Source organism: Nesoenas mayeri, assembly GCF_963082525.1.
Source record: "Nesoenas mayeri genome assembly, chromosome: 3".
Lineage (NCBI taxonomy): Eukaryota > Metazoa > Chordata > Aves > Columbiformes > Columbidae > Nesoenas > Nesoenas mayeri.
Genome location: NC_137544.1, coordinates 11095179 through 11239357, shown reverse-complemented (window position 1 = coordinate 11239357; position 144179 = coordinate 11095179). Strand labels below are relative to the sequence as shown.

General features: G+C 40.5%; 2 protein-coding genes across 4 annotated transcripts; both read right to left on the bottom strand.

Annotated features, from left to right (window-relative positions):
• Positions 1 to 93153: 93153 nt before the first annotated feature.
• TTC32 (tetratricopeptide repeat domain 32) lies at positions 93154 to 95548 on the bottom strand (the record flags this gene model as incomplete). Its single annotated transcript, XM_080342143.1, has 3 exons — positions 93154 to 94221; positions 95147 to 95307; positions 95433 to 95548. 3 exons carry the CDS (start codon positions 95546 to 95548, stop codon positions 94094 to 94096), a joined length of 405 nt encoding a protein of 134 aa, XP_080198269.1. The 3' UTR covers positions 93154 to 94093.
• Positions 95549 to 97521: 1973 nt separating this feature from the next.
• WDR35 (WD repeat domain 35) lies at positions 97522 to 142056 on the bottom strand. 3 transcript variants are annotated; one of them, XM_080342248.1, is made up of 28 exons: positions 141894 to 142056; positions 141174 to 141291; positions 140349 to 140420; positions 137896 to 137988; positions 136261 to 136389; positions 135911 to 136044; positions 134912 to 135077; positions 134676 to 134815; positions 132428 to 132553; positions 129180 to 129365; positions 128567 to 128599; positions 126398 to 126458; positions 118165 to 118309; positions 116825 to 116894; positions 115986 to 116039; positions 114073 to 114182; positions 112290 to 112500; positions 111620 to 111700; positions 111360 to 111496; positions 108275 to 108478; positions 106269 to 106415; positions 104978 to 105110; positions 103916 to 104026; positions 102191 to 102355; positions 101052 to 101192; positions 100077 to 100233; positions 99297 to 99537; positions 97522 to 98237 (listed from the first exon to the last, which is right to left on the bottom strand). In XM_080342248.1, exons 1-28 carry the CDS (start codon positions 141915 to 141917, stop codon positions 98090 to 98092), a joined length of 3537 nt encoding a protein of 1178 aa, XP_080198374.1. In that variant the 5' UTR covers positions 141918 to 142056; the 3' UTR covers positions 97522 to 98089. The 3 variants fall into 3 exon arrangements, with proteins under 3 accessions (XP_080198374.1, XP_080198372.1, XP_080198373.1); XM_080342246.1 differs by lacking the exon at positions 128567 to 128599; XM_080342247.1 differs by lacking the exons at positions 102191 to 102355; positions 128567 to 128599.
• Between the last annotated feature and the right edge of the window lie 2123 nt (positions 142057 to 144179).

The window sequence follows — 144179 nt, the reverse complement described above, 5'->3', positions numbered from 1 at the left end:
ATCACACTGGGGATTGCTAGTTACAACAGCGATAACAGAGACTGCAGTAATTTTTAGGTGGGTACTTTTTTAACTGAAAAGATTATTACTGGGGGGGGGCAGAAAACTGTCAGTCTTATTCTTCCACTGTGCACCTTCAAGGATAAGTCTTGAGACCTATACTATTTCCAATAGTCATTAGCTATCTGAAAACTGCCTTAGAGTTGCAAGTGACAGAGCTGGGGATTTCACCAATACAAATACTCCTACCAGGTGATTTTGAGGAGCAGCAGAAAAGGGATGGAAGTCAGTAGCAGTAACTTTAAATCACACATGGGCAAGGGTGCTGCTCTTGGGGTGTTCAGGTTAACTACTTAAACTGGGATTCTGAATCAGTCTGGGAAGCTGCAGCTTCTCTTCATTCACTGTATAAAAGCCTTGTAGACCCTACAGTTTCTAGTCCTTCAAAACAACTTACACTATCAGTATGATTATTGTTATTACAGTTGTGTAACAAAATCACTTGCTTGAAGCTGTAGGCCCATTGGCTGGAAATAAGTAAGATAAAAAAGAAAATTGTTAAATGGCAATATTAAAGGCCTACGATGTAGAAGGAAAGGTATTTCATGCAAGGGTAGGGAAACATGAACATCATTGTCAAAAGCAACATCAGGACAACATTTACTGTACTGTCTACAGTTCCACAGACCCAAAAAACAGTTTTTGTTCTGGACAGGTGAATTACAGCTGGAGAAGAGAAGAAAACTGAGTCATTAGGACATTAAGAGGAAAAGAAGAACATGTCTTATGAGAGGAAATTAAAAGACTTAGCTTGTTTAGTCTAGCAAATGAAGTCTGAGAGAGGCCTGCTCCATAAATATCTCAAGAGAGTAAACGCAGAGAGGAATAAGTACTGTTTAACCTCAAAGTTAAGGTTAGCACAAGAAATAATTAGCAGCAAATACATTACATTTGGCAAGTAGAAGAAGGTTTGTAACTGGACTGGAGCTCTGAAACAGTCTTCCAGTAGCAAGAAACTTAGCTAATTTCAGGATGAAGCTTGATCCTCTTAAGAAAGGTTGGCTAGACTACGAGGGGACGAGGCACCAGGAGCCAAGAGTTTCTTCCAGGCCTATTTCTTTATTTCACCTCAACCTAAATCAGAAGTGGTTTCTCTAGAATTCTTCAAGCATGACAGCAAACAAATGGATAAAGAAGAAACAGCTGATATTATTTATTTGGATGTTCAAGTAATAATGAGTGACCCTTACAGAAGACTACCATGTAAGTTAAAAGTTTAACAGTAGGATGTACTAAAATTCTGGTTTGCAGAATTTTGTGTTCCACATTTGTATTATTTCTCTTTTATATCTGAAGAACCCAGTACAGGACATGTTGACAAAGAGGATATCAGACTAGATAGGCCACTACATTCGTAGCAATTTGCTTACATGGTAAGTTCTACACTCTTATATTTCCAAAGGTTATACAGCTGAAATTTATTATCTTAGTCTTGGATTCTTTGCTCTATCTGTTGTGATTTTCTCTGACATAAACCATAGCAAAAGAGCCTACACGATTTCAACACTAGGAGACTGCAAAGTAAACCATTTTTACATACCATGTCTGGTAACACTTTAAAATAATAGCCCATTTAATTAATGATGAACTACAGTGAATATTCTTATACAAGTACATATGACATTCCTATTAGTGCCAAATGAGTTCATCATGATTAATGTTATTACAGTACATACCAGTGAAATTCATAAAGGCCATTATGCTGAATGGTTACCCAGCACCAAAAAGCGCTCTCCTCCAGCCAGCAGCCCACACTCAATAAGGAAGATGAACAAAGTTCTATTCTGAGATTCATGGAGTTGCATTATTATCAGCTCGGCATGATATACAGGCCTTTAAAGGAGATCTTCAGAGGAACCTTCAGTTTTAGAAATTAGTTCACAGCCAGGCAGGAAGGTTAATGGGCTTAAAATTCAGGCAACTGAAGTCAGATACTGCAGGGCTTGACTTTCCACCAAGGCAGGTAAAACCTCTGGAGTGTGCTTACTCATTCTCTTTAGACAACTATCTTTTCATCATGACATAAAAGATTAAGCACGCCTGATTGGGAGCAGAGGCCATCTCAGGGCTTGTGTGAAGAAGGGTAGTATGTCCCAGTGCCCTCTCTTACCACCAGTTGCATGGCAGAGACAGGTAACATTGCCTCCCCAGGACTTGTGTGGACAATGCTTAATGTTCCGATTTCACAAAAACAGCCAAGCTATACAGGCACTATCTACATTGACACATTCAAGAGGGCCAGAGTACAGACCAGAGGACTGGCAGATGTTCTCTCACACTGCTAACTGTTGGCAGCACTCCCTGGCAGATTTTTGGCCTGTGCCAGCTAAGATTCTCCCAGACACCACACCAGCATGGTCCAGGGATGAGCATAGCCAAGAACCATTCCTCACAGGCAGTTTGGATATAGGCACTCTGTTTTGAGGGAAGGTCAGCAAGTTTAAGTGTATGCACACAAAGCTATATGACACCAGCTGAACTGAGTGCCAGAGAACAGTCCTTGATACATTCCTCCATTTCTGGCATAGCCAGAAATTATATGCCTCCTAACATCCATACCAATCCTGAGTCACTGCAGCAGCAGAGAGTACTTCTGACTTGTCCACACTCCCAGCTCAAGCTAGAAATGAAAATACAACCTCTTCTGGGGGTGGAAATAAGGGCATTACCCTTGCTGCTACAGAGGAACAGGAGACAACTAAAGGAAGAGCTAGAGCTCCGGGAAACTGGTAATGGTTGGCCAGCAAAAGGGAGAAGTTTCAAAATTAACACCTAAAGGGTATATTCTTCCAGCTTAACTAGATGATTTTCTGTTTAACTACAAGTCCTGAGCTGTAGCTCTCAGGAGTTTCACGTGTCAGGGTAGCTAAGATATCTTCTGTTGGGCTGCTCTACAGTCACTGATAGACAAAGATTGATGTATGCAAGCTTCTGACATTAAAACTGAATCCATCATGTTTAAAGAATGCTAAAGATCAATGGTGAAGTTCTTTTGAAACCCAAAAGGAAGGACTCATTTTCCATCTTAGCATTTCTGAGGCTCAGGAAATTGCTTTCTCAACCGTACTGAAGCTATTATTAAAAGCATTCTGTTAAAGGAGTGAAAATGAAGATGGAGGAGCTTGGAAATAAGGATATTTACTTTTGAAATAGCTAGAATTTCAAAGAAAACTGATATTATATCTGGAATATTTAAACTGGAAATGTTGCCAGTGATAGTAATAGTCCCCATTATTTATGCTGAAATGCAATTAAGATAATTATGAGGGGAGTTTTCTCACTAAACCTAGCAGAATGAAAAAGAAAACCTATTAGGAGTATATCGGTAAGAAGCAGGTAGTCTTGAAATTTTTAACTGGAGAAACAAACATATTTTCTACTAAATATTAAGCATTCGTATAAATTGTTGCTCATTACTGCTTATAACTTTTTTACCTTGTTTTGCATGCTGAAACACCTGCCTCTCATGCCCTGAAGTCACTTGTCCAATACCATTTTTTTTGTTTTACCATAACTACTAGTGTTGTGCAGAATGCCCCATACTATCAAAAGTTTAAACATCAGTTTATCTTTAAGCTTGTGTGTAGTTCCAGTGACATCTGTAGCTCTAGTCATGCTGATTATGAACACATGCTTAAATACATTAGTTTTGGTAATGTTTCTCTTCAGTCTTCTCTTCTGCAGTTCTTCTCTTTTCAGGCTGAATCAAGCCTGTTTTTCTCAATGCCCAGAAAAATTTCCTTGCAGGCCTGTCTACAACACTGAGGGTTAAACTCATAAGAAATAATTTACTTGTTACTTTTCAGCTAACCCAGCAGGAACTGTCAAGAAAGACTTCTTAAATTCTTAAGACCTCAAAACCAGTATTCCTTAAACCACAGACGGCATATCACCAGTTTCAGGACCTCCTACATGAAGGCTTATTGAAAACACCCAGTGTCCTCTTAAACACCCTGTTAATCTCTAACAAGGTAGCACCATAAAATGTGGTGTCTCAGGTCAGGAGAACCAACATAACTTAGTGCTTTATATGTCAAAACCAACCACGAACTTGCAACCAGAAGTGAATCCACAAGCCATACAGTTGGCCACGCATATTCCCAGAGAGGCATTTTGGAATACAGATGTGAACACAAAACCTTGAGACACTTGATGCTGCTGGAAGAGGCAGCTGTGCAAGGAAAAGGCTAACAGCTGGGGAACCTGATCTAAATTCTCATCTTAACTCAGTCGCTGATTCATTCTAGTCCATATGTGGCTCAGTTTTCTCAAGGGCAAAGCACTGGTGATACTTTTCCATTTAAGTAAAGTGGTATGATTACATGGATGATCAGGCAAATGTATTATTTTTAGGATATATAGCAATGGTGAAGTCACAGAATTCTCCAACCCGAAAGAATAATGAAAACCAAGCAAACTCAAAGGAAGGGCACACATTATCAGAGTCTGTTCTGGGTTAGACTCTGAATAGCTGTGTGGCTGGTGACACTGCCTATTAAGAAACTTGCTCAGATTTTCCATTTTAGTCCCTGCTCAGTGGTCCTTGACTAGTTTTGATTGCTTGTTCTATGTAATAGGTGTCCATCACAAACATCCTTTAATTTTCAGCCAATGTGGTTAGTAATTCTGGAAAATGAAAACAGGGGAAAAAGTATCTGGCAACTTTGTTTCAATAAAGCAATGTTTTATTTTTTCATTTAAGAAACTTGAAAGCTGGCATAGAAGAGAGTTTTGTAAATTAGGTGTGTAATTTTGCCCTCTCAAAGAAACAGAAATGCTAAAAAAATAAGATTCATAAAACAGTCTACATTTGCAGTATACCTTGCAAAGATTGGTCTCACTTTTAACACAACCATCTTGGAAGTCTCCATCTTCCAAGACCATCTTAGTCTTCTCAGAGCTCCTGGCTACAAGAAGGAGGATCAGGAGGACCTTGGTTCTCACCAGCATTATCATTCTTAGATTTGTATTTTATGTGTCCTGCAGAATATTTTAGCCCTATGTCTGTTAGGGGATAAAAGCCATGTTTTCCAAGCTTTACCTAGGCAGTTGCTGTTAGTGTAGTGCTCATTATATGAGTGACCAAATGATTTTCATAACTGCTGAAGACTCACAACTGGCAATAAAGACAAGACCTGTATTTTGAATATACGCTGTCATATACAACGCTGAATTTTGCAATAAACCAGACTCATATTGTCTCAAAATTGGGTATTTAAATTTTAGTATATAATGTTTTACCTCAATGCCTCAAAGCTTTTATCATAGTGCTGCCCTGTACCTGAAAGCGGTATGGGGAAGATGATTAACTCTCCTGAAGTTTAATCATATGAAGCCACAGATTTTAAAGTCATGGACAGGACAGAAAATACCATGAGGAAATTAATAATTCTGTCTTCATGGTTTGAATAGATATTTAGTTATATGATGAGGAATAATTCTTCTCTAAGTCAGTAACATCCATTCCCTCCCCTAAAAGTGGCAAAGGTCCCACTGAAACAAGACATTGGACTGTGCAATTAGTGCCTGTATCATATACACATGAGATTTTAATTCACATTGCATGGATGAGCAATTTCTAAACTCTTGAGTATTTGACATTACAACCTGGATAATATCTTTTTAACATAACTTTGGGCAGTAAATTTGCATTTAAAGACCCTGGAGCATTTGGGAAAATGTTGGATTGACACATCGGTCAAGCTTTTCCTTTGATGAGTGGAATTTTATTTTCTAGTAGATACAGATTTAGTACTATGCTAGCATTTCTTCTCAATTTTTCCATACTTACACCTCCATGTCAAGCCACTTCTAAATTTCTTTCCAGAGGAAAGCAGCCTAAAGTTCAACCAGAGCAAACTTTATTAAAAAATTGTGGAAAGCAGAAATTAATTCTGACACATCTGATCAGCAATTTGTGGTATCATTCATCTCAAACTCCCCAGACAAATAAAACTAACAGAAGATGATAATCATTTTTAAGTACAGTCTTCAACTGGAAATAATTTTCTATCTTCCCCAGCTCCTCTACTCCCCATTCCCACCCCCAAATATAAAACATTTTACACAGTAACATCTTTAATCTTTTCTTTTGTCTCCCTAGTACATAACACAGATGGGCTGTGATAGGAAAACCTGGCCATAGTCCACTTGTCTCCTAAAGAATGAGAAACAAAAAAATTATTGAAACTAGCCCAACCTGTTCAATGTGTTAGTTTCAAAAGAAAGTAAGAGAAAATATTAACCTTTCTATTTTTCAGCTGGTGCGTGTGTTATTTTTGTATACTTTTGCTATTCACATTATAATAATTTAGGGCCCTGAAACAGATCAGAGCAACTTCAGACCAGTCACTGTGGGAGGGAGGCTGCCCTCCCCTCAAAGAAATGTGATTACTGTAGTCCAGCCAAAGGCATCCTATAATCACATTTGCATTATGGAAATAGGGGAAAGGGTACAGGTGAGAGCAGCGGAGGAGGAGGAGAGGGTAAGCAGAGGTAATGCAGGGGAAAGGTACCTATTTCTTTCCCTTGAGGCTAAATGGATGAAGGGTGACAAACGACACAGCTACATACTGCTGAAATCTGAAATCAAGTGGGATTCACGGTGTCTTCTCAGTGTTTTGTTAAGAAGGGTACGTGAAGAAATTATGACCTAAAACAAGTAAATCAACCACTTGGCAACAAGAAGTAAGGACACAGTCCCTGATGAATATAACAAAGTACATTGGTTTTATCTACATTCATATGTATCTGCACTCTAATAAAGGCCTCTTTTCATACTGAGCTATTCCTTTCCTCTTGATAGATAGCACAGTGATTAACATTCCTTGGCAAATCTTAGAGAAGTTCTGGTGTCAATAAAGTCTCGCTAAATTGAGTTGAGTTCAGATGATAAATGTCTCATTCTTTTATATCCCAGTTCCGTTATCAATCAGGCAGAACTGCAGTTGGCAAATAACTTATTTCAGGTTAAAACACCAACCTTCCCAGCTCCTTTCACCTCAGAACAGAGCATACGGTAATGTGAGTGAACTTACCCCAAAACACTGGGATACCTGGTTACTACACGCAACCTTCAAGTTTTAAAGGGGCTCTCGTAGCATAGGCCAGTTGTACAAACAAGCAAGTAAGATTTAAAACATATTCTATTTTGAATACCACAGTTTCCTTAAGGGCAGTTTAATGCAGCATATTTTTCAGATTTCCTGTGCGTTGCATGCCACTGTGATGTAATCTAGTGAGATGCTCCAAACTGTGACAGACATTTTCAAATGTGAAAAATATGTTTCCAAAAAACAAGGTTACTATCACATCAGACTTCAGCAACCAAGGAAAGCTGGGCTGACAGGTTTGAACTACATTTCGTGCCATTTCAAACCTCTAAGGGCATGCAACTCTCGTAATGTCTGCAATATCAGAACTGAAATGTACTCCAACAGAGAGAAATGAACATTCTGAAGAATCATGCTCCTTATTTTTAAGGACAGTGGTCGCTATTCGAATTAACACCTTCTGAAAGGTAACGTACCAATAGGAGTACACTTAAAATTTAAGCAATATTCCATTCAGCCTCAGCAAGACTGTAGCTAGTGCACTAGTTTGGGTCATTCTGAGGAAAGCAAAGCCTGTTGAAGAGGACAGAGCAGAGGCGGAGGAGCCATCACCTACAAGGGAAGATTATGAAAATTATCATTGTTTAGTACAGGTATGTTTGAAGAAATTACCAATTTAAACTATTGGAAAGTCTGAGACAAAGAGGACAGTAATAATATGCTCTTCTTGTCTTCAAGAATGAAAAGTAATGGACTTTAACTGCAGTGAGGAAGACTCACATCAGTTATTATGGAAAATTCCCTAATGGTAAGGATAATGAAGCACTGGAATAGATTTCCTAGGGAAGCTACAGGATCTCTGGAGGATTTTAAGAGCAGGTTAGGTAAGCATTTGGCAGGAATGACATAAGCTTAGTTGATTCTGCCCTGAGGCACAGGACAAGATGACCCTTGGAGGTCTGTCTTGCATAGATTTCATATCTATGAATCTGTATTTTTGAAATCTGTAATATAATGCATCAAAAGTACTAGGTTTCAAATAGTATTTCTCTTTCTGCAAAACCTGGACTTGGGCCTTAGGGTTAGCCAAAACCTCTTCATTTCAGTTTTGATTGTCTCTTCAGGTTGCATGGCTAGTTGAATTTATCAAACTGACTTTGATAAACAGAAATGTATATGGCGAAGAAAACCAGCAGGTTTTAAAGAACTGCTTCAACACCATCATTTCATAAGAAGAGTCAACAGTTGGATGCAAGAGGCAGATGTTTTCAAAGTGGCAGAAAAGTGCATCTTCCTAAAAGTATGAGTCAATGGTCACTGAAATTATCCACTAAGGAAAATTACGGATTGCTTCATCTTGAAGACATTGACTCAAAATTGAATATCTTTCCAGAAGCTAAAATTTAGTCATATAAATTTTTGGATTAAATATGGAAATAATAAGTTAAATTACTCTGTCTGTGTTGTACAAAAGATCAGCTTTTTGTCATGCAAATAATTATTTTCATCTTTCTCTCATAGTACTCTGTTCTTGTTTGGAATCACTCATATTCTAAAATCAAGTCATCTTTCTCTAACATAATAAAATAATGTTTTTTCTGAATTTTTTATTTTTCAAATCAGCTATATCTTTCCCAATCTAAGATGTTCAAAATGCCCACAAATAAAACTCTGCGAACATTAAGATTTTCACGATTCTTTGGAGTTTTGGATCCTCAAATTGGAAGAATAAAACATCTCTTGTTTTTATAACTACATATTACTAGAATTAGCTTACATTTCACAACAATGAGCTATTTTACATTGTAAAAATGGTCTTTAAAGTTTCAAAAATGTTAATATGAACTATATCAGCATCTTCAAAATACCTTTCTGAAGGTTTTGCCAAATAAAAAAAAATCATTCAAATTATAGAAAAGTTAACAGAGCTTTGATTCAACAAAGCAGCTTTTTTCAATAAAATATCTATTGTTAAATATTGCCATCCCACTGGAATTTTAATTTTTTTAAACAAAATAAACTGCTCTTTTCCTTCAATTCTGTCACCAAAAGACTTTTTCTCAAGCATTCTTATGTCTTTGGTTTTTTTTGTCAAAATGTCCAACTAATTATCTTTATTTTCAGGAAAAAATATGCTGGTACTATGCAGAATAGAACTAAGAGAAAAGTATCCACCTGTCTCTGGCTCAGTTAAACAAATTATTTTTTATTGGACCAAATGACTGGATTACCATGTGTAATCATCATAAGAATTCACTTTGACAGGATTTCTGTCTTTCACAAATGTTGACAGCGATATATTCACAATTATTTCCACATCATTGTGGGGAATTGTACATTTTTGGAGCCAGAAGCCAGGATTCTGGAGCTCTACTGGAACCATTTCTATTTAATGAAGGTACCCACTGACAAGTCTTTTAAGATTTTGCCAGGTGGATCCTAACAGACTCAAAGTTCACCTTGTTGCTAACATGTCAGAAAAACAGTTAATACAGATGAAAACACTTTGTAACACACACTCTCTGTGCTGTTACCAAAATCATTTTAATTTGTCATTTCAAAAAATGAAAGCCAGCTTTTTTCCCTGAACCATTTGTTCCGATTTTGGTTATGTTAATGTGAAAATTAATTTCTTTCACTTGAATCCTGTACCATTCTGTCCATTATTTGACTGGAAGGTGATGCCAGCTAAACCAGCCTACAACTGTCTGGATCAGCTCACTTCTGCTGTTTGACTGCTGGCACAACATTGCAATTCTTCCTCTGTTCTGGAGGTTCCCCAAGATTTCAGAACTTATTAAAAAAGAACATCTGTGAAACAGAGATGTCCTCAGCCAACTCTTTCTTAGGTGCAAGTTAGCCAAAACAGATGATACAATAATGTTTATCCCTAGCAGATCTCCATTGTTTTCCTTCGGTACTGATGAGCTAGGAAGGTGACAAAGTATGTCAGGATATATATTTCCAAATGGAGATGAGAAATCCTTATTACTTGTGTATTTTTTACTTCATTAGTGTCAGTTTTGTCTGGCTCCTCTAGCATTAAGCCTGCCTCTTCCCAAAGGTGTCTTCTGTTCCTAATACCCTCGTACTCATCCTGTCACCAGGGATTCCTAATAGGTTTCATTTCTATTAATGATTAGCTTTTATTTCTCTTAACAATTTCACAATTATAACTTCCTTGATTTTGTTTTGTTTTGGTTTAGTCTGGTTTGGTTTTCTATATTTTAGATATTTGGGCATGATTGTAGCCTTGTTTCTCACTGGACCAGAATATATTTTAGCAAATTACATCCTCCGAATGTGGAATCAAGACTTACTAGCCAAACAATAAATTCTTGCTGAGGAACTCCCTGTTTTCATTCAATTTTTTCCATCTCCAATTTTCCTCCAAGGCAAATTTATTCATCACTTCTCCCTAACTTCTACAAAATTTATTCATCACTTCTCCCTAACTTCCACAAATGTGCTAGTTGTTGGGACTGTGCTTTTTTAATATATTAAGTATAAGTTACATATTACTTGCAATCAGATTGCGATCATTAGGCCCCTAGCCACTAAAGGCTGCTGCACAGCCTTTAATTCATCTATATCCATGAGAACAAGATCCAGCATAAAATTACCCATTGTCAAACCCAGTATGTTTTGCGTTAGAAAGCCATCATCTATCATCCATCATTTTTAGGAGCTTTACTACCCTCTACATGAAGTGGAGCTTCCATCATTGCATCCTGGACTCAAGTCCCTCATGACAATTATTCTTTCTACATATTAAAGACAGGTGTTTCTTTGGCTGGATTCAGTGGGCTCTAACTAACTTACATTAGTGCACAGTCCTGGCCTTTGTTAATTAGTTCATAGATTCATAGGCATTGAAGACTGCACATTTCAGGTTTCCCTCTAGCTTCCCAGCCTTCAGAACTTCAACTCACCACATTCAACCTCTTTACTGTTTATGTTTTTTCATATATTCTTCATATAGTTCTATAGACAGCTTTAATTAGAGAGAAAGATGCCCCCTTTCTTGCATTATAAACAGCATACATGGAAACTAGCCTGTAACTATGGAAAGACACATTTTACACTCCAAATGTGTCGCTTTTAACATACTTCCGTTCATAGACTTTGAGACCTTAAGGGGCTATTAAGATTCTCCCTCCAACCTGCTGAATAACACAGGCTGTTAACCCCCACTACGTGTTATTTGGATCAAGTTTGTCCCTCACTGAAATATTTTAAAGGGACTGATAATCATAGTAAATTGGTAATCAAAATTTTGTACCAACTTTATCTCCATTCGGACATGAAAGATCAGACAAAAGATCACATAATGAAAGCTTGGAATCTGTTTTTTTAAATTATATCAACCAAAAAGCCTACGTCATCATTGTACTCCAGAACTTCCCCCTTAATGACCTTCTCTAACTAGTTTAGAATAAAGATATCTGTCTTGATACTTGATTCCAAGTGTGAACCCTAAATTCTACCTACACTATGCTGAGGATTTAGTTCTCTACCAGTGTGATGATGGACAACAAAGGAGTTCCTTTGTAAATGAATAATACTATCAAGTTAAATGTAACTTGTGACAGTAATTTCACATAAAATCCTTTTAGTGTTTCTTAACTGGAATTACCACAATTCACGTGAATATTGTTTTAATCATAATATGATTATACAGCAAGAGCCTTGGATCCCTACATTCAAAATAACTTATTTTTTTTTAAATGCCATGGATTTGAACATTGGAACAGCGTACATATTTGACAGCCTCTTAATTAAAAAAAGGCTGCAAGGCTCCACCATTTCACAAGCTGAAGAGCAATTTTCATAATTATAATTACACAGAAGCATGCACATAAACTTGGCAATCCCTGTCTAAGCAACTAGCTCAGACTAAACTTAAATTGTTAATGCTCCTTTGCATTGAACCAAGCCAAAGGGATCTCTGAGACCTGGTTTTGCTACTAAAGCTGATTATCTGAGATAACGTTCACTAAACTGCCAACTTTTGTTGCAGCTACAAGGTTCATTAGGGGCAATAATATACATAAACAAAGAACAAAGAACATTGCCTATGAACATTTTTACCATTGGAAATGGTTATGCCTACACTGGAGACAATGTACCCAGACCCTTTAAGCCCCACCTAGTGCCACCAATGAACCAACAAGAAGTCACCTTGCTTTTGCTGATACCAAGCAATGAGACTGAACCAACCACCAGGAGCTGGAGCAACGTTAAGGTGTTCATGTCATGAACACATGCCCGATTTGTACCAGCCAAGAACAGAGAAAAATCAACACTGGAGACTCCACACCAGCGCCCTGTGTCTGAAAGCACCGACTTCACTGATGCGATGGGCCCAGATACACTGGCTTGAGAGCCAGACTGCGCTACAGGTTCAGCACAAAACATTCAGAACACCCCAGGGAGTCTGGCTGCAGTTATCCTGTGATGGGACCGAGTCCAAACCGTAATGCTCTCCACACTTTTGCTGCGGGTAGGAGCACAAACTTGCTGCCCGCTCCTCCCTGCTAGAGCAGGTCTAGTCAAAACCTAAACATTTGCAAAGCTCCAAAGCTCTGCAAAGCTGCAAAGCTTTGGTGTAAATTAAGAAGTTTAAACTGCTGCTTCTGTGTAACGACATGAGGCAGAAATCTTTGGTAGTGATAGACTTCAGGTTTTGCCTCTACTTTGGCACCAGTTCACATTGCTCCCATGATCTGTATGGTATTGACGCAACGTAAAAGTCCCTAGTACCCAAACATCAGAAGATAAGCAAGTACATGGCTACCACAATATGTCAAATAAGCTGTTCACCCTGAAAAATTACATTTTCATTTCCCTTCTTACACATGCAAGGAGTCTGACTTGGCTCTCTTCGTCCATAAACTACCAATGAACTGAAGAAAGATCAGTTAAATTTTCAGAAAAAAAAAAAAAAAAAAAAAAACACAAACAACAAAAAAACTCACCAAAACACAGCTTTGATTTGTACCCTGCAAGCAGAGAAAATCAAGGTGATAGAGCACTACCAAATGACTTTTTTTTCTTTTTTCACAGTTAGAATGGGATTCAGCACTGATCTGGGAAAGAAACAGGCTACCAATGAACCAAACTGTTGCCAAAACTTGGATATGAAAGCAAAAGATGCTAAGCTACAGCACATGAACTGTGCTAGCACAGAGGATGTCCCAGCTGGATTCTCTCTGTGATAGGACGATCTTCCTATATTTTCTGATCCATATCCATGACGCACTCTATCCACTCCTTTAGTTTGCATTGTCTCACTTCAAAAGCAGGCAGCTCATCTTTGAAGCAGCTAAATTACATTTTTAAAAAATTATTTTGTCTATAGTTTAATTTTATGTTTGCAGGATGATATGGGCTCTGTTTCTAACATGTAAGTCGTCAGACACTTTGCAGTGTAAGCACTGATGAAACTGGGGTCTAATTAGAAATCTGGTGTTAGAATACTTCTTACAGTAATATATAGCATCTAACATTTTCATGCCTTGTGTGCAATAATCACATAATACCACTGTTAAAACTGTACAGTGTACTTTTTGAAGCAGATGATTGTTAATTATTTTTTTTTTTACTTGAAGCAATCAAGTCAATCAAGAAAAGAGTTGTTTTGATCTCCTGAAACATGAGCCATTATCAATAGCTCAGCAAGACCTCCCTGATCTTGAAGGCATTCCCCAAAGACTCAGTCATTGTGCAAGTGTCTCTCTGCTCTCACATGTGCAGTTCTGCTCAGCAGGCTCAGCACTTCTAGGCTAATGAGAAGTCACCATGCTGGTTAACATGCAGCTGTACTGTAAAAAGGCTGCAGTGGAATAAAAATAAAAAGGAAAACTATAATATATTAATGTATCACAAACATGCAACGGTGTCATAGGAACGCACAGCTGGATGCAGCTGGTACTACTTGACCTATCCAAGACTCCCCTGTATTTCACTGGGCTGGTTTGAATGACACGTGGGTTGAAGGTCTGTAAAACTCCAGAGAAACTTTCAAAATGAACCGTGTACCTGAAATGCAGCAGCAGCATCCTAATCCCACACATGACCTAGCTGAGTGATTTCTATTTGTGGTGATTTAACTAAATTCAGGGCAACTGCAATTTATGTTTTCTGCAACAGGTTTATGGGTATTGCAGAAATAAGCCTTCCAAAATTGGATAAAACAATTCTGAAATCTGTTTCTAGTAAATTAATGTGTCTCATTGCATGAAAAAGACATTTTAGAAGTTCATGAAGACAGAACTCATTGCAATACACTTTTGGCTGACCTTCATATGCTTCTTCTATTCTGTGCCCCAAAAGGCATTATATGCATGTAATTTCCAATATGGGAACAATTTCAGTTGTAATTAGGCAAATCTCAGAAGGTTCCGCCACTGATTTGTTCATTCTTTCAATATTATTCTATAGGACACACCAAAAACATTACATTAGGTTCAAGCAGAGGACAATTAAGAAAACTTTAATCCTGTTACAAGGGTATGTAAACATATCATCACTTCATAATGGTGTTATTATACTTTACATATTGGGCAGATGGGTCATATAGGTGTTCTGGCATTTAGTGTTGCACATGCTGTCTCTAAATACGATTTGCCATATTAACAGACACATTCCCATTATCAGACCCATAGTTTTCGGCTAGAAACTGTTGTAACAAAATATGTATCTTTTTAAAGAAGTGACGAAGTTAAGAGATTGAGACAAGTTATTTGCAATAAGTCTTCTATCATGATGCAAAAAGTCAACAGACTAATAATAGATTGAGAACAGGTATTGACAATAGATAATTTTTATTTTAAAAGTCTTTTTTATGATGAGGGGAAAGCATCAACTGCTTTCTCTGCTATGCAATAGTTTTTCACTTTCTTTTCAGGTTTGCTATTTATATATCATTTCTAGACTATTCATATACATCTAGTATAAGTACAAAAAATATGTCCATGTGCTCACACACATGAACACCTGTGGATCTTTATGTGTGTTTCTAAGGTAATGGATATATATAGGATATATTACTATATGTACTAGCTGAAAACAATCGAAAGTCAGGCCTTTTGTATATTGGTTAACATAGTTGAATTTAACTTTAAGACATTGTGAAGCCTTATAATATTTTCTTGATATCCATTATTGCAGAATGTTTTCTCCATTCTTTAAACTCAAAAAGACAATTTCTGTTGTCTAATAGAACAGAATTTCTATTCTATTCTAGTTTTCTCCTCAAATGACATTTAAGAATATTACATTAAGAAAATTGCCCTTAAGCAATTTCTACTATCAGAAAAGAAGCAATAAAATAATTGCATAAATATTATGTTCTTTTTGTCAGGTCATCAGTTATGATAATAATATAAACTATAGAGAGAATTTTTCACTTTTTCTTGAATTCCAAAGTGATTAATCTTTCAAGGTAACTATTTTAACAGCAGAATAATGTCAGAAATTAGCTTACTTAAAAAGATATGCAGGAATTCAGTATTGACCTACAGAGAAACAGAAACAAAGAAAACCCACAAATTTTGTGCGAACCAAGTTAAGGCCAACAGTGCACAGCATGTAACATGAAACTGGAAATGTTAGGTGAAGTAGTACTCCAAATTTATATTCTACTTGATGTGACTTTAACACTATTTTATATTCATTGTTGTGCTTGTGGTCTTCATTTTGCAAGAGGAGAACAAAGATTTGTCTGAGTCTGAGACCAGCAGAAGATGACTGGGAAAATGCAGAATAACATGGGAAATGAATCTTGATGCCTCTTCTGGCATTTCTTTCCTGCTGCCAGTAATCAGAGGCATAAAGACTTCCAAAGTCAGAGAATATTTCTTCATGTTGTTAGCCTTTGAGTACCCTTTTTCCATTAATTCATTTAATTGCTTTCTTAAATTCACAAAAACTTTCAGGATTGTTACTGCTGCAGTTTAACTATGCGCTGTTTATTTTGAACTTTCTATCTCAACATCATCTCAGAAGCCACTTCTTGTTTTGCTTTCTGATAAACAGTGAATAATCATTCCCTGTTCACTAAAATCATGCCACACCTGATTCCTAACATCTTCTACCCTTTTCAGTCACCCACCAGACTAAATTAGCAAAACTGCGTGCTAAGAGGACTTCAATACATTAAAGTCTTTAAAATAACATTCACTGACTGCTTGATTAGATTGTCTTTTAAAGCGAAAAGTATTTATACTTATTCTCTGGCAGAAATATGTGTTCTTCCAGCTTGTCTAAAAAGATGTGCCTCTTTTCTTGGGACTGTGCTCAAGGATCAAACTTCTAAGCAAACTGATAGCAAAGACAGTGAAAAGCACTATAGGGTGGCTATAATTCAAAGTGTGTAAGACAGACCTCAGGTCATTTATACAGCACATGTGTATGTGGCAACTGTTAAAAACACTCCTTTAGAAAAAGAAGAGGTTGTGTAGATTTAGCAGGTGAAACCTCTTCTGTTACAGGCGTCTTTCAGGCATAAGCCAGCCAGTGATTTAAACAAACCATTCTCCTCCTCCGCAGAGTGAATCATATCACATAGCTGGTATTTGGGCATTGCTAGTTAAAATGTGTCTGTTTTTCCAGCTAAATCTGTTGAAGTCAATGAGATGGTAGCATTCAGAGACCAGAGCCAGCAGAAAATGGTGAGAACAAAAGAACACGTCCTCCCTACCAACGAAAACAAAGCGCAAACAAACAAACAACACCTGTTACTCATTAGGTTGATGCATTATTTTCAGCTTAAAAAAAAAAATTACTTCAGTTTTCATTGCTGAACTCTGACATGGACTGTCGTGTACAATTCCACTCTGCAAGTGATTTGCTCAGCATTATTTCTTTCTACAAAAAGAAAATAGTTATCTCCACCAGCCAGCCTTTGAATGGGCTTTGTGAATTGTCATTTTTTTTCTTTTTAATACACAGATCCAAATTAAATGCATTTAAAAGAAAAGTTTTTGTTGTGTTGATTTCTTTGCAAACGGTCTCAGCCTAAACCCTTGATTGAAGCTGACACAGTATGAAAGTGGTTAAATTTTTGCTCTTATTCAGGTCTGTGGCAGAATGTAGTGCTGAATTACCAGCTTTGAAGAGCAGAGGTAGAAGGGAAAACCCTTACTCCCTGAACTGCTTGAGACTGGGGCCTCATGGATGTCATGAAAAGATATTCTCTCAACTCCGGTCAGCCAGTTGCAGTTGGTTCCTTTGGGCTCTGCATCGAGTTAAGTGGTGTGAGCAGAGAACGCAGATGCATGAGTTGAGGTGTCCTGGAGAAGCCACTTGCTGAGGGACACCCTTGTGCCCCCACAGCCCAGCCTGCACCTCAGACATGCCCCTTTTCTCATTCTATGGCTCCACATGCCAGAGATGCTCAGTGGCCTAAAGGCTCATAAACCAAACAGCCTCTTCTAACCACTCGGGAGCCACTCTGTCCCCAGAGTGTGCAGTGTGGTGTGGCTTGAGAGGAGGAAGGTGATTCCTCCACAGCTGCAATTTAATGGTTGTCAACCTCCTCCTCTCTGCTGAAGGGAAGGGAAGGGAAGGGAAGGGAAGGGAAGGGAAGGGAAGGGAAGGGAAGGGAAGGGAAGGGAAGGGAAGGGAAGGGAAGGGAAGGGAAGGGAAGGGAAGGAAAGGGAAGGGAAGGGAAGGGAAGGGAAGGGAAGGGAAGGGAAGGGAAGGGAAGGTTTAGAAGCACCATCCAAAGTCTCAAACACTTAGAAACTTTAATAATTGTTACCTGCCTTCCAGTGATAGAATCATAAAATCATTTCAGTTGGAAGACACCCTCAGGATCATTGAGTCCAACCATAACCTAACTCTAGCACTAAACCATATCCCTAAGAACCTCCTCTAAATGCCTGGTAAACACCTCCAGGGATGGTGACTCCACCACTTCCCTGGGCAGCCTGTTCCAATGCCTGACAATCCTTTCCATGAAGAATTTTTTGCTAATATGCAATCTAAACCTCCCCTGGCACAAATTGAGGCCATTTCCTCTTGTCCTATCACTTGCTACTTGGGAGAAGAGACCAACACCCTCCAAGCTACAACCTCCATTCAGGTGGCTGTAGACAGTGATAAGGTCTCCCCTCAGCCTCCTTTTCTCCAGGCTGAACAGCCCCAGTTTCTTTAGCTGCTCCTCATCAGACTTGTGCTCCAGGCCCCTCACCAGCTTCGTTGCCCTCTTCTGTACTCTCTCCAGTACCTCAGTGTCTTTCTTATGATGAGGAGCCCAAAACCGGACACAGCATCCAAGGGGGCCTCACCAGTGCCGAGTACAGGGGTATGATCACTTCTCTAGTCCTGCTCGCCACACTATTCCTGGTACAAGACAGGATGCTGTTGGCCTTTTTGGCCACCTGGGTACACTGCTGGCTCATGTTCAGCAGTCTGTCAATCAACACCCCCAGATCCCCTTCTGCCAGGCAGCTTTCCAGCCACTCTTCCCTGAGCCAGTCTTGGAGGTTCACTTGAAAAAGAAAAAGAAAAAGAAAAAGAAAAAGAAAAAGAAAAAGAAAAAGAAAAAGAAAAAGAAAAAGAGAAAAAGAAAAAGAGAAAAAGAAAAAGAAAAAAGAAAAAGAGAGACTTTTATTGGAATGCGAAAGCACAAAATGACCCTGACATGTATAGAACCCCCAAGCTTGATGGAGATGCCATAATCCAAAACCAGTTCCCAACACTCCACTATGGTCACAGGAGCACAAAATGGATAAATCAGAGGTATCTCACTGCCACTGTCCTGTTTAATGTCCAGGTTCCCAGGGAATGAACAGACCTTATAATCATAATGGTGACAGTACATGATGGCTATAACTTCAACATTGTCAGAGTAACATAGTGGTCAGATTTTACAACAAAATTGGAATAATACAGCAATGACCTAGTTCTTAGAGTATTTTGGACAACATAGATGTTCCTCCACTAATAGTCACAGGCAGCTACTAAAGCAGTTTTCTCGGGCCACAGTAGTGAAGTAATTTTATACTAAGTATAAAACTGTGTGTTATATACACATAGGATTTAGGCAACAGAGGCATATACGGGAAACAGATCTTAATTGGGTTTACACAGAGTACGAGATTAACAAACGTAACAGACTTAATGAAGCTGTAATACTAAAATGCTATTCATTTCATCTTCAAAGAATTAACAATTAGCTGGACTGGAACAATAAACATCAGAGTAGTCCTTAAGCATGTTTTTTGCTCAGTTCAGCAGTGTGTCCCATCAATCTGATATTAGATCAGCTCCATTTAAATTAGTGGGGTTACTGTCAGAAGACAGTGCACAAACAATAAAGCTCGGGAATGACTAAGTAATGGATTAAAACGTTTAGACATGTCCATATGAAATTTTGCAACACATTAATTTGTAAAACTAACTAACTAACTAAAATCTTCCCAATATAGTTTACTGAGCATGTAGACTTTTGTATTGTACAATGAATTTCTGTTGTTTCTAATTCTCTGCATATTTCTTAACTTTTTATACACATGCAAAATTTTAATTGTCTACTATACTAGGTCTGCATTTCTTTGAGTTCCTCTGACCTCTCAATTTCTCTCTCTTGCTCTCTACTTAGTAAAAATGTAACTTTTAAAGCATTTACATTTAAAAAAATGTTATCAGTGCCTGTCTTGGTCATATTTCATATATTTCATCTACTCTTTGCATCACAGTAGAAGAAACAAGAGCCTCACAGTTGCAGGAGGCTCTCAGATGCAACAACTACATCCCTACCAATAAACCAGGCAGCTCCAGGTCCTGTTCTCTAGCCCTGGGAGCAGAAGCATGCTGTCATAACATGGCCATATGCATTTATTAAACTCTCCTGGCCTTTGAAATAGGGAGGACACATCCAAACTGCTTTTTCAATGGTCCCTGGCCCAGGCTAATTCCTGAGCCAGCACCAGGAATAGTACGAGAGGCTTTGGTTAAGCCCAGGCCAAAACCATGCCAAGGACAGCTCTAACAATTTAATGACAGAAACAGCAGCATTCACGGCCAAGGCAAGACCTCTGGCAGTGTTAATTTATTAGTGTAGACACTGCAAAGGGATATGGCTAATTGCCTGAGAAAGGCAGGCGATCCTCGGCCATACCCCCCAGCCAACACTAACATGAGCAGCCCTTTGAGCACAGCACAGGCTCTTCTGGGAGAGCTGCACTGGCAACCCAGGGATTCCCCTGCCCTCAGCATGCTGCACCTTTTATCACCTCAGGTGTGTTGTTATACACTCTTTTAAGGAGTGTATAACAGCACCACAACCTTGCTACTATCCTGTTTTATTTCTTGGCAGGACCCGCTGCTGCTCCCCCTTTGCTCCATGGTGTCCCCACAGCCCGTGCCATTACCTGCAGTGCTCCTCCAGCATCTCTGAAACTACAAATTTAGGCTAACAGAGACCTAGCACTGTGAAAGGATCAGCGAGGCTGAGCATACTCACAGTATATGGGCATGTGTTCCACTGAAGCTAAGAACTACAGGAAAACAACCAAAGAATTCACTCCAGGAACATTTGGATCTGCATCATAGTCTATTATGGCAACATCATGAGATTATGTTACTAACATTGCCTGAAATATCTGCTGCTGAAAGATAGATTCATATTAACAGCATGTGCCGTTTGTTGGGAGCATTGTGATAAAAACAACTATAGTATTGCTAGAAGTCTGATGCTTTATAAAGGCTGTGTGTCATGCAGCGGTCTTATATCATCAGTGGGAGAGACTGACATGATACTTCTTGGCTTCAGAGAGGAAAGTCTAGCACTTAAACTGGAAAAATCACAAAGTCCCAGCATTTCTCAGTGTAATATCTACTTTTTGTCTCCATTCTCCTGGCTTCCCCTCTCTGAAGCAACACTTGTCCTTCTCCAGCTCACAAGGGCACTCCTGTGTGAACCCATCATTGCTGTCAGTTAGGGGTGTCTCAAGTCTTGCTAAGTGCCTGATGAATCTGCATAGCCCCCACCATTCTTTCCACCCCGGGACCATCACCCCTTGTGCAAACGTGGGAACTGACTGGAGCTGTACAGCCCAATTCACACCCAAGAACCTCAGAGGGGCAGTACCTCATCTGCGGGCAACTGCCTATGGGTACTAAAAGTATGACTTTCCAGTCCAGTAAGAAGAGCACTTGTGTGAAGAAAAAAGAGAAGGGTGATTTCTTGGTCCTGTCCACTGCTTGTGAACTTCAGCACAAACCACTGCAACAGCCCATGGAAGAGCAGGGTGCACCACCTCTCCCTCTTTTATCTTTTCCTGCCGAATCCAGCACCTTTTTCTATCTCTAGGAGCAGTCTCAAAACCAGGGAGAAGTATGACTTTCCCTTCTTTTTTCCCTTTTCAAAGCAGCCTGGCAGACAGGACGTTTTCAAGGGATGGAGACGTAGGATCCCCTCTGAAGAAGGCAGGCATGAAACTCAAATTGCCCACAGCCTCGGTAACTACTTGTTGTTTATAAATAAGGAGCAATAGATAGCGGCACTTTTATTGTGTATTGTTTAGTCAAACTGGTCATGACATCTGTGTGTTTTTTGCGTCAGTTTGCAAGCAGATGATTGCTTTGAGCATGTCTATGGGATCAAGGATCTTCCCTTGACCAAAGAATCCCCACTGAGTTTAAATGCAAAGGCTTCCCCGTGTTACTCCAGCATCTGCAGGATGAGCAATGTAGGCATGCAGGAGCTTTACCTGTAAAGCCAGGATGGGTGTCTACCCACAAACATTAGACACGCAACTATTTCAGAAGTGGCTTTAAGGCTCACACTCTAAACTCAGGTCTTTACTTTCTGGTAACACCCACCCTAAGGGTCCAAGTTCTTCGATACTTCTGGCCAAATTTATATAAACGGGAAAACTCTTCATTTGCTTACTTTATTTAAAGTAATGGTCAGATGAGTAACTGGATATTTAGCTAACAAAATATTCCAGACAAGTCTAATTTTGGCTACTGTAATATTTCTCCTCATTAAAGAAAATCTTTCTCTTTTCTACTAAGACTTATCATATTCATATTTATTTTGGTAGTAATAAATAATTCTGGCCTCATCACTAAATTATTTTGTTTGCTATTCTAGCAGTTTGCTCACAGGATTAAGTAGCTCTTTTTTTTTTTTCATACAGCAAATTACTTCTCCAAGTGTGACCATTTTAGGACTATCTTCTCCATATGAACGGGGTATATCTAAACCTTAACTCACTGCAACGACTCCAGTTGTTTTTGGATCAAGAACCAACAGCCCTTACAGCAGTTTCACTGGGGAGAAAAATCTACTCCCAAGGACTGAAAAGAACTGCCCAGCAATTTTTATCAGACCTACCAAAAACCTACCATTGGCAATGGAAAGCAGTAAGATGGAGCACTTGTCCAGAATAAACCAGAATTGCTTAATCCTTAAAACCCCTTACATTTTTGGTTCCATTAGTCAGGTCAGAAGCATTCCCACTCTCTTGTTCGGACACTTCTCAGGACATCAGTTCTGGTTGTTGTTCTTCGCCACGCCACAGCTCTATGCCATACGTGATTTCATGGTTCTTTTCCAGTAATTAACATAATACCAAAGGGCAAAGAGGGGTTGTGGCTGAAAATGAATGCTATAGCAAAAGCACATTAATCACAGATTTCTACAAGCTAAATTAACTACAGAAGGTAGTGCTGATAACATGACAAATATTAAGTGCAGAAAGCTGCTAAAAATATGTAAATACAGTCTAAGCCTTTGGAACTTTTATCTTAAAAAGATTTTAAAATAACAAAACAATTATTTTCGTTATAAAAAACAACTTGTCCACTATTTTTTACTATGCAGTATTAGAAACAGAAGATCAGCTGAGCAACATCTTGGTGGATTTTGTTTTCTGTTTATTGGTTTCTAACCAGGATCTAATCTGTGAAGGAAAAAAAACGCCATTCTGATGTAATCCTGTTTCCTACAGATGTGTATTTATTAATGAAAAATTATTGACTGCTAGACATACTAAACTGGAGGAGAAAAAAAAAAAGCGCCTTCCCAATATAACGTATTTCGCCACTTTTCAGTTAAAAATCACAATGTCCTTAACATTTAACTACATCTTATATCTCCTGAATAATGGTAAAATTAACTTCTGAGGATTCACGCTAAAACAAGTGTTAGACACTTTTGACCGTAATCCAGAAGTCACTGAAGTCAATGGGAAGACTTGGACTTCGTATCATGTTGCAGCTTTTCCCAGAAGTTGAAATGGAAGAAAGAGATCACCATATATAAAATTCATTTATAGAGCAGTCATAAAGAGAGTGTGTTTATCTCTACAAAGAATCCACATGAGACACAAAGGACATTTAGTTTGCAGTTTCATGCTTATAAGAATTTCATACAGTAACTAAATAAACCAAACATCAAGTGGAAGATATAAGCTGATTCTCCCAGGAAACAAATTAGCAATTCCAAGGACTGTGTGTAGGATTCATATGCCACAGCTTACACATCTGAGATGTAGATGTCTAAGCCTGAATTAATCCATAGGGTCCTTTAGGGTCAAAAAGAGAAGCAGCCACCTCTGAGAAGCTATTTATCTTATCCTACAGTACACACAGCATTCAGGGCTGTATTCTGGAGGTACCCAATTCTCTGTCTGGAAGCTGAAGGTGAATATTTTGATTTTCAGATACAACTTTAGGTCTATGCAGCTGGGCTTGATGAGTCTTATTGTAAGAGTAAGCACCGATGTTTAGATCAACAAACCAGACAATAACATATCAGCCAAATGAAAATGGATTTGTTCTCTTCATTGGCACACAGAGTAAACAAGAAACTGATTTAGCTCAAAACCTAGAAAACCTGCTTGGATGATCACTATTTTTATAGACTACTGTGGGGAAAACTATGAAGTAAAATGTGGAAAATAAAAAGAAAAAAATTAGAAAAAGGTAAGATTTTCTACAGAACATTTTTACTTTTGGAGTGAAACTCAGGAAAAGTTAATTCTCCACTGAAATTAACTTCAATATGCAAGAAAACAAACTAGCTAGAGGCACTTACTCAAAAACCCAGTGTTACTTCAACTTTTCAGACACATTAACTTAAAGCTAATTTCTAAAGTGGACCAAAATATTTCTTTAAAAGTTTATTCAATTTTTTTTTTTAATTACATGAAAGTTTCTGAGATCCGAAGCAGATACACTCTGCATGTATATGTGTGTGTATGAGAAAGAGGGAGAGAGAGGCAGTCCATCTGCTTCATCAAAAATGATGCGAGAGATTCAAATCGGGTTCTGACATGTGAGGCAAAAACAGATGTTTCAACCCACAAAAAGCTTTTCATAAAATGCCTGAGGTTTTGTTTTTCTTCCAATGCAAAAATGAAAATAAATAGTCATATTTTGAGATTATTTGGGAGGAAAACAGAATCCACCAGAAAGGCTTTTTTTAGCTTAAATCACTCTGATTATATCACAGGCACTTAAATCCTCACAACCACAGGGATAGTGAATGGTGGAGACAACCAACCACCCTGGAACCAGCGCATCATTTAGTGACTCTTTTGGTCCAGGATTAGCAAATGCAAACAGCGAAAGGAGGAAAGAGGAAGGGGGGAACAGCTTGGCAGAGCTGCTGTCACTCACCCGGGTGTGGATGCAGAACAGCTCTCTTGCCCTCAGAAACATTCCTCTGGATTTACACTGGAGTAAATTAGAGAAGAATTCACTGCAATAATACAAAACTATTTACTGTTTTAATAAGAAAGAAGGTTAAAAATACAAGGGGAGCAGTGAAGCATCTTTTTCACATTACCAGTGTTTTCAAAACTTTATCAGACTCAAATTTAGCTTTTAAACGTTGGTCAGAATCAGAACCAGGTTTCAAGTTCAGCAACCCACCCATGTTTTGTCCTTTCTGCTACAAAGAGGGGTAAGTTTATTAAATCAAAGTTCATGGAACTGGAATCTATAAAGCCAAACTTACATATCCTAATCATTGTTCAGTGTTTATTTGTTTTGTGATGATTTAGAATCACCACAAGGCAAAACAGTGCCTGAAAAGATACACTGGGGAAAATTTAAAAAAAAATAAAAAATAAAATAAAATAAAATAACTCCTTAGTTCACCCAAACCTCAAATGTGCAGATAATTTGTCTAACCCAGAGAAAGCTTATTAGCCCTTGGAGAAGGGAACATAAGTGCTATATCCCTGTAAAATTCGGAGGTGACTGAATAACCTCATGTTGGATCTAATGCAGGCCCATTAAATTCATTGGGAATCTCTCCATTGACTACAACAGGCTTTTGGATCAGGTCTCTTTTCCTTTTTTAGGCAATGCAACACAAGATGGGGTGAAATCCTATCCCCACTGAAGTCAACAGGAGGTTTGCAACTGACTTCATTTGGACGAGGATTTCAGTCCTTCTCCATTATCAGAATATAAAGTGCGTTTTCCGGATCTAATCTGCTGGTTGCAAAAGAAGACAGGAATTAAAAAAAAACCCTGCAACACCATCCAAAACACAACATACATCATGAAATGACAATATCACTGTGTTTCTAAGTGGCGTGAGATACGCAAAAGAAAAATGGTGATGGAACAGGAAGAAGCACAAGTGCCTACTATAGGCTAAATTATCAAAACTACCTGCAAATAATGCCTCATGTTGCACATGGTGGCAGAAAATATCTGTTGCAAATAAAAATCAGGAGTCAGGTTTCTAAAAAGACCAACCTACCTAGAGACTCCTACTGGCATTTCTGTGGTTGGTTATCATCTCGCTAACGTTACACAGAAGAACTCAGAAACAAAAAGGTTTTCTCTGATAGAAATAGAAAGAAATATGCTTGATTTTCACTCTTCATGCTTAAATTAAAAAAAAAAAATCTCCAACTAAACACTTTTTCCTTAAGTTATTCTTAGATATGAACATATAAAAAAGAAAAACACTGAGTGGACACCCATGCAATTTTGCAGGTTGTTAGGTCTAGTGCTTTTTGAGGGTAACAGTAGAGTTGTGTCTCTTTCAGAGTAGCCCTCACACTGGCTCCTTACAGAGTCACATAGTCAATGGTCTGGGATGAGGGATGTGGGGAGTGGGGACACGTCGTTTGGAGCTCACCCCCACATGAGCATAACGTTCCTGTAACAGCAGAGCTCCAAGTCACTATGAAGAGAGGAGGAGGTGCAGTAGTGCCTGCCCTAGAGGACACCTCCCTTGACCTCCCAAGTGGGTTTGAACCTGACCTGCTCATTCAAGAGGAGCCAATCTGGGAAACACACTGGAAAGTAAAAAAGGCTGCAGCAAAATGAAATATCTGAAGTCTCTCGTGGTCCAGAGGCAGGCACACAAAAAAGGAAACAACTAGGAGTGCGGTCTTTTTCAGCATAGATTGCAGATCAGAGCCTGGAGACTGGGCCCCAGATGAGAGCGGCAGGATGCAGCTGGCGATGTACTGACTCATGTATCCACTGACAAGTAGCAGTATTAAAACAGGGCGTAAAAGATGCCACAACTCTGCGTGAGTGATTCGTCAGCCAAGGCAGACACAGGCAAGAGCATGAGCAAAGCCAGCGGTTCCCAGCTGGTACGGCACGAGCCGAGAGCAGATGCAGAGCTGTGCTGAAACTGTGGCTGTCTCTGTATCCATAAAATAAACAAGGGCTTTGGCTCCCCCCACCAAATTGCGCCCAGGACAGATGGTTGGCACACGTCAGGGACTACGCTGGCAGTTTCATGGAAGGGGTTCACTGTGAACTAGATGGGTCTCAGCACCCCAAAGTTCTCCTGACTTCCTCACAGGCCACCATCCCGCTGCTGCTATCACCAAATTGAATGTTAACACCTGAGGCTAAGGGCAAAAGAAGAAGAACGAGGACAGCAATAAGGCTCCCTGCGGTGCAAAGCCCAGAAACTTCCCAAAGGGAGAGTCAGTTGCAGCAAGTCTGGGAAACACTGAACGAAATCATGAGGAGAGCAGCTTGAAGAGGCCAAAACAAAACATGAGATGAGAGGGGAGGGATGTGAAGTCCAACAGGTATCTTGGGGACACGCTACAAGGTGTGCTGAAAACAGAGTCACTTTGAAGTGACTTCAGGAATCGAGAGAGAGCCCAGAGAGTCCCGAGGGTGTGGTGGTGACTTCAGTTGGTTTGCTGTGACATTCTGGACCCTCAGAGCTCATGGCAAAGCCAGACTGAAAAACTCCACAGCAGAGAAAGCATTTAAACCTTTCAACATGAGATGGCAAGTGGTACTAGGACAGGCCACATCAAAATGAAATATAGGATGAACTATACTGTTTGTCAGAGTGTCACGGTTGAGACGGACAAATGACATAGACCAAGTTCTTCTAGGACACAAGTAAATGCCATTTATTACCACAAGTGCATTTTTATACAGTTTTACCAGTTTATGTGTCTTTTCACTGTTGGTTACAAGTTGCAGTAGTAACATCTCATTGGCTAATTTTGCTATCATCAATGTTACTCTTCTACTCCCTTCTTTCTCACAGATACATCTCCTCTTTCTCATGAGTACACCTTAATATCTCCAGATACTCCTTTGCTCCCATCTTTCTCATGGGTAAACCTTAATATCTTCAAGGCTGATCTCTGTTGCCATACCCTCTGTCAGGGAATGCAGGGACCCGCTGTAGTTTCCCACATGAGAGATATATCTTCACAGAAAAACAGCCAACGGTTTAAATATTGAAGACCAATGTATCAGGGGCAGGCTCCAGGCACTGGCAACAGCCAGGTGACAGTGAGCACAGTTTTGCAAGTTCTTTAAACTGCATGGGGTGTTTAAGACTTATGCCACTCCATTAGGAATAACGCAGGTGTAGAGCAGACCCAGCTAAAATGTGAACATAGACCACTGAGAAAAACGTCAGCACTTGATCCCTTCCCCACAATGCCAGCAGCAACAGTGCAGAGCCCTCAGCCATGGCCCAGGCCTTGCTGACCTGAGAGCAGGATGAGCAATATGCAGCATCTCCTTTCTCTCCGCAGCCCCCAAGTTGGGCAAGATGTTGTCACTTGTATGGCAGTCAATGGGCTGTGCTTCCCGCAGCTCCCACACCCCGGACCCCAAAGGGGGAATGTGAGCCCGTGCACAGGCATCTGAGGGGCTTCAGCAGCTGCACAAGTCACTCTGAAGAGGAATTGGTGTGCACAGCAGTTTGCCAGTATCACTGATGGTGGACTGACAAATATTCAGGCTGGTCTGAAAGCTTTTTTTTTACTCCCACACTTTTTTTCCTGGATGTGATTTTGGCAGCTAGTTCTCTGGTAATCAGTTCTCTTAGTCACTGTCTATCACTATTAAGTCAGCCTCCTTTCACACTGTAATTGCATCCCACATGTAAAGTTATTCCTAAAAGCTGCCTTCGATAATTGCTTTTTATTCTTTGTATTGGGCAACCATTAAAGATGCAGACGCAAGTGAAACAATAGACTGTTAGGATTTCTTTCTGACGCACTCATGTGGATGCTATCCAGTTGGCCATTCACAGCATTTTAAAGACAATGTATATTTACGCACCCAGCACAGCTCCAAGGTAAGCACCTATGCTCACTGCTAGAGTGGTGACAGCTTTTATTTACCTTTGCTGTAATGAAGTGAATTCAGCCACAAAAATGACCTTTGTTAACTGCAGGGGTATGCACAGGAGAAAGATTGACACGGTGGAGGTGGACTGTGGATCACAGGAATCTGCTACAAGGATCATGATAAGGCAGGCTAAAGGGGGAAAATGCTTTAATTCAATGTTAAAAATAGTAAAGCTTTGAGTTAAACATAGTTGTATTACCTCCACACATGGTTTGTTAAGAACCCTACTCAACGTGTCCAGCTCTGGAATTCACATTTTAAAACAGACCAGAATTTGGTTCTGGAAAATATATCTTCTAAAAAAAGATCTAAAGACTTCAATCACTTTAGGCCCTCAAAGAAACAGAGACCAGGTTTTTAAATAGCTGAAGTGGAAAGGCATGATATGAGCAACCTCTCAACTGTATGAGAGAAAGGTCCTACAAGATCAATTGGCTGAAAGTACAGAGTAGAAAAATGTAAACTGAAAATAAGACACAAATTCCTTACAGTGAGAGAGGAATTAATCACTGGGACATATTACCCAGGGAAGTGGTAAATTCATCATCACTTGGAGCCTTTAAATGCAGATTGGATGTTTAAGTGGCAGACTTCAGTGGTTCAACAGCAAGTCAGCAGTCACGGTATCATTCACTCGTCTAAGCGTAAAGTAATTCCAGCTCCCGACGCTGTAAACTGCTCCCTGGAATTAGGTGATGGTTGTCATACAGTAGGTCAGACAAAGTGGGACACATCATGTATCTTTGATATGATACAGTTATGCCATGAATAAGGTTTGCAGGTAAAGAAAAACTAGAAAAGAAAATGCATATGTGCAGGCAGCAGAGTTAATTTGCAACAATTCAAACTCTGGAATGTGGTAACTTCTGAGCACCAGCTACTCAGTCTTAGCACTTAAGTCATTAATTATAAGAAGTTTTTGCTTACTTTACAGTTTAAACCTATGTATCATTTGTTGGTGGACTCATAAATCTCACTACTTCAGCCAGTAGAAAATAAAGGTTTCTGTACTTTGTTAGTCAGAAAGACCCAAAAGGCTTAACAGAGATATCTTAAATTTAGCTTTCCCTAGTTGACTGAGTACATTGCCTTAAATGGGCATTTTCAATCTGTGAAGCTGCAGTCCCTGTTGACCACACCAGAAGCAAGTCACTTCATAATGGAAGTATTGCTGGATGATATTATAACATATATCAGATAACACTATAAGATAAAACAGATAAATAAGTTAACTCACATTTCTGCTAGCTCGTGACTGAGTTTTGGTATGTCAGAAATGCAGAATCCTGAACATTAATGGGTCGATGATACAAGCATGGTCCAAAGGAAGTTTTTGAGGAGAGAAAGCAGAAAGCTATGAGCCACCAGAAACATCAAAGGAAAAAAAGGGAATGACGAAGCAGTGTTCTGTTAACGGGAAACAAATCCATTAGGTATTTGCATGTGTTAACTCCTTATGATGGATAAAGGTTAATTGAATTCTAAACAATAAAACAATATTTGATCAAGAACCACAAGTCATGACCAGTTTCTATTCATTTCATGTAAGCAACCAAAATACACTTCAAATAACAAAGATACTTGGGTATTTCCAAATAGATATACTCCAGCATTGGGAAATTATAAGACAAATTAGCTAATAGCAAAAATGTAAACAAAAAATATGAAAGACAATGAAGAGTTCTTCAAGAACTTGTTAGATGATCAGAAAGCATACAACTAACAGAAAAAAAAAAAAAAACAAAACAAAACACATTGCTCGAAAGCTTGCCTCAGTTCAATGATATATAAAATGCTTGTTATTCCAGAAAGAGGAAAAGATATCAAACACAAACCAAACTTTACAGATTAGCAGTTGTGAAGAAGGTGTGTGAAAAGGGCAAAAGATCCTAAAGGAAAAAGTCAATGTTGGCAAAAATAGTTGTCAGGAGAAAGTTAAATAGATTGAGATCAAAGAAAACGAAGGCATATTTCTCAGTGACAAAGGCAACATTCTTCATACTAATAATGAAAACAATGAAAAATGAAGTAAATATCTATGACCATGATGTGTTTTAATCACCTAAGTCTGATTATGAAATTTTTATTTCAGCTGGTGAAAAAGGGTCTGAAAGAGGGAATTAGATAATATCTACTAAGGATGAACATTTTAAAGCCATCAGCCTGGACAATATGAACAGAGGAGTCCTAAAGGGCTTGCCCAAAGAAATCACTGCTCACTTGTTGCTTATTTTTACTAAATCCCAGAATACCAAAGAAGTCTAAAAACACCAGATGAATGATCACTTTGTGCAAACATTTCAGAGAGGCAAACTGCACCTACCAGAGTTACAATACTGATTATCCTGACATAAACATCAAAAAAAAAATTTAAAAAGCACATATGGAATTTAACTGATAACAAAATAGAGAATAGTGTAATGAATACCAGACAACATGAAATGCTTTATGGAAAATAGTGTTGCTTAAACAAACTTGAGTTCATTCTCTAAGAAGTTTTTTTTGGATAAACGTAACCGTGTAAATGTAATAAAATTTTATAGGGTGTTTGACTTGGTACCACACAACATTCTGATATAAAAATCAGCAGTATATAGTACTGAGAAACTGCATAAGAAATATATTGAGAATTAGCTAACTGATGATCTACCTCAAAGTATTTGTAAGTAATGTCACTAAACAGGGCTGTTTCTAGGAGGGTCACAAAATTATGGCTGTAAACGTGAGACTTACACCATACTACCACCAAGTATTTGAAAGGAAATATAAAATTACTGCTGATAATTTTTGTGGACAATATAAAGACAGTTGGAATGGCAGACAAAAGTGTGGAGAGGACAACCAGAGTGAACTGAACTGCTAGGTAATCTGAGTCTACTCACACAAAAGGTTTTTCAGAAATTCATATGTCTAAGAAGGAAAAAAAAACAGGGATGGTCTGCTGGAAAGCAGCAGTTCTGAGATGGATTTTAAAGCTAGAATGGGCCAGGCTGAGGTCCTAGCATCAAACTATGGTAAAAAATGCTGCTGCAGCCCTGAGAAACCAGTGAAGGCAATGTTTTCTAAGACGACTAAATTCCTCTTGTGTCTTTGGTGGGGCCGAAAACATTACATAATAAAATTCTGACATTTTTAAAGAATGTTTCACTACCCTTTTCCCCATCCCCCCCACACCCAACAGGCAGAGACTTGAGAACTCCGCAGCATATACCATCAATATAGTATTAACGATGACTGAAGTTTTGGTAAGTTCATGATAGTATACCACAACCTTGTGAGAACAAAGAAAGTAACTAATTCCCAAAGTGACCTCTAATCTCCCAGAATACACAAGGACAACTATTGCCAATAGCCAAAACAACACAAATTTGCAGTTCAGTATTCAATTAATTTTAATGCTTAGATAGATAGAAGATCAGAAGGGAAAAAAAAAAATATGAAAAAGGTGAACTACCTGAAAGTAAAGTTTAGGTGCTTTACCGCTATCAGTGATTTGGCCTATCATGACTTTTGGGCTCAGAAAGGGGTTAACTGAGTTGTACATAGAGGCCAAGCTAGATGATCTCATGGTCTCTACTGACTTTAAACATTGTGGAGAAGGACTTTGCAATTGGAATGAGGTGTTCTCAGATGGGTAATCCCACACTGAGGCATTAAAAACATATCACTGGAGGGGTTCTAATAAGCACATGAAGAGCTGCTGAATTTAAACTTTTGTAAATTCAAAATTACTGTTCCAAATTTCTTAGATTTTTGTCAGTTTATATTATATTTCCTTCGAGGCAAGATTATTTCTCGCCTATCTATGAAACACCTCATGCTGGAGCTAATTGGAATTTTCCTTTATCACCATGGAAAATTCTGAATTTTCATCAAAAAAAACCCAAAAATTAAAAAAATTCAATTTTCAGCCAAAACACTATTTTTCAGGGGAATTTTTTTTTTCCCCAAAGTGATCACTTTTTCACCAAAATAAATTGCTCTGTCAAAAGCAAAACTTTCATCCAAAACCAATTTTGACAGAAATTTTTTGACCCACTATATCTACAATCTACTGGTGGGGCTATAAATAAACAGACCAAAACCACACTCACTTTAATCAGTTACATGCCAGATAAAATAAATTATTCCTTCACTTTACCCTGAAGCTTATTAAATTTGATCTGTGTGGGATGGTTTAAAAAAAATAAAGGTTATCTCTGGTTTGTATTCTGTAGCTATGAAACTGGATCACCTTTTTATCTCCTGTTTGTCTACAGCAGTGATTGACATTTGGAATTTAACTTAATCTGAAAAAAATATACATATATTTGTTTCCTACACATGGAAAAGCTAAATAAGTGTGCAGATCTCAGCCGTGATATATTCCTACTATTGATAGAGTGGCAGGTTTCCTGGGGAGCAAGGTGAGATTTGAGGTTGAGACCCACACCATGTGTCTGATTACAGAACTCAGTGCCAACCAGAGGTTACCCTTGCAGGCACTGACACCAAATGCATTCACTGTGACAGATTGTTATGAAATATACTGCAGGTTGGAAGTATCTAAAGTCACCTGCAGTATGGAAAGAACTGGGCTAAATTCTTCCATGCCAATTTCTGTCTTTGATTTCTGATTACCTTTGACTAATTTGTGTTGGAATTCATGTTATATACTTTATGTTCAGTCTATCATTTCAGTCACTGATGAAAGAATAACACTTTTATTCTGCAGATTATCTGGTGACAGCACAGTATATTTCCTGACCATATTGTTTAGCATCATAATTGTAGTCCTGCTAAACAATGGACATGGGATGGCACAGCAAGCAGCCATGCTTACAGCAATGCACCTGGGCAACCCCACTCCTTCTGTGTTCCTTGCACAACACAGTCTGGCTACAGGCCCAGAGTACTACCCTGAAATTCAGACTGGCAGTGTAAATTCAGAGAAGAAAGCAATCCCCATCATCAGCCATGAGAGTTCAACAGCAAGGATATAAACCACAGCATTATCACTGGTGTCAGTGCAAAGGGTTGGATAGGTGTTTTGAAACCAACCCACACCTGTCCTTCACAAGCAACTTCCACCAATGGCCTTGTCCCACTGAAACAACAGTTTTCTTGGCTTCTGTCAGGGCTTTGTTTGTTTCAAGAAATCAGCATAAAGTCCTTACAGTTTTCTCTTCAGTTACTCGCTCTATTGCCAGTTAATGCTCAGTACAAATTGCAGACCTCTGAATTCTGGATGAATCCAAAGACACAGTGTCAAAGTAAGGGAAAAAAAAAACGGTCTGGTAACCATCCAGTCACCAATGGAACTGGAGGAAACACTATCATATGAATCATTTAAAAATAAGATCGAGCTGGACACAGCACTGGAAAATGTACCGTGGGGAACAGACTTGTATTGGCAGGGGAATGAACAGGATGAGCTAATTCTGTAGGTCTCTTCCATCTCTAGTTTCTGAGGGCCCAGTCCACAAGGGACCTGGCAGATCTGGCTCACACCACGTCAGATTGCTTCAAAGACCATTAATACAAAAACTACGATAAAGTTAGGATCGCATTATGACAATTTTGCGTTCAACTTAACTCAGTAGGCACCTTAGCAAAGGTCTCCTAGCCAGTAAGACCTGGTCCAAAAGGTCAGAGTAATCTTGAATACACTTGATGAAGGGTATTTGAGAAAACATCTCTTCTTTGACCAGGCAAAGGCTCAAGGCTCAAAATCCCTATCTGATACTGTTCTTGTTTGGAGCTGGGATTTTGGTTCGATGTATCATTAGAGACAAATCCCAGCTGTGAAGCCTGGAGCTGGAGTCAGTCTACTATGGTATCTGTTTACATCCAGAAATCTGGCTTGGGATGTTATCTAGTCAGAATATACTGGCAACCTGCCTCATCCCATTCAAAACAAATGCCCGTAATATTGCTAAGTCCAAACAGCAATAAGAAATTTTTTTGGAGAAGCTGATGGAGTAGAAAAAGACTCTGATCCTTCTTCCCAGTCACCACTTCAATAAACTGAAGTGTCAAGGGATTGCCGTGATCAGTATCAAAACCTCAGATCTGCCCTTCTCAGCTCGTTTTCAACTCCCTGCATATAAATTTGACTGGAGAGGTGAGAACAGGCTTTTATCTACAAAGGCCATGAAATGAGCTAGGAGATATGAGTTTTGTGTCTGGTTCTAGTCATCACTCATTTTCTCTCCCAGCTCCTTAACTTCTTGTTTTTGCAATGGCTATAAAGGAAGCAATAATGTCTACCTTTTGCAAAATGCATTTGAATTCTCAGCTAAGTGGTGCTTTAGCAGTGTGGGGTGTTAGTCCTGCTGGTAAGGAGGAAGGAAAGGAACTGTTGAGGGTGATACAAGTGGATAATGGGACAAAACCAGCAAAGGGATATTTTAGGCTAGATATCAGGAAAAAATTAACAATGAAGCCCATTAGACTGTGGAATAGGCTCCCAGAGGGAACTGCTGGCAGCCCCACCACTTGAGTCATTTAAAATAAGACTGGACAAACCACTAGAAAATACACTGTGGGGAACAGCCCTGGGCTGACCTTTGGGGAGCAGAGGGGAGGGAGGGGGGAAGCGGATTGCATGACCTAACAGGTCTTTTCCATCCCTAACTTCTATGAATCTGTTACTGGCTAGTGAAAAATGTGATGTCAGGGCAGCCTGCAGTGATTGGCAGACTAAATGAAGGTCAGGAGTAATTTTTTGGATGCCTTGAGCACAGTGCGTGTCCCAAGCACTGACCACACTTGCTCGGCATGTTTAGCCACCTGGCAGCTCTACTGTAGCCAACCCAAATAGTTCATATAAAATTGAAGCAAAATAGCAAACAACCATCATTCTCAGAAATGTTCACTTTTCCTGGGATTTCTTTCTCTCTCTCTCTTTTTTTTTTTTCTTTTCTTTCAGACAATCCAAAAACAATTGATTGAGTTGAGATACTTGCTGAGTGAACCCAGTCCGGTCAAGGCTGATTGATGTCTGGTGGAACCATTGTTGGAAACAAATAAGCATTTGCAAGAGGGAAGCTCACCCGCTGTATTTGGATATCAGCTCAGGCTACTCTTAGGGCAGCAGAGTGCCCCTTGAACAGATAGACAGGCCATTGTAAACCTGGGCTAGAAAATCACACTCATCCCCCTCTAGACAGACAAGCATCACCCTAGGCTGTCCGTGTTCCCTCTTCCTTGACTTCTTCTCAAAGAGCCCTTGGAAATAAGAGTGCATGTTGCAAGCACCTGGAAAGCCCTGACTAGATATAATTCCCCTACACTGCCAAAAACACTCTGTCTCCTATGATTACCAGTGCTCTCTTATTCTGGGGCCAGAGTTTGGTGGCAAAACTGTTTCTTGATTCATGTGCGTTTTGCTTGTGCACTTGGACTGCAATTCCTAATACTACCTTGGGCTCTTCCAGGCTCATCTGCTGGAAGGACATAAGTGTTGGATGTTGTTAGTGAGGAGAACACTCTAACAGGAGAAACACCTTAGTAAGGCACGAGAGGAAAGATGGGATGAAAAACTGTGGGCAAGAGGAGGTGGGGGAAGTGGAATCAGATGATAAAAGAAGTAGAGGAATGACTAATTGGGGTAAGCAGAGTGGAAAGAGTGGAAAGTTGCCACCAAAAGGACAATCTAGTGAGGCAGTGAAAAAAGCCAGAGGTGTGGAGTTAATGCACAAGTGGTCATACACAGCTGAAATGAAGCTCCTCAGCTCAGGAGCATTTGCTTTGCCCTTACTTTGGAAAGTCACCCAAATTTTATGCCAGTTTTTATGAAGGCATTTTTCTGGACTCAAGCAGTAAAAGCTCACTGTACTGGAAGCACTCAGTACTTGGAGCATGACCTGATGGACCTACACAATCCCTGTGTACATCTTGTCAGGTCCTTGCTGTTCACTGGAGCTTCTGTGCAAGGAGACAGAGTTCAGGAGGATGCAGCAACCCCGAGATCTCACTTCATCATCTGAGGACAACCAGGAATGAAAGCCCTGCTCCATTCACCACCAAAAACAAGCACCATGGCTGCCTCCACATCATCTTGGAAAGTTGAGGTCCATCTCTTTGATGGTTCCTTTCTATGGTCTTCAAATATAGGCAGGGCAATGAAACTTGACCCTTTGAAGATATACCATAAGGTGCTTCCATTGAATTACAGCCGTCTGAAAGTTTCCTTTTCAGTTACAAGAAGAGGAAAGCAGGGAACAGGGCAGCTTTACTTCCCTCCTTTGCTTACCAGGCAAAGTATCCGTAGGTTTATTTTTTCTACCTGTGGTTTTATTTGTCAGTCCAAGTATATCAAATCAAACATAGGTTTTGGTCAGGACAGATCTTGAAGGGAAAATGATACCTCCTCTCAATATTTTGTAGATCAGAAGAAATTAAACAATGGCTGTAATTTCAGTGGTATAAGCAGCAAGTGATGTGGGAAGAGGGATCAGATGATGACAGACAAAATTATGTGCAACAAGACCAATAAACCAGAGGCTGCTATGGGAAAGAATGAGCCAATTTGCACTGCAACCTACATTAAAAACAAAGCATACTCTGCAAATCTAGCAGTGGGAAAAAGCAACACTGCTTTATGATAGATGGATTCTTCAGAAAAAAATACATAAAGGGACAGTGTGTCTGAGTCTCGTTCACCACCTGTCAATGTTTTTATTTTAACTCTTTGTTTGTCAGAGAAGAGTCAAAACAACTGAAGTACACATGAAGTCATGACCTAAAGTACATTTAGTCATTTCCTAAAATGAAAAAAGCCAGGTGGGATTCATGCTTTTAGTCTGTTTAATTTACAAATTAAAAAAATAGACATTTCAGAGTCCTTCACAGGGACAGAGGATGAAGATTCCCATTTTGGTTTGTCTTTTATACTTATGCTTCTGAAGTACAAAGTACTCTTTCAGGGTGAGTACATTCAAATACTGCAGTCAGGTTTACTGCTACTCCCAAGCTTGATCTTCTTTTTGTCAGTCAACATCCATGTCTTTGGCCTATACCTCAGAAAGCAACTTACACCTGCTTCACATCAGACATGGTAGGACCACCTGAGCTCAGGGCTCCAGGAAGCTCATTTGGTACCAATCTTGGCCCTGTTATTAACTTTCCATGTAGTTTCTGCTGAATCACATCACTTCTATATCCCCCCCCTGCAGAAGTAAGAATATGATTTCTCCTTTTGTTCATATCTCTCATAGCTGCCAGCAGTATCTCTAACAACATTTTTCACTAAAAGCCAACCCCTTGACCAAGACTTCTCAACAGAGGTCAGGCTTTCAGTGGAGAAGACCTCAGGTCCTGTCCCCATCAGCGAGCAGGCCCTCCCTTTGCACACACCTGCAGTTTGCTGGTCTTGAGCACAGTTTCCAAGCAAGAATCAAATGCTCTTTCTGTCAGGCCAAGTGCAGGATATGAGAGCAAACATGAATCTCTGTCTGCCCAAGACTTAACAGCAATTCCATTTTAAATTTATTTACTACCAAAAGGGCAGAGGAAGAAGTTTCTAAGCTCTTTCCCATGGTTTTCTCTTTCTACCCAAAGACAAGGCTCAAAGACATTTTGACAGCAAAACTCCCCTTTTTCCTTTTCAATCAACTAAATGTAAGTCTCTTGCTCATCAGTGAGCTATGCCAGAGAAGGCTGTTTTGCATTTAATAATGAATTGCATACCATCTTTAGATAGAGATCTTTTGGACTCGCTTTTGGCATCTCCGAGGAAATGTGCTCCCCACCTGCTGCTCTGTCCCCTGCAAACTCCGTCCCCACCGCAGGTTTCCCTGTCGCAGGCAGACCCCGCCACCTAGTGCATCCAGATGTGTACTGGCACACCCAAAGCAGCTGTCTGGACCCCCACTCCTCACCTGGGACAAACTGACATCTCCATAACACTCTTGCCTTCAGTCGCTGAGGGAACACACGGCCACCAGCAGCAGTTTTCCTGAGAGACGGAGCTGTGCAAATATCCTCCCAGCACCTGGATCGCTTCTCAAAAAAAGCCATTTTAATTTTCATTTCCATTTAGAAAATGACATCTCTGTATTTCTCCGCCAGTAGTAAACCAGGTAAGCAGACATGAGGGCACCCTATTTCTCTTATACTTCTTAGGTTATACCCATTTGCTCTAGCTTGCTCAGTCCAGCATCCAACAAGCAATAGTATTGTCTAACGTCATTGTTCTCATCCCCTTATTCTGCATGGTTTGCCCTGTGTCACGGAATGAACCATCTTTCGGAAAGCCCTCAATGCACTAACTTTTCTTCCAGTTACAGGTCAAGCAGCACGATTAGTAAAAAAGGAGAGAGTACACAGCAAATGACCGTATTACAAGTTTACAGCAAACAAAATTGGACTTCAGTGTCCATGTGTGGCCAGACTCCTCTCCATAATACTGAGCTACTCCCTCTGTGTGTTACACGAAAGAAACCGACTTCCCTTGAAAAATCAGGTCTGGGCCAGTGTCAGAGAGAAAATACCAAACTGAACACTAAAGATAGGATATTTGACAAATTCTGTTGATCAAAGCAAAAATTCTTCTTTCTTTTTACAAGAACAGTTCATAAATCTTCAGTCCAGGTTTGAAAGTCTTAGCTATTGCACACTTTCCCCCTCACAGAGCCAATGAACCTGTTTTCTGACAGGACAACCACCAGCTTTTTGCACTCTGCACTGAACAAATATCCACTTCTTTCCTCATCTCTCATCTCTGAGAGGAAGGTATTCATTTTCCTCTACAGTAGCAATATAATACATTGCTTCAATGCTTCATTAGCTGCCTCATCCAATTCATGTCAGCTTTTTCTCTTTTCTTCTGCCCTGTGTCTCTAACCTGGTGTCTAGAGAAAAGCCCTTTTTACATCCATTTTTCCAGCATCCAGCCAGCCTTGCCCAAACTTGCACTTTTCTTCTGCTCTGTTTCTTTTTCTCCCACACTTCTGATGGTCAATAGATTCAAACTTGTAAAGCAGTTGTACATTTTTCACAATATTCATTGAAACAACTTACCACGAGCCTTGGTAGACTCTCCACCAGTTGTGTGGCTTTTATTTAAGGTCAGAGCCAAACCAGAGCCACAGGTGAGCACAGCTGAGCTCCAGGCAGTGGGAAGGGTGGATCCACAAGCTGCCTTTCTTGTGTAGTGCCAGAAAAGGAGAGGTGAGACGAGGAAGGGGTTGGACAGGGTAAGGGAGAAGCAGTGGGATCCCTTAACTCAGACATCAGTCAAATCAAACTTCCCTTGTCTCTTGAGTCCCTCTTGCCCCCCATGCAGACCTCTCCCAAAAGTTTCATCACTTCAGTCCCTTCTCTGAAAAACAGATATCTCTATATCTTCTCTATCTTCTATCTGAAAAGCTTCTATCTCTAACCACCTGGCCCTGTGACCTCCTCCTGAATCATACACCTGCCAAAAATTAACCTTAACCACTTCAATTTCTTCTCTGCAGTCCTCCGTAATTTTTTCTAAGACTGATACTTGTGGTCTCCAAAAGCCCACTGATCTCACATTTGCCTACTGGAGTCCTCCTGACCTGTCCCAGCATCATTTCCCCCATCTCCTGGAATCCCCTGATTCCTTCCAGCCCTCCTCCTCCCACAACCCATTCTGCTGCTGCCCTGAAGTGAGATTTTGCCTACACTGCCAAAAAAGCCTTCAGCCATCTCTAATCACAATGGAAAACTTTCTTCAAGTACTCTCTCTCCCAGCTGCAGGAAATCCTGTGGGGACTATTCAGTGACCTCTCTAATGAAACAGGTCAGATTAGATAACCACAATAAGCTTTCCTGGCATTAAAGGCCTCTTGCAAACAAATTGCATGATCTAGCACATGTAAGAACATGGATTAGTAAGGACATTCAGTGAGGTCAAACTCTGTGTTCCTAAAGCCTCTGAAACTACAGATGCCAATAGCACAGCTTAATGTAGTGTGCGAATCTAGACCTACAGATCTAAAGAGGGAGGAAAACAAGCGTAAGTGCAAAGGAACGATCTATGTAGCCCTGATAATACCAGCATTACAACCATATCATTTGTTTTGTATTATTAGACAAGTTACACAGACATCCCGTATTCCCCAGTTTGAACTAGCAAAATGCCAACGGACAGGGAGAAAAAACACAAAAGTTTATTTTTGTAGGAATAATGCGATGACACATTTTCAGCAATATATACTATATTGTCAAGCCCTCATTAGACAAGCCAAATATTTTTGTGTAATTTCTGCAATAAAATATGAAAGCAGCAACATTCAGACAGAGAGGCTGGCTTTTGTTAAAGTGGGGCTCCAAGAATAACAGCTTGTGAATTACCAACACCGTTGTTTGGAGGAAGAAAGTTGCTTGATATTAACAAATTCATTAAGCCAAAACTGACACGCCTGTTAAAGCAGCCATTTGCAGTCTCAGCCTTTATAGATTTGTGTCCCAAACAACACCAATCATGGGTCTTGTGTCAAGTGCTCTGACAGAGTAACCTACAACTGCTGGGGCACAGAGACGTTTTCCAGCAGATGTTAATGATGATTTATGACTCACATTTCTTCCGTGTACTATGGCACTCATACAACTCATTTGTGCTGCATGCTTGCAAGAGTCATTTCACCCATTTATAATAGCAGTGAAATGCAACTGCCTCAAAGGAAAAAAGCAAGCAAGGGTTGGAGCTGTTACATTAGCATCACGCAGGTGTCTAGAAGAGCCGATGAGGAAGACTTTCATCTGCAAAGACCCACCTTGCTAGAGAGTCTTTCAGCCTCTCCATGATTTATTCCCTGATCTCCCATCTGAATTTACCAGCCTGGTGGACAAGTGACCCACAGAGCATGTAAACTCTGCCTTTTTCAGACAGAGAGCATGCACAGAGACAGGGGATGAGCCCAGACACAAGTGCAGCCTAGGGCCTCAGCACATGGCAAACCTTTATTATTTCTCCAGTAGAAACTGCCAAGAGAATTTAGGAAGATGGATAGTAATTTGCCCAGGAGAAATTTGGCAAGGATGCCAGTGTAAATGTTCCAACTCTGCTGATAAACTTCATATGATATTACAGCTTTAGGTACGCAGTATCAGCGTCTGAGTGCCTGAGTGCAAGGTTTATTTATTTGTTGCTTGGTCTGTTGTTTTTTCAGCTGAAGGGCAGTTTCTCCTACTTCAAGAGACTTGATCCCAGATAACATAACCAAAAAAATGGTTTCCACAGAATCATCAAGGCACATTAGAGCAAAACACGTAGAAATCTGTATTTGAAGAATCTGCACTGGTAAACCTTCATTTTCTCTTGTTATCTGCTGTGGACAAATTGGACAAATGGGCAATCAACAAACACACGAAGTTCAACAAGGGCAAGTGCCGGATTTTGCACCTGGGACACGGCAACCCTGGCTGTGCATACAGATTGGGGGATGAGATGCTGGAGAGCAGCTCCGTGGAGAGGGATCTGGGGGGTTCTGGTGGACAGCAAGCTGAACATGAGCCAACAGTGTCCCTGGCAGCCAAGAGGGCAACCATGTCCTGGGTGCATCCAGCACAGCATCGCCAGCTGGGCAGGGAGGGGATTGTCCCGTTCTGCTCTGCACTGGTGCGGCCTCACCTGGAGCACTGTGTGCAGGTCTGGGCAACACAGGATAAATAAGATATTAAGCTACTGGAGAGTGTCCAGAAGAGAGCTATGAAGTTGGTGAATGGTTTGGAGGGGAAGCTGTATGAGGAGCAGCTAAAGTCACTTGGTTTGTTCAGCCTGGAAAATAGGAGACTGAGGGGAGACCTCTTCATGGTCTACAGCTTCCTCACAAGAGGAAAAGAACGGGCAGGCACCGAATTCTTGTGTTTGGTGGCCAATGACAGAACCTGAGGGAATGGCAGGAAGAAATGCCAGGGGAGGTTTAGTTTGGACATGAGGAAAAGGTTCTTCACCCAGAGGGTGCTGGACACTGGAACAGGCTCCCCAGGGACGTGTCAGAGCCCCAAGCCTGACAGTGTTCAAGAAGAGACTGGACAACGTCCTCAGACACATATTGTGAACTGTGGGGTTGTCATATGCAGAGACAGGAGTTGGACTCGATGATCCTTGTGGGTCCCTTCCAACTCACGACATTCTATGATTCTACTCCTGTTGCAAAAGAAGTGCTTCAGTCTTTCGCCTCAGCTCAAGTTCCCGTTAGCACAGGGCACTTCCCTGTGTAAGGCAGTCACGTCAATCAGATTTGTATCTGGAGGGTCACAAATTTAAGTGAACATCAAAATATGACACTTATATGGTGAAAATGCTCTTCTCATTCCGTAAAATTTTGTAAGAACATTAACAGATACAGAACTATTAAGAGAACAAAGCTTTTACAGATGCATCTAATGAAAGCAAACCATTGAAGGCTCAAGTTCACCCAGATTTAGCCCAGTTCACCAGGAAATCTTTCTTGAAGCTCGAATAAATCTGCTTTAGACAAGGATCATGTTAATTTTCACCTTCTTACTTGTCCACAGACGTTTCATTTCTTTTGGAATTGCATTTCATTGTTAAAAGCAAACCAATGAGTTATTGTAGAGATGTGTGACTCCCATCATGGATAACCAACATCCTACAATACCATTTATGGAGCCCTGTCATCTGGAAAATGTTTCTCCCCTGCAGTAGTTTATAACTTATATAGAAGAAAAATGTCAAATCTGGAGTGATGGAGACTTTTAAGTAAGAAAGAAACTCAAGGTTCACTTTAATCCCCGGGTCCCTGGGAAATTCAGCTGCCAGATATCTGTCCTACCCAACAAAGAAAGCCAAAGAAGCCTTACTCCTACATGTCACTGTCTTCTACCAGTCAAACAAAGCTAAGCTTTAGCTGGATTAAAGCAAAATGGTACAAACCACCAGAGACACATTATCAAACAAATCCTTAGACAGCATGGAGACTACCACGGCAGGATCAGATAGGAAAGGCGGATCAGTGTATTATGGTTTTGTGTAACCAAAGAGTAGTACGAAGTAGCAGCAAATCATCTGTGTTATTCCTCCACCCTCCTCAGGGAATGCATGTCCTGATACATCCAAATCCACTTCTCCTGCAGATCTTTCAAACAACCAGCGGAAAACCTGCTTCCCTCTTGCTCTGTTGCCAGTGACATAACCTGACACCAAAGCACCCGCTCTCACAGCAGCAGATACACAATGGGAACAGGACGCAAATATCTGTCATATTAAGCCTGCCCTATACCAATACTGCTTGATACCCTACACAATGTACCTGTGATGTGTATACAGATTCTAGTGTCTGCAAAACATCAACACTGTATTTACGACTTCTGCTGCCACTGTCAAAAGAATGACATGGGACCAAAGACCAAGCAGCAGTAGCCACCATTGAAAATCCATTATATTTTTTCAGAACAGGAATAAGAGTAGACAATAAGCCACAGTCCCTTATGCTAGATAACATTATACTGGCAAACACAGGAAAATGTTGGCATGGAAGGAAGCTCACGTTATCACTGCCCTCTTATTGCACTTGTTCTGTGTGTTCATGGCACACAGAATGCTTGCTATAGCATACCACACTCGTGTAAACTCCTACAAAATAATGCTATTAGTTACAGTCATACCAGAAAACAAATGAGCAAATTAACTGCACAATATGGAAACTTGTTATGAAAGGACTGAACATGATGCTCTAGAACTTCTCAAGGGCACACAATTTGTAGCATTGAGCAGAAACAACCCCAGAAAATTCTGTTATTTGAAAACGTGGGTAGAATTCCTGGTTTGTCTCCCACTTTACTGAACCCCTTAATTTTCTCACTGTCTCTGCTTTTGGTCCCACACGTAGCTATTGCATTCTGGCACCCTGTCCAAGTCTCCCCATCCTGGGAATACCGACCCCATTGGTTCTGGAATCAGAATGACCACACGGCACTTATAACATTTCCAGACAGACATAAATACACAGATTAGTCTTTTCTGCATTTTTCCTCATAAAAACAACAGCAGCTTCGAAGCGCATTGGCAAAAGCACTGAGATTAAGTATTGCAACCTGCTATTGTTGGCTGAGTTGCTCTGGCTTCTTCTGCTTTCCCCACCTCCTTGTAATCCTTTCTGCTCTTGGAGAGTAGTTAAACGCTGTGTCCATTCATGTCACCATGGAGTAGTCTTGGCAGATGCATGCCCCAAGGCTGGGATGTTTTTACGAGAACCGTTTTCATATTTCACTGTTCGCCTGGCTGATCCTTTATCTGTTCTAGCAGTTATACAACTAAACATACTGAACCCTCTGTCAGATGATTACATATTCCATGCTGAATTAAAGGATATGGAAATACTGCCAAACACAGTCCTGGTCTAAGTCTGCCGACTTCAGCGCACAGCTAAGAATTAATTCAGCCCTTAAACTCCTTCACATTGGTCTTTGAGAATAAATAGAAGCAAATCATCAGTAATATGTCTTGCATTTTGTGCATCCATGCCTTTCTAGACCCAAAGGTTCCTGTGGGTCCCCTCTAGCTCTGAGTGACAGGCTTGCATATACTACCCATCTGCATGTTTAGAGTGTTAGAACTCCCAATTTTAAAGCTGAGAGCATTTGAATTTAGAAGCAATGATTGTCAGGCTCCTCATGAAAAAGGAAAGATGACAGCAGCTGGAGCCCTTCCCTTCACTGTTGACCCATCAAAGCCAGGGGGAGGTGAAGGTGAGGGAGGCAGGAGCAGAGAAGAGCTGGTGTCCCCTCTCCACGAGACACCATCCTGCCTGTGCTGCCGGCCCCCAGCTACATAGCACGAGCTCTCTGTCCTGGCAGCAGCTGCCTGCAAACAGTCATTTGCTTCTTGTAGAAAAATTCAGGGGATTTTTCAGGTTGCTTTTAAACATCCCCAAGCCCAATGAAAACACGGGGTGTTGTTTTTGTTTTGGTTTTTTTCTGCGGAAGTTTTCATTATTTTTTTAAACGCATGGTTCCCTAGAGAACTGTTTCAGGAGAAAAATGATGATTCGATCTATTCCTGTATCATTCAGCTATTGCTACTGTATCAAACCATTAATATATCTTGAGGGTCTGGCTTGGACATGATCAAAAGTGAAGCAGAAGACAGATTATAGCAAAAGTTCAGGAAGGCATTTTCTCTACAAGGACGTACTCGGAGAGAACAGACACATAGAAAGAGGCAAAGGTACTGTTTCTACATTTCAAATATAGCTATCAAAGTGGTCTGTACCTTGGATTTCACAGTGTTTTCAAAGAGTCTCCAAGTCCTCTTACTAATATTGCCACCTGAACACCTTCCAGCCATTTCAGCCAGTTTTATCATGCATTTACATGCTGGTTTCAGTGTTGTTATTCTGATCGCAGCTGCTCACATGCAACCAGCATTCCTTTGTATTAAATGCGTGGAAGGTTTGTTTATTTATTTATTCCTGTGTTTTGACACGAGTGGGAGCCCCATCTCTTACCAGTAAACAAAACAACATAAAAGAGGCCAAAGCAAGGTAAAATACAATCATAAAAGGTGGGAAGGAAAGTTTTCAGCAGGAAAGCATTTCAAAAGTATTGTGGAGAGTGGCTGAATAATTGTCCTTAACATCCCTGAGTGACTCACAAACTGAACTGCCTAAGAAAAAAGACAGGTCCTGCTAATACTAGTTTTTCAGTTCCTCAGTCCCCAAAGATGAAGGACCATAGAGTGGTTCGTCTCCCCAAATAGTTTTTTCCTTGAATGACTTCTGTCCACCCCCTCATGGTCTCAGCTTCTCTGGACCTTGGCACTAATTTCTGTGCACAGCAGATGTAATGAGGACTGCATATTGCTGGCTATTTAGTTTGCTGTAGATATAATTAGACAGCTGACAAAGACTGGCTTGTTGTGCTCTTTTTTTTTTTTTTCTGTGATTACATATCATATTTGGTCTATGTGCAAAACGAAACACGATTTTTCTTATTTGTCACTCTCCAAACTCCTCAAGGGAGTTGATAACCATATTGGCTGCTTTTTGCCACTTACCTCACTACTAGTAATAAGCCATTGTCATCATTACTAAGCTGATAAGTGTGTTGAAGTGACATGTCGAGGAATTCAGTCAGCCTCCTACCTACACCAGTGGTTTTCCCCCTTTGTACAGAAGCATTGCCTTTTTGGGGAAAAATACAATCAGCTGATAAACAAATATTTTAATTCTGAAATGTTATGCTGTTTGTTTCATGGTAATCGTTGGTTGGATTGCATGTTCCAACACACTGTGATGTCCTCCTCTGGCAAAGTGAAGCAATATGTTAGGTGGGAACCCTGTGGCTACAGTAGGAGACAGATATGGGGTCAGGTCCATAAGGGAAAGTGAGGCACTTTCTAATGATGTTTTTCACCTGCAATATTTCCTGATTTTACTCTAGTCTTTGCATTTTTCATACCGAACACACATTTTTCCCATGAAATTAGAGCTTTTTAAGGAAAAAGACAATGAAAATGTTTTCAAACAGAACATGCTAGTACAACATTTGTTAGTTCACTAAAATAAACACATTATCTTCAGTACTCGCTGCAGTAATAACTTAGACTCAAAAAGAACCCAGTTGTCATTTCCAAGGCAGTTACTTTTCTAACCATAGTTCAGGACCATATCAACAACAGGAGGCTCTGTAGAAGTCCATAAAGCCATTCTCCATCTTCAGTTCACTGAGAAGAACTAGCAGAGTGTTGTAACCAAGACAAATGAATGGAACAAATTCCTGAAGAATAAAGCCCAATTAAATAAAAATAAAAGCAAGAAAATACTTTTGTTACTTAGTCTGTGAAATCTCCCAGTGAAGGCAATGGAAATTATACTCGCATTAGGACAAGATTTCTACCTTACCAAAAAAGGCCATAAATACAGAGAAACGTCAGTTGACAGATGCTCGCACTCCTCACAACCTGGAGTTGCTACAGATCACACCACACCTCTTCAATCAGAACCTGACCAGTAAAAGGCAGACTTTTCCTCCCAAGAGAAGCAGAAATCTAGAAGCTTCCCACCCAGACATATGGACTGAAAACGTAACATCTCTGTGGACACTAGCCAGAAGTGGTATCATTAACACTAGGCTTTGTTTCACGGCATCAGAGGGGCAGCAGAGGAATGGAAGTGATGCCTACAAGGAGATGCTTTTCAGAGAAAAGCTCCACCACAATTCCACCATGATCCACCTAACTTAAACTGCTACACATACACTACCAGGCTGATGCTGGCGAGCAAGCAACAAAAAGTAACTTATTCATTTTTGCAGCTGCCACCCGTTTCTATCTTTCTTCTTCTGTCAAGAATGCCCTGGCTATTGCTTAGATAGCACACGAAAAGCTTTCCCACCACCCCTCCTGCTTCCTTCCCCTGTTCCGCAATTCAGCACAACCCAAGCACCTTGTGGTGCTCAGAAATGATACCCCAGGGTACAGTTCCTAGCACCTTCCTTGTCCCCCCAACCAGCTGCCCCCACATGTCTTTTGGGCAGACCTCCTTGCAAGTCAAGTGGGTTGGTAAAAATAGTTCTCCCTGTCTGCTCCACTTCTGATTCATGGTCCACTTAGGTAACGTCTCTTTCAGTTACATGGAATGGCTGGGGCCTCCTGGACCCCAGGGACATTACATCTTCATAAATAAGGAGATTTATTTACAGATATAAATCAAGACACAACCTTTAGAACATGCTACAGGGAAACAGTAAAATACAAGGAGAAGGAAAAAAGAATAATCAAAACTCAAGGATTCCAGCCAAATTCTTCTTAAAATAGCTCTTCCAAGACATAGTGAACATTGTATCAAACTCACACAGGATCTCTAGCCAGCATCTTGGCTTCTTTCATGACTCATTTCACTCAGGCTGGGGAGTAACAATTTCCTCCCTAGCCACCGACTAACGTGGCTAAGACTAGGTAGACAGAGCTCATTGCATTGTGATTTATCAGGTCCTTCTTTAGGGGAAATGATGCATTTCATCAAACGCTACTGTACATCAAAATGTCAGTATCAAGAAAATCATCCCCTTTCACACGCGCCCCCGCACACCCACGCACTTACGTGCACGCTCAGCCCAGTGGTCAGATCATCACCTGCTAGTGTTAACATGCACGCAAGAAATTACAGAGCAGACATCTGTTCAGGATGTTGCTCATTGGATTAGTATCTTCAGTGTCTGCAAGTCTTCTAACTCTGTGCTGTCTACTAGTGCAGAATGGTTTGTCTGCAAATGTTCCATCCATTGGCATGAAGTACTCTGGTTCAATGCTGAAGCAACAGTGCTGGTAGGGAAAGCCAGCCTTGTGCAGACAGACAAGATGAAGCCTGGTCCTTTCAGTTATTGCTGAGTGGGGAATTATGTAGTCCTACATGGGTCCCCTGTATGGAAGAGGGTTTTGCAAATTTTCCTATAAACAATAAACAGTATATGCACCATGTTCTGTTTGGCAATATGATCACCATTTCAGAGAAATCAAATAATGATTTGGAAATAATAAAACCCCCATAAGTCAGTTACAGGGTCTCATCTAAATTATACTGGAGTTTAAAAATGTTCCTCAGAACGAATGCCAAAGCAAAGTTTGAGTTTTCACTGTGATTTCTGAATGCAGGCTGACACAACTCTCTCTTACACCTTTGGTAAGATCTTGAAATTGGCCTTGGAGGTAATTAAAAAATAAACTGGACAGGGAGTGCCGACAGGTGGCAAACACTTTGCTAAGTCTCTGGTCCTTTGTCCCCAACATTGGCAGCTCAGGAACACAGACCTGGACAGGATGCTGCAGAGGTCATTGCATCCAGACTCCTACCACTGCGAATGATCACACCCACAAATGTCAATTCTCACTGTGCCCATCAGCTTTAAGAAGAAAAATATACATTTGAAATACATGTGAGCTTGACACTATCCTGGACTTCACCATGCCAGACCTCAGGGTGCCATGAACAACCCATGGGCATCCCAGCATCTTCATATGTTGGAGCGTAATGGCCACATCTCACTTGGGCTGAGAGCCAGGAAGACTTGTGTGATTTTCAGCATAGTCTAAGCTACATGATGGACTTGGGCCCCTTCTCCATGGTACCACCACTGTGCTGTCTGGGTGACTTTGGGGATGCCTCTTTGGGTGTGCAAAATGTGTTGCAAAAAGGAAAATGGATGGATGGATGGATGGATGGATGGATGGAAGGAAGGAAGGAAGGAAGGAAGGAAGGAACAGACACGTATCTAATACACGATCAGCACATGCATTTGCTCCACATCGAAAGGGAGGCAAAGCCTGCAGCCAGGGCGAGGGCAGCCGAACTGGCTGCTGCAGAGCAACCAGGTGCTCTCTCACGTTTATTTCCCGTGCTATATTTTTATCCCAAGCAGATATTCCATGCGGCTCGCTGGGCTGGCTTGGAGCAGGGAGTAGGGTGGGAGGAGGGAGGGATGTCCGACACTTCATTCAGTGATCGCAGGCCTCCTCCAAGGCTCAGACTTTGAAATAAGACATTGGCAGGCCTGTTTAGAAAAATGATTTCATCCATGTATGAATTAAGCCAAAGAACACAGTACTTGTCCCTTTGGTGTTTATTTTAAAATAATTATTACATGTTCCCTTTTCTTTCAGGAACATTAAACACAATGCTGCACATGATTTTTGTTCAGGAGGGTTGCAGATGGCTGTGAGGAGGGAAAGTCAGTGGCAAATACTGACATATGCACTATGGCACAGACTCAAAAATGAACTCCTCATTCTCTTCAGCCCAAGGAATGCTAAAGTCCAATACCATTTGGGGGGAAACTAAGATCAATAACAGCTAGCTGATTTATTTGGTTGCTGATTTTTCTAGTGCTGGGCCACCAGCTCTGTGGTCTTAATCTTCAAACTGAGTGCAGACCTTCACAACAAAGTGCCAGCATTTGGTAGCAAGAGAGGCTTCCCTCGAGCAGCTGTCCTCTGAAAAACATGCGGTGGTTTGAAAATGTGGTTGCAAAATGTGGACAATGTGCACAGGAGTTATTAATGTTCACAAGAAAATGTGCTGCTTCATCTCTATTACAGTCATTTAACCACAGCTGTGGTTTTGCAAGCAAGGAAATCTAGTCTCATTCTTAGAGCTCAGATTCGGATGTTCACAAGCAGAGACACAGGTAGTTCCTAGAACTCCCTTCCCAGCTACACTGAGGACATACACAGACACTGGAAAAAAACATCCAACAACTTTATCTTAATAGAACTAGCACACAGGCTGCAGAAGGAATGCAAAATAAGGCGTTAATGTCAGATGTTTCAAACGGACCACATTTCTCACAGTGAAAAGGGAATTAAAAATATATATATATATATTAAAAAAAAAAAAAAAATTAACAACACACTGTCCAGGAAAACAAAGCAAACCAGCCAGCTCTACAACCATTTGACTAGTAGACGCCTCCAGAGTCGTTCCAGTACTGGCAGTACAGCTAAGCCAGAGTTCTCCTATAAGCCAGATGACACAGTTGGAAAAATATATTCCAGAGCTTGTTATCCATACCCTGGATGTGCCAAATTTGCCCATATGAGACCACAGGTGTTGGCTCAGCCCAAGGAGGAATAGGAGGGAAAAAGGCAGCAAGATGAAGAACATCAGGAACTGGAGCAGTAAGTATCATCAAGCCAGTGCTGAATTTGCTACAAGTACCAATTTCTGATGGAAGGACTGTGATCTTCACAAAGTCCAGTCCAGGTAAGAGGATGCTTTACAGACACGTGAATATCTACAAGCCCAAGATGCAACCTGCAAATCCAGCCTGGGATGCTCCATTTTTGCACAAGTTTGAAAACAGTGGTTGTCAAAGCCTTCAGCTTCAGTTGCAAAGGGCCTCTTATTGGCAGTTTAACACAAAGAAGTAATTCCCCTGGTGCTGTTAAGATAACTCTACTTATGTGGTGCAGACAGGCCAATGCGCTCTACCCCAAATTCCAAGCTGACAAGATGCAACCCAGCTTCTGTCTAGCAGTTGTATCACTGTATTAGAGTAGCAGAGTGCCCAGACTAACTACCACACTGAAAAGTAGGATATATTAACTGGAGAGCATTGCTGGGTTAGCATGGCTGTGTGGCTTCTGGAGCTGAGACTAAAGGAGCTGAGGTTTCTCTGACCCATGCAGACGTAACCAGTGAGGAATTTGCTTAGCACCTGCACAGGTCTGATCTTCCTTCCAAGTGAATGAACTAAAGCAGAGTTGTCATTGACTAAGTACAACATACCTGGATTTCAGTTTCACAGGCTGGGCTGATGCTGCTGGCTGCAGATGAGACAAATCCCACACAGCACATAGATCAGCACTATATTTGTCACTGGGAATCAAGCATGGGAATTTTAGCATCAAAAGTACAAAAGCCCAGCACTTGAACAGGAACAGCATCTCTTAGACTGCCAGCTCGAGCCATCCAAAAGTTACAGACAGGTTCCCATACTCAGGAACTTGTCTTTAAATAAAAACCACACCATGAGACATATCTTTAATAACACATTTGGGGTTGCTCACATTTACTTTCTAGGGTTTTAACTGCTGGGGTTCACTTCCAAACACTTTCATGACAGGAAGGCTCAGAATATGTTATTCTATGTTATTTGTCAAATGAAAGCTGAGGTTCTTATGCATTCATCTCAAGTCCAGGAGCTGTGTTTTTTAAGGCACACACCAAATGTCAAGGGAGTCACAACAAAATCACAAGAGTTGGCAAGACTGCCTTCGTTGGCTTTGGGGAATGAGCAGGTTGTTGTTGGAGCCACACATTACAGGGAGACACACTTGCATGTTCCTAACCAGTGAATTATGCACAGAGGTATAATGGCAATCTGCCCAGCACTGACACACAGCAACAAGAACAGGATGCACAAAATTCCCAGGCCTCTTAAGCTAATGGAGAAGCTTTGTTAGTCTCCCTAACAAGGGAACCAATGACATAACCTGTCATAAATATGTTGGGACCACTATATACATGGATATGAGATATATTTAAACTACAAAATCCCGTATAATAACCAAAAAGACATCTGTGTAATCTGCACATTACACTCACAAAAAGGAAATAAAAGCAAAATGAACTGGAATGTGTGTCTGCCGGGAAAAAGGGTGAGAGAAGTGTGAAGACCTCTCATAGAAATTCTCCTAGGACCTGCTTCAGCAGGAAAGCACTCTATCCTCTATTCTCTACAGTGCTCTATAGGAGCCATATTTTTACAGCTTTTTTTTTTAATTGAGTAGCCCATAGACTAACAATGGGACAATTTTCAAATAAGGAGAGGAAGCTGGAAGCAGGACTTCACCTTCACTGATGAGGGGAAAACAAATGCAAATGCATCTATGTATCAAACCAGCTAGCTAGATATAATCACCTGAGATCAACACAAAGTCCAATGAACTCAGTGAACATGTTTTTCTTGCGTTGAAGTGCAAACACTGAAGAGGCAGGCACAATATGGCAGAAAAGAGGGATCTGGTCTCTTCTTCTATCTCTGCCTTTGGTCTTAAAGGCGTTGTAGATTTATGTGCAACATGAAAACTGACTCAAACCTGTTTAACTAGGACTATGCTTACAATGTATTTGGGGAGGGAGTACTATGGGGTATTTAGGATTTTTATAAATCATATCACTTGTGTTTTACCATCTCTATGGAGGACATGTTTAGCTGCATAATAACTCACTGAGGTTTTGTCAGGATCAATTTACATTTGTCAGATGCTCCGCAGTCTTCAAACAAAAGCCATAAATAATGGCACTGCACCGGTATTTAATCTCTTTAAGTGTTATGATTTATAGCCCAGAGAATGGGAAGAAGAGGCAGTGGAATGATGCCTTTCTCTCCCAACTGCAAGCACTGATCTTCTCAAGAGATGGACCAATGTACAAAACTCAGCACTATCTATCCCTAATACCAAAATAGAGACTGAAAAACTCCTCTGAGGTGCCTAAATGTCTGCATCTAATTTATGGGTAATTTACAATGGAAATAGACTATATAAAAATGTATACAAATTTGTAGCCTTGCACATTGGGGCAGATAGATAGTTTAACTACAAAATAATGAACATGAAGCGTCTCTTGTGAGCTGCCAGGTAGACATTTTGATTGCCCAGATTTCATTAAACTCAAACCAGAGAGAGCTTGAAGGCTTCCAAACATTCTTTAACTCTATCAACTGTGTCGGTGCTCTACAGCCGATGACAATATATTTCACCAGAGTTGCCAAAAAATTGTTTAATTTTAAGCTATGCCTGCATTGCATTACTTTTTACAAGTTGAGCCAGCATGTAGGGCATGATCAACTTCATAGAAGAATAAGCCCATTGCCAATGTTTTCTTTGCATCCAAAAAACCAATTTCATGCAGCCATTCCTTAAAACAAGGAGAAAGACATCAAAAACAACAATAAAACCCCCATTGTGTCCTTCTCTCCTCTCGCCCTCAAGTCAGCTTTACTTTTCCCAACTTTGCCAATCGAACTCAAGCAAGTGAAGAGTTACAGAGAACGTCTATGCTGCCAAGAGCTATTTCCAGTGGACTTTGATCAAATGATGCTGTAATCCCTAATGGGAAGCATACTTCATTTATAAGGTATTCTTTGGTGTCATTCCCAAGGAGCAGGCACACGAGTCTTTGAGCAGCAAAGCTCTTTCTCTACAGAAAGCGCTATGTTTCTGAGTGGGTAGCACTACCATGTTCAAGGCAGGGGTACAGGCCTGCTGAGGTAAGTGGGCTTTCCATGTTAGTCATTGTCACAGTTGGAAAAGGCAGTGGTGGTCAGAGGTTCAGTCCTAGTGCTGGGATTTCTTCAGCCACAGCCGTTTACCCATCAGCTATGACTAACACACGGCAGCGTTCTTCAGTTTTATCATTTCCAGCGAGAAATGCAACAGCAGGCTGTTCTGACATTTGCACTTTGCTGCAAGTTTGTTGAACTTAAGAGATTCGAGTTATTCAGAACAGGATTTTATTTTCCCTGAAGTTTTATTCCAAGACCAAGGACAATTAGCTCACATTTTAACAAGGAAGCAATTAAAGAGCGAGATGTTCATAAAAATGATTTATTGTGCTAATAAATTAGGATGAAAATCATCAAAGTTCATAATAGCCAAAGAAAAACAAATATAAATTATCTTCATACTCAGTCTGTACCCCGATGCTTATCAGCCTGAAACGCATGTATTTATTCCCCAGTGCTGCTGTGCAATTCCTGTCATAGTATCTCGCTGTTTGGAAAATTCATCATTTTCATTCTGGGCTGAATAGCAGCCCTTTAAATTGAAAAGGTTTAAACAGCCATTACCTGCTTAAAATTTCCTCCAAAAATTGGTTAAGCTTCCATAGTAAAGGTGCTTTGGGCACCCTCAGGGAAACCTGCTGGAGCCAAGTGACCCACTGGACATGGGGAGAAGCTCTTGTCCCAAAACTCTCTCCTTCCTCCTCCTGTCCAATTGTCTATGCATTTATGAAAAAGCCCTCTCTCATAGATACTAAAAACTTTATTATTTTTGTTGTGCCTTCACTTTTTTCATCAACATTTCCACTGTTGGCAAACCAAAAAGATTAAGATGTTTTTACTGAAATGGCAGTTTCAAACTGACACGCTCTGCTCCCATTTTCTTCCCTAGTATATTTAAGAATACCATAGATATCTATTTATTACAAGACATAAATATATTAATAACTCCACATTAATAACTCCACTCCCATTGGGAGAACTACAGAACCAGAGATCAGGAGCCTTTCTACTGGCTGCCTCTGTGGTACTGGGCAAAAAAGTTTTCTGTACCTTAGTTTCACTAGTGAAATAACAACATATTAACTCCTTCATAGGACTCTTGTCTGCAAAACATTTGGGCTCTTTCTATAAAGAAGAATTATGTTCTGTTAGACAATAAAGGTTTTCCAAACAGTTAGGGCTTTCTTTACACAACTCTATACAGAAGTCCCTTTTAGCAGCCTTCTGCTCTGCACTAGCATCCTAAGTAAAAAAATCTTTCCTGCATCTCACTGCCAGCCCCTCTGATTTTGACTTCTTGATGTTACAAGGTGATGAGAAGATCCACCTGACTGAGAATTGCAAATAGGCCCACCTGAGCAGTAAAATCATCAGGAAAAAATCTATCCCCAAATAGGCAAGAGCCAGATAACCTGCGCTCCTACCCGGGACATAAATTGGAAGCATGTGGGAAAGCAGGTCCCTGAAAGTGAGCGCCTGACTTATTAATCGCTGGAAAGATTCCTGGTTTAGATGTCTGAACTTCATGGCAGCCACAGAGTTCATTACGCATTCTTTTAAGCGAATTGTTCATCTACCAGCTACATTTTAAAGAGATTTGCTGAACTGGGACCTATGTTTTAAAGTCATAATAAATCTCTGTTATTCTGGACACTGTTTCTTTTACTATATCTTAATAAACATTTATTTATTAAAAAATTGAGCTTTACAATTTGCAAGTAATTTTTATAGGTTGCTTTAAAGGGCTTAAAAAGGCTCATTCATAACTTGGAAAGCATCAGGCATTATCACATCAATGCAAAGAAATCTAGTAAGACCTTAAGTACATCTGTTTTCTAGAAAATATTTTTTTAAGTGTTTCAATTTCCCATTTCCTTAGTAAATGATTCTTACTTATTTGAAAAAGGAAAGCATTAAATACTCTCCTTCTATGAAGAGTTTTAAATAGATATTTTCAATTAACTATCCTGATTGAGCTGCCTGTCAAGATAATGGTATAAATTACTCCTTCGATCTACATTTACCAACTGATTTGAACAGCTTCAGTAAAGACTCAGACACAAGTTAAAGGAATCTGATGTAAACCAATAACGTGATTAGTGTCCAGCTCCCCTTCAACAGACAGGCTGTGCCATAGCTGAACAAACTCAAGTTTCAGTTTCTTTTCTGTTTTGCTTTAATTTCCCTATTTCAACCCTATTTAAATTTTAAAAGTATGACTGACGGTCTAGAAATAGTGCTCTGAAATAGATAATGAAATATTTCCAGAACCTCAGGTACTGTGTCTTAAAAACATGCATTCACCGAATGAAGGACTGAATTCTACAAGCAGAAAATATGTTCAAACGTTGAATTGCCAAAAAAATCAGGATTTTTTTTAAATGTACATTTTAGAATTCTTTACATATGATATGGACTGAAAAGGCAAAAGTATTCTTTATCTTATTAATGAACCTCAATCTCATATAGAAAATGTTATTTTTAGCTTTTTGCTGCCCTGCTATAAAAAAAATTTTTCTTGCTGTATTTAGTGTGATTTTAAAATCATTTGATCATTATAGTGATCTCCATTTTATTTTGTTTGTAGTTAAGAGGATTTGAGTGTTCTGGTACCCTTTAACAGCATGTTCCAGTACTGTTTTACCTTTTCAATTACTTTACGGCCATCTTTAGAATAAAAAGAAATAATGATAACTGGATATAAATTTGCAGTATTTATATTCTGAAAAATGATTAGAAGCCTTGAAAAATGTTGACATACCTCACTATTCTGTTTTGTTCTGTTTTAAATATCAGTGTATTTATTAAAGCTGGTTGGAAAATTTAATCATATATAATATTTTTGTTTCTCATCAGATTTGAATTCTTCCCAGATTTTTCACGACTCTCATTTTTCTACTTGTCTCAGAAAATCTGTATTAAATGAGGTAGGATTTATTCCAAGTTATCCAGTGCATATCTTCAAAGAAGTATGTTATGTATATACCAGTAACTTATTATGTAAATAGTTATTAATACAGAATAGCTGGGAAAAGATTACTTTAAAAAACGTTAAGTCTTTTAAAATGCTGCGTGAGAGAGATTTCAACGAATGTGGTGACTATCATGAGTTAGAGTTCATGCAGTATTTTGTATTCATCAGATTTAACTCTTGAGGTTATTTTCTACTTTTTTTGTTGTGGATACGCGTTATCTGTTATTTTCTACAGCTAGAAATTAATTCCTGAAGGGCAAGATTTTTGCCTTTTTAACTTGCTGCGTGATACATGATTCTTCGCTGAAAACAATCTGGTTCGTACGTGTAGTGCAAAGCCATCGGCGTGGAGACTGCGGATGCTCAGACTCTGATCTCACGGCTCTGGGCACACAGGACAGACGGCTGCAGCCACCCGCGGCCCCGCTCGAGCCCCTGGCTCTGGCTCAGGACACACGCGAGGAGCTGCGGCAGGAGCAGGACCAGTTCAGAAACCTTCAACAAGCAGCTCCAGGCCAGGGGCAGTTTTGGGTGCAAGGGCACTTGCACTTATAGGTGGTCATTACGACTTGAGGGTATTCCCTTGTGCCCCCAGCTTTAGGGACTTAACTGAAGATAGCTCCGGAGACCTGTCACTGTAATTTCCCAGTACAGTCATAGAATTATGGAATAGTTTGGGTTCGAAGGCACCTTCAAAGCTCACCTAGTCCAAACCCTTGCAATGAGCAGGGACATCTTCAACTAGATCAGGTTGTTCAGAGCCCCGTCCAGCCTGGCCTTGAATGTCTCCAGGGATGGGGCATCTACCACCTCTCTGGGCAACCTGGGCCAGTGTTTCACCACCCTCATTGTAAAAAACTTCTTCCTTATGTCCAGCCTGAATCTTCCCTCCTTTAGTTTAAAACCATTACCCCTTGTGCTATTGCAAAAGGTTCTGCTAAAAAATCTGTCCCCACCTTTTTTATAGGCCCTTCTTAAGTACTGAAAGGCCATAATAAGGTCCCCCTAGAGCCTTCTCCTCTCCAGGCTGAACAACCTCAACTCTACCAGCCCCCTGCCACAGGACAGATGCTCCATCACCTGCATCATTTTCCGTCATTTCCCAGAAAAAATTTGCATAATTTCCCAGAAAAAGGCTTCATCTCCACCTCCAGAGCAGAGCTGAGGGAAGATTGGACACGATGTCTGAAGGAGCTGACCCCTCTCTACCGACTGCTGTGGGAGTGCCACCTGAGAAGGTGCTTATTTAGGCGCTTCAAGAAATTTCCTACAGCTCGGCAGAATGGATCCAGGAATAGAAGTACTGCAAGGAAAGTGGCACAGCTGGGTAACAGATTTTGCCAAAGATGCTTATTATAAGAGTGTTTATATAATTTAAGCCTGGAATAAAATCCTGCTAGACATATGCTTCATTATTTTTTTTGCCCTCTGAACAGATTTCCCATCAATCTCCATGGTGGTAATCCAAGGTAAAGCCCGGTCAAGCGTTTCATGGAAACACATGTAAGTTGAAGCACACGAGCAGTCCTTCTGGAGTCAATGGGCTCACTTTGTTAAAGTGGGATTATTTGGCATGTATGTAATGAGTAGAACTTCAAAATGATGATGCCCAAGCAAAGTCCAAAGGCTTTGAAGGAAGCAAGGTGGGAGGTAGTAGCAGTTTGGTTCCTCTGGGTGAGAGGAGTGAGAAATGGTTGTAATTGCTGCTTGAAACTGTTCTTGCTAACCATGGAGCTGCCAACTGCCTGTCATTGCCTGAAGCTGCCCAAATCAAAGAGATAAGGGGACTCTGCCCAGTAATTAGTGATTTTTTCCTTGCCAAGGGAAGTGAGATGTTGTAGCTTCATGTGGGCTCATTTCAGCAGAGACAATATTCTCAGACTTATAAAAAATTGTTTTGAAATTTTGTTTTATGCTGGTTGCTTTCTGTTTTGTTTTTGTTATTGTTTGTTTGCTTGTTTGGGGGGAGAGGGTGGCATGGAGGGCAAATCATGCAAGAGCAAAGAAAAACAACCTCAAACAACAAAAGGCCAATTCCAGAGGTGCAAAGAAGGAAACAATGATTATCAAGGTCTCAAAGTCTGGCCAACACAGCTGAAACAGTTTTGATGTAGATCTTGGATTCAGTATGATACTAAGTGCAAGTAAGGGCAACCTTGACTGAGCTAGTGTTAATTCCAGCTTTAGGCACGGCTGCCTGCAAACCCATTTTCTTCAGGTTGTGCCACATCACCAATTTCTAGAGTGAGTTATCCTTGAGCATAGATTAGGCCAATCCTAGTAAAGCTTACCCCTTTTTTCTTTCCCTGTGTTTTATTATTTAGATTACAGTATACTGAGTATTCCCCTTGACTTTTATTTATTGGTCTCTTTTCTTCATATATGTCACTTCTGGCCTTTCAGCAGCACAACTGTCTGGGCCACAACAACAACAGGAAAAGCACTGCTGACAGATTGCCGTTTTCATCTGTGATTTAACATCAGGCCTGCCCAGGCTCTGAACTGTTCCACATTGCTCAGGAGCCTAAATCAACTCACCAGGAGATCCCACCTCGTTCAATGGCAGGCATCCTCCTCGCCTGGGGCAACAGCAGAATGTGCTTAAGCACACGAAGGGGGATAAACATAAGGACATATTGAAGTGTTTCTCTGATTTGCAGCCTGAGGAAAACAGCTTTACTGTATCAACACAGATCTGCCTACTAGTCAGGTCGGTCTGGGAATCAGTGGTAAAAATGAAGGTAAAATGAGGTGTGACACCACAGGAGTAATGAGTCCGTTGTGAAGTGAAGCAAGAGCACAACTGAAGAATACAGGGAAAGCCTGTAAGTCAAGGAGATAATCTAAACCACATCCAAGAGACAGGATGGGGCAAAGCAAGCGATGGGAAGGAAAGTGGGATCATTGCAGAACTCATTGGGTAGGGACACACTGCAAAATGGGAGCAGGCAGGGCTGAAATGGGCTGGTGAGAAAGCAAAGGTCAAGGAAGACATGATCAAGGCTGAGGATGAGGTCTAAGGAGCCAGGACAAGTAGGACTAGAAACCAAGCACAGAAATGCATTTACACTAGTAAAATTCAGCCTTCTCTGGTTGTATCCATACCATTAAATACTCTTAGCTCCCAGTGCAGATCTTCTATCTGCCTGTGCTAAGTCTCGGACTGTACCTGGGATATGTGAAGTGCACAAACTTGCCCATGGCAGAAGTGTGCAAGTGACCTGTGCCCTGTCACCATTAAAAATACCAATATAGATGTGCCCAGAGGCTTTTCACCCAAGCACCCATTCACTAACCATCTGCTGTGTTACCAGTTTGATCTAGCTCAGGGTCCATTTCCAACATACACAGGAGCCAATGCCAGTTAGATATAGCCTCTTTCATACTAATGAGAGAACAGAGTTAATATTACATTACTGTGAGAGTTTCACTTTGCAGCCTTAATATTCTTCTAATAAAAAAGGTTTCATGCCATATAGAAATTACTCTGTCAATGCACTGTTCTGGCAGCAGGGAGGATAAGTTTGTCCCTTGTAGGCAGCATCTTGGTACTGAAACATGATGGGGAGCCAAGGGAGGGAAGGCCACCAAGAGATAGATCCCATCTCAAGGCTACCACCATCTTTTAGTAGCAACTAGACTTTCTTAAACTCACCTTTCTCAAGCCTGAGGAAGGAAACTCAGCTTGACAAGTATGTTTCTCATCCGACCATCAGAGTGTTTGTTAAGCGACAAAACCAAACAATCCTTTTTCAGGGAGGGTTGTGTTGAAAAGTGACTTTCCTTTTATAAACTGGCCCAAGTCTCTCTCAGTCATGTCTGTTTTCTATGTGTGATCATTGCAGGGGAGTCAAAGTGATTCAGTGCTTGGAGCCTCATCCAAGACTGCACAGTTTGGATCACTGTCATGTTGGGAAGCGGGAGTATGACAGGAGACCGCTAGCAGAATGCCTCCGATTGTTTGTCCTTGCACTTAATCCACTTTATGCTTCCTCTCATGCCAACACTAGCAGCAACTAGCAGCTTGGAGACACTGGAGTTTTTGTGTAGCTCTTGCACATTATTTTGCTTCATTTTTTCCTCTCAGTGTTGAACTTTTTTTTTTGTCTTTTGCGATATATGTGGTGGTTAGGAAAGGTGTGCCTGTGAAAACAATACTGACAAAGGATTCCGTTCAGTTCACTGGAGAATACAGCGGGAATTATATTGAAGGTATCCAGCTATTGTAGAGTCATGGAACAAATTAGGTTGGAAGGGAACTCTGGAAGTCATCTGGTCAAAACTTGTGCTCAGAGCTTCAAAGTTAGATCAGGTTGCTCAGGGCTTTGTTCAGTCATGTTTTGAAAATCTTCAGAGGTGGAGATTGCACAGCCTCTCTAGGCAATTATGCCAGTGGTTAACCACTGATTGTGATTTCTTTTCCTTATATTCAGTCAGGATTTCCCTTGCTGCAGATCGTGAATATGGCCTGTTCTTTTGCTATAAACATCTGAGTAGAGCCTAGTTCTATCTTCTCTGCAACCCTTCTTTAGGCAGCTGGACACAACACTGAGATGCCCTCTCTGCCCCTGTTCTTCAGGCTGAGGAAACCCAGATCTCTCAGCCTACCTTGTGTGCTCCAGCCCCCAAAGTCATTTGAGCTCATCCATGTCATTCTTGCACCAAGGGACCAAACTGGACACAGTATTCCAGCAAGCGACAAACAGAAAGTAATAATAATTTCCCCCAACCTGCTGACTACACTTGGGCTGATACAGGCTAGTGCACAGTAGCCTCATTGCCACAGGGGCACACTGTGGAATCCTGTCACATTTGGTGTCCACCAGGACCTCCAGGGTCCTTTTTCGCAAAGCAGCTTCCTAGCAGTTGGCCCACAGCCAGTACTGCATGGGGTTACTCCACCTCAGATGCAGAACTTTCTTTGCATTCCTTTTCTTTGAGTGTTATGGGGTTCCCATAGACCCATTTCTTCAGCTAGTCATGTCTCTCTGAATGGCAGTCAAATCTCCAGCACGCCCAATGCTCCCCTCAGCCTGGCATCATCCACTGAGGCGCCTGGGGCACCTGGTGAAGGTGTTGCACACTATCCATCCCAGTACCCGCAGCTGAGGAACACCACCCAGCACTGACCAGACTTCAGCTCATTAACCACTCACCTCCAAACCCAGCAGTTCAGCCAGCTTTTCAGTCACCTCATATTCCACATCTCCCCAGCCTGGCTCAAGCTATTATATGATCTTTCCCTTGCCTGGGGACATTGGCATTACTCCATGATGGAGGGAGCAGTTGCAAAAATTTGAGCTCAGAGATCAGAGGCAGGACAGCTGGGCTGGTTCCCAGTCTCTGCTGTGTGACCTCCAGTAAGTCGCCCAAGCCACAGAGACCAGATGCTACATGTTGTTTAAATAAGTCAGCCTATCCCGAAAACTATAGATGCAGCTGTAGCTAGGGCAAAAGCTTGCTTGTGTGACAGCTGAACTCACAGCACTGCCAACAACAGGAGCCCATGCCCAGGATTAATAAATAAATAAAGGTCAAAATAAAGTTTAAAAAAATACTTCTGCAAAGTTGTTCCACCCCAGTACCTAAATCTTAGGATACTGTCTTAGTCTCAAGTCCTCGTCTATAACAAGATGACTGAAATTTGTGTACTGCAGGAGTGCCAGTGGTGCCATTTCAGTGTGGCATGTGAATTAAGAATAAAATAATGCAATCAGCTAAAAAAACTTTTAGTGCCATATAAATCTCCATGCAAGGTGATTTGAGGATGAGGAGCAAGCTACAGCAGTGAATAGTTAATCTCTATGAATGACACAGCACACAGGGTGCTACATTGCTCTTGCCTTCACAGCCTCCTATATTTTGAGCACCAGCTATTATCAAAACTGCAGAAACTTGTGTCCAGTGTCAGGATGCACAAAACTTGAATAATTTTATGCAGCTCCATGGGATGTCAGAGTGGCTACACAGGGACCCAAACTGATCAGAGCAGAGGCAGTATTAGAAATCAGCTGCAGAGAGAAAAGCCTCATGTCCATCCCATTGCTGAGAGGGTCTTTTTCTCCCCATATACAGGCTTGGGAATATCATTGCCATCATTTCACATCAGGATTTAGGGAAGGGGGCAGGCATCTTCGTGCCTGGCTTGCTATCAAGCATCCCTCTGCACACGTTGTCTTCATGCATCTGTAACACAGGGGAACATTCTGGATCCCAAACAAGGACAGCAAATAGTACCTGTGACAAGGCAACAGGCCTCTTCTACACCTTCCTTCTATGTTACTGGCTTGCTTTCCTACTAGCAGAAATCTTGGCTTAGCCAGAAACTGCATCAGTGTGGGTTTGATGGAGCTGCAAATAAGTTGTATGGATTCTCTGCAATTTGCCACTGCCTGCAAACACATCCACCTCCTCAGGGGGAGATGCTCGCTGTCCCGAACCATGAAGAACCCCTGAGGAGCACACTGCAGCAGCCTTGGAGGTGGGAAAAGAGGGAGACATAAACCTGCACAGCGAGGCTGGCAGCAGATCCCGCTTCCTTGTCCCACCAAGGAAATTTCCTGTACAAAGATCCCGGAGTAAAATCCAGCAACAACACCCGAGCCAGGAATTCAGCCCCGGAGAGAAAGGATGACGCTGAGCCCTGGTGCCCCAACTCAGACCAGTGCCTGAGGGTGATCACCGCCAGAATACACACAGCTCCAGCTGGTTCATAAGGAGGAAAAGGGAGACACCTAATGGGAACAGGCAAAAAAAGCACCCATCGCACAATTGCACCAGGGATGGGAAAGCACTGGTGAAAATCTATAGTTTTGTCTGTGGTGGCCCAGGGAAGACTAAAGGCATTTGGGCAAGGGTTGGAGAGAAGCATCTGCACAGGGTCTGGTGCCAGCAGCCCCACGTCCATGCTGCCTTTTGCAGCTCTGCTGGGGTTGGCTTTGGACAATGTAGGTGCTGGTTTTGTGGCAAAGCTGTCCCTCAACTACTGCACACATGGATCCCAGCTCTGTGTGACGCCCTCCTGCACCCAGCTCCTTGGCATTGCTCCCACAGGCAGCGGTCAGGGGGTTTGCAGGACATCTGAGCCCTCCCATGGATGGCTGTCTTGGCCAGCTGAGGGACAGCACCGCTGCTATGGCACTGCCACTGTCCCAGCCACACCACGGCTGCACTGTCAGGAGAGCAAAGAGGGGGCAAAGGACCCTCAAAGCTGTGGGCAGCTCTTGCTCTTAATGCTGCTCTTTGAAATATGGTCAGCCCAGGAAGCTCGTGTCCTACCATCAAAAATGTCATGGCTGCAGGTGACACCAGTATAATGTATAAGATCAGTCTGAATAACCAAGGACAATCAGCATCAAAGTTGCTTCCGACAGCAACCAGACTGGAAAGGGTACAAAAGAGGACACTGCAGGTGGCTTTTCGCCTTACTCTACCCCTCGCTGTGGACCACAAGGGCCAGGTCCTACTGAGAGGAAGGGAAGTCTGACAGGTCCCATGAAACACAGAACCCAGTTCCTCTAGTGCAGCACCAATCTGATTCACCAATTTCTGCCCATAGAAAGGCCACATAAGTTGCCAGTAATATGAGGGCATGACTCCACAGATCTTCTTCCCAAACAGACCTCACCTTATGGAGAGACTGAACCTGGTGAGTTAAAGCCTTGTCTCAAGTCACCCTGCAAGCGTTCACTGCTAATCTCTCATAACCACCCTGAGGAGCAAGTGCTGGGCCCATTTTACAGAGGAAAGAAGTGCAGTTGTCCCTGTGCCTACCCCTGGCCCAGGGGATGCGGGGGGCTGCAGCTCATCAGGCTGATGGAAAAAACATATGCCCCCTTGACAGCAAAATGACGAGTATGACGGGTTGCTGAGGCCAAGCAGTAGATCACCCCCACAGCCACACGGGTAAGCATGAAGATCTCACAGGAGAAGAGAGCAGCCATGAGAATCACCGAGTGAAACTGGGAAGTAACCTCACAGATCACTGTTAATGACAGCTGCTCAGCAAGGAACAAAGTGCTTCACACTGGTCATGGGCCGAAGCCCATAGCTGTCCATGCTGGCCATCATCTTAAACAGATGTACAGCATTAGCTTCCCAGGGATTTTAAGCTTTTGTAGTCCTCACCCATGCTGCCGTAACCCGAGATAGGAAATATAATGCAACTTCTTGCCAGTATTCCTGGATGTGCTTCAGGGTGAGAGCTGTCTGCTCCTCTCCGGCCAAGCTGTGCCTATAACTGCACGACTCTCAGGAAGCACATGAGTGTTTTTGCGGTGAAAATATGACTCAGCAAGTTCTGCACTCAGCTGGATCTTGGAGGCGGCTGTTGGTGTCTGAGATGGAGGTGAAATACCACCGACCGGCTGATGATAGCTGGTGTCTGCGGGAGGCAGCCATGCGCCAGGGCTGTGGCCAGCGCCTGCACGGGTACCTGTTGGGAATGGGATGGGAGGATGCTGCAGGATGAACCAGAGAGAGAGCAGAGATGACATAGAAAGAGATGGAGATGAATAATACAGGTATTAGGTGTAGTCAGGGAAAAGGGTACAGGAAAGTCAGGAGCACAGGGCTCCTCTGCAGGAGGAAAGGGGAAGGACATGTTAAGATGGGGCATCTTAAGAGGGAATGGAGAAGTTACACTGATAAGAAATCAAATATCTGTTGTGGCACTGACTGCAATAAGCATTTCAACACAATATCTAATTCTGTAACACAGTGAAGCTTTTTTCTTGGTACTTGCCAGTGAAAGGCTGGGACACCCTTGGCCCAGGACACCGGAGGTGGCAGGAAGGGGAGAAGTGGGTCTGGGCTCTGCATGCCCAGGGTCTGGAAAGGATTTACTTGTGTTTAAATCTTACTGAAATAAATGAGGTTTAAGCAAAGGCTTTACTGCACCCAATAGAAATGCTTTCTTGAATCAGGCCCTTCATCAAGAAATGTTAATTAGATCTATTTCCTTCCAAAGACATCTGTCTGTGAGGACAATTTCATCATCACTGAGGTGCTCAAGTACATTAGTGACAAGGCTACAGAGCCACCTGGGCAGGGAGAGAGCCAAACCTCTCAAACCCCTCATGACAAATAGTATATTTTTTTCTCTGAGATCACTTGCAACTACTTCAGCAACACTGCTGCTGGACACAGGACTGCTCCTCAAGAGAAAGTTGACGGACTCCTGCCTGGAGCTGCCAGCTCCTTCATACCAGGACTTTACAGACAACTCTGAGGACCAGCATCATGCTGGCATCACAGGCACTACAGAAAGGTGCAGAGAATGCTCTGCCTCCTCCACTTGCACAGAAGAAAAAAACAGTCACGTGCCTCTGTCTGAAAATAAACCCATGCACTCAGATACCAGAGTGAGGTGGAGTAAAAGTGAGACAGATTAAATAGATCAGATTCCAGCATGCCCCGAAGGTCACTCCATGCAGGGTCCGATGGAGCGAAGGTGAGAGCAGCTTCGCTTCTCCAGGGGGTGCCAAGCTACCAGTCCCTTGTCAATTACTCCTGGGGGGCAGGAGGCAGCGGAGAGCACCCCACCAATTGTAAACGTGGTGATGGGGCATTGGGGGCATATATATGCATCATTAGTCATCAGCAAGAATTTTGTTTTTGTAACCTCTGCATTTTTATCTGTCACTTTGAGCAATAAATATGCACTCCTGCCAGTGATTTGACATTACACTTGCTTTGGATGGTTGCCTTTCCCAAATATTAATAGTAACTCATTGTGGACACAGCATTGGTATTTAGTTAGATCAGACCAGCTTCTTTTAAAAAACAGCTTTTCATATAAAGAGAACAGATGTTTTTAATTTACACAAAGAACAAAAACAAAATTCTATTGTTCGGTTACAGTGAACACAAACATTACAGGCACATAGAAATTAACACCAATAGCACGTTAAAAATAAAATAAAAGCCCATCATTTTACAGGTCTGCTTATTTGCGCTTTTTCCATCACTAATGATTTTAGTGGCATGCAATGATAGCAAGTGTTGCTTTTTGGAATTCATATGTATTTGAGTGTGGCACATTTTAAAGATAAAAATGGCATAAACACATGGACATTTTCTAAACACACATTATACAGACAATAATAATAATAATAATAATTTTATAATAACAAATGAGGAATGCTATCCCTCACAGTACAGGATATGAGCCAACTACTAGCTCATGGGTATAGGAAGAAATTGCCTCTTTGAGCTGGTTATTTTACAGTTGTTCTTTACAAGGTGTGTTTTCCTCTGCACCATCTGCACACAGCAGTAAGGGCTCAGCCCTCTGAAACACGCTGTGTGCACACAAAAACAGGCAGAGTATTTCAGCCGCATCAGTGAGGTTATCTTGCGAAATGATATGAAGTGAAACCAGAACTATCCTTGTATGTTATTTTTTGCCCTAGGGATTTCAAGGTCCTTTGAATGCACTGACGAGCTCCTGGTGTCTGCAGGTGGAAGCAGAGCTCAGGCTCACGTCCATGCCAAGGTGATCAAGCTTCTTCTAGAACAAGAGCTCTACCCTGCAGGTGGAGATCCCTTGCACTTCTCTGTGTTTCACAGACACACACCCTGAGAAAAAGTTTCTTAGAAATAAAGATAAGCATGGTTCCCATTTCTCACCCACCAGAACCACAACCTGGAAGTCTAATTCCCAGTTACTCCAAGGCACAGCTCTTCCCATGGAGAAGCATCTCCTCTAGCATCATCTTCTTGAAGCTTTCTGAGTGTATCTCTCTAGTTGTTCGTCACATCTTAGGTCAGCCTCTTGGACAGATATTTCTAGGTTTAGAAATACTGACATACCAATATTTCTATCTCTATTTCAAACTTAAAAGTCCTGCAGCTGCAAGAGGACAAGGAGGACAGGGAGCCCTTATCTTGGCTTGTCTTGGCTTTGTATAAGCGAAGATTCTGCTTTTGGTACATTAAAATCAGATTTCATGCCATTACATTTCCCATTGTTCACTAGTTGTTTCTTTTCCAATTATGAGCGCCATTTTACATTATCACACACTCAGATTAAGTATCAAACTATGAGACTTAAGATTGTCACATGGGACCCAGTGAAAACCAACAAAAATAAAACCTTCTTTGCTTTTTAACCAACTGGAAAAATAAGGTTATTATTAAAAGCCTTGGGACAGAAAAAAAGAAAAAGTATTTCTGTAGCATTCAGGTAACATGGATATTTCACAGAAACAGAACAACAGAAAGACAAACACCACGTCTCAAAGGGCTGAAGCCTTTTTCTACCACTAAAAGCAAGCCTCGCTGGGAGAGGTGCTATATGCATGCTGCTCCAAGTGGCTGGTTTTAAACTTTCAATCACATTATATAATACCAAACCCAGTTCCAAACCCATGCAGGAATAAAAGAGAAACCAAAATATTAAAATCATACGATAACTTTCAGCTCGAAACAACCCAAGCCATGAATCATCTTATCCACCACAGTATGCCATCACCCCGCTCAGCAGCTGTTTATTACCCTAAAACAACATTAAGATGGGTGCTCTTATACAATCAAAACAGCAAGGAAAAATGAGTAGACAAATATAATAACCTGGAATGCAGAAGCTTATCCTCCCTACCTTTATAATAAGTACCAGAGGGCCTTTAGGGACCACAAGCAGTCGCTGCTTCCAGCTGCCCAATGTTAACAAATCTTTCTGCAGCACTTAAGAGATCCTTGGAAGCCAAAAGCATTTGACCTGGACTAGCTTTGCTTTGCTTGGTTGACTAGGAGGCCAAAAGCTGGCTATTGCACACTGACCACAATTGCTATGTCACATCCAAAGTCATTTCTGCCACATTTAGAACCACTATTAATGCCAGAAAAAGTAATCACGATGCTCTGAGTTGTCCAAAGATCCAGAAATTCATCTCCCCACTGCTTGTGCAAAGAAAGCAGCTAACTGCAGTTGTGTACCTGTCCTGGTGGTTGGCTGTTCATTAATAAATTGCAGTTGCGCTCTCTCAAACATGTCTCCCTCAGACCTTGACTCTCAGTATCTCAGAGAGATGCTACATGGCTCTTGGAAGTGGCTTATCAAAATTGGAATGGTTTGCTATTCAAATACACTGAAGTTTTCACTCAAAATTCAAAATCTCATTGTTACACCACACTCATCACTGTGGTATCTGAATACTGCCATTTCCAGCCGAATTCCAGCCCCAGCTGGATTCAATGTAGAGTCACTCTGAGCCCAGGGACACAGAGTTAACTCAGGCCAGGATCATGCAGCGTGTCCAGCATGGGCTCACAAGAAGTTTGTTGCAGAACTTGGACTTTCAGCTCCCACTGAATGAGAAAGGTTCCTGTGGTCAAAGGACATTACTTCGGACACTGCTAAAGCCCCAGGTCTCTGCTCCGGGGGACTCACATAAGCTTGTGACCAGCTCCCTGCCGTATAACGTGTGTCTGGCAGGGCGGTGGTGTGGGTTCTGCTGTTACTGTAGAGGTCCCATGAGACAGGGGGAAAAAGGAGGAAATTACACTGACTGCAATGTGTCCTGGGAGTGGACATGCCCACTGGCTTTTGTTCGTCCCAACGTAGCACAAAGTGTGCTGTAAAAACAGCATATCCCCTGCATGTGAACCAAAGTGAGGCAAGAATAATGGGGTAATGCCCCAAAATGCGGACCTAAAGGAGACTGACCCCTGTTTTTTCCATCACTAAAATGTCAACCTAAATAGCCCCTACTCCTCACCCCACCATAGCTCATCCATGCCACACAAGCTGTACTTTTAGTTTGCCAAACCTCTCGTCATTTCTGCTTTCCAGGGCACATGCAGTTCCAGAGCCACAGCTCCCACCAGGCTCAGGGACTTTCTCTTCCCAGGCAATATGTTTGGCCATGTAAAGACCCACACATGGTCTGACCAATTCAGTAATATAAGAGCACTTCTGAAAACAAGATGTTTTCATCAAAACACTCTCTAATAATCAAACAAATCAAAGGGCGACCTAACTAGATCCACAAAATAAAAACGTGTAGCTGCCAAAGAACTGCTGTTATCTCTGGCATGGCTGGGTCACTGGGACATTTCACAGAAACAAAAATGTATTTCCTGTGTAGACCAAATTAAAATACCTCCGGGGAAATGTATCATGTGCTCCTAAGACCTGAAGCCAAAGCTACCCAACTGGCTTGTAAGGAATGTGATTACTTCCCAGGGTCTGATGGAAAGCACCAAGCACCCTCTGCTACACTCATTAAAATTAGGCTCGGCAGCAGCATCTGACCTTGCAAACCCCTGGCAGAAGGGTGTTCTGCCCTCCCAGTGAGAGGGAACCTGCCTCCACTGCCAGGAGCTCAGATAACGTTGGAGGACACTGCAGGATTCAGCCCAGGCGTTTCTCCACCGCAGAAGCCACCAGCCTCTCCTGATTCACACACAAGATTTGGAGAAGATAGCACATTCTCTGCTGTAAAAGGTCTAAGTCCTCCTGGGTCTAACCGAGTTCCCTCTCCACGGCAGGGTCAGCTTTACTTCAAAGGGAGGAGGACTTTGAAGCCCAGGCACAGGTTTCTGGGAACAGATGGAGTCTATGGGTTACTCGCTATGCAGGTAATGAGGCTTTGGCTGCTGCCTCGTTCATTTTCCATCTTGACCTTTTTTTTTCTCTGTTCATGCCATCATTTGTTCATGTACTTATGCTGCAGGATCTGGCTGTTTTTCTTGCTGTTCTGGCTGGTACGAGGGAGGCAGATGGCTCCTCCAGGTTGGTGAAACGTGATAAAAGGCTAGTGGGGAGATGCAAGGATGAGAATTTTGTTATTTTGCTTGTAAAAATAAGTGTCTCTGCCCTCCAGCCCTTCTGGCTCATCTGCTCTATATGTGCTCCCACCAGGTTTTGTAGAGAGCACTTGCCGCTCCAGGATTTTTTGGATGAAACTGAATAAACACTTGCTCCAGGGAAAGTTCTTCCAGCTGGAAATCAACGGTGAGTCACAAGTGGCTGCCCTGAGAACCATGAAGGCCAGGGAATCACCTCAGGGATCACAGTGTCTGTGATCTGGGTGCTGCTGCCATCTACATGATAACTGATAACTGACTCCAAAGAATGTGTAGAACATCCTAGACCTGGCCTCCCACACCTCAATTTGGCCAATATCTGTGCAGATGAGTAAAGCTCATATCTACAGCCACAGTCTCCTTTGCCCCCTACAACTAACATGCTGGGAGAGAAGCAAAGATGGACTGGGGAGGAGGGACTGACATTTGGGTTTCATTCCTTCCTCTTCTGAGCCCTTACACATGGGCTAGGAAAGCAGAGGTGACATTGCAGCTTGGATATGTCCTGGACACCGCAAATGACAACAGCAGTGTAGGCTGGGTAATACCCAGAAAACACTCTCTCAACGAGTGCTGAGTGCTGCAGCAATTAAAGGACTTTTAATTTCCTTTTTACTTAACATCACAATGGCAGTTAAATATCTTAGTTCAGATTGAACAAAGGGTTTCCATTTTGCTCAGGAAAACAAAAATCTACTTAACCAAAATGAAAACCAGAAAACGTTCACAACAGATTGAACAAAGTATGTGATTTCACCCCAAACCAGATTTCTTTCTATTGAGATCAGTCCACTTTTTTCTGGGCTTTGGTTTTTTTCAATTGATTTGGAGGCAGAACTGAAAAAGTCAAGTACAGCAAGGGTGTGGGGGGAAGTGATAGCATTTATGAGAGCAACTGATATCGCTGGAAAAAACAGACCAGCCTTCAGGCACAAAAAGGTTGTTTGTTTCTTCCAGCTCTATCAGTTGGTCTCATAAAAGCTATTCCCTCTTCTTCCAAAATTCTTCACTTATCTCCTTAGTCTATCCTGGCTGCAAGAATACATCTACTGAAACAGCAGTTCTTAGTACTGTTCAACATACAAAGATGACAGACAAGTCTAGAAATTACAATGTCAGCTAGTTAAACCCTATCTATTTGTAAAGATTCTTGTGTCTAACCCAAGACTAAAATTATTCCTTAATCAGAGGGCAGATAATTAACAGAATATGATGTTATTAACCTTACCAGCAGCAAGAGCTAAGCAAAACCAGCTCCCATTGTGCCTCTACTTGGCTCCTCCATAGGTTTAAGAGCAGGCAGTGCCTTGCCAAGCAGAGATGAACAGAAACCTGACCAATCTGTAGAAGTGTCCATCCAAAATAGGTCCATGACTGCATCTTTTGATCAGAATGAGCAGCAGATTAACATGACTTGAGGATTTTTAGAAATGGATGGGCTTAATAGCCCACAACTCTTTCTAGAAAAGTAAAATCAGGGAGGGAGAAATGTGTGTGATGCCTCAGAGACATTCTCCATAATAGTACTTCAAGGTAGCTGTGGCACAAGCTTCTGATCACGAGGAAATGGGTATTAAAGTGAACATAATGTGGGTGAGCTCAAGACATGCCAGACTGTCTCATGCACTCTAACACACACCAGCACAGCTACCCCAGCTCCTTAACAGCACACATCACCAGAGAGCCCCCAGCCCAGCTGGACCTCTTTCCAGAAGAGAGCAGTGTGAGGGGCCTCAGGACCACTCTGCCTGCTGACATGCCCTGAGCTTTCCATCCCATACGTCATTCCTTTTTCTGTAGATCCTTATGCTGGCCCCATTCTGCTGGATGAGAAACTAGCATCTCGCTGTGGCTATGTTCTGTCAGAAGATGTGTGGGGCAACCCCGTGTTTCGTGCATCAGTGCTTGGCTGTCACGTCACCAACGAGGTAAGACCCAGAGATGGGCTGAAAACAACTTCAGACAGTACGTCTTCTCCAAAAAGACAAGGCTGAGATATTATATATCATTCCAATAACATGTTTGGAGAACTCAAGAAGCAGTGAACTCAAGGAGTTAGTGTTGATGGTGTGTAGAAACGAACAAGCAATGGCTCTCCGGTATGAGGTGTGTTCAGTGTGACTGACATGGGATTTCCTCTCTCCATGAAATGACACTTAGCCTAATGCTGCTGACTAGCTGCCAGTTCTCAAGCATATCCTTGTAGCTGCTGATTTGCCAGAGAGTTTCTTGAAAGCCTCTCTGGAAAGAAGTAGGCATCTGCTTGAAAAAGCAACATTTGCTGTGTGATTCTGGCAGATCATTTCCTGGCTTAATTTGTGTGGTAATGTGCCTGTTAACACATGCCTAGGAACGTAGATCACACACATCTATTAGACCCAGATTTGTCTCATGTAACTTTAGCCATCTAAAAGATAATGTCTAGTCTAAACTGGTTGTTTATGCTTCCACAATAGTCAATGGAGAGAAACAGGCATCTCCGGAAGGTGATTCACCCCTTCCTAAAATATGTATAAAAGTGTGGCCTGGATTTCTAATTTCTGAATGTTAGTTGAGATGAAATGAACCTAAAACCAGAACATATCAGAGTAGAAACTTCATTGCTTGTCCATGTTTAGTCTGGTTGATCCTGGAAGCCCCACAGAAAAAATAAGGTAAAACTTTATGGGCAGAGGTTATGCTAACAAGAATAGGGCTGTAGAGTGTGCTGTGCAATGACCAGGATTTCCAGACTAGAAATTTCTCTGGAAAGGTTTTGCTTTTTTTCTGTAGGAAAATATACATCCATGTCAGGTAAAAGCAAAGTCCATGGCTTCATGTTTGGCTCCTGGAGAGCCAAAAGGACCAAGAGGAGCTCTTAGTGAAGCTAGACAAGACAGACGCTAAATAGCATATGTAAGATAGATCTGAACTACCTACAACAAACTAAAACTCCAGTATTCTACCTCCATGAGGAGGCACATTGCAGTCATGAATGGGAGGAATGTGAACAACACAGTGAGGAAGGTCAGATATTCCCCTGAATAGCTGTTCCTTAATACCATGACAAGAATAGTGCTGAGATTTGATCTGAGGCAAAGGCCATAAGTGCTGAGACTGTGTCTATAGCTCAGAAAGCCCCTGAGCACAAACCACTTAAGTAAGACAGGTGGATGTTGGAGGAGCTGCCACTAGAGCTCTCAACATGTTCTCAGTCTTGTAAACCCCTCTCAGAAACAGAACACTGGATGGACGGTCCAACACAGCCCCTCCTGGGACCTTCCACACCATCTGCTGAATCACCTGTTTTTTCTTGCCAGGCAGACGAGCTGTTTTCACTAACTGTGAATATCAAGGTCTCCTCATTTTCAAGCATGAGGGCAGCTGTGACCTACACATACCCTATGTACTGCTCCTACTCTTCCTGGGCTTCAAGAGAAATTGTGTGTGAAGAAAACTACATGGAGGTAAAAGTTCTCCCACAGAAGGCAAAGCTACATCCAAGCTCCCTGTCAGGCACAACCTCCACAAAATCCCGTCAGAAGTTGAGAAGAACTATGTACCAGGCATAATAGCAACCTGCTGATATTCAGCAGAGGGTGTAAGGGGAGATGCTTATTACTAACAGATTTACATGTGATAGGTATTTCACGTACAGTGATATTGAGTTAACTGTACAGATTATGTAAGTCAAGCCACTACAAGCACACCAGCATCCAGGCAGGCCAATCTGTTAAGCTCATGAGAGCTTTAGTTTTATGTGACAAAGTGCTGCAGCATCTGTGAGAAAGTCATCCTTATATTTGAAATAATAAAACCTGGAGTTTGCAGAGCTGCACCCCTGCTGTGTCACACGACTCTCAGACACCACCACTGAGACAGAACCTGCCTCCCCCTGAGAGGTATGAATTGGCTGTCCAGCCTGCTACCAGCATCTACACACTAATGTGGAAATAAGGCACTGAACAAAACAAACTTCACTGCCTTTTGTATGCATTTGCTAGAAGCAGGACAAAGAAAACATATTCGCCTACTAGGACTTGAGGCTGTGTAGTCACGTCTGGCTGTTGCAACAGACTGAAACTGTGGTACAGATGTCTGGGGCAAACACTCCCAGCTCAGTGTCCAGAGCTTGCTTCTTGCTGCAGCACGTGCTGGCAAGCATTAAACCATAGCATCTACCTTAACTACTGGGGATCCTGCATTTCCAGGTGTTCAGGTGTTTCCAGGTGTTACCAGGTGTTCAGCCTGCGTGGGAAGAGGGAATCAATCCTGTCAAAGCCAATAGCCTGTTTCTCTGTGCCTCCAGTGGAGAGACCCATATGGTCCTGAAAGTCTCCTAAGTAGGGTCTAGTTTACAGCTTACCAGATATGAAACATGACTTTTGATTTACCTGGTTATACACAGTTTTCCCCCTACTGTACATGCACCACCACAATTGCCATAGCCTTAACCTTCATTTTAAGGCCACAGAAATTACCACTATCGAGAACCTTTTTGGAAACACTTTATCTCCAGTGAACGTAAATTTCTAAATCCCAGTAGATGCTGGATAAGAAACTTGAAAGCCCTCTGTCTGCTCTCCATATTTGTAATAGTGCCAAAGATTCGTTTGATCCCAAAGAATTTCCTCTGTGTCCCCAGGTGTCAGTGAAGACCGATGTCCCTGCAGTTTCAAATGACTACACAGTAGCGTGGATGTCAGCGCTGCCAGAGGTATGACCGCAAGTCTTTCCTAACAGTTCCTAGCCTGACTCTTCTCGCTGATCTCATGAGTCATTCTTGGGGCATAGGTCCATCTCTGACAAAAAAAAAGGGAGATGGTGAAGATGCCATCAAGTATTGAAAAGCCTCTCAAGTTTTCTTAGAGCTCTAGACTGCAAAAAGACGTTTAGGTGAGAGAACAGAGACACATGTTTGTTACATTAGTGGAAACTGGGTTCAAGACAAACAAAGGTAGGTGGTTCTTCACACAATGGGTAGTGAATCTGTCAAATTCCTTGCCAAAAGATGTTGTTGCTGCTAAAAGCTTGCTTGATCTCAAGGAGAGTCTGGAAAAATTGACTGGAGAGAAATCCAGTAAGACATACAAAATACAAAGAAGCTACAGATAGCTCAGGAGTCACTGGGCTGAAAATTGTTTGAGGCTGGAAAGTATTAGGGGGAAGTATTCTTTTTCTTATGTATTACTTGCTCCTTATGCCCATTTTTTCCTTTTGACTATCCTCACAAATGGTTAGCATTTCAGGAGACTCTGTTCTACACCCGTACAGATGTACGTCTTTTCTTATGTTTGACACAGTATGGCTATATATTATAAAAGGTAGTCCATCATTTGGCCTCTGGACTACTCCAGCAATCGACAGGCATGAAAGCAATCATTTTATTAACAGCACAGGAATTTTGTCCAAGGGGATTTGTTCCAGGCCACCAGTTTAAGTTTCTTCCAGGGCTGCTATAAGACTATCTCTAAAGATGCCTTAAAGAGCTATAGAATCCTTACTTTTATGTATATCAAAGGTGTTTCTTGACTGCAGTGGTCCACTAGTGTCCAGTGGCACTCCAGTAACTCCAGCTTCTAAAAGGAAATATAATAGTTTTTTAAGAGACTTTGTTAGACTGAGATCTCATGCAGCTCATCTCTCTCTTACAGACGCAAAATGTTGCATACCAGCTATGGCAACTGATGTTTGTTTCTCCATCAGGGAGAAAGACAATAATGGTAAGCGATGCAGGAAAACTGGGCTACAGCTTCAATAACACGCTGTCCCGAGTGTACCTCCGTGCGCCCTACCACAGCAACGAGTCGGACGTCAGCCTGGTGAGTTGTTGCTCTCAATCGGACACAAAACTGTGCCATTTCCACTGCCACTAGGACATCAGTTCTCCTTTTCTGCCTGCATCCCAACAGGTCAGTGGTGTAAATATGAACATGGTGACTTCCACTTCCATGTACAGGCAGCGGTGGCTGCTTTTGCTGATTGACACGACTGTCTCCTGTCCTGTTGGTAAGGATTTATTCTTTGTTCACCAAAAATAACTGCCTAAGAAGCTAGTCGAAAGCACAGTCTCCACATTTCCCCGTGACCTACTCTGTAAGAGAAGAGGTTTACAAGCTGCCCTCGGAGCAAAATGAGCTAAGAGTCCGTGGCTCTAGTCCCGGACAAACACATTCCCTGCTGTGATGCTACATTACTTGTGTTCCCAATGCAGTGTTGTGCTTCATCTCTGGTTTCTCAAACCCCCACGTTAGATACAGTGGACTGGAGACAAGTAAAACTGCTGCAGAAGGGCCAGGGAGCCTCTCCTGGATTAACCCCACAGCCTTGGCCCTCATGTAATTGCATGCAGGGGATGCAGCTCTGCATCATTGGGATTCACCTAGTCCTCTTCTCTGGAGAGACAGAAATAGCCTGGTTGTTTGCAGAACAGTGGTGGCTGCACCTTCTGTCTCCTGCAGAACAGTATTAATTTGAACAACTGATGAGGAAGGAGGGTGTTTTATGTTGTCGTGACCTTGAAGCCCATATTTCAAGGAGAAGGCCCAAACAGGTGGCTGTGCCCCACTCCTTTTGCCACTAAGGCAAAACTTCTGGGACCAGAAGGACAACAGAGCAGGTAACTGGGACCGTGGCTGTCAGTTCTTCTGAATAAATTAATTACTCATCCAATACAATTCAAGTCTACTTTGACCACCAGGGTTTCTGTGACAATATAGCCATCGGTTGGCTAATATCCTACAGGGTGTTTCAGTAGTGAGAGCTGTAAACTTACCCTGGTGACAAGGAGTCAGGGAACAACATAGTGAAGAGTCACCCGTAATCCCAATTGCCTGTCCTTCTGGGACTGTCTATCTAACTCAACAGATGGCACCAGTTTCACTGATAGTGCGCTAACATGGACTGTGCCAAGTGTTATCCCCACGTTAGTGGTTCAAGAATCCACCTTTTTGTCTAAAAACATTCTAATGGGAGTCGATGGTCAAGTCATAGTAAACCCAGAGGAGAAAAACTACTTACTGGAGCACAACGAGACGCACATTGGAATAACTATCCCTATCGGAGCAGAAGGAGGGCAGCTAAAGGTTAGTACGAACCTGTCACACACTAACACATTTGAGGGCCTGCACAATGGAAGACATTTCTCAATCACAATCATTCCAAATCATTTCAAATAGTGACTGACTGCTGCTTAAAATTCTTAGATAAAAGAAATATTTGAAGACCTAGATATTCCTTCCTCGTGTTTTGAAAACACTCAGAAACTAAGTATCTCTGGTTACAAAACATGATAGAGTAAGAGACTTTCTTTTTTTAATAATCTGTGAGATATACTAATAAATTAAGAGTTAAGTGGTTCCTGGGCAATGGATTTAAATTTTCTGTATTGTTACATTATGAAACTGGTCCTGGTAAAATTCTGGCCTGGGTCAAGAAGTAATTTCCCAGACAATTTCCAGGCAGACAGCTTGATTCAGCATGGGACTGGTTCCCAGTATGTAGATTTGGTGCAGCCACCTGCTTTGGTCATAGTAGATTCCTTGTCAATCTATAATTTACAGGTACAGAGGCAGTGTCAAAAGAAATATTCAGTAGAACAGAATAGAATGTTTTGGGTTGGAAGGGACCTTTAAAGATCATGTAGTACAACCCTCCTGCCATGCGCAGGGACATCTTTCACTAGATCAGATTGTTCAAAACACCATCCAACCCGACTCTGAACATTCAGAAAGGAGCTGGCAATATTCTCACAAGGCTCTTTACCAGCTCCATTTGTGAAGATGACATTTGTGTGATTTTGACTTATCCCTTTCAGAAGTTCACTTTTTTGTATGTCAGTGGACACTTATGTCACTATATGTATAGTAACACCAGACAAACTGGGTTTGAAGAACTGTTGGAAACAGTGACAAGCTTTCTGAGCAAAATGGGACAGGATGAGAGACATGAATGGTAGTCCAGAGGTTGCAAAAAAATAAATACAAATGAGGACACAACCCCTCCCCAAACTTGATACTTCCTTATTGAGAATCTCAGCAGTATCTGAGCCAAACATGGACCAGACAAATGGGCCAAGCAAACAAACAAGCTCCCCTTGCAAAATTAACCCCAAACTGTACTAGAATACCATTTTCTCTTTCTAGTGTAAGAATTTTAACCATATTCAGTAATTTCCCTATTGAGCTACTGGAATTAGGACTTAATCACAATTTTTGCCTCCTAGAGCTCCATATCTGGTGGTGTATATGGAGTAATTTACAGTATTGACTTGTTCTTGGAGCACACATGGACAGTTGCAGACTGGCAAACCACAAAGTATACTGTCATCCGATCCATCACCACACCTTTCATGCCACAAATTCCAACAGTTACCAACAGTAAGTCATTCCTCTCATTGACTTTTACTGATCTCTTGCTTTTGCTGTGTTATACGTTGCTCCATTTGACCTCTGCCACACACCTACATTGACCATCGTGTACTCAACTCCCAATTTCAATTTGCTAGAAAAGTCAAGATTCAAGGCATCATAAAAACAAACAAACAAACAAACCAACAAACCAACAAACCACACTTTAGCTTTAGTGGATGTACCTTTTATTATATCACTTGTCATTCTAGGTATAAATGAAAATTATAAGTTGCTGATAAGAACATAAACATTTCTTCCACACTGACATCCAGATTTTTTCAGTAAGCACTGGGACCCTGGCATAAAGATGTTGTGAAGTGTCGCACTGGGGAGAAGAACCATCTAAGGACAGCGTTCATTGGTGACATTTTCTCTCCAAAACTACCTGCATTCATTATCTTGGGAGCATACTGAAATAATTGTGCCAACCAGTGGTGCAGTAATGTTATTTAAATAATATTTTCCAATGCATTAAGACATGTAACATCTTTGGAGCTGTCTGAATAATTGATAAACAAAGAAAAGGGAGCCTCTTAACATACATGATGATGTCTTTTCTGTATTTTATGTGGCTGAACTAGATTCTAGATTTCTTTATAGGAAAGTCATTGCACATCATAGTGCACCTCTTGAAAGTTGCTGAACCCACTTTCTATAAAGTTGTATGTATTTGTTGTTAATCTCCTCCAGCTTGAAGCAATTCTCATGTACTCAGAGTATTTCAGATCTGACTAGAACACAAACACTCATTAATCAGAGCCATTAAAGCGATGGCTCTTGGCTAAGTTTCCTGGAACTTGCCTGGGAGGCCACCCCAGCCATCTTCGTTACTTGATCCACATCAGCAGTAATTTGATGTTCTCTCCCTACAGATACTCTGCCAGAGGAAAGGCTATTTAACATTGCATTTGGACGCTTTCTTCCCGATGTCTCTCTGGTGGCAATCGCAATAGGAAATGTGCCATTTACCCTGAGAGAAGCACAGCACCATGGGTTTAGGATTTATGAAATTCCCATTTTTAATAGAATGAAAGAGTTTATCCTGGAAGTCTCTTTTGATGATCCATATGTCCTAAAGGAGGTAAGATAGAGCAGATCATTCCAGCAGCTGAGTGGAGGAGGTAGGGCAGTCCCTTTTCAGAACACAGTCTGGTTTTTATTAACCAACAACTATTCCTTGATCATGAAGGTGTCAATGAGTCTGAGCTCAACTGAATTAAGATTAGAGGCTTGTATGTGCCCACCTTGCCCTCACAAGGTCTCTCGAGACAAGCAGCACCAAATGTGATTATTTGGTATGAGATATCACTTCCTTTAGTGTCCGTCAGCACGGTTAATGTCCGAGCACATTCCTAGCAGTAAGAAGTTTGTCAAATCTCTGTTAAGTGCTGCACCTCGAAACAGGAGTGTGTTGGAAAAATAGATCACTTATTGCAATCCTGCAAACACCAGTTAATTCCTGAGCCCACTGTTCATGCAGGGCCATTTGACCACCGGCACAGGCCATGCACCATGCAAGCACGTACAGGCAGGCTCAGGTCATTCTAAATGCAATTTTGTTAAGCTTCATTCCATTTCTAATCTAAATATTTGTAAAAAAAGTATAAACTCACACAGGGAATTCAGCCTCTCATTTTAGTGGGAGGATGCATAACTGCAAGTCCTCTACCACCAAGCTGCGATGCTATTTTCTCTTACAAGGAACAATATTGTGAACACACAGGATCAGAACTTGTGCAAATAGTTTTCAGGCTGCAGTCAAACCACAGTTAAATTGCATTAAGGATCAAAGCAAGCCAAAAATTTACAGAAGTATTTCTTTCAGGTTGAACAGCAGGTTTTGCTTTGGGGGAACTTTTAGTGAAGTAAATGATGATATTGAGAGGGATCTCACATAGCATCTCCTCATGCCTTCTGTCTTACTGATTACTCACTTTCCTGGGTTCAGCCCATACTGTGAGTAAAGAAGAATAAGAATTTGGACCCAGATCTCCTTCTATGAGCTGTTTCACCAGTGGGCTACAGAGAAAACACCATTGTATTCACTTCTGCCTCCATTTTCTGAACAGGCACGACACTCTCCATAACTCATGTTTGGCCGAAAGAGCTGTTGAATCCAGTCCAGATTTCTGAATAATTTTAGGCCAACTGAAGCAATGTTTTTGAAGACTGAGCTATTTGTAGGGGAGAGGAGGGTGTTGGAATAATTACTTAGTGCTGCTCAGGATATACATTCCTGTCTGTGCTGGAAGCCATTGCTACTGCAGCCTTACATTTCTGTCTTTTTCAGTATGTGAATAGAAACGAAACAAAACACACCCTCCTTGTCAACTACACTTTAAGTGTGGGTCCGGAGATGACACTCTGGTATCATTCTGCAGAGGTGGAGTGTGTGATTGCTGATATCGGTAAGCTTTCCTTTGATATTAACTGGTTTGCATCAACAGCATGGATCAGATTTTCATTGAATTCAGTGAGAATGGCTTTAGGCTGAGGATGAGAGCTTTTGGGAAAACCCCACCCTTCAATAGCTCATTATTGGTAACATAGCCAACTTGCTGCTTTTCTGATGGCAGCTCTTCTGCATACTGGCAAGACAGTCTGCACCCGAGACACTGAGAGCAATAAAAATGAGTGTGTAAAAGAAGTTGGCTTGCGTACTCAGCGAACAAGATGCCTCATAACCAGAACATACATCTACTGGCAAAACTTTCAGACATTGCTACGAGTTTCAGTTTGTCCTCAAATGCAATTCTGCCTCTGCGTCCAGGGTAGAACTTAACTGACTCAAATAAATTGCTGTGAACTCCAAAAACAGCATTTCTGTAAGGAAACAATGATCCACTGAGAGCTGTGCTTAGCAAGTTATTGAAACAGTCAGGAGGTCTGATTGGTATTTTCTCAGACTTCTTAGATTTTGGATGCCACAAAGGTGACAGGGTCTCTTCACTGTCTTTATGTTTGAAATAGTTCTGGGTTCAGCCCAAAAAGGGCTGACCAAAAAACCATATTTACATACCTAGCTCAGCTTGCCATACTGAAACAAGTAGTAGTCCTGAAAGCAAGCTGGCAGGGCACTGTTAAAGCATGAGGATTCTCGATCCCACCAGTTGTGAGCTGCTACATCCACGAGACATCCAAAGCCCTGTAGACGATGCCAATTCACACTTAAGAGTGCTGCTGCAGTGCCAGTGCAAAATTTACTCCTCATGGAAATCCCTGCCTGGGCCAAACATCATCACCCTTCTTCACTGCTGACTTCATCCCACCTTCTTCACACAGAACTACCAGAAGCAGTTGGTTACTGTGATGAAGAAAACATGTATCTGGCCATCCCTACTTTTGGCTTGCACCAGTATTGGAACCTGTATCTTGGTAACAAGCTCCTGAACCGACTCATTGTGCTTACCAATGGGTATCTTGCAGCTACCAATTCTACACACCTCATCTTGCAAATACCACTGTTTGCCACAGGAGTTATCTATGAGGTACATGAACCGTATAGCAATGCTTTCTTTAAAGCACGTAGGACTGTTTGCTCATGCATCCACAGTCCTAAAGGCACAGTTTGTAGTGCTGCAGTATTAAATGTACTGGAAAGCCTCCAGAGGGAAGGACTCTAAGCCAGTGCAAGTAAGACGAGAGGTATCGGACATGGACCCTTCTGGTAATGCCATGTATTATGTAATCTGCAGTGCTAAGTTGCCTCTAAAAGATATGCACCAAGTCTTCAAAAACAAACTCCTCAGTATTTTTAGTAAGATGAGGCAAAATGTCCCAGCTGCACTGAGCCAGAAACAATATTTCAATATAGCTTTTATGAAAGAAGCTCTTTCAAAGGAACATTTTGTAGAAATGTTAAGACATGGCAGGGGAAAATTGATGCTGTAATAAACATCTGAACTATTCTACAATAATCAGCCAAAATTTAACTCTGCGACAGTGACCAATTAATTTATACCAGAAAACATCTGCCCCCATGTTGCAACAGGCTGGAGTCTTCACACTTACTTAATTCTTGTGACTTGTTAGTATTCAAGTGTCACAAGTTAAAGAGCAGAACTTTGTGCATATTGATCACATGCCTTAACAGGAGACCTCTTCCATCAACTCCTTCACAGGACGTGTCCTTTCAGAAAATTAAAGCAAGGTTTGATGTTGCCCTGAGGAAAGTGAGAACAATGGAGACCTTACAGATGTTCTCTGTTAGCTGCAATTTTAATTCTTCAGCATTTATAAGTAAGTTATACAAGTGATCAATCAATAAAAAGATCCGTGATTCTTTCCTTGAATTTATAACCAACTCTGTGATTTCCTCAGTATGCCACCCAGATGGTACTATATCGGTATCTGCCCAAATGAAGACAGTTCCTGCCATTGATATGAGTAAAATCAAACTGAGGGATAGCTCTTGCAAGCCTAGAGAGTATAATGAAGGACATGCCTTCTTCAAGTTCCATGTCACTACCTGTGGCACTTCAGCAAGGGTGAGCCCATGGCTGGAGCAGATACTTCTGCTCAAAGTCTCTCTCTTTCTCCTGCATTTTCTTTTTTGTTCCCCTACCCCAGCTCCTGAGAACATTCAATCTTTAATGAGCTTCCCATATGCACAGTTTGAAGGTGATTACATTGTTTATGAAAATGAAATCTCGTATGAAAAAGAGACTCTTCCAGGACAGAGCGTACCTACAATCACAAGAGATCCAGACTACAGGTAGGAGCTACTGCTCACTGACACCGGTGCAGCTGCTGGAAAGTGTAAGTGAACACAAAAAGTTATCGTTTCTTCTATTACAGATTAACAGTCTTGTGCTACTATCGAGCAAAAGAGACGCTAGTGCTGGGTGCTTTCACTAGTGATCCATCCACATCACCCCCCTTTGGCTCGGGTACAATGGTAGCAAGATCAAACACTGCGGGTAGGCAATTCTCTTCATCCATTTTTAAACTTCTGTGAATCTTTCAGCTGTGAGCTCTCTCGCTAAGACATGACCTGCTTCCTGCTAGAGAACCTCACTAACATTTCCTTTTCTGCAGCATACAGAAGGACAAGACAAGCTCTGAATGTCGTTTCCAGAGTGTCCAAAGGTAAGCCTCCTTCTAAGAAAACCAGAACTTTTTCAAATATGTTTTTGATTTAAATAAAATTAAACAACAACAAATTCTGCTGACATTTTCTTGAGATGACTCTTTTGTGGAGTTCTACGAGCCAAATGTGGCAATACTCAAGCGACCTGTGGAGCCTGTGTTTCTCGAGGTGGAACTGAAGGACGAGAGCCCTGACGCAGAGTTATACCTGGAAAACTGCTGGGTAACCGGCTCTCCGGACTTCAACAACACCCCGAGATGGAACATCACTGTGGATAGGCAAGTAGTTATTGAACAACCAATGCATTCAACAGCAAAGCCCTGATTTCTCCTAGAGCTGCTGATCTGTTTTCTCAAATAGGTGTGAGATAAAAGGCAGCGTGTACGTTGCAGAGGTCTGTCCGGTAGCTGTTGGACCTAGGGTGAGACATCCTTCTCATTTTAAAAGGCTGGCAGTAAGGACCCTGGCACAGCAACTGGAACAGGTAAGATTAAGTCAAAGGCTCACCTCCCACTCATGGACCCCATCCTCTGAACTTCTTAAAACCATTAAAAAAATAGCCAATTTAAACACCTTGCAGCCTTAGGACCTAGTCAGCATTCAACCCAAGCAGCCTGATTGGTGTGGAGCTTTAACTTAGTTCTCTTGTCAAATCTGCTCTGCAACACAGTTTTGAGATTGGACTAACTGGAGTAAATAAAAGAGCTTGGTATGTAAATATGACTTTTATATGGTGTTTCAAACTTTTCACTTCAACTCCAAATATCTAGAACAAAAAAGCCAGCTTATATGCCATAACATCCCCATAATGTTCAGCTCTGTTGTCCACCATCTGTCCCAGCCAGTCAGCCATTTCCTCAGATGCCAGACCAATGGGCAGAGAAGAAGATGTATGTGGGTTTGGCCTTATACTGTTGAGGTTCTGTCCTCCTTTGACAAGTCTAAAAACAGCAAAGAGAACCCAGGATGGTGACCTGAGCTTTGCTCCTTCTGCAGCCAGTTGAGTGGACTCTAGCACATGGAATCATAGAATGTCCCGAGCTGGAAGGGACCCACAAGGGTCATCAAGTCCAGCTCCTGTCCCTGCATATGACAACCCCAAAATTTACACAATGGGTCTGAGGGCATTGTCCAAATGCTTCCATGTGCTGATATGAGCCATGGCGGTACCCCTGCCTGGGCAGCTTAAGTAACCATGTAATTTTTTACTTGGCCTTTCATAAGCAGTTCAACTCATGAACTTGCTATTATAGAAGCGAACATGATGCAATTCTGGCTTGTGCTGCTTCCGAAGTGGGCAGCTGCATCTAGCACTAGATTGAGTTTCTGTCTGGCTTTGATACACAGCCTCACTGCAGCTTGTGAGGTTTTAACTTCTCCCGTCTCAGCCTCCTCAGTTACCATACTGCCCGAGGGCTTCTTTGACACCAAATTTGAAATTCAAAGCAGGTTCAGCTAGAAGGTGCCGCACGCAAGTGTCCAGACAAGCCTAACTCTAATCATCTCTAACTTCTGCAGAAGGTGGACAAAAGACAAAACAATGCTCTGCAAAGAGCGATTTGATGTGGAACAAGTGGTATTTTTTCTTCTTCTCAGATGTACGTGCACTGCTTGGTGTCTGTTTGCTCTCCTACCAGCATACTACCTGCCAGCCTCTGCAGAGGACACTGCAGCTCAAGCAAGGAGAGGAAGGGTAGGTGTTCAGTACAGTAGCCCTGACCTGGTGTTTTTAAGAGAGTTAGAACCTCTGGTTTTAGCACCTGAAATGCCTTGAACATGGATTGTGTAAAATTACCTTTAGCTCATACTTTAATACATTGGCGCTTAACATGAAGCATCTATATTTTCTTGAAAAACTAAACAAATACACACTGTGTGTCATTCTCAGCCTTTCCAGGTCACCGTGCAGCCAATCTCCAGGGCTATGTACTTGCTGGACCAGTCTGGATTGTTGATCCAGAACTAAGATGATGCAGGTAAACTGAATTTGGTAAGAACGCCAGGCCCTGTGTGCTCACCTAGAGAGGCCACCATGCTTTGTGGCACAAGTGATGCATGGCCTGTCCTTCAAGACCTTAGAACAGTAAGTTCTGGGACAAGAACTAGGGAACAGGCACTGTTTGCAGTTTCTTGCTCAAAGTTTGAGCCTGTAACAGAGGGAAGAAGGAGAGCTACCCGCCAAGCCAAACACAAGTGGCATGGCTCTGGAGAAGATGCCAGCAGTAGAGCAGGGCATGTTGGAGCTGAGCTGTAGCAGGCACTTTTGGAACCAGATGTTATTTCAACAGGTTTTCAACTGGACTGTCCCCAGCAGTCCTCACCATTCAGCTGAAAGAAAATAGATCCAAAATTTTAAAAAATAAACAATAAGGTATAAATCACCACCATGTGCCAAATTCTTTTGAAAGGTCTAAACCCCTCAAATTGTTCAGGTTTACGCTATGGCTTTTTCTGCCTTTGGTCTCCAGCCTTGCTCCTCACTGCGCTGTGTGTCTCCAACAGCACCTGAAGGTTCTGCTGTACTGGACGGTTCCTAAATGGTGCAACTGGACACAGGAGCTACCTCTTCCAGTGACCACCAGAACAATCCTGCTTGAAACGAAAAGACCAGACTGTGGGACTCAGGACAGCACTACAGCACTGGAAAGTGCCAGGGTCTGCTAACAGGATTAGTAAATGTTGTAACCTGTTGCCTCTCTGAAGCAGCTACAAAAGAAAACTTATCAGAAAACAACCCGATGCTGCAAAATAACATTTCTTGTTTCTTCCAGCTGTTGAAATACGGACTTGCAGATCACTAAAATTATTCCAACTCTGATCACGGCTGCTTGTTGTAATATTTCATAAAGTGACTGCCAATCCTCCCATGTGAAAGTAAAAGTGCAAATCTGAAAAGTCAAATAAAAATACATAAAAAGTAATGTAAGTGCAGAACATCTCCGTGCTAATGGGCAACAGCAACCATCTGGTACCCCACCACTGGCTTCAAAGAGCCAAGCAATCTACTACTTAAGGACTCTTCCACATGCAACACAACAGCAGACTCTTTTTTTCTCACTAATTCAGGATTTTGTCTTTAACACTACATATTGACCTAAACTTCTTGGAAACCTGTTAGTTCCCCACTTTCTTTTCACCTGTCCAAGTATGGAAGAGGCTAATCCACAAAATGGGAGAATATAGATCAGTAAAACAGACAATTCCCCTGGTATCTTGTTTCCTGTGCCCACGGAAAACACTTTTTAAAGAGAATAGAAACCAGAAGGTTTATTTTCTAGAAATCAAGGACAAACCAGACACATGACCACTTGTAATGGCTCCCAGGATGTGCTCACGCTGTAACTGAAGGTGTGCCTGCAGCGTCAGCAGCTGCTCAACAGAGGTGAGGAGGGGGCAGTTGCACGGATGCCACTGTAAGGTGATAACAACCACATGTGAGCATCTTTCTTATGAGGAGACACTGAGAGAGCTGGGTCTGTTCAGCCTGGAGAGGAGAATCTGAAAGGGGATCTCATCAATGTTTATAAATATCTCAAGGTGGGTGTCAAGAGGATGGACCAGACTCCTTTCAGTGGTGCCCAATGACAGGATGAGGGCCAAGGGGCACAGACTGAAGCACAGGAGGTTCCATCTGAATATGAGGAGAAACTTCTTTCCTTTGAGGTGCCAGAGCCCTGGAACAGGCTGCCCAGAGAGGTTGTGGAGTCTCCTTCTCTGGAGACATTCAAACCCACCTGGACACATTCCTGTGTGATCTGCTCTGGTGAACCTGCTTTAGCAGGTGGGTTGGACTGGATGATCTCCAGAGGTCCCTTCCAACCCCAACCATGCTGTGACGCTATGTGCTGTCTCTGGCGGGTTTGCACAGCTCGCACAGCCCGTGTCCTCCCAGGTCGGCTGGGTGACACACACTGATCAGTGAGTGTACATGGCACGCTTCCCAAAAGCTGCAGTCATGCCTGTGGTGATTGCTGAATGAATGTAGCCTTAAAGCTGTATCTACTGAAGAACTAAGTTTTGTAAAAAGCTATCCGGAGGGTACTGGGATGCGGAGCTCCCCCCAGCAGCAGCCTGGGAGGTGCCTCTGTCTCTGCTGTACGAGCAGTGCACTCTGCTGACCGCGGCCAACACTGCAGAGCCAGTGCAGCGCACTGCTCCTGCACGTCCTCCGAGAGACCACATTCCCTGCTTTTAATGTTAACAGATTCACCAGTTTAGGTTAACTTCCTGTTAAAAAAGCAGTCCTTTTGGCATTTCTAATCCGAGACGAAGGTTAAATCACGATGACTTAATGCTAGCCTTTCTTTTGCCAGTGCTCACGGGACGCTGTCCCATTCCACAGAGATGAGCAGCAGGCCTGATGCTGTATCACTAAGGTTTGCTGCCTCTGCAGTCTTGCAGGGCAGATTCAAGTAAACTCCTCTACAGCAAGTGGGATATCCCAGGTTTTTCCCTTTCACCCTAGGAAGCCAGGAATGAGTCCACCAGTGTTCCATACCTGTTCCATACCCAGCAGATGGGGAGACCTTTCTCTCCTCAAGTGCTTTGGGAGGGAAAGGTAGGAAATGAGACATAACTGCATTCCCACTTCCACAGGTATTTCAGTTTCACACATTCTCATAGATAAGCCAGAAAAATTTCACATTGTTTCTTTCCTCCTCCTATCTTGGTTCCTGCTCATGGCAAATGATGTTTTTTCACACAAATCTGTTAGGGTTAAGCATTCATCGTTTAGCCCTGAGCATGTCTTTCCCAAGCCACGCTATTGCATGGGATATTGCTCTACATCTAGGTTCTCCTCAGATCATGCCCTCCTCTCAGGTGCTTCTACACTTAACTCATGTCCTAGATCCCAGTTTTCAGGCCTATGGGCTTAAACTCTTCCTTGGATATAGGCTTTCAGGAACCACTCTGGTCATACTACTGTAGTTGAAAAAGCCTTTGTTGTTCAGCCAACATAGAATAAAGGAAATAGGAAGGTGCAAGAGATGCACAGATCCAGGCACACAGGAGTCCCCAGGCAAGCCTGGAAGGCACTGCGCCTTGGATCAGAGTTTCCCGTAGGAGCAGTGTGAACCTGACTTGTTGTGATGTCTGTGGCAGAGCTGGACCAGCTGCTCCTCGCTGGGAGATGAAAATAACCTTCAGGTGCACTTCACATGCTTACTGTGCAACACAAAGACATAAGTGATGAAAAAGCTGATCACGATGAGCTGTAGGAAGTGATGCTGTGGCTGCATCCAATCTCTGCTCATAGACTAAAGGGATCCCACAAGGAAAGTCTTGGAAGCAGTTAATCTTCAGAGACAGACTGGAGTTCAACCCAAATGACCACAGCATGCTGCCAAGTGGGTCTCCACCTTTACTGGATCTCACAGCAAATGCTTTTTATAAAAAGCAACCAGGCCTTCTGCCATGGACAAAAGTCAAAGGCTGAGGTTGCATCTGTTCTACTGATCCAGCCTCTGTCTCTACTAAAAGGATTAGACAGACCAACAAAAGAAAACAGATTATCTTTCTATTAGTCATCTTCGGTTTTGAACATTGTTCTTGCCTCTTTCTGAACCCGTCCCTTTCTGATAGTGAGGGGAGAGCACAACCTCCAGAGCTGAGCTTGACTGATACAAAGGTGTTCCTTTCCCACAGCTCGTTAATAGTGCACCTTTCACTAGTAATTTACTTTTTACCAAGGTCAGCTACTAAACGCAACAGCATGGAGTGCAGTCCTCCGTTGTAACAGCCAAAGATTTGTCAGGTTTTTAATGCTGACTTACTTCTGTTGTCCGCTCAGAGGGAATGCACATGGAAGGACATATTCTGGCCACTTGACCAGGCAGCCTTTTCCCCTCAATGTGCTGCAGCTTCCCCTTTGGAACGGCTCCCCTCATTCTCCACGCTGCATCTCACACTAAATGTATATGAAACACTTCTCATACTGCTCTGTGCCCTGCTAACCTGGGCTTTTGTCATCTTTTCCTGCCTTTCTGCCAACTCCTCCACCTGTGTCTCGGCAGGACAAATGGTATGTACCATGCAAAAAATATGGGGTGATGACATTACTTCTTGCCTTGTTCTCTGAGCAAGATCTTAGAGATTGTTGTTCTAGATACTGAAGAAAAAAGCACCCTGTTCCGTATTGAAGAAATCAGGTATTTTCCGTAAATTTAGAGGTTAACCACTGGGTCACAGTGTTACTCATTGACAAATTAATCCCAGCTACAGGGAACAAACTAAACAGAGGGGCTGCCAGTGAAGGTTGTGTGAAGGAAAGAGTCAAAGGCTTTCAGAGAGGAGGTTATAGGTAGGAAACCTTGGGAAAGTGGCTGTGAATTATTCACGTCTGGAACATTTCTGGCCAAAGAGACAGTCAATGCCCATCAGCATCAAGCACCTGTTGGACTTGCTGGTACAGGGCCACGACTGACCAGCAAACGCTTGGCGAGGACGATGGCGCGGGCACAGGACGGACCAGACGCTCTGCAGAGGTTTATTGTTTTCGGGCAGAGACGACCCCTAAAGCCCGCGGAAGGTGTGAAGCCACAGTACCACTGCACTGCGAAGCACCCAAAGCACACAGCCCTGCGCCTTTTACAAGCCAAGAGCTTGTCTGAATGGAAACTCTACATAAAGAGAATTTTACTGCTCTCAATTAGACTTTTAATTTTTAAAGGATTATCAATGGGAAACCTTGAAGGACAGGGGGAGCTACTAAACACATCCTCCTTTTCAAGTTTTGGTTTTTTGTATATCAATAATGGTGGTTTATACCCTTTCAACAGGCCTGAGTGAAAGAACACTACACTGTACTATTTAATAATTTCAGACTGAGAATCCCAATTAGTCTTGTGAGAAAGCCAGAGAACCAAGTGACTCATACATGCACGTGAAAGGGGAAAATGTGTGTGAGAACCTCACTGGCCAAGATTACCTTGACATAATTCCAGTTTATGACAAAATGCACCGTGACAGTTCATCCTTTTACAGGAGAATGAAGGAAATAGTGGAGAATCTGTTATAAAACTGCTCCCAGTCCAGTGAAATATTTCCCTGCCAACAATGGATGCATTATAACTAATTGAGCAACATTCACAGAACAATGTAAGCTCGTAAGAAGGGATACTATTACCAGTATTTTTTTTCCAAAATATTTATTTGCTGTTAATAATTTGATTTTTATCTGCATCTTGTAATTTAATGTGTCCTGTGCAGAACCACAGCTGCGATCTCTCCTCTCAAAGTAAAATTTCACAGGTCATATTTAACTGCTTAGACCACCTTTTTAATTTTCTTGGCATGGTAAGTCGGCAGCAGGTGTAGTTCTAGCGCACCTTCTCACCATCAACCAAGAGTTGCCATTTCTCAGTTTTTGAGACTGAGGTGGCATGAAACACGCCAAGTCCTTAAATTATCAGTGTTGTTTTGGAGACTGACCACTAGGATATAAAAACGGAAACAAAGCATGTGCTTAATATATCCAGAGAATCCAAAATTACACTTTTGATTAAAAAAGCGGCCACTGTTATAATATCACAGCCTGCTTTCCAAACTGTACGTTGTTACATTCTGCTGTCACTAATCATATTTATGTAATCTAGAATATTGTGTCCAGTTCTGGGCCCCTCAGTTCAGGAAGGACAGGGAACTGCTGGAGAGGGTCCAGCGCAGGGCAACAAAGATGATTAAGGGAGTGGAGCATCTCCCTTATGAGGAAAGGCTGAGGGAGCTGGGTCTCTTTAGTTTGGAGAAGAGGAGACTGAGGGGTGACCTTATTAATGTTTATAAATATATACAGGGTGAGTGCCACGAGGATGGAGCCAGGCTCTTCTCGTTGGCAAACAATGACAGAACAAGGGGTAATGAGATCAAGCTGGAACACAAGAGGTTCCACTTAAATTTGAGAAAAAACTTCTTCTCAGTGAGGGTGACAGACACTGGAACAGGCTGCCCAGGGGGGTTGTGGAGTCTCCTTCTCTGGAGACATTCAAAACCCGCCTGGATATTTTCCTGTGCGACCTCACCCAGGCGTTCCTGCTCCAGCAGGGGGATTGGACTAGATGATCTTTTGAGGTCCCTTCCAATCCCAAACATACTGTGATACTGTGATACTGTGAACTTCAAAATTGCTGCTGTCAAGTGCCATGGATCACGAGGTAAACGCAGCATTTTCTCAGCCCCGTGCTCCAGGTTTGCTCACTGTGGTTTCTGCAGTTTCAGCCCAAAGTGGGCAGCACGGGATGTGTTCAGAGGCTCATGTCTGTTCTTGTGACTCACCTCAAAGGGTTCCACCATCATGACCAGGCCCTGCCCCTGCGCAGGCTCCGGGACCATCCACAAAGAAACTCACTGTAAGAAGCAGAACTGTCATTAGCATAATTTATTTTTGAAAAATAATCCTAACACTCCTGTGGACAACCAGAGTATTTCCTTTATTAGAACTTGTACTGCTCTGAACATTCATGGGTGTTTCTTATTGATGATTTATAGATTTCAGCAATGATGCCTCCTATCACGTGAGAAATGAAGCTGCCTGAGTTCAATCAGATCGATTTCATGTTGCATTTTTCAAGCAATTGACCTTTTCAGTAAAAAGGAAAAGTCACAATTTGTAGTGTGATTAATCCAGCTACACTCTCTACTATACAGACAATTACAGACAATGGTGAGATAAAAAGTACATGCTCATTTTTATTAATTCAATTATTAATTAACTTTCACAATGGGATTACAAAAAAATAAGTATACTCTGTTCCTACCTGTTTACATAATGTAAAACTACCTCTAGGAGTGAACGAACATATGGACTGAATTCTTATACCACATTCCTCCTGCAAGGTACAGATGGTGTCACCTAAAAACATCATTTTCTTTGTTTTTTTAATACAGAAACACTCTGAAATCAGTTACCATAGCATCTCAAGGACAACACCTTATAATTAAGAATTGCACTTTCAGCTTGCATCAAATTTACATTTAAATGTGCATAAAAACTATCATTATGAAACCACTGTCCTTCTCACAAGCTCAAATCTCAAGTATTTAAATGTTTTATATAATGACTTTTCTTGCCCAGGAGTTTAAAACAATCTGGGAAAGAGTACAGAAACACAGTTCTAATAAAAGAGCTACAGATTTCATTTGTTGTTAATGAGCTTCCAGTGTCTTTATCAAGTACTTCTGTATAAAATCTGTACAAGTATCTCACAGAGACCTAATATGATGCTTTTCCTGAACACTAACAATATCCAAAAATAGTTGACTTTGCAATCATAATCCATTCTTATTTACCAAACAACAAGGTTTCTCCAGTAGTCATAACAAATGTAAACAATCTTGTGTTTCATCCATCGATAACAAGAATCACATAAGCGTTCAGCAAAACATTTTCACACCACTAGCTGCATTTTCAATAACCTCTCTTTTCTTTTTCTTCTTTATCAAGAATAGCTTGTTTTAGACTCAAAGCAGCATCTTCAAACTGGGGGTTTAACTCTAATACTTTCCTGAAGTCTTTCATGGCCTCATCAAAGCATCCTGTCCCAAAAGAAAAGAAAGGAAGAATGAATTATCTCTCTGTAACTGCTCAAACTCACAGACCGCAAGTGAAGAATGACTCCTAATACTTTCACTAACAAAAACCAGCAGCTGCACTTACTGGACCCACTACATTCGGATTCTCCAGAGGCCCAAGTGGAAGTCAAAGGTCATCAGAGCAAGAACCAGAGTGCCTATTTTTGAGCCTTAAATGGACTTAAGGCTCAATTCAGCTAGATTATTCCAAGAGAAAGAGCCACTAACTAGTAGCCAGGCTGCCTTAAACCCAGACCCCAGACATACTGCTTTCCAGCTGACACTCTGGGTCTGCTCCCTAGTCCCTCAGCTTCTGGGTATTGACTTTGCAATGGCCAAGCTCCAGCAGAAGGAGCAGCAGCGTCACCTTCTTTTGGCACATTAAAGAATCGGGCAGCAAATTCCTCAGAGGTGGCTGACAGCCCACCCTAAGTTGAGGAGGCTGTTGTTATTATGGGTGCACCTGCTTTACCTTAGGTTTAATGGCAGTGTTCAGAATTGGCTAGTTTTACCTCTAATGCAATTTCTTCCTAAGCTGAAACTGCAACTATCTCCGTTTTCCCTTGAACAGTGCCGTTTCAACTGATGCATCTGCAAACTGGGATATCTAATTGCACACACAGGGCTGGATCGCAGTTGAGACACCCTGTGATTACTTGAGAAAAACGTGTCACCGTTGATTTCTGGTGCCACGTCCTCCCCTGCCAGCGCCAGGGAGGTGCCTCCATCTGTAAAACCAGGCGGATCGCCCTGCAGCTTCGGGTGAGCCTTGGGTCAGACCAGCTCCGGGGGAGCTCCCCGGGCCCTGCCCCGGGCAGGCGGCAGGTCAAGGCTCATGCCCGGGTCACCCTGCCCTGGTCACCCGGGGGAACGGCGTTGCGGCCCGTACCCAGCCGGTAGAGCACCAGCCCCCGGTTGTAGTAGGGCACCTCGAAGCCGGGCTGGCACTGGATGGCGGCCGTGTAGTCCTCCATGGCGGCGGCGAACTCCACCCGCAGGTACTTGATGTGCCCGCGGTCGTTGAGGGCCGTGGCGAGGTCGCGGCCGGCGCTGGGCGGGGACAGAGGGAGAGCGGCCGTTACCGGCGGGAGAGCGGCCGTTACCGGCGGGAGAGTGGCCGTTACCGGCGGGAGAGCGGCCGTTACCGCGCTCCCCCCACCCGCCCCGGCACGTACCCCCGCCCCGCGCCGCGGGCGATGACCCGGCTGTACAGCTCCTCCGCCGCCTCCAGCCGCCGCGCCGCCAACTGCGCCTGCGCCGCCGCCAGCAGCTCCGCCGCCTCCCGCTCCATGGCGGCGCCTCCGCCGCGGTGACGTCACGCGGGGCGGGCGCGGCGTTACGTCACGGGCGCGGGCAGAGAGCGCCACTCGGGACCCGCCCCCCGCCAGCGGTCTGCGGGGGGAGCGCGGAATGACGCCGCGGTCACAGCCCGCAGTGACGTCACTGGCACAGCACGGGATGATCCTGTTCCCCCAAAGAACAGCACAGCTTTGTACTACGCTTTTGGTGTTTGTCTCATGCGTCTATTTTCTTGAATTGGTTCCCAATTCAAACCCATTTTTATTAGTCATCTGCATTCAAATAAAATATCAATGCCACTCTTTTCCTAGTGCCAATTAAATGATTTCTTACTTTTGTGACCATTAATGCCTCATATACAAATGGCAAATCCCTGTAGCATTCTTGGATATTTTTTTTCTTATTCCTTATTTTTTCATATTGGGGACACTGTGATTAATCATTGTTAACATTAACTAATGCTAAAAATGATTTTTAAAAGCTGTTAATATAAATCATTTTTCAAAGTGGTCATAGCCATTTCATAATAGCACTGGCCTAAAGAATCAGTCTTTGATAGTCACCAGAAATGTATCATCCCTGTGTCACTCTGGTTCAGATTGTCATCTCTTGCTGTTGCAATCACATTCTCTTCTGCTCTTCCTGCCCGTGATTCAGGCTGTTGTTTATGATAACGTCAAATTCAGCTCCCAAATGAGGTTAAAACCAGCATATAAAAATGATCCTGTTTAGTTTCCATTTCTCTGTGTGCTTCTCGTAGCCTGTAGTCACTGCCACAGAGCCCTAACACATTGATACGAAGGAATAAAAGCTCGAGTCACAGAATCACAGAACAGTTTGGGTCGGAAGGGACCTGTGAAACTCTTTCTGTCTGGCCCCCTGCAATGAGCAGGCACATCTTCAGCCAGATCAGGTTGCTCAGAGCCCCGTCCAGCCTGCTACCAGGACATTAAAAATAAGTAAGTAATACTTACATCCAAATTAATTATTTTTACCTAAGTGTAACAGAGAGGCACCACTTTCCATGAAGGGCAGCACAGAAGAGGCCCCAAACTCTCCTATCAGGAATTAACCCACCACAAGAATATCAAGGACCATGGGGAGAGCTCAGAGCGCACATCGACCTGTAGCACTTCAGCACTTGGGCTCAAATCCACAGAGCTGCAGAACAGTTGGGGTTGGAAGGGACCTCTGGAGATCATCCAGTCCAACCCACCTGCTAAAGCAGGTTCACCAGAGCAGATCACACAGGAATGTGTCCAGGTGGGTTTGAATGTCTCCAGAGAAGGAGACTCCACAACCTCTCAGGGCAGCCTGTTCCAGGGCTCTGGCACCTCAAAGGAAAGAAGTTTCTCCTCATGTTCAGATGGAACCTCCTGTGCTTCAGTCTGTGCCCATTGCCCCTCATCCTGTCATTGGGCACCAGTAAAAAGAGTCTGGTCCATCCTCTTGACACCCACCCTTGAGATATTTATAAACATTGATGAGATCCCCTCTCAGCTTCTCTTCTCCAGGCTGAATAGACCCAGCTTTCTCAGTCTCTCCTCATAAGAAAGATGCTCCGGACCCCTCATCTTCATAGCCCACCGTTGGACTCCCTCCACTAGTTCCTTGTCCTTCTTAAATTGGGAAGCCCAGAACTGGACAGTACTCCAGATGCAGCTTCACCGGAGCAGAGTAGATATCCAGCAATAAAACAGCTCAGTTCTAAGTAAAATGTTCCTTAAACCTTCATGTCTAACAGGGAAGAGAGTTCAGCTCTTCACAGCTGTTCAACAGATGTCAGCTGCTTGCTTCGAGCTACTTAAAAAAAAAACCAAACAAACACCAAAAAAACCTCAGCTCATTACCAGATTCCAGTTTGAAGGTTCATAGAAGTTTCCTGAACTGGTTGAAGACACCAGCAAAGCTCAGGAACGCAGATGCAGACCAGCGGCACCCATTGCTAAGTGTTTGCAAGCCCTTTATTGCTATGGTGGGTTTAAATACACTCGGCAAAAAGAAAACAGATGTAATCCTAAGTTGGTACCATCACTCTATAAAGCAGTAGCAGAAAAATATATACAATACTATTATCACAACTACTGTGGCATTTCAACTCAGGAATTACTTCCTTCAAAAAATTGGGAATTTTGAGAAAACCAAATCATTTCCTGTGGAATTACAAAAAAAAATGGAGCTTGCTCATAGTAAAACAATAAGAAGAACCTACATTCAATTTGCATGGTTTTGAAACAAGGTTCAATTTACTTTTAGAAAAGAATCTTTTTACTTTAAAACTTCATTAAAAAAACATAATAAAAAATTTTAGTCTATTAGCACAGTCATTTCTTCACATAAATGGAACCAGTAAAGGTTTCTCTTGTGGGGCTTTTAGTTTTTTGTTTTGTTTTAAATGCTTCTCCAATGGTGGCACTACCTGTTACAATACAGTACCTGAGTTGTATTTTAAAATGTAGCACATGGGTAACATTTTAGTGAGTATTTTTAGGAGACATAACAGATATGAGGATAAACAGTCTTTTCTCCTCTGCTATGCCGTACTGTGGCACAGAGGACAGAAGTTATAACTGTTTGCTTCTTTGGCTCTCATGCAATGCTTACACACACTGCACATCCAGAACCGATACTCCAGGATAGGCTCTCCCGTTGCAACACACACAGGAAGTTTCCCATCTCCACTATTAAAAACAAAAAAAAAAAGAAAAAAAGAATAAATAAAGCTGAAAGAATGAAAACATGGTTTTAAAATACCAAAGACTTGTTTTGTGGAGATTTGCAAAACAGCATAAATACCTAATTGTGTGCCTACAGCTAGTTACAAAACTTGTGATGCTCCTCTGTAAAATTTTCCTTCTCTATTCACATGTGCACCATGTTTTTATTAGAAGTTATTAAAACATGTAACACCTCACATAATGCACAGCCCCAGAAATGTACAGTCAATAAATCAGGACGAAGAGATCCAAAAGATTAACTGAAAAGAAGCAGTGAAGGCCACATAAAGGTAAGGTCCACCTAGACACATGCACTACTATTCTATTTATTGCTCTGAAGAGTCAACATGAAAGCAACTAGTGAGATTCAGTACATCTGTACAGTAAAATAAAACAAGGCAGGTTAAAATCCTGTTCATTAAAAAGAAAATTGACTCACAATCAGTTTCCATACTGACAAGTTCCATGCTGTTAGCAGGAAACGCATGTCAAAGACACCATTGTGGGTACAGCCACTCCAAGGACTCGCCCCTTAAGTGTGCCCTTCATATTCTAATTCTTTCACCTGATACATTCATCTTCTCACACCACGTAAATTTAGGCAATTCACGAAACACTGAGGACTTACTGGTTAATAATGGTTAAACATTCACTTGTTGACGTTTGCATCACACCACAATGGTGATGCAAACAGCGACATTATGAGTTTAATGACACATGACACGGTATCAAAGGTCCTACAGCTCCTGTGCTCTGTCCACATGCATTTCAAATTAAGATGAAGTTATATCTTTATGCCCAGTTCCTCACATACAGTCAGTGTCTATTCTCCCATATAAAACATTGTGATACCCTTTCTGCAAACTGGCTAACACCTGCATCGTGCTTGCCCAATATTTGGTTTAAGCAGCAAAGCATCTAATTAACTTGATCACTAAAAACCTGCTAAAACTCAAAATACACACAATAGGAGAAAAAAACAAATGCCAGCGTTCCTACAGTATTTTATAAATATAAACGCACCTCTCAAGAAAGTCATCCAGATCAGATTTTTTATTAGGCTTCGGAGAATGTCTCCTGAATATCTCTAGAGCAAGGTCTTCATACTGTTGCCTCTGCTCTGGCCTAAGAGTTTCCAAGGATTCTAGTTTAACAAACGCTTTTGAACAAATATCAAATGCTCTATTTGCACAGGCACAGAGTGCCAAAAGGGAATAGATTTCTTCTGCAGGGATAATGTCTTCATAATCTCGCAGATGAAGAGCTGAGAAATGGAAGAAAAAGTCTGTTCATTGACATGACTGTGAGGCATGTGTGGTTCAATCAACACTTTTAAAAAGTAAATAAAAGTAAGAGGATTTGACTGGGAAATTGAACATTTGAGACACCTTTTTTTTTTAACACGTTAGAAGTATCTGAAATGGACCTTCATTACCCACACTAAGTATAAGGCACTATTGCTTCTCTAACTCTCACAAATATTTTATGAAGCTCTACAGGGAGGTCTGATGTAAATTCAGGCATGTCTTATAATTTAAAGAATTAAACAAACAGTCAAGAGAACATTTAGAAAGACTGTCCAGTTTAACCAGGTGATATTTAGTAAGTTAGATTTGCATTAACTCCAAGAAAATACTTTCCAGGTGTCTTCTGCAGCCATATTCAATTCATTATATGGTTTTGTTTTAAATTCCTTGGATCTAGCAAGAATAGAAAAATGTGCCAACGATAAATGAAATTATGTGCTGTGCAGGTCTGTAAAATCAGAACATTTTCTTTACAGGGTTAGAAATGAAGTCCTACCTGTTTTAAGTGCTGCATCTACAGGACCTTTATACAGCTGTCTTTGTGCAAGTATGAAAAAATGGTAAGCCTCAGCTCCTCGCCAAGCATTGTCTGCAAAGCGATCAGTTAAAGAAAGAACATCTTCTTCTAGCAAACCAGCCAAAGCTGAAGCAGTCTGAAAACAAAGCAGTATCACAAGTAGTTTTTATACAAAACAGATACAGCAGGAAATGAGGATATGTGAAAAGAACTTTTCTACACTTGGGTGATTACACACTGTCTGTGTTAACTAAGGAAAATATAAATACATGGACCTAAAGTGAACATTGTTAGATATTTTATACAGTGTACAGGCAGAACATATGGTGCAGATTTGCAATGATAAATATAATATACATGTGAACAAATATATACTGAGCACATCTGCAGACTGGTTCATAGTTTAGATTAATATTGCATTTCAACACCACATCTCTTAAAAATTTGTTTAAACTATTTCATTTGTACATATGAAGATGAAAGCATAAGCAGAAAAATTCTTCCATTTGCTTCCCCCATATCTGGAGCCATCTCCCTGCTAAGTTATAGCCAACATAGCTTAATCTAATCACAGATCTCTCTTTGGGATTGAGACGTATTCCTAAATGACAAGACATTGAGAGTCTCACGGGAAGAAAAAACCAAACCAAAACAAAACACAACCTGGAGTTTCTTAGTATGACTTTCATTGTTACAGCGAAAACATCAAGAAAAACACATTAACTTTCAGAAGAAAACGATCTATTAATATATAGTATTTAAATGGTTTAAAATAGTACTTTAAATGATATATTTTCATGGAAGGCTTGCTTTAAGGAAAGCATTGTTCTTAGTAGGAAAAAGCATTATTTAAAAAGCATAATAGCCTCATATAAATATAGCTTTATTTATTTGGACTATGTAGCACATATCAGAATTGAGAAAGAGGTGGAGGAGAAGAGAGAGATACTGTACCTCTGAACCTTTACCCTTAGCTTTTCCCCTTTGTGCATTCTGCATTTGTTCATGGCACTGTTCCATAAGTAAGGCTGATAATACATAAAGCTTTTTAACTCGCAAAGGCTTTGTCCTTTTCTTTGCCTCTTCATCTGCAATCTTAAAAAACAAAACCAAGGAATTTAATGTAGATTTTTAAAAAAATATATATTACAAGAATTGCTTCATTCTCTTGGACAAATGCATGCTTGTACAAACCTAGGAAATCATGCCAAAAAACAGTTCTGCATTTGAATGTAATAATTCTGACTGCAAGCAGAACTACAAATGAAAATGTAAAAGTGAAGAATGCATATTATTCTATATTTATTTAACTAACAAGTATATAAGGCCAGATTCTTGGGAAGGATAAATCAGTCAAACCATGTATAGGTCCATTGACTTAATATAAAAATAAACTAAGAAAATAGTGATTTTTAAACACTGAAGTTTAAGAAATATATAGTTTTCAACAATGTCTGGTGGTTTTCCCAGAAGAGTGGCTTTTAAAAGTAACATACATATATATATATATTTACTATAAATATTTGCTGTAAAAATTCCATATCACTCTTACAGACTTTGTAAGCTATGTAGAGAAATCTCCGCAGCCAGATCAAATCTAAGCAAAATCTTTATCTTGAAAGCACCCCACAGCAGTTTCTAACTGAAGGTACCAACTGAATAAATACATTTAACATCTAGTTAATTACATTGCTATTTTTAAAACTAAGAGAGATAAAACTAATCCACGCAATGTATAAAATAATGTGGACATTGCACCCAGGTCAGTCTCTTATACCTCTTTACTTGGCAATGTGTGGCAACAGGACCTTCTCTGAGGTGCAGTTCATCTTGTTCCGAACTGAAAGTCTCTAAATCTGATGGTTTGTGTCCCAAGAGTCTCCTCTGGCTACAGGGGACATCCAGGGTAACTATTTCAGATATAGATACTTCAACTTGGGAGTTGGATTCATCTTTGCAGTGTTCTGTACAATAACATCTGCTTATTGCCTGGACATTGTTAACACTTAACCCCAAGAAAATAAAAATTGCATGGAAATAATGAGATAGACCAAAAACCCAATTATTTGACATAAAAATAAAACCTGTGATACCTTGAACATGAGCTTTGCAGCTTCAAAGAAATAATTTGCTTTACGATAGAGTTCTATAGCATCGAAGATTTTATTCTTTTCCAGTAAATGACTTGCATATCTGGCTAACAAGGATCCAATCTCTTTCATATTGTGATTTTTAGCCAGCTCCACAGCTTTATTCCACTAGAAATGAAAGCAGACAATTATCAACCTCATTTTTTTTCAAGTACATTCTCAGAACAAGCTGGTTATCCATGAATAGTCTGCAACACTTGTGTGCAGTACTTCATAACCATTTAGAACCACACTACTATAAATCTAAAGTAAAAATCAAGAGAATACAAATGCTAACAGCATTGCCAACTGTGTGATACAGCAGGCCTGTGAAACAAATGCTAGATCTCTGTCCAAAACCACATACAAAGCACTTGCTTCTGCTTTGGTAAAAGCTTTGCAAAATCACTTCACTGCTGTTCATAGCTGGACACATGGATTTCAACGCTTCTGACATTACTAAAACCCAGACTCTCAAAAGCATGTCTAAAAGAGGACTTCACAGAATCACAGAACAGACTTCAGTCCATAAAGTTAAGGCACAAACAATAACACTATGCTTGTCCTTCTATACACCTCATTTTGTCTGTGAATTTTCCTGATCTTCATCAGTTTGGCTGTTGTTTTGGCCCCAGATCAAAAGTTTGGCAGGACTGAGAAACTCAGCTGAATCTCATACCCTTCAGATCCAGAAACTAGGAAACCGTTCACATAAAGACTGGCCAGTCCGGCCATGCCCATATGTTCCTCATAGCCACCTTCAGTGTCTCTCTTGTGTTAACACAAATGTTTGCACAGGTAAGTCATACTGGAGAACAGCCCTAGCTACATACAGATCATTTTTCAGATCAGTTCTTTTCCAGCTACACCCTAACACAAGGACAAATACATTTGCATATGTACAAGGAAGGAGGAGGATGTGGAAAATGAGCAGACAGAAACTCTCCAGTCTTCTTCCCATTCCATCCACAGCCTCTGTAGGCTGAGCACATTTAACACACACACACACACAGCAGTAGCACTGCTGCATGTCGCAGATTCACAGAATGGTCAGGGTTGGAAGTGACCTCTGGAGATCATCCAGTCCAACCCACCTGCTAAAGCAGGTTCACCAGAGCAGATCACACAGGAATGTGTCCAGCTGGGTTTCAATGTCTCCAGAGGAGACTCCACAACCTCTCTGGGCAGCCTGTTCCAGGGCTCTGGCACCTCAAAGTAAAAAAGTTTCTCCTCATATTCAGATGGAACCTCCTGTGCTTCAGTCTGTGCCCGTTGCCCCTCATCCTATCAATGGGTACCACTGAAAGGAGTCTGGTCCCATCCTCTTGACACCCACCCTTGAGATATTTATAAACGTTGACAAGATTCCCTTCCAACCTTCTCTTCTCCAGGCTGAACAGACCCAGCTCTCTCAATCTTTCCTCAAAAGAAAGATGCCCCAGACTCCTCATAAGCTTTGTAGCCCACCGCTGGACTCCCTCCCTCCATATATTTATAGGTTTGTCCCTCCAGTAATCTAATCCCAGATAACTAGCCAGATAACTGCCTTAAGCACTGAAGGATGAATTTGCCAGAAATAATGACAAATCATCACACACTTAACAAAGATTTGTATTTATCTGGGCGTTAGCGTAGAAATCTCACTGTTAAACTGGTATCAGTCAAGCGGCTTATCTGCTGCTGTTTTACCTGGTTGAGATGCACACAGGTATCTACCGCATCCTTTGGTCGATTACATTTCAGAAAGGCTGACACAGCTTGATCACACATACCCACTCTTACGAACATATTAGCTATATCCTGCAAAAAGCAACAGCATTACGTTAAATTCACTTCCAGATTTTTAGTACATTGTGTAACAACTGCAATACTATTATATTCTTGTTTAATTTAATTCAAATAAGTTGGGGGAAAGGGGTTGTTCGCGTCATGGATTATGTGAAGACAACGCACACGGTTGCAAATCTTTAGAACAGTGTCCTCCTTTCACACGCTGCTTCTGATTTCTTTTTTAAAAAGCTATTTAAACAAATTTATTTCAAATCAAATCATACCGGAAGGACTATGTTCTTACTATTTAGAGTATTTCATGCAACTTCGCTATTAGGAAGATGTTAAAAACAAAGTGCTATGTCTTATTTCATTCAAACAACTGAAAATATCAATAAATGAGGATGTTTGACATTTTCAAGCACTTTGCATTAATCAATGATATAATAGTTTTAAATTGGCTATTACTCAGTAGGTCATTTCAGGCCATACCACCTACTTTCTCTCCTTTCAGCAGAGTAGCTTCAATTTTCCTTGTAAATCTGCATTCCCACCATGTAAGAAGTTAAACCAGGCATAGCAACCAGGAAGAATTTGGGGCAAAAAACCCCCGCTGTAGACTAGACAACAAAATGAAAGCTAAAGTAAGTTTCCAGCCACGAATTCTCAATAAAGCGTAGCTGTTTTAGTGAGAAATGCCACCATTTGGGGAAGGAAGCAGTGAATCACGACTTAGCCATGTGGCCATCAAGTATGATGAATAATCAGTTTTTTCTGGGGAACCTGGACAATACGAGAAAGGAAGAATGATGGAGTATGAAAACAACAGTAATACTGGAGATCAATGCCAAAGTAACACCATTATGCTTGAGTAGGTCATATGCTGCATTCTTTCTTTCTTTCTTAATCCTCCCATTATGGGAAATTTTAAATAAATAGTTGAGCACAAGACAAGGAAATACAAAGGTGGTTTTTGCTTACAGGGAGCAATTTGTTATTCTCTGGAAGCGAGTTAGCTAGATTCTCCAGTCCTTGGTAGTCCTCTAGCATGTAGTAACATTCAGCTAAACGTTCCTGGTTTTGTCCTTGTACATAATACTGTACTGCATTTAACCTAATAAGAAAAAAAAAGTTGTGGCTTCTGATATATAAACACATGTGAAGCTTCTCATTCTATAAGCCTTTTGCATTTGTAAATTTAAAATATTATTTTAAACAGGTAACTTTGAGAGAGCTTTTGTAGCTAGAATTTCACTGTTTTCCTAAAATGCACTAGAAGTTCTAATTTTCAGAGATCATTACACTGAAGCGGTAGCAAGATTGATTTTTTGACTAGCATAAGATTGGGAAGTCAAGAAATCTTAGAACTGCGTGCCCACATCTGCACAGATCATGGCTGACAATGAACAGCAACTTACAACTAACTAAACTTTCAGAAAAAGGCTTTAGTGTTGTGCATCTGTATTTTAAAACAGAAGCACTGAGATCTCCAAGACCATTCTCCAAAGTTACCTAAAGCATCTAAAAACAACTTGCAAAGGGACCCAGGTTCTTTGTGATAATATAGTTTGGGTAATTGCATTACATAGTGGAGCTGTGGAAGTCTGTGAGACAGTGTTCTGGATGCTAAAAAGTTTACGTGGGCTTAGAAGATTGCAAGAAAAATTAATGAAAGAAAATTTCTCTGCAAGTTATTAACTACAAAGACATCACTTCTGGCTCAGTAAGTACCTGACTGCAAAATCTGTTCTGTAGAAATACCACTACGTGTGTTCATTGTTGCTAAAATCTTTGGTTGCCCAGTTTGGGCAATAGCTGGAGACAGATCCAGGTCAGAGTGACCTCTAGATCTTTTCAAATATTTGTGGGTTTAAGCATTCTAGAAAGTTTGTGGTTAGTTTTGAAATTCACTGATGTTTAATAATTCTCTCCTACTTCTTTTTTTTAACTGTTTTGGTTGGTTGGTTGGTTTTCTTTAATACTTTCTATATCCAGACTAATACAAGTGCATTGGTATTTTTCTTTCTGCCCTCTCCTTTGAAGCAAACAGACTTCTGGCAAAACGGAGATTTTCATCACCTTCATTCTTTAGACAGTTTATCAACAGCTCGCTGTTTAAAGGTACATGCAGTGGTGGAACCATAAAGGTCTGAGCTAAATCTCATCATTTCAAAATTATCCCATCCTGACATTTTCTTGACATCTGTCCCTCCTCCTAAGTCCTGTAATCAGTTTTATAATTTCCTTTGTAATTTCCTTCTATCAAACATACCACTTCTGACGGTCTGCAAAATAATCTCCAATAGCATTGTGTGCTTGTGCAAGAAGGGCATCGTCCGAATCACCTGAGCCAGTTTTCAATAGCTGCAACACTCGAAACCAGTCTCCCAGTTTTATCCGTAGTCCGATAGCAAGATCTCTAATATAAACAGAAAATAGGAAAAAGTTAAATACAATAAAATAGCTTATGAAAGTGTTGCAAAAAGCAGCCGAAAGTATTCTCATGTTCATAATCTACATCCCAAGTATCACAATATTCCCAGATATCTTGTTTACAATTGAAACAATATTCCACAAAAGCAAATGCTCAGAAAGCTCACAGGTAATGTCATAAGTATACACTTCCCTAGCAGCCACACTCCTGTGTTAGGAGGTAAATGAACAGCTAGCGAGACAGCTGGGTTGATGCTACTTCAGATTTCCTCTTATTCTGTACACCCTTTCATATCTTTCACTGCTGACTGCTACAATAGATGGCAGCAGCTGCAAAAGGCTAAAAGCAAAAGGGGGATGAGTGGAAAGGCCCGGGAGCAGGAATGTGAATAATGGAGGCTAAAGCTGAGATGTAATAAAATGGATTTCAGAGACACCTCTTTCAGATTCAAGATGACTTGGGATGAAGGAGAAAAGACTCAGAAGTAGTCTTTCTTTTTTATTATTCATGCATGCATATGACCCACTGTGTGTCGATCTGGCATGTTTTTTCCACCATATAGAATAATTCTGTATTATTTCATACAGAAATAATTATGCAGATGCATAGAAAATAAATGGGAGAGATATGTACACTTCTTTAAAAATACCCTGAACTTACAAGTGAGTTAAGGAAGGCCATAGCAAGTCAGTGCAGTCAGCTAAATAAAAGCATCTATCTAAAAAATATTTGAAAAATAGACTTATTTCAGCCTGGTTAATAGTAGATCTTTATCATGTTTTTGCTGGTGGTGAGGAGACACATAAGGTCAATATAGAACCCTGTATTCTTGTAGCTGGACAATAAGATACTCTTGAAGAGGCCAGTCAAATTAAAAAAAAGTCTTTGATTTCTGCAATCCTATAATGACCAAATTTCTCTTCAGCCATGTGAAAATGAATATGCCTTACCTAAAAATTGGTGTTGCAGTATGAGTGAAGTGCAGTCAGCCTCTCCAAACCAGCATGCTGCCATGGGCTAGTTAATTATGTGCAAGTAAGTTTTCCATTACCAGGCTCTAACATGCACCTCTCCCCAGCTCCTGCTTTACTGGGGAATAGGAAGGTTTCTCATTCTTACAGTATGAAAGAATATTTTTTTTTCTCTATCATTCTCTAATATTTTCATGACTCTATTAATTAAAGCTTAAAAATTTCACATGTGCATAGGTGATTCATGCTTCTCCGTGTTTGACCACCACCTACAGGCTACCTCAGACAACTGCTGCTTATTATTTCTCATTGTCCTTTTTCAGTAAAGACAGTACTTTAGCTAATTAGCTCTAATTTATATTTCCCAGTAATACTGTAATTTTACTTTGTTTGTTATCATTCCTGAGCAAAAATTCCATTGATTGGTCCACAATTTCAACCAGAGTCCTTTCTGTCTCTCCAGAGATTACAGTTCATTAAGAACTCTGTTGTTTGTGTATGTAATTAGAAAGAATGTGTACTTGGCTACTAGCTAAGAGCAACAGTACATAAATTAAGCATTAGTTAAGATTGTCTGTTTGTATTTTTGGCATCCCAGTTGAAATACTGGCAAAATACTTGCGAAAACATCTATGAAACACAGAACTACCCTGAGCAGCTGAGGTTCTGCAAACAGTTTGGAATGCACTGATTTACATACAAAACTGGTTATCTACGGATACCACAAAATTCTCTCCATCTGATCCTCTTCTGTCTTTCCAGAATCTACTAAAGAGTCCCCAGTGCTAAAACAGCCATTCCTTATTAAGGCAAGCACTTTTTTTTTCCAACTTTTTTTTTTAATTTGCTGCTGAGATGACTACATGCAATTACCTTCTGTCCATATCCAGATACATTCTTTCAGCTTCTTCAAATCTGCTAAAATAGGCTGCCACTTCTGCTTGCTTCATTGACTCACTCTGCAGGTTGCCCAGACGCTTCACAAATTTAATACCTTGATAATCTTTGCAACGTACAAAAGCTTGTTCAGCAGTCTGTAGATCCAGCTTCTGAAGAGCAGCTTCAGCCAGGAGACGCCTGTGTGAAAAACAAACATGGCAGATGGAAAAGCAGCTTATAAAGTAAATTAAACGAGGATCCATTTAACTAGTCATTATTTAAAGAAGACATTCAAGTTACTGCAATTGTGTTGCTTACTAACCTTAATGCAGTTGTATGTTTGTCCCCAGTACATTCTGTGATCTATCCAGTACTTGCTCAGGGAAAGATGTTCAAATAATTGCTAATATTCTTTTGCTCAGCTGTTCAAATGGACACTGGCTTGGGAGGAATAGGCAGGACTTGAGTATCACAGTTGTCCTATGTGAAACGTGTTGCAGTTCCATTTAGATATTTCTGTCTATGCATATATCGTAACTTTAAGCCTTGATGGCAGCCTCAGTCTGAAGGTCTCGGCTAAACTGGCTATGAACAATAAGTTGTCCTTCCAATCCATCTGGATGTTCCTTGTCTAGTTAGCAGTCTGGGAGAGGAGGGCGGTTTGGGAGACCTTGGACTGGTCTTTGTCGGTGAGTTCTCCAATAACGAATTTCTACCTTCAGGCCAATCTACATCCATCAGGTGCTTGAATGAGCTCTAGAATTTTCTGCAAAACTAAGGCTAGGTAGATTTAGACTGTCTGATTGACATTGTGAAACAAAATCAGTGCAGCTGGGCGCTGACAAAACCAATAATATTATTGCTGTACTCAGTGACCTAAGCCATGCTTTGGCAGTATCAACTCAGTATTTTTGAATCAATTTTTGAACCAAGGTTAGTATCACTTCAGCTCAAGTGCTCAACACCAGTGAAACCAGGAGAAAACCAGTATGGCAAATTTAATTGATCTGCAACACACATCATCCTGTTTGTTGTATTCCAGCATTAAGGGCACTGTCCCGTTCTGATCTAGAATATATTTGCTTTATATCCAGCGCTTCTAATCCATCTCTTCTCTATAAACGTGACATACCGTATGTTTCCTTCCCTAATGAAAATTAAGTGTACGGCAATTTTGGAGCAAGGTGAACAGCATTTGACATATATTTTGTGATTTTATGACATAAAACTTTTACTGAGACACAGACTTTCAAAACCAAGTCATTTTATATTTAATAAATAGATGGTACTAGCAAAAAAGCATGAATGACTTTGAAACTCCAAATATCTTCAGCTAATTCAAGACATTAGTAAAAATGAAGACTCACAAAACTAAATTTTACCCTACAAACTCAGACTAGTAAAATTATAGTACTATAAGAGAAACTTTCAACATGTGGCTACCATATCTTGTTTTTCAGAAGGTACATTCTACAAATGAAAGCACAACTTAATAGGAAGAAATGCTTTTTGGGACAAACTTTTAAGGCAAGTTGTTTGGCCTGTCTTTCAGCAATTCTAAATTCACCTCAGAATTGTGAGAATTAACAGAGAGCTCTGAACCCACCTTGATGCAAGCCAGATATCCAATACTGCAAGAAATCAGCTTCAAAACACAGCCAGATGGAGAAACAGTTTCCAGAAAGTTAAAGAGAACTGGCATCATTCAACCAGTAACTTGTCAGTGAAGTTTTAGTTTCTGCTACTGACTTTTCATTAAATTATCTACTGAGGCATTTACTCTTCCAGCCCTTATGACACAGGGTATTAAATAGATTTTCAGAACTCCTGTTTTCATGGATTTACTCTTACATGTGTGCTGTGCAGGCTTTGCAAGATTAGTTTAATAGCTGAGTCCATGTTTAGTTTAAACATGCCAACATCTCCTTTTCTCAGATTACTGCTGAGAGGCTGCATTATAATGTGATTAACACACCCAGCCCTTCTCATTTCTGTCCTTTTTCGCCAGTCCAAAATGCTACAAGGTCAGTCAACTGCTCTCATCTTATTACCATTCTCATGTCTTCCCTTTACTGGGTTTTAAGCTCTTTGTCATCAAGGTCCCATATAAAGTATGTAATTAAATAAATACTCTCTCAACTTATGATGAATTTGAATTTAACCAACTTAAAGTTAGCTTTCTGCCAGCATTTTCAATTCCTTTAGATTTATTTGTCCCTAAAAGCAGGAAGCACTGTGTTTTTTGGGCTCATACAGCACAGAGCAGAAAAGCCTGTACCCCATACGCACTACCGTGACACCCACAGCACGCCTTTCATTCTAGGTACTACAGCATTCATAAAATCACAGAGTTCCAATTTAACAACAGCCCACACTTTTGGATTCAAGAACTAGGAGCCTGGGGAAGTACTGGCCCCAAATTCTTTTTTAAGATGGCTGCTGAGGGGTCTTGAACACTTGCTCAGCATCTCCTGAAACGTGAATTCTCAAATGCTCAGGAACAAAAACCTCACTTTCTGGCATTCTGGAAAATCTTAACACCACACAGCTTGAATTGGTCCAAACACCCCAACTGCAGAGGAGGTGGGGAAACCAGGCTAAGAGGGGACTCCAAGGCTCTTTCTGGGTCTTCCCTCAGTGCTATCATTCTCCTCTGAGGGCAATTCAGATGAAGAGATGTTCTCAAAATAGCTGCCCTTCACATTGCAGCTGGGCACTGTTACCTGTTTCTTTTCCTCTTTCTTTAAAGCAGGGGTGCCATCTCATTTTTACCGGGGCCACATCAGCCTCGCAGTTGGCTTCAAAGGACCAAATGGAATTTTAGGACTGTATAAATGTAGGCGTAGTTCCATTTATACAGTCCTAAAATTCCATTCGGCCCTTTGAAGGCAACCACGAGCCTGATGTGGCCCCCAGTGAAAATGAGTTTGACACCCCTGCTTTAAAGGATTCTGTTTAAAAGTGTATACTACTTTGGCTGGTTTTGAGGCTTTGTACTTAAATACTCTATCTGTCTGAACAGGAAAAGAATACAAAAGAACACAAGGTTAAACAAAGTTGACTTATAAAGAGTTTTTACCAAAGTCTGGGATGTGGATTATCTTCTATGAATTGAGAAGATTCCGCGATGCCAACTTTTTCAATCAATGCTCGACTATCTCGTAATGACCGAATCTCAAAATTGACGATGTAATCTTTGTTAGGATGTTCAGGATTCTAACATAATGAAGCACAGAGAAACATAATTTTATTCTGTGCCATGTTCATTTTCATATCTACTGTACAAATCACTAACACAGACACCAAGTTTTCTTACAAAATAGAATTAATTAAACTTACCTTTAATATTTCATCGAGAAGAACAGATTTGATTTCTAAATCTTCAAAGTTGCAAATATATCCAGAAGTTTGTATAGGTTCCTTAAAGGTAAATAAGTTACAAAGGAATGAACTTGTATTCTGTCTGATTAAATCCTAAACAAATCTATTAAGAATCCATAAAGAGACTTCCTTCTTCTCTGAACTAGGATTTAATTGCATTTCCAACAGGAAACATATACTAAAATCATTAACATTACTGACAATTCCATATACAGACATATTTAAAAATCCCCGTGTTTTCTATAACTAAATTATGTGAAAAAAATAAAGGAATGCCTGCCAATATTTAGATTCAACTGAACTGTGTTTTACAAATATATTTACTAAAATTGTGTTTATATTTTCCAAAGCATACCAAAAAATATGCTCTAGAAAATTTCTCATATATTTAACAAAAATATGACAGCATTTCTATCTTTCCAGGACTGATAGTTCATTTTACTCATTTATTCCTGAACAACACACCCACAGCAGAGCTGACACAATTTTGAGATTTCCAGAAGCGAGCTTATTTATATAAACAATTGCCTAATTGAATGGTAAGCACAAGATTAACACTATTCAACACAGAGTCATTAACTTACAAGCAAATTTGGAAAATGAGTAGTTTTGGTATGTTAATGTTTACCTCCGGATCCAAGTTTCTGAAAACATACATTCTTGTTTTCTCCATCACTGCAAACAAATCTGGGTTATCTTTGGCCCACTTCATATCCCAGACATCTTTGCGTTCCAGTTTCAGCTGCTCGCCTACCATTTGCTGTCCTGTACTGTCCACCACCCGTGTATCCAAATCAAAGAAAGTCAAAACACCTGAAAGGTCTATGATAGCAACACGACTATAGAAAAACAGAGGAAGAAAAAAATAAGACAGCTAAATAATACTGTTCAAGGTTGTAAATCTGAAATACTTTCCCTGAACTGGCACGCTCAGGCCAACTTTCCCCTTGAATCCAATACCAGTATAATTCCATAGATTCAGTGAGATGCATGTGATTTTCATGGATCTGCACAGCAGAGAGAGACCACAGACACACAAAGAAGTTTTTCATCTGATCTGGCCCTGCAAAGTTCTGAAATAAGCCCATTTTTCATCCAGCATTTTGAAGATACTTAGTACTTCAGGTATCGATTTGAGGAAATCGCAGGTTCTGCCCTTCACCAAACTTCGCTTAACAGAGCCTAAAATTGATAGCTGAATAGAATTGTTTTTCATTATTTACTAGGTAATGAAGGAGATTCTTAAATTAAAAAGACAGTGTGGTGATGCAGACTGTTAATCTCTAAAATGAGATTTCTTATATTTCTACAAAGGGTACTGTAGGTTTTTTTCCCGACAACATGAAGTATAATCCAATTAATCTTTGAAGTCATTTACAATATGGGAAAAAAATACAATTTCTAAAGGGTTACATGTGGAAATTTCCAGTTACACAGGTATTCAATGAATCATACTCGCTTGTATTTATTACAATGCCATTTAAAAAGCAATTCTAAATACTGAAAAGTACTTAGACACCCTTAAACTCTATTAAAATTTTAAAAGTAATTTAGAAAATTAACTTCAGAACACTTAGGGATCTGAGCCTTCTTCACTAGCACGAAGTCATTCAGGAAGGAAACAGCTTGAGTTCAAAACAAAACTAACATGGCTCTGACTAGATTACACTGCTTTTTAAGTGAAGCAATCTACTTTTGGTCAATACCTAAAAAGGTGACCAATCTACACACACATTATGAATTTTATTTGAAATTATAAAGTTATTTTGAAGTGAATAAAATTATCTTATGAGTCCTCTTTAGTCAGTATATTTTTGCCTTTTCTGCCAAGACTCTTGTGCTCTCTCTTGCAAAAAAATAGCTATTAAGTAGAAAGCAACTTCAGTGTTGGCACAGCTGAAGCTTAGGAAAACCAGTCTTGCGAGACGCATTGCCAGCAGCTACAGCCTGTAAATTAACAAGGGATGAACAAAGTTTCCAGGCATTAGAAGGACATAGAAAGATAAGGAAGCCTTAGAGATGTAAAGTTCCAGGTTATGACATAATTTTGTCAATTTTCATGCCATGATCATAGGAAGCTTATGTTTGGTTCATCTAATAAATCAAAGATACTTTCATGCATATGTTTCCTTAAACTTCTCACATAGATCCTTAAGAGTTTACAACATAAGACAGCTTTACTAACACAGTCTCAGAGCAATCTGGTGACTGGCCAGATGTAATTAATTAGTAATAAATAAATAGTTAATCAACCATTAATAACAACAACAACAATTAATAAATATTTACTATTAAAGTAAAATGAATACATAATTATTACAGAATCATAGAATTTATAGAATTAGTATTTGCACAAAGTGTAGTGGTTTATTTTGAAAGCAGATATCTGCACTATAAGATCTGTAACTTACCTGGAGTTGCAATTCAAAGACAGCTGATATGCACGACAGTTCAGGGTGTACTTCTGTACGATACCAACGATAGGAAGACTGTATCTCTGAATTGTGCCAGATTCTCTTGCCTAGAGAAAAACCAATGTGTGCTTATTGACAGAATCTTTCCATCAATAAACTCTTTAAAAAGGCTTTATTTATATGCTGTCCTAGACAAAAGAGTTTTTGGATAAATGACAGAGCAAAAGTGGAGAGAGGGAATGTCATTACCCTAAAAGTTTCAAATTCTGCTATTTAAACAAGATGCTTTTCTTAGGATGCTACAATTTACAGATCTGCTTAAATCAGAGAAAAGCCATAGTCCACATACGGCCCACAGAACAGTTTCAGGAGCCAAACAATTCCCGCGAACCCTCAGGCATGGTCTACATTACAGAGAAAGAGAACAACGAAAAGATCCTTGTCCCACACTGGTAAATCCACCCAAACAGTGCCATACAATAGTATCAGCTCGGGTCTAAGAGCAGTACAGTTGGGTTCATGTAGCACTGCCTGAATGCTCACCAATTTCTTCAAGACCTGACCTAGCTTCAAAAGTAAATGATGTAAAATACCCTGGTTATTCAAATTACTGAGTAACAGTAAATAAATTTAATTAGCAATGTGGTTTATCTTTATTTTGCCAAATGACACACTCATGCCCCCTGTCAAGACACCACCAGGCCAACAGTCTAAAATGAGTTTGACATCCCAGATCAAAATTATCAGTGCCACTATTTTCTCATGGTGTTTCTGTAGCCTGAAAAACATACCAAGCTTATTTTACCTACTGTTTAACCCTTATGCTGGAAATGAATCCATATTAAACTTTAAGGTAGTCCAAACTTTCTTCTTTTTTTTCTTTCCCACCTGCCCCCAAAGCCACCCCTGCGATCCTCAGCATAAATCCCCTTTCACCTTTGACATTTTCACATCTGTATACTCCAGAAACTGAAAAGCAGATTTGGTCAGAAGTGTTAGAAAACCTCACCACTGTACTATGCATTCGGCTACAGCACATTTATCCAGATCTAGTCTCAAAGGTACTTACTCTCCCTCCCTTCCTTTTAGCCAAAGTCACTGATTAATTATCCTCTTAATTTCATTTTTTCACTCTTATTCTTCAAGCACAAACAGAATTCCATAGTCACCTACTAACCGTCACACTTTTTTCTGATTTTTGTAAAATCCAGTCAAAGTATATAACCAACCAACCAAAACAAAAGTCACTCAAGTAGGAAAACAGGAAAACATCAAGATCTTTCTTGGAAAGATGGATAATATGAAGAAACAGTGTTCTTCTATCTTTGTTCTGCTCAGTTAGTTTGTTTTAAAGCCCACCTGTATGTCTGTTCATCTAATAAGATCACTCTTTACAGATCAGGAAAAAAAAAGCGTGAGCTGTTTGACATGACACAATACCTCATGCATAATACATATGCAAAAGCCATAAATGTTTTAGTATGTATACAGCATACTGCATACATGTGATACTGTCTTCATACATTATACCACTAATATGTAAATAGACAAACTTTGTAAATCTTTGTGCATTTAAATAGAGCCTAGGAGAGACTTCCCAGAACTCAGATTACAGCATTAAATCCTGACCTGGACTTTAACAAACCTTCTGTAAAAGTACTAACTCGGGCAACCAGTCTGTACTTAAACTGTAAGATCTTAGTGAATTAGTCCTCCTAAAGAAAGAGTCCAGGTTAACAGAAGAACCTGTTAAAGTTATCTTTGAAGACATCTAGAAAGAAATTTCATCTAAGTAAGTCCTAAATTCAGAAATGTTTTGAAATTAAGACTGCTTATGAACACATAGCAGAAGAATCTCCTGCCTACGAGCACAAGAGGCAATCAGGAGTTATGTTCATCATGTAACTTACCACAAGTAGTATCTTATCAGATGCTGTTATTGCACAAATTGGATCTCTTGTTACCTGAAAGTATACAAGCAATATCAGTATCAGTTTTAATGCCACACAAAGAATGTACTGCTAAAGAAATAAATTTTATTTAAATATACAAGAATGTTGCTAAGTATCCATATGAAAAGGGGCTATCAAACCTTGTCAGCATACAGTAAACTGATTGTGATATTAGTGGCCTTTGTTTTTGCAATCGTGAAAATAAAAACAGTTCACTGATAGCCCTTGTTATGGCAATCATGACAATAATAATATTAACAGTTTCCTTTCTTCTCCTGCCCCTCCTCCAGAAAAATAAGAAACCCAAAATGTAACAGGTGTTTAACAGAAAACACAAGGTGGCAACTACCCCTGACTTGTGAGGCCTGTAATTAATTTCAGGTACAGGTGAGTACAAAACCAAGCATGGGCGTGCACACACACACATAAAGTGAAAAAGCCTGAAAGTACTAGAAGAGATTATAAGGGTCACTGAGTTTCAACAAGCTTACACTTTGTTGAAGTAAGGGGCACTGCTTTGCAACAAGAGGACAGGTGGTGTCTACATAGTGGACCCTAGAATACTGTGTTCCCTACAGTTTGATGTATATTTCCAGTAATACATAATGACACAGCAACAACACACTAACCAGAGAGAAGAAAAATAACACTCATGTACAAAAGGTAGAAGTAAAAGAAAGTTTAAGTATGACCGTTTCTATGAATGAAAATCTATGAAAATAAATAAAGCCATGCTAACTATTTCTCTTTCAAGCTGCCATTGACACCACAATAAACTAGTTAAAAACATCACTCACTACAATAGCTCTGTTGTAATCAAGGTGTCCATCTGTAGACCCTGAAGGGTTGTCATCAACATGATAAATCCTATAGAAGAAGAAAGTTAGAAGACAAAGTGAGTCCAAAGAAAGGAACATTTTTGATAGCATATCATAGTCCTTGGAGAAGAAACCATAGCAACTGGTAAAAAGAATAAAAGAGAATAAAAGCCATGTCTGTTCTTAGGTTCCAGCAGTAGCCACTTTGATAACCCTGCATTGTATTGATATAAAGATATGGTACTTGCTTTCACTTTCACAGCCCCTGACGGTCTATTCCCATATAATCTATAAACTTTCATTCTGCAACAAGAAGTTCCTGCAAACCATCAACCACACCAATTGTCTCTTTTCAAACATGCATTTCCATATTTCCTCAGGCTCTTCTCCAAACTTCTGAAGAGCTTCACTTTCATATCCACAAAACTTATGTATTACTGGATTCAATGCTTCATTGTAACTTCTCTTTTCCCTTAAAAAGTGGCATTAGGAAAGATTTTAAAAGGCTAAACATCATGGCTTATGCTGAATTACAACTATTTACTTTTTCAGTATTTCTTCCAAATTTACAATCTTGTCCAAGGCTAGGATGTTCAGGTACTAGAACAATGTAAGTTATTTACACTGTGTACAAATAACTACTCATTCTCATGGATATATACTGACAGGAGATGGTAGATTTATAGAAAAAAATGCCATAGTGTCTCTATGGAAGGAAACACAAAAGAACACAAAAGAAAATCATAATAAAGTTGTGAGCTTATGGAGGTGACAGAAATGTTAATGTCACTAATTAACACTTGGAAAGGAAATATTTTGGAGGCAAGATGATGTTGACTTTGGCTTGTTTAGTTTTAGAGGATAAAAGTCCATACAGGATTAGACGTTAAAAATACAATCAGACACAAGTGTATTTAGAGAAGACCCAGCTGGATGGACAACTATGTCTTTACAGTCACTGACACACAAGAAGCTGTTGAAGTTACCAGAGGGAATATACCTGCCTAGAAACTGAGAGCACAGAGGAGAAAAAGGGGAGGAGGAATAAAAGCATCAAGACACAGAGCTCTGTAAAGGAAGGATGCAGAAAGCAAATGGAGACACTGAAGAGGAACTAATCCAAAAAGTCTAAGAGATTAGGATAACAAACATTTGTTATGAAAAGCTATTCTGTAGTATTTAATCTTACAGGCCTGCAAGTCAACATATCAGAGTAGAAAATTGAGAAGACAGGAGTTCGTATTTTAGGCATGGGAGAATTCATCTTCATTAATTATATCAACACAAAGGGAGAAAAATGACAAAGCCTGAAGACAAACCTTTCCCTGCCTTCTTTTCTGGTCCGTGTTACTTGATTAATTTCCATTGCTGTGAGCTTCTTGACCACACGATATTGCCAGATGTAAAATGCTCCTTTTGAAGCTGCTATCACATGCGTTTTGGTCATTGTGACAAACAAGGGCCCTGTTATGAAACCCAAATGGCCGTAAAATTAGTGCAGAAAGTAATGGACTAGATGCTAATTTGTAAACTTTCTCTCAGATGAATGAAGCCATATGTCCATAGGTTAAAAGGAAAACAAAACAAACCACCACACACAACCTAGCAGCAGTTTTCATTAATTGCTCAGAAATTTCACTGAGGCCTTGTAGCCTTGTTGAGAAGAAGAGAAAAATTCTTTACAACTTCTGATTCAAAAATTAACACCTTTCTCCCTATTATTTCCACAAACTTGGATGTTCTAATGCAGAAGACATCAAATACACATAGAAGAATTTTCAGGTTAATGACCAGTTCGAGAACATCTCAAATCTCTATTAAGATCTATAAAATACCTCCATACCTGATATATTTGTAATTATTCAAATATAAATACAAGGAAGACTACTCAGAAGCTGACAATCTAGAAGACATTTTTTGCACCACTTAAAATAGCTAAATTTTGAGTTAGACAAGACCTATAAATGCTGTTTGTATCTTAGTTAATAGCTGGGTCATATAACAATTCTTTATCTGCATGGCAGCAAATTAAATATTTAGCAAAGTGTGCTCTTAGTCTTTATTGTATCCAAAGATCACAGTGTAGGAAAGCAGGGCATTTTCTTTCCTTTAGGCCTAAACCCATTTAGAATATGTGAATAATTTGAGTATCATCTCATTCCTGCTGTTAATGTTCGGTGAAGAAAGAAAAATATATATATATATTTGCACTCAAACCACTAGATCATTCTTTATAATATATTGTCTTGACTGTATTGTGGCTCTCTTTTTTCCTCCTATTACAATCCTTTGCTTCATCTTTCTGAAAACCACTGAATGCATATAAGGCGGCATAGAAAAATGTAGAAACCTGTTAAGTAAATCCCCCAATGTCTCCAAATTCTACAAGTAAATCAGTATGCTACCAGACAAAACAGGCATACTCAGAAGAATTGTGTAGCCCAGTCTGTTAGTGAAACACTAAGTCATACAGATTAACACACTGTGAACACAAAATCTGATCCTTTAGAGTGATTCTTAGTTTTTCTGTACCTTAGCACAGAACAGAACTCTGGGGGGAGCTATGAGCCTGCCATAAAGGAGAGCGGTACTACAAGAGACAGATGGGGGAAGTCTGGTTGAATGTATTTTATTTCTTTGAAACCAAGAGGATTATATAAGCTACCTGATGGCTCTAGAATACTTTTTAGTATATATGTAAATACTGGATAAAAAGGCTTAGTGATGATGCTTAATAAATGAGCAGTACAGTTGTTTACATTCTATGCAACTCAGTGTATTTCATAGACTTATAACACATTCATTTTGATAACTAGTCACATGCAACTGAGGGATGCAGTCTTCTCTGTTTTATTAACAGCATTAATGAATTCCATGTATTTGCTCTGTTGTTTTATTACCTCGCAGCTGTACATGCCAGAATAATCAATGCTTTTATCCTTTAAAAATGAAACATTACAATCTCCTGATCTGTGAGGGAAAAAGGTTTCCTCTTGCTTAAATCACAAAATTCTAGTACTAAGCCTTATATTTGGACTCAGCTAAGTCAACATTTAAACACTTTACTCCAAACCAGCGTTAAACCAAGCCCACATCTGAAAGCCATGGGCATTCCTCAGACTCACCAGGTGACTCCCCATTTGGCCTACGGCTTCCATGGAGCCCAAACTTACTCATTGGTGCACATCTCAAAGTACCCTGATCTGGGAAGAAAGGATGTTCACCTAAGCTCTTATGTGATCAAAAAAAGATGGCAACACATCTATTCTTTATCCAGAGGAACAGAATCAATTAGGCATTTTATGAACATGCCTAAGACTTAAACTGATTGTAGCTGTCAAAAAATCCCATATACCAATTGCTGATACATTTTCTGGCCACTTCCTTTATATCAGTTCTAGCACTAACTTGACCACAGAATAATTTAGATCAGTCCATTCATCTAACTGACCTCAAAATTAAATAAAGAAAAGATTAGTTTAAGTTGGATTAAAGAGAAAAGCACAAATGTTGGAGAGGGTAGGAATGAGCAGCCAGCACAGAGAGCAGGGCCATCCCTTCTTAGCAACAGCAGGCTGCACGATGATTAGATTTAAACCAAATATGAAGTCGCAGGGAGATGGACACACAGCACACGGACACAATCATCAGGATCAGATCCATTCAAAAACGTAACTGGAAGAGCACTATCTATGTGGGAAACTACGCTTTCACAAAATTGCCTATATAGTGTAAACAACTGCATGAAAGCAGGGCATAGGGGACTTTTTTTCTAGAATTGTTTTAGTGGTTTATACTAGACAGGCATTAAACAAACAAACACACACACACAAAAAATACTAGCAGAGAAAGCTGTTAAAAGTTAAAATCCAAGTCTAGATTGGACATTAGGACGCATTTCTTCAAACAGAGGGCGGTCAACCACCAGAACAAGCTTCCTAGAGAGGTGGTTGATGCCCTGAGCCTGTCAGTGTTTAACAAGCATTTAGACAATGCCCTTAGTAACATGTTTAACTTTTGGTCAGCACTGGAGCAGTCAGGCAGTGGGACTAGATGATTTTTGTAGGTCACTTCCAATTGAAATATTCTATTCTATTCTATTCTATTCTATTCTATTCCCCCTTCTCACCTCAGAACCTTAATCATTGGGCTACACTCCACTCCTAAAGCTATACGAAGCAGCACAGCTGCAATACAAGGAGAGAAAGCCCCAGCCACTCCAAGTCTGGGCTGTTGCTGAAGCAGAGAGGGAAGAGATTTGTCCTTTCCCGCAAAAGGAAAGATGCTCATTTCAATTCCTTCAGGCTCAGCAAGGTCTAGAATCCCTTCCTAGACAGCTGATTTAACTACCCAGTTTCTTTAGTGTAGGAATTATTATCATCTTATACGGTGGCCTTGATTTTAGCAGCAAGTGCTGCTCGCTTGGGCACCAGTGCCCTTCAAAGAATTCACGCTCTGACTATGAAGCAGACAGAAAAGCAAGTGCTTTCAGTCAGAAGGAGGGAAGAGATTTGGACATCTCTCTGCTCAGCATTTCCAGTGCATGGCAGCTTTCCATGCTAAAGTTGGACTTCTTAGATTGTCTAGCCATCTCCACTGATTTTGCAGATAGCTAACTTCAGTACTAATGTCTTAATACTTGATTTCCAGACCTTGAAAATATGTATGAAAAACATTTAAACAGGTGCCTTACTTTTCAGCGATCAAATACTGAAAAGGATTAAATGCACCATCCCAATGCCAACATGTGAAATAACTGCCCTTTAAGTTTTCTCTGTCCCAACTGAATGGGACACAGGACAACTCATGAATGACTACGGTTTACAAAATAAAAAGAAATACTAAAAACCAGTTATAGCTTACTTTAAAATTACCAACTCCAACAGCAATTCAAGTGCTGTTTCATGTGTGGTTCAGTCACCCTTGCTAAGGCCTCCAGGAGGAGGTGAGACACCTGGGCATGACCCCAGCGCTCTGCCTTTAATTCACCTGTATGCTGACCAGGCTGTTGTGGTCATTTCACTAACACACACGTGAACGATAACTCAACATTTCACCGTGTCAGTGCTCCTAAGCGCATGTAAGAAGATGATATAACCCAGTCTCTGTGACATTTTCTTAGCAGGTACCATCTGCTATGTTTCCATTAAAAAGATATTATATAACAAGATATTTAACCTTCTGTAGTTTATATTTAGTTATTCAGAAAGGACTTTGACAGAAAGCCTGTGAAACAAGCACAGAAGAAACTCCGATGGTTAATTTCTGTACCTTAGCAGGATGGAATGTAATAATACTAGATAGTGGAGAAAATACTAATTTATGGGTTAGCAAACACTAGCTGTTGTGAAGGACCCTAAAAACAAGGCACAGGAAGAAAAATGCCCTTGGACAAAGTAAAGAGCAACATGAGGATAAGCTTTAAAGTGTAACCAGCCATCAGTGTTTAAAGAAAGTTGAAGTGACGGATTTTATAAATTAACAATTTGTACAAATTGTGCCTTAACACGCATTCTTAGAAGCATTATTCAAACACTTTGTCAGGTACTTAGCATCCCTAGAATAGTCATATTTTTTCTCCACTATTTATTTCCTATTAGGTCAAAGCCCCAGAGACCAGCAGGGCACCAAAATCTCAAGGAATAAAATCTTTATGCTCAGTAGAGCGCCAGGTGATTACTATTCCAATAAGGTGCAGTCTCCTAAACACCAAAGATATTGTGTGTTCAATTTGCAGTGATTACAGCCAATCAAAAAACATAGTTTTAGACTCATGGCAGTCAAAAGCACTCACTAAAGAACAGGCAGGAGCACACAGATACCAAGTGGTCTGTTAAGAAACATCCTACTATATAACAAGGCATTTTTCATAAGTATTTATGAAAATCAAATAAAGTAACAATCTAAGTATTTTTAAACCACTGTGAAAGATGGCACTTGGAAGTCTCAAACAAGAACAAGAGTTCAAAAGGAAAATTACCTAAGGAACTTATTTTCTGGACAGAACTCAATGAAGCAATTTATCGCTTTAGCCTGAAAAACTGCTTTGGTAGAAAGAAAAAGAAAAAGAATTTCACAGACATATAATGTGTTTTTCCTAAGTCAATAACACCTCTCCAATTATCTTAAGTAAAATATATGTTAATTTTACTTTTGTACTGCTTATATCTTAAACTATTAATGAATACCCTCACCTGATAATTGATTTAAAGCTGATTTTTTTCATTTATAAATGGGACAAAAGGATAATGATTTTGTCAGAAATTATGCACCAACTGGAATCTTAAAAGAATTTACAGAAAAGTCTTTTGCTTTTAAAGTTTTACAAGGCCTTCTCTCTCTATGACCTCAGCACAGCCAGCCAGCTGCTTGGGTTCAGCACCCTGTCAAACTGGGATAATTATACGTCCTACTGCAAAGAAGCTGCAGCTGTGATAAACAGCATGATGTACTGTACATTAAGACCTTGAATGTGTACAAATGTCTACACATCGCACAAATTGACCTTACATTATAAATATTTCAAGTTATTCTACAGAAACATATCTTCAAAGGAAAGCAACTATGATAAAACCAGCACAATGTGCTCCAAAAATGTTGCATTTACAGGCTTTCACTTCCACCTTAAATCCCTTCTGTAAGTTTGGCGGGCTAACTTTAAAGGAGCCTTACAGGATGCATATATTAAAAAATAAAGGTTGAATCTTTGCCTATGTTCACTAGACAGCAATAAAAGTCTTGCTTGTTATGTTTGAGCTCCTGAGACTACAGAAGTTTTTCAGGACTCCAGTGTAAGTTGGGGAATGACCTATTAGAGAGCAGTGTTGGGGAAAGGGACCTGGGGGTCCTGGTGGACAACAGGGTGACCATGAGCCAGCACTGGGCCCTTGTGGCCAGGAAGGCCAATGGCATCCTGGGGTGTATTAGAAGGGGGGTGGTTAGTAGATCGAGAGAAGTCCTCCTTCCCCTCTACTCTGCCCTGGTGAGACCACACCTGGAATATTGTGTCCAGTTCTGGGCCTCTCAGTTCAAGAAGAACAGGGAACTGCTGGAGAGGGTCCAGTGCAGGGCAACAAAGATGATGAAGGGAGTGAAGCACCTCCCTTATGAGGAAAGGCTGAGGGAGCTGGGGCTCTTTAGCTTGGAGGAGACTGAGGTGTGACCTTATTAATGTTTATAAACATATAAAGGGTGAGTGTCACAAGGATGGAGCCAGGCTCTTCTCGGTGGCAACCAATGGTAAGACAAGGAGTAATGGGTGCAAACTGGAACACAAGAGGTTCCACTTAAATTTTAGAAGGAACTTCTCAGTGAGGGTGACAGACACTGGAACAGGCTGCCCAGGGGGGTTGTGGAGTCTCCTTCTCTGGAGACATTCAAAACCCGCCTGGACACCTTCCTGTGTAACCTCATCTGGGTTTTCCTGCTCCAGCAGGGGGATTGGACTGGATGATCTTTTGAGGTCCTTTCCAATCCCTAACATTCTGTAATTCTGTGAAAAATGCAAATATTCCTAACCTCAAGTATTTGCCCATCTATGAGGCTGAAGGATTTTCACAGATGAACTCACACTAGGGAAGAGCACTGTATATCTGTGCACTGAACTGGTCCTTCTGACACTGGAGTGAACAGAAGCAGAGTGCAGAAAGCTTAGTTAAGCCAAAGAGAAGCTTTTTCCAGATTGTTTCATTTCTTCAGTACAATTCAAATACAGTTGGAACAACAACAGCATTTTTCAATTAAATAGCATTTCTCTTTAACTGAGCTATGAAGTCGGTGAAGGGTTTGGAGAGGAAGCTGTATGAGAAATGGCTAAAGTCACCTGGTTTGTTCAGCCTGGAGAAGAGGAGACTGAGGGGAGACCTCTTCATGGTCTACAACTTCCTCACAAGGGGAGGAGGAGGGGCAGGCACTGATCTCTTCTCTCTGGTGACCACTGACAGAACCCACGAGAATGGCAGGAAGATGTGCCAGGGGAGGTTTACGTTGGACATAAGAAAAAAGTTCTTCACCCAGAGGGTGCTGGAGCACTGGAACAGGCTCCCCAGGGAGGTGTCACGGCCCCAAGCCTGACAGTGTTCAAGAAGAGACTGGACAATGTCCTCAGACACACGGTGTGAACTGTGGGGTTGTCCTGTGCAGGGACAGGAGTTGGACTTGATGATCCTTGTGGGTCCTTTCCAACTGAGGACATTCTATGATCTGTTTTCAGTCACTGGAGAAGATTATTTTCTTCTGCACAGACAGCTGTAGGAGACAGGTTGTAATGGGGGAATAATAAAGAAACTGATACCTTTGTTTATAATGTAAATAAATGAAACTATCCCAGCTAGATTTCAGAAGCTCAGATAAACACTAGAAAAATGCAAGAGTTTAAATACAGAGTTAGAGGTGTACATGCACAGCTAATTTTGACTGTTTGAGTGGGATTCATCTCACCTAATTTTAGACATATCTGACAGAGATGAGCTGGTTGCCCTGGGCTTGTTTGTACCCAATGGAGAGCAAAAAGACCCCTTTGGGAATGATTCACTGAACTTATTTTACATGTCAGCTGTAGAAATGAGATGAGCTACTCCCTGTAAGACCCTGAATCCTCCTCCCACTGCCTCAATCCCACCTGTCAAGTAAATCCAGGAGAACAGCAGGCACATGCAGCATAGACATCTGATCAGGAGGGAGGAAGGGACAGGGGGGACACAACAGACACCCCACCCACACCACTACCACCCACCACATCATTCACCCACCACATTCAGTGCTCAGTTCTGGGGTTTTTTGTTGTTGTTTTAATTGTTGTTTGGTTTGGTTCTTTTCCCTCTATGAATTGTAAAAGTATTGGTATTGAATTTCCTGGGCAATTTATTCCTTAAGATTCTGACGTGCCACCCCTATTGTGAAAGGTGGCAAGAGGGCATCAAGTTAACAAAGAAATTATGAGACTAAAAAGTACCAACCATACTTCATATGCGTTCCACAGGACAAACAAGTCAAACTCATTCATCAGAGCTGGATACTCTTCATTTTCATTATGATCTACAATATATATTTGACTCACCACTTATTTCCTCCTGTTATCACTGAAAAACTGAACAATGCTAGAAAATGACACTTAGAAACTTATTTAACATATGATGAAACTGTTTAGTAGCACTGGTTGAGGAAAATAACCTCTATGATCTCAACTGTTTTTGTTCTTTTTTTTTTCCTCTCTACTTATATTATTCTGTGAATTGTTATTACTTCCTTATCTTACAGTTCTTCATCTTACTTTCCTCATCATTTCTATCTTACCAACACAAATTGCAGTTCGTAACACAGGAATCCCTGATTACATGTTTATTACATTCAGTGAGAGCCGAAGTAGAAGTGACAAGCCAATATAAAGTCATAGTTACAACCACATATAGAAGGGAAGGTCACAACATTTGGATGCAAGGGGTCTTACCAGACAGCGTTTGTTTAATTGAACAACAGACTTGCATAAGAAATTCATTATGAAGTCTAGGAAAAACAAACAACAAACAGATAAGACTACTGCAAGTTGCTTACCAACATCAATATATTTTGAGTCCAAGGGAGTGCCAATGGAATTGCAGAGAACCAGCACATACTGTATGGAAATAAAAGCAAGTGTCATTACTACCACATTTTTTGAAAATTAGTAAGCTGTATAAGGTTTTCTATGAACACATATCTCATAACCCACATTTCACACAATCTAACACTGATCAGCAACAGAAAACAGAGACCGTGATTGCAGTAAATACAAAGCAGCATAAGCATGAGAGTAATGAGACATTTGGCAATTTGCGCTATAAACAAACACAGAACAGGAAAATGACCAGCTGTTTTAAGTGAAGGAGCAAATCTACCAGACAAAAAAAATTACACAGGAGGTACCCACCAGCGGGGTCCACAGGTAACATGTGGGCAACACAGCCAGTGTCTCACCCCTGGTCTGTGGGGCTCACACCCTACTACAATTATTTAATAGGATACACCAGCAACTTTTCAGTGACTCAACTATCTCCCAGCTGCTCATGCAAAGGATAATCTAATAAATTGCAATAGATCGCCTTGGTAGCTCCCACAGGTTAGGACCCTTTTTCTCCTTGTTCTCCTTGAACATTCAAGAGGGCTACAACATGAGAACTGTGAATAAGGCTACATCCCTCCCCCATCACAGATACTACAAAACTGATGACTTTCATTAGCTTTGCCCATCTTGTAATCCTGCTAGGGAAGGCTTTCGTAGCACAGATACCTCAGATTGGTCTGTTAAACTCAGGAAAAGGCAAATAAACAAGAACTGATCCAGACACCAATGCTTCACGATGAATTTATTTAATTGCATGCTTGCTGACAAAATTTATTTTTTTAAACCTAAAACAAGGATTAGATAGCTTTATGATGACTGCATGGGAAAATAAGAAAGTCTTGAATGAGAAGTGTGGAAATGAACTAGCAAATTCTACTGTAAAGTGTTTAGATTTTAAAAAATACAATAAAATACAGTGCTGCCAAAACTTTTATCACCTAAGAGCTGTTATTCTGACTCTCCAGGAAATGGAAGATGATTAGTTCTTCATAGCTCTTTCAGTCCCGAACAATTAATGTAATTGTGGTAGCAGACTACAGCAACTATACAGCTTAACCCTTCAAACTGACAGACTGACAGCTTATTAATCACATGAGAATGGCAGAATTTAGGTTTTCAGCTACTGTATGAACTTAATTCCTTCAAAGAAAACAATCTGAACAAGGATTTCTTTTAATTAAATAATCTATTTTTCTGGTTCTGCCACCAATAAACACCTCTCAAAAATAGTTTATTTCTTTGTGCATGAGTTAAAACTTTCCACCAGCATTCTCAAATTTTTCTTTTCCAAAAAATACATTGAGCCTCCACGTCTGCAGGAAACCACACCTGGCTTTTAAAACTATTTACTGTTTGTTTCCATTTTGTTTATATCAGTTCTTCTCTGCTAAATTACCCCAACATTCACTCTTTAATCACTTTCTCTTTCATGCCCTTTTTACTTATTTCTGAGACTCTAAGTCAGTAGCTCAGGGACTGCCATGGGGTGATGGAGTAACAGTGTCCAACCAAGAGGCTGCATGAGCCAGGACAAGGGAGTTTACATCGCGTGAGTGGATCAAAGCAGAAAGCTCAGGCCTTGCTATGGGTATCAGCAGCAAGTTCTTGGTAACTTACTGACATTCCCATCCACTTGCAGAACCTTTAAACAGTTCCTGATGAAATTAAGTCTTTTTTTGCCCCAGCAGCCATGGCTGTGCATTCTGCCATCTTGAAATCACAATTCTAATAACCAAAATCTATTGTAAAACAACCTGTTTTTTAGAAAGCAACTCTAATGAACTGCTACCCAAAGGATAAGCTTGTTCACTTCATTTCCTAAAAGCTGACCCCCCACAGTGTTAATAATCACACCGGAGCCATTTAGAAATAATTGAAAGATGCTTATTATCTGTAATTTTCAGATGCTAAAATTAAATCACTTATTTATGATAAAGAAAGTTACACTGAAGTCCCTCTACTGTTTGTTTCCTACTTTAAGAATACAACCCAGAAAAATCTCATTTTATTGCCCTCAATTTCATCAAATGGTTGGCCATGTATACTGTATTTTCCCTCCATGTGACAGTACACCATTTATTGCACAATCAAAAAAAGCAGTATTAAAGCATTTTTTTTACCGTTGCACCAATTGGCTCCGTCTCATTCTCCTCCTTGGTAAGCAATATACAAGTGATACAGAAAATAATTCAGAGGTGAACACAGTACGAAAAACTGTGTAACAGTTAGTTAGCATGAGGCTAACCAAGCAGAAATTATCCAAAGGATAATTTTATCATATCATTTGTCATTACATTTAAAATATGTAAATAAACAAACAAACAGAGCCGTTTGTAGTAATGTGTGATTTATATCACCTAAAAAGTTCCCCTTTTTCCACTTCTGGCTGATTAAATATTTGTTATTCTGATGCTTTCCTGCTTTTACCTTTTCTTTGAAAAACTGTTCTAAATATTTCTGAAGAAATATTAGTCTAGAAGGCTGCGGTTTTCAGTAAGTTACTAATGGCTACGAGAAGCTAAAATACAGAGGCAGTTAATCGGTTCTGCACATTTTTGCTATTACTTTGTTTTTTGTTGGGGTTCTTTGTTTTTAAACCCTGAGTCCATTCAAGTGCCAGTCTGTCAAATAACAACTGAATGACACGCTCTGAGACAGCTTCAGAATTTTACATTTCATCTTATTCTGGCTGTAAAGCACTGAGCATTTCAAGTGAAAAATGAAAGACTTTACCTGAGGTTGATTTTCATCTGCTTTAGTTGCTAATACACAGAAGTCTCCACAAGTTGTTATGGAAATCAAGCTCTTGACATATTTCACATACTTCTCGTTGTTTTTTGTGTCCCAAAAGACTACACAGTATTCTGGACGATCAGGTCGGGTATATGCATAAACAACTGTATTGGAGCAGTAACCCCACTGCCATGAGAGAAAAATTTGATAAAGCCTATCAGAAATTATAAGAAATTCAATAATAAAATGTTCATAGCTATGACAGAAAGTGCTTATTTCATATACACAATCAGCATTCAATGTTTTTATATGTCAAACAATGACCTGACTTATTAAAAGTATGTGAACAGAGCTCTGGTAATAAGTTATTTGCATATTATTAAACTGGCAAAAGAATCCTTCCCATCATGCAGAATAACCTGTCACAATCAGAACTGGAGGATCAACCTCAAAATGTGACAAGATCTCATTTCCCCTCGTTTCTTCCTTTTTCAGCACATACACAGAAATACCCACTGTGATGATGGTTTTTGCCATGAAAATGCTTGCTCAATGACCATTGATTTGGAAACCCAAAGTTCATTTCCCAAGGGAAATATAATAAACACCTCAAACAGTGGAATTCCCGAAGCAGACAAAAATAAGCAATTATGTTGGAGCACTGTAATAACTCACATCACCTCTTCCACATTAGCAAGATGATAAAAACCCTCCCTTCCCCCAGCAGAACATAATTAATTCACGTAACAAGTCAGAGAAAGGGCAAAAAGGCAAAAGAAGAAATAGAATATCCATATACTGTAAAAAAGAAGAAATAGAATATCCATATACTGTAAAAACCATGAAGATACTATTTTATTGCATTCAACTGACTTAAATTATAGAAATTAATAATGAAAACCCTTTCTAACACAGCAGAATCAGAAAATATCTCAGAAAGGAGGTGAAGCTGACAAACAACTGAGATATAAAGCAAACCACTTAAGGATGATGATGCAATTGTAGAAAAATTAATAGAATTTTCTGTATTAGCATTTACTAGAGAGAAAAGAAAGCTTGTTAGAGAGTTAGGCAGAAGGGTTACATCACTCTACCAGGAATGAAACTAAGGCAATAAACTAAAGTATCAGCAAAAGAACTTTCAGGGCAGATTTATAAACTGAAAGATAATAAATTGTCAGAACTCTAATGTTAGATGGACATAGATAAATACAACACACTGGACAGTCATCATGCTTTTAGCCTTGGAAGCTGTACCTCATTCATTTATTTTTATCATTTATCAGAGAGGCAAAAGGCATGCTAATGAAGATGACCCAACTAATATGACCTACTTGGATTTTCAAGAAAATCAAGCTCATGTTGGATACAGGAAAATAAATAAAAGGATTGGAATAAAGGTCGTTTCTGGACAACCAAGAGCACACTACCCACAGGATCCTTCCCAGAGATGCAAACTGGATCTTATACTATTCTGAGTATTCAAAATTTATATGAAAGGAGTAAGTTATGAGGTAACAAGTCAGTAAACTGTAAATCATGTTTGTCAGATCTAAAACTGATTTCAAGAAGCAGCAAAGGATGCCAGAAGATGAGGATATAAAGTGAAATCCGATGTAGATTTGAACAAGGTAATATATACCTGAAGAAATGTAACTAGAGCTACAGACTCTAAATCAGTACTAAAACTCCAAAAAGATATGATGCAAACTATGAATAGTTTAAAGAAGATCAGCTCAATTCATAGTTTTTACTGTCATATTATTTTAGATTCTCCTTTTTCTTATTATGATAACACTTGAAAAATACAGGAAACTGGAATATTTAGCAGATTGTTAATGTGCTACTAACACTTAATCTCCAGGTCATTAATTCCAATCCAGACTAAGCTAATGACAGCTTTGAATTGCTACCATTTAATGAGTGTCACCTTTTAAAATATCCAGTTCCTAAAAGGGAGTTACTGATATAATCAGAAAGAAGATAGAGGTAGTAATGTGTATTATTTATTGAAGGACAACAGATATCATTCACCATAAAAATATTTAACATTGAAACTGAATATACTACCAACAGGTTAAGAGTTTATGTGCTGCAGAAATAAATTAATTTGACCACATCCTTTTCCACTTTAAATATGCAAAAGGAAAAAAAGACAGAGCTTACACATGCAGTTTCTAAAACTAAGGTTTCAAAAACATTATTCATTTGCAAACTATGCCAGATCTTGAAATACACATAGTCTCTTAGATACTGATGAGTTTAAGGAAAAGCAATAAAAGCTGTGTTCCAGCTGTTGCACATTTCCCAGAATAAACATTAGGTAGCATTTCCTGCAAGATTAATTTTCGGCTCAAATTTCCAAAGTCTTTTCCAGCAGATTTACAACAAACTATTTGAGTTTGCTTCCTAGCAGACTTGTGTTTATAACTCCCTGACCAATGATTTTTCACAAATGAGTGGAACAATACATTTCAACATAACTGCAGCATGTTCCTGACATTATACTCTCTGTCTCTTTAATCACAGTGGTTACACATTGATGATTAAAGAACATATCTTGTGTTGGGGAAAAAAGAAAGTACACAATAGTGTAGACTGGGCAATAATCACTATTTTTGTTAAACCGTAAATTTAAGTGAAATAGTCCTAATTCTTTAAAAACAAACAAAACACCCCATATGGTAGGCAAGATATAAACATTATTTAAAATTAGCTGAATACACACTTGTAAGAAATGCATTGGGAATTCAAATACAAGCAGAAAGTACACTTATCAGGTTGCATTCATTTCTACTGTTTAGGTTTCTATACAATTTTCCTTGTTCAAACTAGTAGTTCACCACCAAAAAAAATGACAGTAAAATTAAGGCTCAAATAAGTGCCATTGTCTGAGCCCACTCAGTTTAACCAAACAGCAATGCAAACATTGGAATCCATGTTGTGTGACAACATGACAGCTCTAATTACTACCACATTTAGAATCATGCCCAATTCTGTTAATATTAACGAAGCATGTTTCCTTATAATGAAAATAAAATCACAAAATCATCACAAATGCAATGGCTAATTCATTCCATCAGCAAGGCAAACACACTCCACTAAAACTTCAAGTCAGTAGTGTTGATCAGGCAATAATCATAAGTTAAGCATTGATTTATGTATTAGAGAAAGCTGCTTTTTCTACCCATCCAGAAAGAGAATAAATAACAGGAAACTTATTGCTACGGTGCCACATTACTACATACCTTGTAATCTGGACGAATGTTTGCAAAATATATGTAAGAATCGACAGCTAATGCAATTTTCAGTCCACTTCCCTCCCAAGACAAGGCTGATATCTGTTTGCCAGGAACTTTCAGTGTGCGCAAATGCTTGTTTAAAAAAAGGAAAGACAAATATTCTGAATTTATCATAGGAAAACTACTCTAAAATACATAACAATAGTTTTGATAACTGATGAAAACCAAACATAAATCTTCTTTACCCCATGATGCCTCCCAAATTACAATACACATGTGAACGAGATATTTAACATAGATTACCATAAAGCGTTCTTTTGCCTCAATTCTTTTTTTGTCAGAGAGAAAGAAAAAACAGGACCCAGTGATAGTTCAAACACACAAAAATAAATAAGAGATACAGAATGACAGCATAAACATTTTTTTCCTTTGGTTGGTAATTCGAATCACCTTTATAAATTCAGTCACTACTAAAATAAACACTACAACTGTACTGACACCTGACATGCCTCAGAAGTTTCACTTATGCTGGAAGTATATCAGTCAGTTGATGTATAACACCCTTAAAACCACAGCTGATAGTTTAAACAAATGAAGACGTATAACTCCATCTATGTCAAAAGCGCACAATGAATCAGCTGCAGAGGCACACCATTTGCAGTGAGGCAATGGACTTTCTCCTTTGCTCTGTTCTCTTTCAAAAAAAGTCTAAGAAAGGCAGTTAGATATCCCTTTACAATTGAAGAGCTAGCAAAGAAATACACTTTCTTTTTTATACCTTTATTTTGCTGTAGAATTTGAAGCTGCATGAAGGAAACAACTGAAATAAAATGTTTTCAAAAACTGTAAACTTTGTCCCACAGAGCACTTATTTGTGGGAAGCTTTTTGTTTGCAAATAATATAGATGTATATAATAAATGATATATTCATCTACTATTTACTGTAAGATTTAGCATAATCTTAGGCTTTTAAATAATAAAACATTTTACTGAGCAGAACACTCATGCTTAGATCCAACTTTCTTTTTGAGGGCATAACTTTGTGCCAAAATAAACTCTTATCAATGAACTTAAACAGTTTAGTACCTATTACATGTCTTTGATCAGATGTAAATACTAAATCCAAATACTCATCACACATTGTTCACAGAAGATACCATCTTCCAAAAAGTTAAGTCAGCACCTGAATACCAGAAATAGTACAAAGCAATTCTAAAAATCTAAAGAATTTACTTCTAAACACTAGATACAGAATCTGGAACACTTGTTTCAGTTAATCTGAAGGACATCAGCAACCAGAGTTGTAACAACGTAACTGTCAAATCCTTTGGTTACATTTAATGCTTCCAACTAAGGAAACCCCCAGAGATGACATTGGATCTGAACCCATTTCCCAGCACAGCTCACAGTTCTGTCATTACCACAGTTACCTCGGGACTGGTGACTTCTTCCTTTGTACAAGAAACAAACTTCCTCACGCTGATACCCAACATTAACTTACAGATTCCCAGATACATTACTGGTAAGGAAAGCAAAATTACCCAAAATTACTCTGTAAGGCACAAGTAGCACCATGAACAAAAATATATAGGAAAGTTGCCTCTCGACTGTTTAATATTTAACATCTTGTAAAAAAGACAGGAAGTGCTACAAAAAAAAAATTTAAAACAATATCTATCCCCAACAGACAAACAAAGATTAGAAACAGCTTACCTTCTGAGAGGTTTCTGAGTCATTGCTTTTATTGATACCAGATGCCGCTTTCTCAGTTTTAGTGACTCCATAAAAATAGAGGGCAGCATTCACTGCATTATTTTAAACTCCTAATCTAGAGATTCCTGTGTCTCCTACACTGCCAGTAGAGAGAGACAAGTACTTCCAGATTTGATACCCAAATGTTAAATTAGCATCTTAACTGCTGCCTAAACATTCCAAATCGCTCATTGACTACAGTCTGAACTCAGGTATCTGAGTTAGGTGTTCGAAGTTAGACACTAGGCATACCTCATTATTTAGTGTTTTATGAGATGCACTCAGTTTTTCAAGCTGGGCACTAACTTGCTGTTCTAGAAGGGAATCTGGTCCTGTGTCATCTTTCCAGATTCAGGTGGATATCCTAGATACCTTAAAGCACATTAAACACACTAAACACCTACCTTTTGGCATCCAAATTCCACCAGTAATGACCATGTAGACAAAACATACCGAGATAAAAAAAGCATTTAAGTTATTTAAGTATATTAAACATTTTTACCTCACCAAACGGATTATAGAACTGCACAATGTTTACATCTTGAGGAGTTGCTTTTATGGAGCCTGCCACCGCCAACACACTTCCACAATGGTTCCACTGAATACATACTACACTCATACCGGTGTCAATCAAAACAGGATCTAGTTTTTAAGGAATAAACATGAAGAATATAAACATGAGTACACATTTTGGGTTGAGAGTAGCTCAGTAACCAGCAGCCCTCATATTCTACTTACTCTGGTCATTCTCATCTCTCATTATCTGGCATCTTCCATTCTGGTAACAGACAGCAAGACAAGGACAATCTGGTTCAACGTAACCTTCTGTGCCATGATACCAGTGTATCCCAGCGATCTCGAATGGCCCGCTTACGTTAACCAAACAACTCACTTTCATTTTCACCTAGACAAGAAGGGTTAATTATTTAAAGTCATATACAATATGCTATTTAGAAGAACAATTTAGATTCCTACTGATACCTTGCAGAAGACCAGATGTCTATGCATTTTTTTTTTCCTGAGCCAAGAAAAATTATCACATTCTCAAAATTTTAAGAATTTGAAAAACTTCCCTTATTCAATGACGGATGAGACATATGTAAACATATATTTTAACTACAAAGAAGTACTTTAATGTTGGCATTTTCATTCTTTGAAAAGTAACTTAAAAACAAAGAAAACATACAAGGAACCTTACTGAAACTTTGCAAAAAATAGAAGTAAGTTCAGACCACTCCTGGCCATGAGATTTTTTAAAAAAAGAAACCCTCTATCTGTTTTTTATTGATAAAAGTCTCTAGAATAATATATAAAAGTAATTTGAAAAAACAAGTGTTCAAATTAGAATACTATTTAAATAAGTTTACTTCTGTAATAATTAGCCCTGTACATCTGGTAACACAGGTAAGAGCTTTTTCTGAAAGATAAGAGTGCACCTGGATCACAGCAAGGAGGGCTCAATTAGTGCTATCATAAATATTTGTACATTTTCAATAACTATTGCAAGGCAAAAAGGTATTAGTTGATGCGATATTCTGTCAGCTATAAAGAAATAAATATTTACATTATAAAGCTGCAGTTGTATAAATCTTGAATACAAACTTTGTGTACAAGACCTTGTCCAGTTCTCAGTACTGAAGTCCACCAATGAAACAAACAAACAAGAAATGAATTAAGAGGAAGTAAGTTTTTATGCCTGTTGAAGTTAATACCTTTATTATACCACCATGAACTTACAATAAAATTTCCTTGACTGTCATAAATGTGAATGTCTCCATTTGCTATTCCAAAAATTAAAACTTTGCTATCAGAGGACCAGGCCACATGGGACAGGTGGATACCTTTCAAGTCTTTTCCCCAAATGCGATTGCCTGTAATGGAATATTGATTTAACTTAGTAAACATACCACAAAATTTAAAATAGGATGCAAGCCACCAATGTGAAAACAAAAACAGCTAAAGAAAGTAAAAGCAACAATTAGAAAATAACTATTAGCTGTATTTATCTAGAGAAACAGAGCCACTATGTACATAATGTTGAAAACAAAAGCTATCTAATACAACAGTTAGTAGAGCTTAAATTTCACCTTCCACTGATCCAACAATCACAGCTCCATCTTCATATACAATACAAATCTTTTGTCCATCAGCATTCCAGCTTATGCTTCGAACAACAGATTTATTTCTGTTGTTAATCATCTCTTCATACCAAGCACCTATTAGCAGTGAACGAAATCTGAGTTATATTCTGATTTGATAAACCTCTAGTGGATACAAGGTACATGCAAGACACTGAATTCAAACAGTAAAATTATGTGCAAATAGGATAATAATGACATTTCCTAGCAATATTAATTTCTGAAGTTGTAAAAAAGAATAAAATAAAAAAAATAAAAAAAAATAAAATAAAATAAAATAAAATAAAATAAAATACATATTAAAAGTTTATAAAAATTACCAAGCAATCAAATTAGGTGTTAAATGAAATGGAGAAACCTGAGAATGGTCTGCTGATAACTAAACATGAAACAGTAGGTTACATATGACTCTGCAACATAATATACAACAAAAAGCTGCAGAAGCAGTAAGTTTTGGAAAGGAATTAAACAGAAAGTTGTTCTGCCTTTTCAGTAAAACTCTAGCAAGATTATGCTACAGTGTCCCCCAGACTACTCAAACATAATTATTGTGTAACACGGTGTTCAGACGTGAGCTACTTATTTCCAAAAGAAGCTGACTAATGAGGAAAAGGAGAGGGGAGCCAAAGTCCGAGAAGGGCCCTAGAGGAAGAGATCCGTGCTTATGTAATTTCAGAAATGATAACAAAACACTAGGAAATGTAAATGGAGGGAACAATCATCTTTTATATTAATATGTATTAAGTAATTTTCTGGTTCTTTTCCAAAACTAAGAGATGATTTATGTGATAGTAGCCACCACATATTAGGCAGAAAGACTCACCAAGTTATATTCTTTATTCCTGAAATAAGAAGCTAAGCTCAGATTTTGTTTCCATTTTTCACTAAATAAAAATCCCCAAGACAAAAAGTAAACGCTTTATTTTGGTTTTCTTTACCACGTGTTGGGTGGTGGTTAATCTGACTGAGAGGTTTACTGGTTTCCAAATGAATTTGGAAGTATACGTACATGTGAAAAGGTCAAGAACAGTAAAAGCCAATTACAACAGTACACTGGTTCATCATACTAGTTCACTGCCTTAATTAAACATTTTAAAAATTTGTTTTTATGAAAGTATTTAACTGGTGTTCTAAGCGGGGTTGCTAAGTTCTTGTAGTTCTACCAACATGTCTGTGTTTGATGTACTTTGCAGAACTATTTAAATATTACAATGATACCCAGAAGAGAACCTACACAAAGAAACACTGCTACTTTTTTTAATTTTTGTTCACTATACTATTTTCCTCCAAGGGAATAAAGTAACAATGATAAGAAAATAAGAAATGTAGAGTAGTTCACCAAGTATATAGCTAAGCACTGATATCTTTTCCCAAGGTAGTTCTGCAGGATAAATGCCTTTTTATATTCCACTCCAGTCAGAATATGTAGACAAGCATTACAATAAAATCTTGGAAATTGTTTTAAATCTATTTTGAGCTTTATGAAAGACTGAAGAAGAATTGTAAAAATTGCTGGGAAAAAAAGAAATAACATTTCTCACAACATGGGATATTATCTCATTTCTAATTTGTCCTGTAGAATACCTTTATACAGCAGCCACACAATGATGAGTCCATTTTCATCACTGGTAGTCAGTTTTTGATACTGTTCATTCCATGCCACCACTTTCACAGAACCTAGAAAATTATACACATTTTTTTTTTAAATTTACATTATTTAAACAAGTTAATAAAAAACACCACTTCCAACTTAATTAACCTGGAGCTTTTCAGAAATATACACTGCTGACTTTGATTTCATATTAGGTATTCTTTCAGTATCACTCATTTCCTCTTCCAAAATTCTGCTAAATAGTTCCTTTTGCTTCTGTAATCACCCACTTGAGTAACTTCCTCTCCAAATATTGCTTCAATACACAAAAGTCAAATCACAGTTTTACAGTTTCTTATCACCTCTGACTTAGCTTTGGAAGCTGACAAAACTTTACTGTAGCAAGAAGTTTTGCATTTTCTTCCTCTTAGTAGTTTGATCTTCAGTAGTGCTGCACTTTCAAAACAAAATCTCCCTCACAATTACCCAAAAAAGCACTCTACACACAATTCCTTCAGACTTTCGAGTCTCATGCGGGATCCTACTCATAAATATTTGACTTGTCTTGAATCATGTTCAAACCATTTCTAAGCAGCATCTTATTTCATCAGTTCAACACTGGATATGAACTTGGCCACCTCAAGCATCACACTCTTTCACGCCCTCACCACTGGTCATCCTTTTCCTCTGTATTCTTTCAATTTTTCAGCATTTCAGTCACAAACTTTATCAACAAATGCAACTGAAAATATCCCAAATGTCAGGGATTTTTTTAAGGCAACAGTAATCTTTTTTTCAGAATTGCACACATTAATTCAAAATATCCGCTACCTCAATTCCTCACAATTCATTCTTTCAATCATATTTAACTTGGCTCCTAAAATAACGTGGCTGTTATCAGGTTTCAATTGCAAATCCTCGTAAAAAGACCCTTTCTTCAAATAACGTAAGGATTTTAGCATCCTCTTCATATTTCACTGTCCACAGATGATAAACATTTAGCATTTCCCATGCAAGAGTTTAATTCCTCACTGTCTAATTTCCCTGCATTCAGTTTTTACTTTCACAGACTACTCTTTTATAGCCTGTTTTCTAACCTCTCTAAACTTAATCTGTATACCATACTGCAGTCTACTTAGTACACATTCTGTAATTTGCCAATAAAGGGAAAATAAAGACTTATTTAACAGAGATCAAGTTTACCAAACTCACTTCTATTTCTGCAGAAGAAAATGTAAGGCCACCATAACATATAAGTAAATTTCAAAGACACTATCCAAAAAAAAAAAAAAGCCAACAACAAAAAAACCCCAACCAAAAAAACAACACAGTCCTATCCACATATGTGTCACTAGAAAAAAATGCTTAAGAAAGTTTTTAGTCTCGTTTCTCATTTTAGCTTATCGTACTGAGTTTAAAACTTTATAAATACAGTGTAAAATAAAATTGTTCTCTTTTTCTTTTTTTAAACGCAGTAGAACATCATTGTTTGGTTAACTCAGCAATTCCAGCATCAACCGCCCATCAGTTCTATTTTTCTCTTCTGCTATAAAGAATTCTTCATCTGTCATGTACCAAGGTAGCATGTGAACAAATGTGTGGGAGCAAATGTATTATGATATTTTATGTAAATACCTAAAAATATATCCCAGTCCCACACAACTGATTAAAATGTCCATACTATCCAGACTAACCATTCTGAAGTCAGAGTTAACAAGTACTATTCCAGAAGCACTGCATGATGAAAAGAAAAAAAAAGAAAAAGGAAAGGGAAAGGAAAGGGAAAAAAAAAAGAAAAAAGGGGAAGGGGGAAGGGGGAAGGGGGAAGGGGGAAGGGGGAAGGGGGAAGGGGGAAGGGGGAAGGGGGAAGGGGGAAGGGGGAAGGGGAAAGGAGAAGGGGGAAGGAGAAGGGGGAAGGGGGAAGGGGAAAGGGAAAGGGGAAGGGGAAGAAAAATAGCAGCATCCACTTAAATAGAAATCAATACTTCCTTCTCAGGATAATCAATGCGGATCAAATAATTCGGAAAACGCAAAGCCTGGATAATACAAAACACAAGTGAGGCTGTAATGTCAAAGTTCACAGACTCAACCTTCAAAAACCATAAGCAAACTTCAAATTGTAACAGGTAGAGCAGAGCTTGGTTTGTGCAGCGTGCATTCTGTGTCACACACACGGTATCAGCCAGGAGAACTGAGGTAAGGCCAGATCAGTTTGATTCTCCACCCAATAATTCACTCACAGATATAAAAGAGTGACTGTAGGTCTTTCATCAGATAACTTGATAAAAATAGATAGCCAAGCTGTTATATACCTGAGTTGAATACTGATAATCTTTATTTCAGGCTCATAACAAAAAGTTATAGCAAAATTATGCTATTACCTTCACAAAATCTTGTATTTTTAAAATTCTAATTAAATGTTCCTTAAATGCTCAATGATACTTACCACTATGACCGTCAAGATGCTGATTCACAGAAAGATTGCTAGGAGCTGTAATTCCCTTTATTTTTGCTTCATCTAAAAATAACAAAAATACCTATAAAATAAACCTAATAAAGTATACATATTACTATGTCTCTATCAATACTGCAGCTCTAATCACTGTTTCAATACATCAAATTATTCACCTAAAAGTACGTAAAATGTAACTGCAGGATGAATTTTCCACCCCTCAGTTCAATGTGTTTGCATTGTCTCTGGCATCCAAATTAATATAATCTTTATGGTCTGGCAGTTTTTCAGGAAAAAATACCAGTGAAACAGACAAAAAACCTCATCACAACAAAAATCATGGGTATCACATTGTTAAAATAAAACAGGTTTAAAAGATTTTAAAAACATGCTAGATTTTCCTTTTCTTGAAACATATTCATTAAAAACAAAGTTACACAGCTTTCTCCCTAAAACTATTAAGACGGTAGAACAAACAAAATCAAGAAATAATGAAATAAGTTCCAAAATAAACTGGAAGCCTATACAAAAAGAATAACAATTAAACATATGCCCCCCAAAAAATAAGAAGATAACTTCAGCAGATAATAATAAGTAGATAAATTCCATGTGTGCCATGTAAGAGAAGCTGGAGGAAAAGAGTGTTAAAAACAAAAAAAAAGTGAGAGCATATTTGATGTTTACGCCAATACACAAATATGTACAGATTGAAAACATTAGCAATATTGTCAAGTAACTTGCAGAAGGAGTTATGCTTTCAGAATTCTCAAGTGTGGTGTATTTTATTCTTAAAATGAAAAAAAAAAATAATTCATTTACCTGTCTGTGTTTCTAATTTTAAAACTTTCAGTAACCCATCGTCCCCACCACAGGCTATGAAACCTTGGTCCTTACTCCAGGCAATAGATCTTAATCGAACATTACCAGGAATTGCAATCTGAAAAAGAAATATTTTGTATCTCTACATAGTTGTAAGACTCATGTTTTATTTTAAAGTATTCTAGTTGAACATCTCAAAGACAGCTGTGCTAGGAAACAAAATAAACTAATTTCTATTGACAGATCAGTACATGCAAAAAGACACAGAAGACAATTAGCATTACAAGCTGTAGTGAAACTCCAATGCAGCACTTGAGAAAAGGGAAATTAATATATATGCGGCAAATAATAATAACGGGACATCTTCAAAGATGCACAAAGAAGGTGACATGAGCAACAAAGCAGGTGCGAGGAATCACACAGTGTGCAGGTCTTTGCTACGAGCTGGTCTCCAGCTGAAGAGCCACGTCCAGACTCTCGTGGGGGAGCAGTGGCTGAGGAGACAGCTGGACGTCCAAGGAAACCCAAACCCTCAAGCCCAGGCCGAGAGGGCGCAGGCAGGAGCAGGCAGAGCAACACTCCGGGCAGGGCCCAAGCCCACGGCCGCACCACTAAATCCAGCCCGAGAGTCCCCTCAGCGCCCCGAGGCCTCTGCCCTCCCCTGCCCCGAGGGCTGCCTGTCCCCCGCCACCCTGACTTTCCTCCACGTCCCAGGAGCACCTTCTTATACAGGTAGATTAACATCCTGCAGGAGCGGCGGGCGCGGGGGGCCGACCCGCACCGCTCCTCACGGCGGCGAGCCCGGCGCGGCCTCCCTGGTAACCGCGTCACCCTGGCAACGGCCGCCGGAAGCTCACCCCACGCTCGCGCTCCTCCGCTTCCGGGAGCGGGAAAAGAACAGACGCATTTGCTGCCACCCGCCCGCTGGCGCCGGGCACGGGAGGTCCCGCCCCTTTGGGGTGGAGCCAAACTCTGGCTCCGCCCCCAGAGCTGCGGGCTGACGCTGGCAGTCCCTGTGGCAGCCTCGGCGGGCGCCTCCTGCCCGGTCTGGCCAGCCGGCTCCTCAGCGACCCGGGCGGCAGCGACGGCGAGGGGAGCCCACTGAGAGCGAAGGGCTGCTGGCGGTTTCCCAGTCCCAGTCTGCACAGCGATTAACACTCGTACTCACCTCGGGTAGGAAGCACTGGTAATTAATCGAATCCAGAGTTCTGTTTTCTGCCCCTCGCTGCAGGAAAGTCACTGAGGTGCTGCAGAGAGTTCAGAGAAAGGCAACGAAGCTGCTGAGGGGTCTGGAGCACAAGTCTGGTGAGGAGCAGCTGAGGGAACTGGGGCTGTTATCCTCGAGTAAAGGAGGCTGAGAGGAGACCGTATTGCTGTCTACAACTACCTGAAAGGAGGGGGTTGGGCTCTTCTCCCAAGTAGCAAGGGATAGGATGAGAGGAAATGGCCTCAAGTTGCACCAGGGGAGGTTTAGATTGGATATTAGGAAAAAAATTCTTCCCGGAAAGGGTTGTGAGGCATTGGAACAGGCTGCCCAGGGAAGTGGTGGAGTCACCATCCTTGGAGGTGTTTAAAAGTCATTTAGACAAGGTTCTTAGGGACATGGTTTAGTGCCAGAGTTAGGTTATGGTTGGTATGATCCTGAGGGTGTCTTCCAACCAAAATGATTCTATGATTAATAGAGGTCACTGTGCTTATACGCGAAGGAAAACCTGAAACCTTGCGAATGCCAAAGTGTGTGCGTGCCGTGGTTTTAGTGCCATCCTCAGAGTTGCCCCAGGTGTTGCTGTTCACTGAGGTAACTGGTGGCCCCAGCCAAGGCCACAGGTGTTGGTCACCGTTCCTGCTCCCTCAGAAGGTGCCACGGCACCCACAGTCAGGTTGATCAGTCACTCACACAGATGAATAGTGCCTTGACTTGATGGGTCAGAGAGGGCAAGCAAGTGCCATGGCTGCTGTTACACAGCTCTTGGACACTGAGCAGTGCAGAGGGCAGGGGTATTATGGAATAGTCTGCTTTACCCCATTGAACGATTTGGTATACTGATTCTTATAGAACTTCTTTATAAACTGCTGATATAGAATTTGCTTAGCATAAGTTTCCTTAGCGTAACTTCTGCAAGTTGCAAACCTTTGAAGTTTCTACTTTGTTAAGTAAAAAAGGTCTGAGAGTCCTCAAGCTAGAAGATAAGGGGAGCTTTATCCCTGGAGATAAGTCAAGGAGCAGAACAGCACCTAATAGAAGAATGTTTCGGCTGTTGCTGAGAACTTATTTTCTCCAGATGCAAAATAGCAGCTAAAGGTTAGAACTTTGACAGCCTGCCTGACAAAAATTAAGAGATCTGATGAAGAACAGGGAGGCGCCAGGCTCTGATTTTGCACTTGGCCCCAACTGACTCACTTAACTTGCAAATCAATTATTTATTTAAGAAGAGCTTCTGGAATCCAAACCCGAGTCTCTGCTATGGGAAACCTAGGGAAAAGAAACTTCCCTAACAGGAGTAAGGACCAAGCCTGGATTTGTGCCTGCACAAGGCATGCAGGGGGCTTCAAGAGCAGCCTGGATCTGTGGCACTGACTCCCAGCTAGGTTGTACCCCACTGCAAAATAAGTACTTTCCATATTGAAAGCTGTTTTGTAGCTGATCAACAGCAAAGGGGAACATGGGAGACGTACAGAAAACAGTCTGCACTGTGTCTTCTGCATCCTGCTCTACAAACTTGCCTGCTTGGCACAGGAGGAACAGAAGTGCCATGTCTCCCAGAACATCCCCCTTGCTTTCATAGCAGCTGACTACTCCACAGTGCAATTATCCACAACACAAACACTGAAATATAAGCAGTTTGTTCAATGTCAAAGGAGAATCATGATGAAGCCAAGTTCTCAAACCTGTGTCTCATCAAGTTTTAGTGCTTTTCCCCTCCTCTCAGAGATGCTGACTGGAAATGCAGAGAAATAGAACAAGCCACAGGTTATTGTCACATCATTTTATTGACGTTACATGAA

Coding starts and splice junctions, on each gene's coding strand:
- WDR35 (XM_080342248.1), bottom strand. CDS start 141,917: ATGTTAATCTACCTGTATAAGAAG. Junction 137,989..140,348: donor GCATCTTGACGGTCATAGTG/GTAAGTATCATT, acceptor ATAATTTTCTAG/GTTCTGTGAAAGTGGTGGCA. Junction 134,816..134,911: donor GAGAGATGAGAATGACCAGA/GTAAGTAGAATA, acceptor CTTAAAAACTAG/ATCCTGTTTTGATTGACACC.